The sequence below is a fragment of the Phyllobates terribilis genome, unplaced genomic scaffold, assembly GCF_046119375.1.
Source record: "Phyllobates terribilis strain yellow unplaced genomic scaffold, ASM4611937v1 Scaffold_4__5_contigs__length_816908805, whole genome shotgun sequence".
In the NCBI taxonomy this organism is placed as follows: domain Eukaryota; kingdom Metazoa; phylum Chordata; class Amphibia; order Anura; family Dendrobatidae; genus Phyllobates; species Phyllobates terribilis.
This window is the reverse complement of record NW_027362764.1, coordinates 578,735,272-578,879,450: the sequence shown is the minus strand read 5'-3', so window position 1 is coordinate 578,879,450 and position 144,179 is coordinate 578,735,272. Positions and strand designations below refer to the sequence as shown.

General features: G+C 44.1%; 1 protein-coding gene and 1 long non-coding RNA gene across 3 annotated transcripts; one reads left to right on the top strand and one right to left on the bottom strand.

The window, feature by feature from the left end:
• Window positions 1–24,699: 24,699 nt before the first annotated feature.
• LOC141264423 (uncharacterized) lies at window positions 24,700–76,274 on the bottom strand. The gene is made up of 3 exons (XR_012319932.1): window positions 76,139–76,274; window positions 42,481–42,598; window positions 24,700–25,519 (listed from the first exon to the last, which is right to left on the bottom strand). It is a non-coding gene; the product is annotated as an uncharacterized lncRNA (long non-coding RNA).
• A 1,033-nt stretch (window positions 76,275–77,307) lies between these two features.
• On the top strand, window positions 77,308–86,621 carry ADCYAP1 (adenylate cyclase activating polypeptide 1). 2 transcript variants are annotated; one of them, XM_073679125.1, is made up of 5 exons: window positions 77,308–78,137; window positions 78,368–78,472; window positions 80,791–80,925; window positions 81,461–81,556; window positions 84,193–86,621. In XM_073679125.1, the coding sequence occupies exons 2-5, from the start codon at window positions 78,369–78,371 to the stop codon at window positions 84,377–84,379; spliced, it is 522 nt and encodes a 173-aa protein (XP_073535226.1). In that variant the 5' UTR covers window positions 77,308–78,137; window position 78,368; the 3' UTR covers window positions 84,380–86,621. The 2 variants fall into 2 exon arrangements, with proteins under 2 accessions (XP_073535226.1, XP_073535228.1); XM_073679127.1 differs by lacking the exon at window positions 81,461–81,556 and having other exon boundaries at window positions 77,311–78,137.
• The last annotated feature ends 57,558 nt before the right edge of the window (window positions 86,622–144,179 follow it).

The following is a 144,179-nucleotide window of genomic DNA, read 5'->3' as shown; positions in this document are numbered from 1 at the left end:
ATTCCGATACTTAATTCCGATACTTTTACAATATCGAATACCGGAAACGGAAGTTCCCATAATGCCTGCGCTCTGCAGTGTCTCTGAAGGATGACAAGCTGGGTGGCAGCGCTCAGCTGCGATCCAGCCTGTCAACAGAATGCCATCCCAGCGTGAGAGAATTCTCCTGATTGTTTAAAAGCCGGTGGGCGGTAAAAAGCCGCCGGCTTTTAAACAATCACACAGCCCCATACTGCTTCCCTGCAGCCTCCCACCCCGATCCTCCGCTCCCCTCGCCACCTCCCATCCCGATCGTAAGTTAGGACCGGGCGGGGAGCACAGCACCAAGGAGCGGGGAGCGAAGGAGCCGGGCGGGGAAGCCGGCAGTGAAAAGACTTCACCGCCGGCTTTCCCGTTCTGTGCTGCGTTTTCCCACTGGTTATTTCAAATGAACAGCTGAGGTATCAGGTGATGCCGATCAGCTGTTCATTTGAAGTAGCCGCGGTGCCCTCGGAGGGTTCATGTGAGTTCATGCTTGACTGCATTGCATGAACTCACATGAACTTTCCCACGGCCGCACAGGTCAGCCTCACCTCCCAGACGATCAGACCCATCATGATTGGTGTGTGTGGGTGTCTGTGCGATGTGTGCGGGTGTGCGCGGTGTCTGTGCGATGTGTGCGGGTGTGCGCGGTGTCTGTGCGATTTCTGCGGGTGTGCGATGTCTGCAGGTGTGCACAGCGTCTGTGCGATGTCTGCGGGTGTGTGCGTGCAGGCAAACATAGGCCGATGTGACACTACTACTCCCATCGGCCTATGTCTGTCCCCCGTCCACTCGTGCCAGCAGGATCAGCTCGATGGGAGCAGTAGTTCCCATCAGCCTGATCCTGCTATTTAAATTGCCCTACTGTGTCCCCAATAAATTTTAAATACATGTCATTGGTGGCCAGTGGTTACCTACAATAAATTAGTTTATACATTACCTGTCCCCGCTGATCGCCACCTAAAATAAAGTAAAAAATAAAAAACTACACCTATACTCACCTACACACCTAATTCCCCGAAGCCATCGATCTCCTGTAATAAAATATAAAATAATAAACCACAACCTTATCCTTACCCCTCCGTAGTAGTCCACGAGTGTCCCACGAAGATCTCCAGTTTAGAGCAGCCACATTGAATGTGACCGCTCTGAACCGCCACCGCCGCTAGAATGATGGGGCCGTAAAGCAGCCCCGTCATTGCATAAGCGGGTTCGCCGGAGTTCAGGCAGCGCTGCTCCGGTTAGCGGCTTTACAGCCCGGCTGTACCGTGAGAAATTCCCACGGTACAGCAGTGCCGTAAAGGAGGTCTCCGGAGCAGCGCTGACTGAATGCACTCCGGTGACCTCAGTCAGGGGCTCCCGCTGCCGGGAGCGGACGTGTTCCCGGCAGCGTGAGCTTACAGCAGCCATGCACAGCTGTCACCATCTCCAGATGTGACAGCTGTGCATGGGAGATCAGCGCAGGAACATGGACAGGTAACTATTTTTTTTTTAGTAAACTAAGAATTAAATAAAATTGTGTCTTTTATTTCAAATAAATTATTTTTTTCTGGGTGTAGTGTGTTTTTCATTTTTAACACTTTGTAGGTTAGTAATGGGGGTGTCTTATAGACGCCCATCATTACTAACCTGGGCTTCATGGTAGCTGGCGCTGACATGAACCCCACCACTATTACCCCCTGCCACCGCACCAGGGCAGCGTGGAAGAGCGAGGCTAAGTGCCAGAATTCCTATGGATGCGCCATTTCTGGCACACCCATTCCAGCTGAAGCCAACGATCTCCTGCAATAAAAGAAAAATAATAAAGCAACATCATCCTTACCTTTCCATGGTTCCCATGACAGCTTCAGCTCTGCTACATCGAGATGACAGGCTGGACCGCAGCAGAAAGCTGCTATCCAGCCTGTCATCCCGCAGACACTGAGAAGCGCAGGCATGCTTGCGCTCCTCAGTGTCTGGCTGTGACGGCATAAAGATGAGCCGAGGTCATGTCCAATGAACTCGGCTCACCTCATGCACGTCACTGACAGCGTGGGAAAATTCTCCTGCACTCAGCGCTTCAGCGTGAGAATTCTCCCACGCTGTCAGTGACGTGCAGGAGGTGAGCCGAGTTCATTGTCGGCTCATCTGGATGCCGTCACAGAGAGACACTGAGGAGCGCAAGCATGCCTGCGCTTCTCAGTGTCTGGGGGATGACAGGCTGGATGGCAGCTTTTTGCTGCGGTCCAGCCTGTCATCTCGATGTAGCAGAGCTGAAGCTGTCGTGGGAACCATGGAAAGGTAAGGATGATGTTGCTTTATTATTTTTCTTTTATTGCAGGAGATCGTTGGCTTCAGCTGGAATGGGTGTGATGGTAAGTATAGTTTAATTTAGAACAATAAAGAATTGTGTGGTTTTTTTTTCAATTAAAGGACTTTATTCTGGGTGTTTGTGTTTTTTTTTAACTTTGACTATGGGGTTAGTAATGGGGGTGTCTTATAGACGCCTCTCCATTACTAACCTGGGCTTGATGTCAGCTGGCATTATAAGCTGACATCAACCCCAGCCCTATTACCCCACTGTCACCGCTACAGGGCCGTGAGAAGAGCGAGGCTAAGTGCCAGAATTGGCGCATCCTATGGATGCGCCATTTCTGGGGCGGCTGATGGCTGGTGTTTCTAGCCTGGGAGGGGGCCAATATTCATGGCACCCTTCCTGGGCTATTAATGTCAGCCCCCAGCTGTCTGCCTAGCCTTTGCTAGCTATTAAATTAGGGGGGACCCCACGTCATTTTTTTGGGGGGTTCCCCATTTTAATAGCTAGTAAAGGCTAGGTATTCAGCTGGGGGCTGATATTAGTAACCTGGGAAGCTCCGTGGGTATTACCCCCTTCCCAGGCTTCAAACATCTGCCCCAGCCGTCTGCTTAACCTCCGCTAGAGCCTAAAATTACGGGGAACCCCACGCCAATTTTTTTTTAAATAAATCCTTTATTTTAACACTAAATGACAAGTACAGTAATCAACACTGTCACTGTACTTCATATATATGTGACTAACATGTTTCTATCTATCTAATCTATGGGTGATTCTCTATTCCTTCTATTCTAAATTGTCGGGTACAGATGCTGAATTGCCGGCCGGCTTTTTTAAAGAGACGGTGCATGAAAACACTATTATTTTTTTTTATAAATCCTTTACACTAAATGACAAGTACAGTAATCAACACTGTCACTGTACTTCATATATATGTGACTGACATGTCTCTATCTATCTAATCTATGTGTGATGCTCTATTCTTTCTGTTGTAAATTGTCGGGTACCGGTGTATGCCGCTGCTGAATTGCCGGCTTTTCGTGTAATGCATTCTACATTATTCTTAGTTGTTTTACTTCATGTAGAATTAACCTACAAGGAATGAAAGGGTTTATTTTCATTCCGATATTTGTGTCCCATTGACTTGCATTGGTTTCCGGTATCGGAATCGGCGATATCCGATACTTTTTGGGTATCGGTCCGATCCAATCCGATACGATATTTCCTGATATCGGAAGGTATCGCTCAACACTAGCCACAACCAACAGCCACATCTTCTCGCTCCCACTTCTTGACCGAATTACTAGGGAAGCACAGAACAACACCAGTATTGAGAACTGATCAGTGTGAACAGGTTATTAATTGGATAGCAGATAATACTTCCAGTTACCTGGGCACCACCACCTCCGGTCTGTCTTCCACACGGTCAACGCTTAGTAGTCGTGAGTCTCGACTGCATACTCCTCCTCACCCTGATGCTCCTTCCTCCCACCATGCCGAGTGTCATCAGACAGCAAGTGATCCCACACTTGGACACTCTGAAGAGCTGTTCACTGGTCCATTTCCATATTTGGGCCCCTCGCCTGATACGCTTGAAGTGGTGGAAGAGGAGATCCCATGTTGCGATGCCCAAATATTTGAACAGCCACGGCCACAGGAAGTCGACGTTGGCAATCTGTCACAAGAGGTGGACGATGACGAGACACAATTGCCAGGAAGTGAGGAGGAGGATCGTGGTGCGCAAGTGGAAGAGGAGGAGGTGGTGGATGATCTAGTAACTGACGCAACGTGGAAGGAGGACATGCAGAGTGAGGCCAGCAGCACACAGGGGGAGGGAGGCAGAGTACCCCAACAGGCAGGAAGAAGCAGTGTGGTGGCCGCAGACAGAAGGCAGGCAACTGTTCCCGTAACACCAACACGAGGGACGTTGCCAGTACAAGCGGTAGGTCTTCCAGAGTCTGGAATTTTTTTAAAGACTCTGCTGATAACCCCAAAAAGGCCATATGTTCCACCTGCCATGCCAGCATCAGCAGGGGTGACAAAACTACCAGCCTGACCACCACCAGCATGATCAGGCACATGGCAGCAAAGCACCCGACTTTGTGGGGCGAAACCCAGGGTCCACGACCAGTGTCAGCGGGTGTCACCACTGCTTCTTCCACTGTTGTGCGTGCAATAGAACCCCCTGTTGTGTGTGCAAGGCAATCCCCTGTCCATACTGCATGTAAAGATGCCCCCTCCTCTCAGTCTTCACTTGTTATGACAGTTTCTCAAGAAACAGCATCAACGTCCACGTCCACGTCCCACCGCAGCGTTCAATTGTCCATATCCCAGACCTTTGAACGAAAGCGGAAATTCGCAGCTAACGCCCCACAGGCCACAGTCCTAAATTCGCACATTTCACGACTGCTTGCATTGGAAATGCTGCCTTTTAGGCTGGTGGAGACGGAATCCTTCCGCAATCTTATGGCGGTGGCCGTCCCTCGGTACTCGGTCCCCATCCGACACTATTTTGCCCGGTGTGCCATCCCCGCACTACACAAGCACGTGTCCCAAAGCATCTGCCGTGCCCTCAACAGCGCAGTTACTGGGAGAGTCCACCTGACAACGGACACGTGGACAAGTGCTTGTGGCCAGGGACGATACATCTCTCTGACGGCACACTGGGTAAACATAGTGGAAGCCGGGACCCAGTCGGACCTTGGGACGAAACACATCCTCCCCACACCGAGGATTGCGGGCCCTATGTCAGTCAGAGTTGCCCCCACAGTGTACAGCTCCTGCGCATCCTCCTCCTCATGTTCAGCCTCCATCTCAGATATCACCACATCAGTTACAAGCTGGAAGCATTGCAGTACTGCCTCCGCCAAGCGGCAACAGGCTGTGCTGAAACTCATAAGCTTAGGTGATAAACCTCACACTGCTTGTGAGTTGTGGACAGCTGTGAAAGAGCAGGCAGATCTGTGGCTGAGACCGCTGAACCTACATCCCGGCATGGTCGTGTGTGACAATGGCCGTAACCTGGTGGCGGCTCTGAGGCGAGGTGAGATCACACACGTATCATGCCTGGCTCATGTGCTTAACCTCATGGTTCAGCGGTTTCTTAAATCGTACCCCGAGTTTCCAGATCTGCTCGTGAAAGTACGCCGCCTGTCAGCTCATTTTCGCAAGTTGGCTACAGCTTCCGCCGCCCTTGCTGTGTTGCAGCAGCGTTTGCAGCTTCCGGCACACCGACTGGTGTGTGATGTCCCCACACGTTGGAACTCTACCCTCCACATGTTGCTAAGGATTTGTGAGCAGAAGAGAGCAGTTGTGGAGTACCAGCTGCAACAAGGCGGTCGATATTCAGGTCAGACTCCACACATAAGACCTCAGGAGTGGACCTGGATGTCTGACATATGTACCATCCTGACAAACTTTGAGGAGGCCACCAAGATGGTGAGTGGCGATGACACCATCATTAGTGTCAGCATCCCACTTGTCTGTCTTTTGCAACGCTCTCTGCAGAGAATTAAAGAAGAGGCATTGCAGCCAGAGTATGATGAGATGGATCAAGAAGCCGTAGCGGGCGATTACACACAGCCCAGCCTCATCTCATCCCAACGTGCATTGGGGGACAATGAGGGAGAGGAGGAGGAGGAAGAAGAGGAGCTGCTATCATGCGTTGTAGACGGTATTACCTGTTCAAGTGTCATACCGTCGGTTCAGCGTGGGTGGCCTGAGGACAGGGGGGAGGAGGAAGAGGAGGAGGAGGAGAGCATGGTCAGTCGTCATCTTGGTGAGGACACGGAAATCTTGCCCGTTACCAGTCTGGCACGCATGGCTGACTTTATGTTACGTTGCCTTAACCGTGACCCTCGCGTTGTCAAAATGTTGGGTGACAGTCATTACTGGTTGGTGACACTTGTAGACCCCCGCTACAAGGAGAACTTTCACTCTCTTATTCCTGAGGTGGAGAGGTCTACAAAAATGGGGCAATACCAGAAGGCCCTTGCTGCAGAACTCTTAAAAAAATTCCCATCTGAACACGCTAGCGGCAGAGGTCACAGTTCATTGCCCAACCAAGGCGTACAGGCGAGAGAGATGCAACTCCAATCCAGCAGAGGCAGGGGAACACTGTCAACGTTCTGGGACAGTTTTCTGACACCCGCCCAGCTTACAGGCCCTGAGGCGCGGGGTCCTCTTACAAGGAGTGGAAAGTTTCAAAAGATGGTGAGGGAGTACCTTGCCGATCGTACCAGCGTCCTCCGTGATTCCTCTGTGCCTTTTAATTATTGGGTATCCAAGCTGGACACTGGGAATGAACTCGCTCTGTACGCCTTGGAGGTCCTGGCCTGCCCTGCCGCTAGCGTGTTTTCGGAGCGTGTTTTTAGTGCCGCTGGGGGAATTATAACTGATAAGCGCACTCGCCTGTCAACTGACAATGCTGACAAGCTGACCCTTATCAAAATGAACAAGGGCTGGATTGGGCCAGACTTCTCATCACCACCAAATGACAGCAGAGTAACATAAAGTCAAATCCACTGTGTTATTTCGGGAGGTGTATTCACATGCCCCGCTTCACACCCACACATGGGTATACGCTTCCTCGTTTCGGCTGTTTAATCTTCTTCTCCTTATCCTCAGCCTCCACCACCACTATACCACCAGGGTGCCAGCATTGGAAGTTCCTCCGTCCTTATTTTTGGCAGCTTTTGCTTGCAAGGCATAAGCAAATACTATGGGACACCCACTCCCCAATAATGGGACTTATGTTTGTAATATGCTGTACTGCATGGCTCTTGTAAGGGGCATTGCAAGTTGCTACGTCCTAATTTTTGGCAGCTTTTGCTTGGAAAGCATAAGCAAATACTATGGGACACCCACTCCCCAATAATGGGACTTATGTTTGTAATATGCTGTACTGCATGGCTCTTGTAAGGGGCATTGCAAGTTGCTCCGTCCTAATTATTGGCAGCTTTTGCTTGGAAAGCATAAGCAAATACTATGGGACACCCACTCCCCAATAATGGGACTTATGTTTGTAATATGCTGTACTGCATGGCTCTTGTAAGGGGCATTGCAAGTTGCTCCGTCCTAATTTTTGGCAGCTTTTGCTGGGAAAGCATAAGCAAATACTATGGGACACCCACTCCCCAATAATGGGACTTAAGTTTGTAATATGCTGTACTGCATGGCTCTTGTAAGGGGCATTGCAAGTTGCTCCGTCCTAATTTTTAGCCGCTTTTGCTGGGAAAGCATAAGCAAATACCATGGGACACCCACTCCTCAATAATGGGACTTATGTTTGTAATATGCTGTACTGCATGGCTCTTGTAAAGGGCATTGCAAGTTGCTCCGTCCTAATTTTTGGCAGCTTTTGCTGGGAAAGCATAAGCAAATACTATGGGACCCCCACTCCCCAATAATGGGACTTATGTTTGTAATATGCTGTACTGCATGGCTCTTGTAAGGGGCATTGCAAGTTGCTCCGTCCTAATTTTTGGCAGCTTTTGCTGGGAAAGCATAAGCAAATACTATGGGACACCCACTCCCCAATAATGGGACTTATGTTTGTAATATGCTGTACTGCATGGCTCTTGTAAGGGGCATTGCAAGTTGCTCCGTCCTAATTTTTGGCAGCTTTTGCTGGGAAAGCATAAGCAAATACTATGGGACACCCACTCCCCAATAATGGGACTTAAGTTTGTAATATGCTGTACTGCATGGCTCTTGTAAGGGGCATTGCAAGTTGCTCCGTCCTAATTTTTGGTCGCTTTTGCTGGGAAAGCATAAGCAAATACCATGGGACACCCACTCCCCAAAAATGGGACTTATGTTTGTAATATGCTGTACTGCATGGCTCTTGTAAGGGGCATTGCAAGTTGCTCCGTCCTAATTTTTGGCAGCTTTTGCTGGGAAAGCATAAGCAAATACTATGGGACACCCACTCCCCAATAATGGGACTTATGTTTGTAATATGCTGTACTGCATGGCTCTTGTAAGGGGCATTGCAAGTTGCTCCGTCCTAATTTTTGGCAGCTTTTGCTGGGAAAGCATAAGCAAATACTATGGGACACCCACTCCCCAATAATGGGACTTATGTTTGGAATATGCTGTACTGCATGGCTCTTGTAAGGGGCATTGCAAGTTGCTCCGTCCTAATTTTTGGCAGCTTTTGCTGGGAAAGCATAAGCAAATACTATGGGACACCCACTCCCCAATAATGGGACTTATGTTTGTAATATGCTGTACTGCATGGCTCTTGTAAGGGGCATTGCAAGTTGCTCCATCCTATTTTTTGGCATCTTTTGCTTGGAAAGCATAAGCAAATACCATGGGACACCCACTCCCCAATAATGGGACTTATGTTTGTAATATGCTGTACTGCATGTGATGCGCCCCCTGGGCCGTGTGTACACGTGTGTGGGATACCCGGTGCCGGGTCTCTGGGGTCTGTAGTCTCTGTGGCGGTGACCCGGTCCCGTGGCTCAGGCTGGTCAAACCAGTGGCTGTCTTTCTTAGGTTTTGAGGTTAATTGTCCGACTGCGCCACCCGTGGATTGCGGTCAGCGAGTACCACCGCTGCGAGGCAGACCGCTAAGGCTGGTGTTGTGTGCGCAGCATAGAATGGGATAACTCCCCTCGGGAGGAGTATAGCCTCAGGGCAGTGAGTGTGGATGATGGGGGTGATGGTGCACGAGCGCAGCAGGAATGACTCAGAGTCTTTGCAGTGCAGTTCAGGGTCTTTACTGATGATTATAAGGTAGACCCTCCCGGGAGTACTGGCTAGCATAAGAGGCCTGGTCAGTCTGTGAGCAAGCAGGAGTTCCCCTGGCCAGGTGGAGTTGTAGGCCTCCCCGTCTGTCTGCACTCTTCCTGGTTACCTTGCTGTAAGCGGGTAGAAGTAGCCCACGTCCCTGAGTGTACCGTGTAGTGCTCACCCGTATGGCTGGTGACTTGGGGCCTTCTGTTAGCCTCCGCTCCACGACGGCGGTGCTGGTCCCTTGCTTGTGACTGAGCCTCCGGGCTTCTATGGCCAGAGGACCTGAAATCCCCTGACGGCGGGTTTCTGCTGCTGGATATATAAGTCCTCACAGCTTCGGACTCCTGTGTCCGGTTCCTATTGTCTTCTGCCAGGCGAGCTCTGCTCAGCTTCCAGCCCCTGGTCTTTAGCTCCTAGCTCCTACAGAGCTCCTTGCTGTTACTTTCCCTTGCTCTCACTCTGACTCTGACTGTTCTCTGACTCACTCAACCCCGCCCCAGATCCAGTTTATAAGGGCAGAATTCTCCCCTCCCAGGATTGGGGCAGGAGGATGTTGCATGTTTAAGGGATCCTGACCAGGAAACCTCCCACTTGCTCTCCGACGTAATATCTCTATTACTGTGGTGACCAGACCCCTGGGGTGCCACACATGGCTCTTGTAAGGGGCATTGCAGTTCCACATAATTTTGGAAAGCCTTCCATTCACTGCTTAGGCCAACAGTCCACGGGAGACCCAGTTGCTATAAATGGAAAAAAAGGTTTAGCTAACGCCCTCTGACCTCCATGTCATTTCCAAGGGGCATTGGAGTGGCTCGAAATTTTTGGTAGGCATTGCACTCACTGTATGCCCTATAACTGTGTAGCCGAACCACTCCTTTTGTTACAGAAACATATCCTACAAGACATATCTGGTTGACTGGCCTGATATTGATGTGAATGGTCCCTGTTCCTCCTGCTCTTTCTCCTTTGCCACTACCTCATCCATCATTTATCACCTGAAGCTTTGTTTTAACGGGAGTCATAGAACTGGGATAGTAGCAGGAAAACATCCAGCAATCCTCGGAGGAGGTAGGATATGTGCCAAAACGCTGACAACCTCAGGCCTAGCCGCTACTACATACATGCGCTTGCATTCCAAGAAAACAAAGCAGATGCTAACTTCTATCATCCTCATCATGCTCCTCACCTTGGCACTCTCAACTCCCCTGATGGAGAAGGCAGGGCCCACCGGAGGAGTCTGATAGTCCGGTGGGCTCGGCCAATGCTGCCCTAAAGCAGGCCAGGCTAAGAAAAGTGTGGGAAAGGTTACCGGGACAAATAGGGGTGGCTGGGGACCGAGTATGGACACCCGGCCACCCCCTGGAGGCTGGGGAGCAAGCGGGGACACCCGGCCGCCGGGCGGCTGGGGACTGAGTATGGATACCAGGCCGCCAACACAGCCATGGCGTGGTGGTCAGATTCCGCCTCCACATGCCTAAAAGGCCCAATTTAAAATGCAAGCAAGCAAGCAGTATGGTATTGCAGCCTGGGGGTGGGTGGGTGGCAGGCTGCATACTTGAGCTTGTATTGCAAGGAATGGGGGAGGTTCAATTGAACACTGCCCTGGGACTAGAACTTGCATGGGGATAGTTGCAAGTCTGCATGTTCTGATGCGGTAAGGATCACTTATGATGGGCACACTTTTAGACAGTGACCTGGGAGTCAGAGATGCTTCCAGGGGTCTTCCCCATGCTGTTCCCTTGTCTTTTCAGGACTTTATGCATGTCTCACACAGCACATGGCCAGATAAGGTTGTAAAATGTTAAAATGACATTTCACGGTGAATGCATTTGTCATAGTTGAAAGCAATACAAAAGTGCAAAAACGCATAAAAAATGCTACTTGTGAACATAGCCGAAGGTGTGGAGGAGTATTTTTGTTTTTGGTCATTTATTTTAACTTATACACAAGTCTTTACCCTGGAAAGGATGTTCCTTAACATATTTCACAGGAAAGAAGTTTCACTTTCGTTTTTGAATGTTTTATTGTGAGCCTGTAAAAGTGGCTTAATACCTCTGACCACGTTGTTGACAGCAGTGACCTGGGGGTCAGAAATGCTTCCTGGGGCAATCCCCATGCTGTCCCCATGTCATTTGAGCACTGTCATTATCGTTTTGGGCACTTGTTAGGCTTTTAAAAGACTGCCGGGGGTGCCACCGCAAAAATGCTCGAGTCTCCCATAGACTAACATTGGGCTCGTTGCTCTGGTCGAGCACCCGAGTATCACGGCGAGCTCGGCCCGAGCTTCGAGCACCCGAGCATTTTAGTGCTCGCTCAACACTAGCCCTTGTGCATTTTTGGTAACGCATGAAAAATCGGTATTCTTGGATTACTAGGTTGTAAATAATCCTCTTGCTTTAAATTCAGGTTACCCAGGTCCACCCCTTCTTGAAAGATCTTATCCAATTTTTCTCCTATAATCTGTGTGGGATCATAACTCATCTTACGGCATGACTGCTCATCATTCACAATTTTATTTACCTCTCTAGCATAAAGCTCTTTATCCAATACTACCACTGACCCTCCTTTGTCAGAATCCTTCACTATAATATTGGGATTATTTTTGATGTTATTTAGAGCTCTTCTTTCCCCCCTTGTTAGATTATCCTTATCTGTTTTTTTTAGAATAGATTTGTTTTAAATCATTTTCTACCATTAACTGAAAATCATCCATGATGGGAGCTCTTGACTGTATGGGATAAAAATCCTCATTAGATATTCTATAAAAAAACATGCCATCATTCACAAGTTTTTCTTTCATGTCATTATCTGACAGGGTATTCAGTTGTATAATGGAAAACTGTTCCTGAAATGAAAGTCCTTTATAAATATTCTCCGGTAGTAAAATATCATTAATATCAGTTATTTCCTGATCCTGTTTATAGAAATGTTTTTTAATAGTGAGTCTCCTTATAAATTTGTTCATATCCAAAATCGTGGAAAAAAAAAGTCCCCATTATTTTCCGGAACTAAATTCAGTCCTTTTTGCAAAACAACTAAATCATTCTTCGTAAAGATATTGGCAGATAAATTTAAAACCGTGAATTGATTTATTTCCGAGATCTGGTGCCGTAATTCTGTCTCCTCTCTCTTATGTTTGTGCTTGCGCCCCGATCTTCTAATAGGTCTCTGTTTTGATCCTAATTTCGATCCTGATTTTGATGCTGATTTCGATGCTGATTTTGATCCTGATTTAAAACTGTCCCGTTTTTTGATGTGCCGGACCTTTCACTGGATATTATAAAGCCCACTTCATCAGTACCTTCTGCTTTCCCATCTGTAGATTCATATTCAGAGGAGCTGAAGGTAACCCTAGGTGTTTCCCCAATCGCAGGAAATCTATTACCACCAGAGTTTTTCAAGATAGACTTAGGCTTTTTCAGACTTTTCAAATTTCTATTCGGTCTGCGCAAAGGTCGCCAATCATATACATGGCCTGTTTCGTAATCTTTACAATCACGGTTATATTTCTTCTGTTTATTCTCAGCTATGGTGTCCTCTAGTGCTTTAAGCCTCTTAAAATAGTTTCCATTTTCTCCAAAGTTTGTTTATAATCATAGAGGAGAAGGAACCAAAGAGAATGAAACAAAGACTAACATCTCTTATGAGCAGCTGGCATGTTCAAATTTATAGGGGTATATAGCAATGAACTTTTCCTCCCTATATCAATGATGTTGCACCAGGGAGCACGAAAAAACATTCAGACGGTCAGTAGTAAGTAATATAGATTTCCTGCTATATTCAATATAATTGTCTGTTTCTAGGTTGATATTATGTGACTTATATTTAGTGAGCTATATTTATGGAGTTTCTAATTATTTTATCAACCTTACATTTTTATTTTTTTTTAAATAGAAACAGTCAGTTCATTTAGGGTTAAAACTGAGTTTTCTGAGACTCTGAACTCATGTGTAATTGAACTTCAGAACAGGTGATGTCGGTGGACGGTTAGTTTTTCCATATGCCTTAAAAGTTTTTCCATTTCAACATTGTATTGTGCTATGAGTAAGGATCTACGTATCAGAAACACGTAAGCCTCTGTACGCTTTTATTTGCACTATGGTCTCATGTTTTTAATTTTTTCAAAATAAATTTTATTTTTTAAGTCAATTTCACGAGATAACTACCCTTTCATCACTGCCTAATGTGGACAGAAGGCAGGCTGTCACCCCAAAAACAGCGGGGAAAATGGCCTGGTGCGTGCTTTGTAGCAGGCACTAAACGTCTTTTTAAGTGGAATTATGTGGACAGAGCTCAGGCTGTCATCCCAAAATAGCAGGGAAAATGGCCTGGTGCGTGCTTTGCAGCAGGCAGAAAGAAATATTTGGACTACTGCTTTGCATAGAGCACTAAACGCCTTTTTAAGTGGACTAATGTGGACAAAAGGCAGGCTGTCACCTCAAAAACAGCGTGGAAAATGGCCTGATGCGTGCTTTGTAGCAGACAGTAAGAAATGTTTGGACTACTGCTTTGCGTAGAGCACTAAACGCCTTTTTAAGTGGATTAATGTGAACAAAAGTCAGGCTGTCACCTCAAAAACAGCGTGGAAAATGGCCTGATGCGTGCTTTGTAGCAGACAGTAAGAAATGTTTGGACTACTGCTTTGCATAGCGCACTAGACGCCTTTTTAAGTGGACTAATGTGGACAGAAGGAAGGTTGTCACCCCAAAAACAGCGGGGAAAATGGCCTGGTGCGTGCTTTATAGCAAGCAACAGGAAATGTTTGGCATACTGCTTGGCCTAGAGCACTAAACGTCTTTTTTAGCGGACTAATGTGGACAGAAGGCAGGCTGTCACCCCAAAAATAGCGGGGAAAATGGCCTGGTGCGTGTTTTATAGCAGGCCGTAGGAAGTGTTTAAGTTACTGCTTTGCGTGGGGCACTAAACGCATTTTTAAGCGGACTAATGTGGACAGAAGGCAGGCTATAACCCCAAAAACAATGGGGAAAATGGCCTGGTGTGTGCTTTGTAGTAGGCAGTAGGAAATGTTTGGACTAATGTTTTGCGTAGAGCACTAAACACCTTTTTAAGTGGACTAATGTGTAAAGAAGGCAGGTTGTCACCCCAAAACAGCGAGAAAATGGCCGGCCGCATGCTTTGTAGCAGTAGGAAATGTTTGGACTACTGCTTTGTGTAGAGCACTAGACGCCTTTTTAAGTGGTGTAATGTGGACAGAAGGCAGGTTTTCACCCCCAAAACAGCGGGGAAAATGTCCTGGTGCATGCTTTGTAGCAGGCAGTAGGAAATGTTTGGACTACTGCTTTGCATAGGGCACTAAACGCCTTTTTAAACGAACAAATGTGAACAGAAGGCAGGCTGTCACCCCAAAAATAGCGGGGAAAATGGCCTGGTGAGTGCTTTGTAGCAGGCAGCAGAAAATGTTTGGACTACTCCTTGGTGTAGGGCACTAAACGACTTTTTAAGTGGACTTATGTGGACAGAAGGTAGGATGTCACTCCAAAAACAGCGGGGAAAATGGCCTGGTGCGTGCTTTACAGCAAGCAACAGGAAATGTTTGGAATACTGCTTGGCCTAGAGCACTAAACGTCTTTTTTAGCGGACTAATGTGGACAGAAGGCAGGCTGTCACCCCAAAAATAGCGGGGAAAATGGCCTGGTGCGTGTTTTATTGCAGGCCGTAGGAAGTGTTTAAATTACTGCTTTGCGTGGGGCACTAAACGCATTTTTAAGCGGACTAATGTGGACAGAAGGCAAGCTATAACCCCAAAAACAATGGGGAAAATGGCCTGGTGCGTGCTTTGTAGTAGGCAGTAGGAAATGTTTGGACTAATGTTTTGCGTAGAGCACTAAACACCTTTTTAAGTGGACTAATGTGTAAAGAAGGCAGGTTGTCACCCCAAAACAGTGAGAAAATGGCCGGCCGCATGCTTTGTAGCAGTAGGAAATGTTTGGACTACTGCTTTGTGTAGGGCACTAGACGCCTTTTTAAGTGGTGTAATGTGGACAGAAGGCAGGTTTTCACCCCAAAAACAGCGGGGAAAATGGCCTGGTGCATGCTTTGTAGCAGGCAGTAGGAAATGTTTGGACTACTGCTTTGCATAGGGCACTAAACGCCTTTTTAAATGAACAAATGTGGACAGAAGGCAGGCTGTCACCCCAAAAATAGCGGGGAAAATGGCCTGGTGAGTGCTTTGTAGCAGGCAGCAGAAAATGTTTGGACTACTGCTTGGTGTAGGGCACTAAACGACTTTTTAAGTGGACCAATGTGGACAGAAGGCAGGCTGTTACCCCAAAAACAGCGAGGAAAATCGCCTGATGCGTGCTTTGTAGCAGGCAGTAGGAAATGTTTGGACTACTGCTTTGCATAGGGCACTAAACGCCTTTTTAGGTGGAGTAATGTGGACAGAAGGCAGGCTGTCACCCCAAAAACAGCAGAGAAAATAGCCTGGTTCCTGCTTTGTAGCAGGCAGTAGGAAATGTTTGGACTACTGCTTTTCGTAGGGCACTAAACGCCTTTCTAAGTGGACTAATGTGGACAGAAGGCAGGCTGTCACCCCAAAAATAGCGGGGAAAATGGCCTGGTGCGTGTTTTATAGCAGGCAGTAGGAAATGTTTAAACTACTGCTTTGCGTGGGGCCCTAAACGCATTTTTAAGTGGACTAATGTGGACAGAAGGCAGGCTATAACCCCAAAAACAATGGGGAAAATGGCCTGGTGCGTGCTTTGTAGCAGACAGTAAGAAATGTTTGGACTACTGCTTTCCATAGCGCACTAGACGCCTTTTTAAGTGGACTAATGTGGACAGAAGGAAGGTTGTCACCCCAAAAACAGCGGGGAAAATGGCCTGGTGCTTGCTTTATAGCAAGCAACAGGAAATGTTTGGAATACTGCTTGGCCTAGAGCACTAAACGTCTTTTTTAGCGGACTAATGTGGACAGAAGGCAGGCTGTAACCCCAAAAACAGCGAGGAAAATCGCCTGATGCGTGCTTTGTAGCAGGCAGTAGGAAATGTTTGGACTACGGCTTTGCGTAGGGCACTAAACGCCTTTTTAGGTGGACTAATGTGGACAGAAGGCAGGCTGTCACCCCAAAAACAGCACAGAAAATAGCCTGGTTCCTGCGTTGTAGCAGGCAGTAGGAAATGTTTGGACTACTGCTTTTCGTAGGGCACTAAACGCCTTTTTAAGTGGACTAATGTGGACAGAAGGCAGGCTATAACCCCAAAAACAATGGGGAAAATGGCCTGGTGCGTGCTTTGTAGTAGGCAGTAGGAAATGTTTGGACTAATGTTTTGCGTACAGCACTAAACACCTTTTTAAGTGGACTAATGTGTAAAGAAGGCAGGTTGTCACCCCAAAACAGCGAGAAAATGGCCGGCCGCATGCTTTGTAGCAGGCAGTAGGAAATGTTTGGATTACTGCTTTGTGTAGGGCACTAGACGCCTTTTTAAGTGGTGTAATGTGGACAGAAGGCAGGTTTTCACCCCAAAAACAGCGGGGAAAATGGCCTGGTGCATGCTTTGTAGCAGGCAGTAGGAAATGTTTGGACTACTGCTTTGCATAGGGCACTAAACGCCTTTTTAAATGAACAAATGTGGACAGAAGGCAGGCTGTCACCCCAAAAATAGCGGGGAAAATGGCCTGGTGAGTGCTTTGTAGCAGGCAGCAGAAAATGTTTGGACTACTGCTTGGTGTAGGGCACTAAACGACTTTTTAAGTGGACCAATGTGGACAGAAGGCAGGCTGTTACCCCAAAAACAGCGAGGAAAATCGCCTGATGCGTGCTTTGTAGCAGGCAGTAGGAAATGTTTGGACTACTGCTTTGCATATGGCACTAAACGCCTTTTTAGGTGGAGTAATGTGGACAGAAGGCAGGCTGTCACCCCAAAAACAGCAGAGAAAATAGCCTGGTTCCTGCTTTGTAGCAGGCAGTAGGAAATGTTTGGACTACTGCTTTTCGTAGGGCACTAAACGCCTTTCTAAGTGGACTAATGTGGACAGAAGGCAGGCTGTCACCCCAAAAATAGCGGGGAAAATGGCCTGGTGCGTGTTTTATAGCAGGCAGTAGGAAATGTTTAAACTACTGCTTTGCGTGGGGCCCTAAACGCATTTTTAAGTGGACTAATGTGGACAGAAGGCAGGCTATAACCCCAAAAACAATGGGGAAAATGGCCTGGTGCGTGCTTTGTAGCAGACAGTAAGAAATGTTTGGACTACTGCTTTCCATAGCGCACTAAACGCCTTTTTAAGTGGACTAATGTGGACAGAAGGAAGGTTGTCACCCCAAAAACAGCGGGGAAAATGGCCTTGTGCTTGCTTTATAGCAAGCAACAGGAAATGTTTGGAATACTGCTTGGCCTAGAGCACTAAACGTCTTTTTTAGCGGACTAATGTGGACAGAAGGCAGGCTGTAACCCCAAAAACAGCGAGGAAAATCGCCTGATGCGTGCTTTGTAGCAGGCAGTAGGAAATGTTTGGACTACGGCTTTGCGTAGGGCACTAAACGCCTTTTTAGGTGGACTAATGTGGACAGAAGGCAGGCTGTCACCCCAAAAACAGCACAGAAAATAGCCTGGTTCCTGCGTTGTAGCAGGCAGTAGGAAATGTTTGGACTACTGCTTTTCGTAGGGCACTAAACGCCTTTTTAAGTGGACTAATGTGGACAGAAGGCAGGCTATAACCCCAAAAACAATGGGGAAAATGGCCTGGTGCGTGCTTTGTAGTAGGCAGTAGGAAATGTTTGGACTAATGTTTTGCGTACAGCACTAAACACCTTTTTAAGTGGACTAATGTGTAAAGAAGGCAGGTTGTCACCCCAAAACAGCGAGAAAATGGCCGGCCGCATGCTTTGTAGCAGGCAGTAGGAAATGTTTGGATTACTGCTTTGTGTAGGGCACTAGACGCCTTTTTAAGTGGTGTAATGTGGACAGAAGGCAGGTTTTCACCCCAAAAACAGCGGGGAAAATGGCCTGGTGCATGCTTTGTAGCAGGCAGTAGGAAATGTTTGGACTACTGCTTTGCATAGGGCACTAAACGCCTTTTTAAATGAACAAATGTGGACAGAAGGCAGGCTGTCACCCCAAAAATAGCGGGGAAAATGGCCTGGTGAGTGCTTTGTAGCAGGCAGCAGAAAATGTTTGGACTACTGCTTGGTGTAGGGCACTAAACGACTTTTTAAGTGGACCAATGTGGACAGAAGGCAGGCTGTTACCCCAAAAACAGCGAGGAAAATCGCCTGATGCGTGCTTTGTAGCAGGCAGTAGGAAATGTTTGGACTACTGCTTTGCATAGGGCACTAAACGCCTTTTTAGGTGGAGTAATGTGGACAGAAGGCAGGCTGTCACCCCAAAAACAGCAGAGAAAATAGCCTGGTTCCTGCTTTGTAGCAGGCAGTAGGAAATGTTTGGACTACTGCTTTTCGTAGGGCACTAAACGCCTTTCTAAGTGGACTAATGTGGACAGAAGGCAGGCTGTCACCCCAAAAACAATGGGGAAAATGGCCTGGTGCGTGCTTTGTAGCAGACAGTAAGAAATGTTTGGACTACTGCTTTCCATAGCGCACTAGACGCCTTTTTAAGTGGACTAATGTGGACAGAAGGAAGGTTGTCACCCCAAAAACAGCGGGGAAAATGGCCTGGTGCTTGCTTTATAGCAAGCAACAGGAAATGTTTGGAATACTGCTTGGCCTAGAGCACTAAACGTCTTTTTTAGCGGACTAATGTGGACAGAAGGCAGGCTGTAACCCCAAAAACAGCGAGGAAAATCGCCTGATGCGTGCTTTGTAGCAGGCAGTAGGAAATGTTTGGACTACGGCTTTGCGTAGGGCACTAAACGCCTTTTTAGGTGGACTAATGTGGACAGAAGGCAGGCTGTCACCCCAAAAACAGCACAGAAAATAGCCTGGTTCCTGCGTTGTAGCAGGCAGTAGGAAATGTTTGGACTACTGCTTTTCGTAGGGCACTAAACGCCTTTTTAAGTGGACTAATGTGGACAGAAGGCAGGCTATAACCCCAAAAACAATGGGGAAAATGGCCTGGTGCGTGCTTTGTAGTAGGCAGTAGGAAATGTTTGGACTAATGTTTTGCGTACAGCACTAAACACCTTTTTAAGTGGACTAATGTGTAAAGAAGGCAGGTTGTCACCCCAAAACAGCGAGAAAATGGCCGGCCGCATGCTTTGTAGCAGGCAGTAGGAAATGTTTGGACTACTGCTTTGTGTAGGGCACTAGACGCCTTTTTAAGTGGTGTAATGTGGACAGAAGGCAGGTTTTCACCCCAAAAACAGCGGGGAAAATGGCCTGGTGCATGCTTTGTAGCAGGCAGTAGGAAATGTTTTGACTACTGTTTTGCGTAGCGCACTTAATGCCTTTTTAAGTCAATTAATGTGGACAGCAGAAGCCAGGCTCTGACCCCTAAAACAGCTGGGAAAATTGACCGGTGCTTTTAAAAAAAAAAAGGCAGCACAAAATGCTACTACTCTTTGTGCTGGAAAAATATTGCTTTGCCTCTGTTTTAAGATGGACACTGGAAGAACACTGTAACCTCTCCCTACATAATACACAATCTCTCCCTCCCTTTACTCTGACTTTATTGTGTGTCTTCAGCTCTGAAAAGAGCTATTTTTTTGTGGTATTATGGAGCTAGTGAGCGGCTCCTTTAAACTGTTCCTGCTTGATTATCTCTCCCTCCCTACTCAACACTGAACTAGTAAACACTGCAGGTAGCCCTGAAAAGGGCTTTTGTTTTATCAAAAGGCCTAAACACTCTCCCTAGCAGCTCAGTGATCTCTCCCTATGCTTGTAGAGTGCAAGCTCCAGATGCAATGTGCATAAAATGGCGGCTGCTGGGCTTAAATAGACCCTATGATGCTGGACGGCCAGCCAATCACAGTAATGCCACAACCAAGATATCTGCAGCATTACTGTGATTGGTTAAGAAGCCCAGCATGTTACTGGCTGCAAAGAAGGTGCCTAAACTGCAGGGCGGGACATCCGAATATAGCGAGGCAAGTACACAAATACACGAAATATAACGAGTAACCCGAGTACCGTACAATCTGTGCGAATCATAACGAATATACTCGCTCATCACTAATTTTATCATGTGAACCCCTGCATGAAGAACACTATCAGTGCCAAAGAATTTAAAACTGAAATGTGGCCTGCTTTATGTAGCACAGTAGTAAGACAACAAATTTAGATTTTATCATGTGAACCCCTGGATGGAGATTAATATCAGCACCAAAGAATTTAAAGCTCAAATATGACATGGTTTCTGTAGCACGGTAGTAAAAGAACAAATTGAGGCTTTATAATGTGAACCCCTTGATGGAGAAGAATCTCAGTGCAAAATAATTAAAAGCTCAGATTTGACTGTTTATGTAGCATGGTAGTAACAGAAAAAAATAGATTTTTTTTTAATGTGGAGCCCCTGGATACAGCAGAATCTCAGAGCAAAACAATTACAAGCTCAGATGTGGCCTTGTTTATGTCACACTGTAGTAGCAGAAAAAATTAAGATCTTCTACTGTGGAGCCCTGGATACAGCAGAATCTCAGCGCAAAACAATTGCAAGCTCAGATGTGGCCTGCTTTATGTAGCACGATAGTAACAGAAAAAAATTAAGATCTTCCCCCTTGATGGAGCAGAATAGCAGCACCAAAGAATTAAAAGCTCAAATGTGGCATGGTTTCTGTAGCACGGTAGTAACAAAAAAATAGATTTTATAATGTGAACCCCTGGATGGAGCAGAATATCAGCATTAAAGAATTTAAAGCTAAAATGTGGCCTGCTTTATGCAGCATGGTAGTAAGACAGCAAAGTTAGTTTTTATCATGTGAACTCCTGTATGGAGAACAATATCAGCACCCAAAAATTACAAGCAGAGATGTGGCATGCTTTATGTATTACGTTAGTAACAGAAGAAATTAGAATTTTTTTTTCTTTACTGTGGACGAGCTTTGGATTCAGCTGAATTTCATCGCCAAAAAATTACAAGCTGAGATGTGGTCTGCTGTATCACTTTAGTAACAGATGAAATTAGATTTTTGTACTGTGGACGAGCTCTGGATACAGTTGAATTTCACTGCAAGAAAATTGCAAGCTGAGATGTGGCCTGCTGTATCACGTTAGTAACAGAAGAAATTAGATTTTTTACTGTGAATGAGGCCTGGAAACTGCAGAATATATGCGCCAAAAAATTACAAGTTGAGATGTGGCCTGCTGTATCATGTTAGTAAGAGGAAAAATTTGATTTTTTTTTTACTGTGGAAGAGCTCTGGATGCAGCTGAATTTCACCACCAAAAAATTACAAGCTGAGATGTGACCTGCTGTATCATGTTAGTAACAGAAGAAATTAGATTTTTTACTGAGGATGAGGCCTGGGTACTGCGGAATATATGTGCTAAAAATTAGAAGCTTAGATGTGACCTGCTGTATCATGTTAGTAACAGAAGAAATTATATATTTTTTTTACTGTGGACGAGCTCTGGATACAGCTGAATTTCACTCCCAGAAAATTACAAGCTGAGATGTGGCGTGCTTTATGTATCTCTGTAGTAACAGAAGAAATTAGATTTTTTACTGTTGACAAGGCCTGTATACCGTAGAATATATGCACCAAAAAATTACAAGCTGAGATGTGGCCTGCTGTATCTGGTTAGTAACAGAAGAAATTAGATTTTTTTTTACTGTGGACGAGCTCTGGATACAGCTGAATTTCACCGCAAGAACATTGCAAGCTGAAATGTGGTGTGCTTTATGTATCACAGTAGTAACAGAAGAAAATAGATTTTTTTTACAATGGACAAGGCCTGTATACAGCAGAATATATGCAACCAAAATATTTCAAGCTGAGATGTGGCCTGCTGTATCACATTAACAGAAGAAATTATTTTTTTTTTTTTACTGTGGATGACCTCTGGATACAGCTGAATTTCACAGCAAAAATAATACAAGAGATGTGGCATGTTGTGTGTAGCACATTAATAACAGAAAAAATTAGAGTTTCAAAGCTGTACTCCTGCATGCAGCACAATATCAGCAGTAGACAAGAGTTCTATGCTGAAATGTGGCCTGCTGTCTCTGTTTGGACCACACTAATAGCAACAACGATTGATCTGCTGGAAGGTCGATTTCACAGCCATACAGGATCCTAGCTATCTAGCTATCTAAACTATCTGACTTAGAAACAACCACCTAGTTAACTATCTCAAGTCCCTTAGTATCCAGGACCAGCATCAAAAGCATCCTCTCTCCGCTGTTATACTGACAAAAGGGCACTAAAACAACATGTCCGCTCTCTATACACAGAGGGACATGTGATTTCAGCAGCCAATGACCGAAGCCGTTTTGTCTGGACATTGTGGATGGTACCTGCACCTTGACTGGCTTGCCGGAATCTGCACAAATTAAGTTAAGAAATAAAAAAAGATTAACAGCCCACCGCTACTCTGAACACTCCCACCTCCTCCCCTCATCAAACACATCCCCCCATCATACAGCACCACTACACTAGCCAGAGTCCTTATAAATACAGTAGTGGAAAGCGATCATTTCCCGTTTTGCCAAATTTGGCTGATTTTCAGTAAAAACGCTCGGTTGTCTGATCACGGATCTGAATGTGCAATGTTCATGCCGAATTTGAAATAAACAAAGTTTTTCTAACATGTTTGCTCATCTCTACTCCTTACAAAGTAAATGCCTCCTTTTCTCCTTCTAGCTGGTAAAATTCCCCCCTAGAAAATATAAATTACCTGTTCAAGTACCCTAGAAAACAGTGCCCACATTTTGCCTCCTAAAAAGTAATAATGCCCCATGTGCTCCTTTGTTGATGCTTCTTAAGTCACCACTTAACATTTAATAATGCCCCTTGTGTCCCCCCATGGACAGTAATATTTTTACCCAATTGCGCCCTATTTACAGTAATAATGGCCTTCGAGTCCACCCCATGCACAGTAAGAAAGTCCCCCGAGTCCACCCCATGTACATTAATAATGTCCACCAAAAGTATTGAAAGTCCCCCAAGTCCAACCTATTTACAGTAATAAAATCAACAAGTCCACCCTATGTACAGTAATAATGGCACATTAGTCCCCAGCATCGCTGATGTGAGCACGTGATCACTTGCTGACTCTCATTTCTCTTCTATTGAGAGAAGCCAAACTTATATATTCAGCATGTGCAAATAGCATACATTTGGTGGCAGGACCGCCTGATTGCATTGGCGATATTAGGAACAGCACACGTACAGCACACTATAATGGTTTGGAAGTTTGCAGTCACATAGAGTGACTGCAGACTTTTATTCCAATCTCGGACAACCCCTTAAATACATTTAAAATAATAATGAGCTATTTATTATGAAATGATTAAATATAATGCAAATCATGGCATGGTTACTGTATGGGGGCTTGTTATACTAACAGGCTGGGGATTATAATAAGACTCAGGCTATAAGTATTAACAGCCCCCTACCTCTTCATTTCCACCCTCCCCAAATAGCAACTATGGCATGAGATACTGTGAATATTATCTCATAACACTAAGCAGTGTAATAATAAGGCCCCCAGCGCCCTTGCCCCTAATTCAGCCCCCAACCTACCCCATCCTCTTACATTCACCCCACAGTAACAATGACATGCCTGAATTTAGAAAACCTAATAAGTTCCAGCCACTTTTACAGAAGAAGTTTGTAGGCAGGCAGGCAGTTAATGGATGGCGCTGGCAATTTTTCATTCAAAGCGGTGATGAAGACTATAAGGTCAGGCAGTGTCTGAATTTAATCTAAGGTGTGAACAAAGAACTTTAGGTAGTACATTGTGCATCGAAAAATTACAGCGCGTGCACAGGGTGGAGCTAACTGCAGCACTGCCAGCCCAGCCTGTAGTAAGCTCGTCAGGTTAGCACCAGCCTGCACACAGGGCACTACACTGCCTGAGATTATGCGATTAATTGCTGTGCTAGCTAGTGTGCAGAGTCTCAGTCAAATGGGGGAGCAGGCATTTTGCTGCCCTCTCTCTGAAACCTCAAAGCACTGTCTTCTGCCTCATGACAGAAGTGGCTGTGGCTTCGGGTGGGCCCATTCATGTGTCAGGACCTGGAGTGATGGCCCTTTGCCCCCCGGTAGCTACGCTACTGCATAGGGTATATATTGTTCACAGGTCCTATTCATTAGGTTACTATCAGTTACCATTTCAGGTCACTTTGACATTACTAAAGTCGTTTTTGCATTTAAAAAATAACCTTGAAAAGGGTTTGGATACAATCCTAGAAGATCTGAAACATGTATTTTCAGGACATTTGGCGGTTTTGCAATATTTCTGATTTGCCGCAAATCAATTTGATACGAATCAACTTTCTGGTAAAAAAAATTCTGCGAAGCTGGTGAATTTGAATTTCTAAAGATTCACTTATCTCTAGTCTTTACAAATTATTGTACTGGTAAAACTATTATTTTAGCCTAAAACTTGACTTGAGTTTGGCTAGCATTACAGCATTCCTTCTGATTCATTTTGGATGGACTATTGAATATCTAATTCGTTCACTTCTTAGCATCCACTGATAGAAATGACAAATTTTAGGATATTTTTAATTTCGTTATGTAAGCAGTTTACAATTTTCTTTCTACCTCTGCATTGTTTCCCCTAACTACATTGCACACATATTCGACAGAAGACGTGTTGATGTTGAAATCTCTTGTCTCCCTGCTATGTCACAACAATTGTTTCTTAACTCCAGGATAAGGCTCTGTAATATAATTCCACAATACTTAATTCTCTAAAAAAAAAAATGTTTGCCATATTAAAATCCCAGTTGCCTAGACAACAACGTAGTGGGATGTGAGAACTTGTATATTACACTCCCTCATTCTGAAAGCTTGCTGTTGTAAAAGAACTGATGCAGTGTGCCATGAGCTTTAATTTCCCATGATAGATACACACAGTGTTCATAAGACTGATCGTTTTTTCTCCAGAACAAACACTGGAGGATTTAGTATGATGAAGATGATGATCAATGAAAAAGATGCTACCATACTTTCAATGCTACCACAGATGATGATGAAAATTAGTATAATTGTTATTGTTGATAGACATAATATTAGTCACATTTTCTGATTTTATACAACAATATACAACAGAAGCAATGTTCTACAATGACTGTTTCAGTTTTACAATCAATAAAGTTTTTTTCTCTTTGCGCAAAAGCAATTGAGTCTTATCCATAAGAATCAGTCAACACTTCAAGTAAGTACTATGTGAGTAACCTCCTTTTCAGAAGCTGCAGGAAAGAGCTACCAGTATTTGCTTTCATGAGATTGTATAAGGCTGTGATCTCTGTGGATGAAGGATTTATAATACAGTGTTGGGCCCCAATGTCTGATGATAGCACTTGCCACCTTTGCTCTCTTCTGAAGTCACTCTGTTGGATGCTCCATGAGGAGTAGAAGGCTGGACTAAGCAGTTCCTATAAAACAAAAAAAAAATATATATAGTTGATAATGTTGCTAAAAGATACAAGTAAATCAAGTCTATCCTGTAATCTTACTGTATTGATTCAGAGGAAAACAAAAACTCATATGAAGTAGATGTCAATTGCCCAATATTAGGGAGAAACAATTCTTCCCAACTTTAAACATATCAGAAAATATCTTTGGATCAACATCCAATCTCCAAATCTCCAAAAGACACCGAGATTGCTTTAAACAAATGAAATAGGAGACACAGAGAGAACTGTATACATCACATAGGAGACACCGAGACTTCTGTATATACATCACATGGGAGACAGCGAGACTGCTGTATACATTAGATAGGAGACACTGAAACTGACGTATACATCACATAGGAGACACAGAGATTGCTGTATATACATAACATAGGAGACCGCAACGCTGTATATAAAACACACAAAACTTACAAGAAACAAAATGAGTATAAACCATGCTGTAGCGAAATAAGTAAAAAGCAAAAGTGTATTTAAATAACATAGGGTTCTTAGTAACACTGTTTTTGATCAAAAATAGCATAAAAGCCATCCCACCATGGCAAGGTGACCCTATCCTACACTGTCTAATATTGAAAACCTTACCATGTGTCAGAGTGACCTGTGTGAATAAGGGTAGACAAAAGACGAGGTCCCGAACTGAGGACATCTCAGCCTTGGGAAGTCTTTTAAAAGTAATGTCCTGCTCAAGGAGGGGAAGTCACGCCCTCAGTGTGTGTTTTTTCTTGTACATACAACACATAGAAAACCCCGAAACTGCTGGTATACATCATATAGGTGACCCAGAGCCTGCTGTATACATTACATAGGAGACACCGAGACTGTTGTATATACATCACATAAGAGTCACTTGGGCTGGAGTATATAAATCACATAGGATACACTGGGGCTGGAGTATATATCACAGGAGACATGGGGATGTAGTATATACATCATGGGAGATATGGAGCTGTGGTATATACACCACAAGAGACATGGTGCTGCGGTATACACATCACAGGAGATATGGGAGCTGAGGCATAGATGGAACAGGAGACACTGGGGATGCTTCTGCTGTCTTCTTTTGTGGAACGGGAGTACATTGCATGCTAACTCAGGCCACAAAGTATGGCCTGACGCTAACACTGGCCAGCGTCACAACGTAATCTTTCATTGCATGCTCTGCTGTGTGCGTGCTAACTGTCACGGTCTCTTCACCTTCCTTGTCTGCTATGTTACTATTTTGTGGAGGCTGTCAGTCTGTTTTGGTTTTGCTGGGTTGTTTCTGAAATCATCTGTGTTCACTTCCCTTGATTAGTCTCCTACTTAAGCATGCTAGCTCCTTCACCCAGTGTCAATTGTACACTTGCTGTTGCCTGTGTAGGACTGATCTCCCTGTGCTCTGTGCCTGATCCAGCCTGACTATTTTGCCTTACCTGGATTTTGACCATTTGCCTGTTATCTGACTACTCTTTTGTCTGCTCCCTTTGTACTGCGCCACTTTCCTGGACTTGACTTTGGATTGTTTGACCTCCCTCTATTTATCCAGTAAGTAGCACTTATTTAATATTCCTGTCAGCAAGATTCGTTTTTTCTCTCCTCTTCTGAGACTGTTATTTCTGTAGTGACTAGCGTCACATTACAATTGACCGTTAATTTTTTCTTTTTCCCACCTATGGATCCATTATATACTTTGTGTGATCAGGTGGCGAAACTGACTCAGTTAGTTCAGGATCTGGCCTTGGAACAACACAAACTGGCATCCTCACAGGCTCAGTTACAAGACCAGATTTCTGGTACGTTTACTGTCCCTCAGAATCTTTCCTCTCCAACCACTGTCATGACTTCTGAACCATATGACGTATCTTTGAGCCCCCCTGAACCGGCTATAGCACTCCCTGACAAATTTTCGGGGGAGAAAGATCAGTTCAGAACTTTCAAAGAAAGTTGTAAATTATTGTTTACCTTGCGTCCTCGGTCATCAGGGAATGAGTCACAGCGGGTGGGAATTATAATGTCACTTCTGCGGGGGGGGGGTCCCCAGACTTGGGCTTTTTCTCTACCCCCTTTTGCTCCTGAACGTCTTTCTGTGGACGCTTTCTTTGATGCTTTAGGACAAATCTATGACGAACCTGACAGGGTCAAGGTGGCAGAGACAAGGATCATGAACCTGACACAGGAGAACCACACAGCGGAAGACTACTGTTCTGAGTTTTGTCAGTGGTCTACTGAGGTTTCTGGAATAACGCGGCTCTCAGGTGCCAATTCCTCAGGGGTCTTTCGGAGACTCTAAAGGACGTTCTGGCTCTGCATGCTCCACCTGGTTGTTTGGTGGAGGCCATGACTCAGGCTATCCGCATGGATCGGAGGATGCGGGAGAGACGCAAGGTTCAACAGGAGGTTCCATTTTGTCCACCGGGCCCGGGTCGTTTACCAGAGGTAGAACCTATGGAGGTTGGAGCTGCCAGCTCAAGGGTTAAGGAGAGGAGACGCAGTCTTGAACTTGGACTTTGTCTGTATTGTGGCCAAACTGGACATCTCTTAAAGGATTGCCTGGCACGACCTGCAACGAATAAGCAGTCGGGAAACGCCTAGGTCTGGGTGATTGTCGAGGAGGTCACCCAGACTTACAGGTACCCTTTTACTCCTCTGATAAAGTGTTGTTGAATGCTGAACTTCTGTTTCAAAAACAGTGTCTATCAACATTTGCCTTTATTGACTGTGGAGCCGCAGCTAATTTCATTTATTCGGGACTTGTTCAGAAGTTAGGACTAGGGACATTTAAGCTAGAAGACCCTATTCAAATTGTGGCTATAGATAGAACACCGTTGCTAAAAAATCTTGTTCAGTTAGTTACGGTGGAGTTCACACTCAAGGTGGGGTCACTTCATACAGAATTAATCTCCTGTTATGTCTTGGACAATTTACCTGCTGGGATTGTGTTGGGTCTTCCTTGGCTGCGCATGCATAATCCGATCATTGACTGGTATCAGAAAGATATTGTCAAATGGGACCCTCATTGTATTGAAAAAGGTCTTAAATCTGTGCATGCTTGCACCATTAGTCTGGAGGGTCTTCTGGAATACCTGAAGGACTTCGGAGATGTTTTTTCGGAAGAAGAGTCTGAGATCTTATCTCCTCACCGTCCCTATGACTGTGCTATTAATCTCATTCCTATTGCCAAATTACCCAAAGCTCACTTGTATAACTTGTCTGGCCCTGAGCGGGCATCCATGAAGGCTTATATTAGCGAAAGTTTACGGAAAGGTCATATTCGTCCTTCCTCATTGCCGGTTGCCGCCGGATTCTTTTTTGTTAAAAAAAAAGATGGAGGTCTCCGTCCCTGCCTCGATTTCCGAGAATTAAACAAGATAACTGTTAAAAATACTTATCCGCTTCCACTTATCCCTGATCTATATAATCAGCTTTCGGGGGCCAAATGGTTTTCCAAACTGGATCTCAGAGGGTCATATAATCTGATACGTATTCGAGAGGGTGATGAGCGGAAGACAGCGTTTTTAACTTCTGAAGGTCTTTTTGAAGACCTCGTCATGCCTTTTGGGCTAACAAATGAACCCGCGGTCTTTCAGAATTTTATGAATGATATTCTCTCTGATTATATTGGGAGATTTATTGTGGTTTATTTAGATGATATTCACATTTTTTCACCTGATCTGGATATTCATTATAAACATGTCTGTTTGGTTCTGCAAAGGTTAAGAGATAATTGTTTGTTTGCCAAGATTGAAAAATGTACCTTTTCTGTTAAAGAAATATCATTCTTGGGCTTCATTGTGTCAGCCTCCGGGTTTAAGATGGATCCTGGGAAGGTTCAGGCCATTATTGATTGGGTTCAACCTAGCGACCTTAAGGCTTTGCAGCACTTTTTAGGGTTCGCAAATTTTTACAGAAAATTTATTAAAGGTTTTTCTCAGATCGTCAAGCCTCTTATGGACCTCACTCGCAAAGGGGCGGAGCTAAAGGTTTGGTCGTCAGAAGCAGTCAGGGCTTTTGAAAACTTTAAGAAATGTTTTATGTCTGCTCCTGTACTTGTTCAGCCAGACCTCCAGAGGCCGTTCATTGTGGAGGTGGATGCTTCCGAGGTTGGGGTGGGGGTTGTATTGTCTCAAGGTCCTAAGACTTTAACTAATCTGCAACCATGTGCCTTTTTCTCTAAGAAATTTTATCCTGCTGAAAGAAACTATGATGTGGGTAATCGAGAGTTACTTGCTGTCAAATTGGCTTTTGAAGAATGGAGGCATTTTTTGGAAGGAGCCATTCATCTGGTCACCGTGGTGACAGATCACAAGAATCTAGCGTATATCGAATCTGCTAAACGGTTGACACCAAGACAGGCCAGATGGTCTTTATTTTTTTCTAGATTTAATTTTTCTATTACGTTCAGACCTGGGTCTAAGAACGCGAGGGCGGATGCCCTGTCTCGTAGCCTTGATTCTGTGTCTCCTCCGGAGCCTCCTTCCTCCATTCTTCCTCAGGGTATAGTTGTGGCCATGGTTTCCTCTGAGCTGGAAGCGGAAATCCGTACTGCTCAATCCTTGGCTCCTTCCAATATTCCAGAATGTAAGTTGTTTGTCCCTGTGTATCTCAGATTACACCTTTTCCATGATTCTGTGTTGAGTGGTCATCCTGGAGTTACTGCCACCCAAAAGACAGTTGCTAGACTCTTTTGGTGGTCTGCTATGCGTAGGGACATTAAAGATTTTGTGTCTGCTTGTGAAACTTGTGCACGCGCAAAAGTGCAACATTGCCGGCCGGCTGGGGAATTGGCTCCTTTGCCCATTCCAGAAAGACCATGGACTCATTTGTCCATGGATTTCATTCCCGATTTACCTCTGTCTGGGGGATGATGGCTATTTGGGTGGTAGTCGATCGATTCAGCAAACAGGCTCACTTCATTCCATTATCTGGATTACCCAATTCAGAGACTCTCTCCAAACTGTTTATTACTCATGTGGTACGACTGCATCGGATTCCTCTTAATATTGTATCTGATAGGGGAGTACAATTCGTCTCTAGATTTTGGAGGGCTTTCTGCAGAAGGTTGGGGATTGATTTGTCCTTTTCCTCTGCTTATCATCCTGAAACTAACGGTCAGACCGAAAGGACAAATCAGTCTTTGGAACAAATTTTAAGATGTTTTGTCGCCGATCAGCAGGAGAATTGGTCATCCTTTCTTCCTCTGGCTGAGTTTGCCTTTAACAGTTGGGTCAATCAGTCCACAGGAACTTCGCCGTTGTTTTGTAATTATGGGTTTCATCCTCATTTTGGTGAGTTCTCCAGGATAAGTTCTGGGTGTCCTGGGGTAGATGTAACCACTCAAGAGTTGGGGGATGTCTGGAGGGAGGTTAAAAAGAATATTGGGGTGGCTCAGCATCGTCAGAAACAAAAGGCCGATAGGAAACGCTCGTCAGGTGCCGCCTTCAAGGTGGGGGATAAGGTATGGCTATCCTCTCAGAATATTAGATTGAAGATACCCTCGCTGAAGTTGGGTCCTAGATTCATTGGTCCATATGAGATTCTGGAAGTGGTCAATCTGGTTTCCTTCCGATTACGGCTCCCTCAGTCTTTCCGTATTCCTAATGTGTTCCACAAGTCTTTGTTGAAGGAATTTATTCCCCCTGTTCTGTCTCCCTCGCCCCCTCCTCCCCCATTGTCTATTGAGGGAAGCTTAGAATATGAGGTACATAAGATCATTGATTCCCGTATGGTCCGGAATTCCCTTCAATATCTTGTACATTGGAAGGGGTATGGACCCGGAGAGCGGTCCTGGGTTCCTGCTCATTCTGTGAGGGCTGATTGGTTGGTCCGGGCCTTTCATCGGCGGTTTCCTGGGAGACCTGGGGGTCCGGTGGCCCCCCTTGAAGAGGCGGTACTGTCACGGTCTCCTCACCTTCCTTGTCTGCTATGTTACTATTGAGTGGAGGCTGTCAGTCTGTTTTGGTTTTGCTGGGTTGTTTCTGCAATCATCTGTGCTCACTTCCCTTAATTAGTCTCCTACTTAAGCATGCTAGCTCCTTCACCCAGTGTCAATTGTACACTTGCTGATGCCTGTGTAGGACTGATCTCTCTGTGCTCTGTGCCTGACCCAGCCTGACTCTTTTCCCTTACCTGGATTTTGACCATTTGCCTGTTATCTGACTACTCTTTTGTCTGCTCCCTTTGTACTGCGCCACTTTCCTGGACTTGACTTTGGATTGTTTGACCTCCCTCTATTTATCCAGTAAGTAGCACTTATTTAATATTCCTGTCAGTAATATTAGTCTCTTCTCTCCTCTTCTGAGACTGTTATTTCTGTAGTGACTCGCGTCACAATAACAGAGAAGGAAGAAATTAAAGGGCCAGCAGCTATCAAAATGCTGTTGCCAGTCCAAGCACTGCAATCCCTGATCTAACGAGACTTAATTATCAGCTTGAAATATAAGGAAAATAGAGAGGCTTTACCTAGCACAAACAAAATTTGTGAAAATACATTAATGGCGTGAAGGCTCTGTTCACACTGTGTTTCTTCAGTGCATTTGGGGGATTCCATCTGAATCCCTATAAAAATGGGATTCAGTCAAACCCCAGATGGGGCCATAGATTACAATGACACAAATGGAGATCACTTGAACTCTGTTTGCTTTTTTCCTAAATATGTCCAATTGTTCAGACTGGCACAAAAACGTAATCTGCTACTTTTCTATATCCATCTGACCAAGTGAACATTTTCAGCAAAGAAAACCCACATAAGAGAAGTGTAGTGCCGGCATCCCTGCCCTCTGCTAGGCAGGGACGCTGTTCCCCTCACCGCTCTGCTCCGTGCCCGGCGTCCCTCTCCCGCTCTGCTGACAGCGCGCGCTCCTTCCCGGCCACTGTGCTTAGGGCGCGCGCGCGCGTCCTCCCTCCCTCTTAAAGGGGCCGCGCGCGCCGTCCTAAGGAGTCCCCGGCCAATGGCCGGAGGACTTTACCATATATAAGGCACCTCCTCCAAAATGGAGGTGCCCGAGCAATGTTGTTTGCACCTGTGTCTCACCTGTGCTTCAGCCCTCAGGTCCCGTTGCCAGTTACCTGCCAGTTACCTGCCAGATTCCTGCCTGATGACTTGCTACCTGCCTGCTAGTCTGAGGTCCGATGGTCTGCCTTACTAATCCTGTCAGTCTGTCTAAGGACCAGCCTGCCCGCTCACCTGGGAGCGCACATCAGCTACCTGCCTGCTTGCCTGTGGTCCGACGGTCTGCCTTCCAACTCCTGTCAGTCTGTCTAAGGACCAGCTTGCCTGCTCACCTGGGAGCGCACATCTGCTACCTGCCTGCTAGCCTACCTGGAGGCTCCGCCGTCACGTGCTGTGACCACCTGCCTGTGTGGCACCCCAGGGGTCTGGTTTTCCACAGTAATGTAATGTTATGTCTGAGAGCAGGTGGGAGGTCCTTTGGTCAGGGATCCTGTGCATGCCACACCTCCTGCCCAGTCTTGGGAGGGGAAGAACTTCCCCTGTATAAACCCGGGGCTGAGGCAGGGTGAGTGAGACAAGGAGAGTGGAGACAAGAAGCAGCATAGGAAACAGGAGAGTTCCAAGGAGTCAGGGGCTGGCAGCTGCAGCGCTCGCCCTGACTAAGAAGATTCTTTACCGGACCCGGAGTCCGAGGCTGTGGGGACTAACTTCTACCCAGCAGCAGAATCCGTCAGGCAGGGGATTTCAGGTCCTCTGGCCCAGAAGCCCGAAGGCACGGTCACACGCGTGGGACCAGCACCGCCATCGTGGAGCGGAAGCCATTAGAAGGCCCCGAGTCACCGGCCATACGGGTGAGCACCACACGGTACACTCAGGGACGTGGGCTACTTACATCAGCTTCTAGCAAGGTAGCCAGAAGAGTACAGTCAGTTTGTGAGGCCTACAACTACGCCTGGCCAGGGGAGATCCCATCTGCTCAAAGACTGACCAGGCCCCGTTTGCTAGCAAGTACTCCGGGAGGGTCTATCGTTGTTACCAGTAAAGACCCTGAACTACACTGTACCGTCTCTGAGTGGTTCCTGCTACCCCCATCATCCACGTCGGCTGCCCTGAGGCCATACCCCTCCCGTTGGGGGTTATACTATCACGCTGCACAATCCTACCACCGGCCTCAGCGGTCTGCCCTGCAGCAGCAGCTCCCTGGCTGCACTCAACGGGTGGCGTAGTCATCAACTATTTACTACTAATAGACTGCCGTCTAGTTTGACTCCCTGGGCACGGACCGGGTCACCGCCACGAGACTACAACCCTCCACTGATCCGGCTCCGGGTAGGCTCCCGCATGCGCAACGCAGCGCGACACAGGCCCAGGGGCGCGTCACCTGTCCAGTGACTCCTGCCCGCTCACCTGGGAGCGCTCATCTGCTACCAGTCTGCTTGCCTACCCGGAGGCTCTGCCGTCACGTGCTGTGACCACCCGCCTGTCTGCTGGTCTTCCTGGAGGCTCCGCCGTCACATGCTGTGACCACCCGTTCATCCAGAGACTCTCGCCTGCTCACCTGGGAGCTCACGTCTATCTTCAGCCGCCACAGGTCGTACCAACCCTATACCTAGAGACTGCCCCGGTCACTTGCCGTGACCTCCAGCCCGTTCACTCAGAGACTGTCCCGTTCACTCAGAGACTGCCCCGTTCACCTGCTGAGACTTCCAGCCCGTCTTCCCTGGTCGCCACCCGCTCCTTTACAAGGACCGCCCCCTTGTATAGTAGCTCAGAGGTTCCGCCTCCCAGACCCGTTACAGTTTGCTCGGGCCATGGAACCCGGTGGCACCCAAGCTCTCTCGCTTTCGGACCTACGTCATCAACTGTCCCGTCAGAGGTCCCAACAGGAGTCCATCCTGAGTCATCTGCGGAATGTCAACTCTTTCCTGGACACTCTGACTGCTCCATCAGCAACCACCGCTAGTGTAATGACTCGCAGCCCGGCAGCGCCGCTGCCCACCAATACCATGGCATCCTGCCCCGGACCCCGGCTTTCTACACCTCCACGCTTCGGAGGCGACCCCGCTCAAGCTAGGGGCTTCATAAACCAGTGCACCCTGCACTTTGAACTATTGTCCCTCCAGTTTAACTCCGACCGGGCCAAAATTGCCTTCATCATGTCCCATCTCACCGGGGAGGCCCTGGCCTGGCTAAATCCTCTATGGGAGAGAGGAGACCCCCTGGTGTCCGACTTGCCTGCCTTTCTCTCGGCTTTCCGGAAAGTCTTCGACGAACCCGGACGGAAGACCTCATCCGCATCATCGTTGCTACGCCTCCGTCAGGAGAGTCTCACCGTGGGCCAATATGCCATACGGTTCCGTACCCTTGCCTCGGAGCTGGCCTGGGATAACGACGCTCTGGTTTCCGTCTTCTGGGAGGGTCTGTCCGGCCGTATTAAAGATGAACTTGCCGTTCGGGACATTCCTACCACTCTCGATGACTTAATAACTCTTGCCACCCGGATTGACCTACGGTTCCAGGAGCGTGCCAGAGAGGTCACCCGTGAGAGGAGGTTACCACGTCTAGCTCCTACTTTTCAGAAACCTGTCACTCCTTCTGTCTCTAACCAGGTACACCCTCCTGAGCCTATGCAGGTCGACCAGACCAAGATGGTCAAGACCCGTCAGGACTTACGCCGTGCCGAGGGGACCTGCTTCTACTGTGGCAGTAAGGAGCACCGGATCCGTGCCTGCCCGGAGAGGTCGGGAAACGCCTGTGTCTAGGTTCGCTCAGAGAGGTCCACCTAGACCAGAATAAATCCTCTCCATCCCTGCTGTTGTCAGTTTCAATCGTCTACAGGGAGAACCGTTATTTCGAACTAGCCCAACTGGACTCTGGAGCAGCCGGGAATCTTATTTCACAGTCCCTGGTAGAGAAATACCGCATCCCCACCAAACCTCTGGCTGTACCCTTGTCTGTTGCTGCCGTGGATGGGGGGCTCTTACCACACCCCATCCAACTCATCACCGAATCCATTACTCTGCAGGTGGGAATGCTGCATTCTGAAAGTATCTCCTTCCATGTTCTGCCTGGACTCTCTCACGCCCTCTTGCTAGGCCTACCTTGGCTCCAGAAACATGCACCCGTTCTTGACTGGCAGACCGGAGAAGTCCTTCGCTGGGGACAGGGCTGCCATAAGACCTGTCTGGTTCCCGTTCATCCCGTCCGTCCTTCTCCTACCCCAGCTAATCTACCTGGACTTCCGATTCCTTATTGGTCTTATGCTGATGTCTTTAATAAAAAGGAGGCAGAGACACTACCCCCTCATAGACCATACGACTGCCCTATCGACCTGTTACCTGGTACTTCTCCTCCCCGTGGGCGTATTTATCCATTATCCGCTGCTGAGACCCGGTCGATGTCCGAATATATTGAGGAGAATCTGGCCAGGGGATTCATCCGGAAATCTACCTCCCCGGCGGGAGCAGGCTTCTTTTTCGTCAAAAAGAAGGACGGCTCTCTCCGTCCCTGTATAGACTATAGAGGCCTTAACCAGATCACGGTGAAGAATAAGTACCCCCTTCCGCTCATTCCGGAGTTATTTGATCGTCTGAGGGGGGCTAGAATCTTCACCAAACTAGACCTCCGTGGGGCGTACAACCTGGTTCGTATCCGTCAGGGGGATGAATGGAAGACGGCATTCAACACCCGGGACGGCCACTATGAATATCTGGTAATGCCCTTTGGCCTCTGTAACGCTCCTGCCGTCTTTCAAGAGTTGGTCAATGACATCTTCCGGGACCTTCTCTACTCCTGCGTAGTGGTGTACCTGGACGACATCTTGGTCTTCTCTCCGGATCTCCAAACTCACTGGAGGGATGTTCGTCAGGTCCTGCTCAGGCTCAGGCAGAACCATCTCTACGCTAAATATGAGAAGTGCCTCTTTGAGCAGACCTCGCTTCCGTTTCTGGGCTACATTATCTCTCAGACCGGCCTACAAATGGATCCTGAGAAACTGTCTGCCATCGAGAAATGGCCCCGACCAGAGGGGTTGAAGGCTATTCAACGGTTCCTGGGCTTCGCCAACTATTACCGCCTCTTCATCCCGCACTTCTCTTCCCGGACTGCCCCAATTTCCGCGCTCACCCGTAAGGGTACTAATCCCAAAGAGTGGCCGCCCGAAGCAGAGGAGGCCTTTCTTTCCTTAAAACAGGCCTTCTCTTCCGCCCCGGTGCTGCATCGCCCGGACGGCAACAAGCAGTTCTTCCTGGAAGTTGACGCCTCCTCCTCTGGAGCCGGAGCGGTACTTACTCAAAGATCATCTTCCGGGAGAATGGTAACTTGTGGCTTCTTCTCCAAACTCTTCTCCTCTTCTGAGCGCAACTATTCCATAGGAGACCGAGAGTTATTGGCCATCAAGCTGGCGTTGGAGGAGTGGCGTTACCTACTCGAGGGGGCTCTTCATCCGGTAATAATTTACACTGACCACAAGAACTTGGCTTACCTCCAGCATGCCCAGAGACTTAACCCGCGCCAAGCCCGGTGGTCCTTGTTTTTTGCTCGCTTTGATTTTGTTCTTCATTTTCGCCCGGCTGACAAAAACGTCAAAGCAGACGCCTTGTCCCGATCCTTTCTGGTGTCCGATCTCGAGGAAGAACCTAAACATATCATCGATCCCGCCAGAGTAATGCAGGTGGCTCCCGTGAGTCTAAATCGTCTCCCTCCCGGTAAGACGTTTGTTTCAGTACCTGATCGGGAGAAGATCCTACACTGGGGCCATTCGTCTAAACTAGCTGGCCACGCCGGTCAGAAAAAGACCCTCCAGCTTATTGCCCGGCACTATTGGTGGCCTACCCTGCACAAGGACACAATAGACTTTGTTTCTGCCTGTGTGTCCTGCGCCCGCAACAAAGTCCCGAGACATCTGCCAGCCGGACGCCTCCTTCCGCTTCCTGTACCTGCTGCCCCCTGGCAGCATATAGCAATGGACTTTATAACTGATCTCCCCGTCTCTGCCGGTTGTACGGTCATTTGGGTGGTCGCTGACCGCTTTTCCAAGATGGCTCACTTTATTCCCCTGCCAGGCCTTCCGTCTGCACCCGAGCTGGCTAAAGACTTTATCCGCCACATCTTCCGTCTTCATGGCCTGCCCCTCCACATCGTGTCGGATCGTGGGGTACAGTTCACCTCACGTTTCTGGAGAGCCACTTGTAAACTACTAGACCTCACCCTGGACTTCTCTTCCGCTTACCACCCACAGTCCAATGGTCAAGTGGAGCGGATCAATCAGAACCTGACCAGTTACCTCCGGCACTTCGTTAATGCCCACCATTCTGACTGGGTGGATCTCCTACCATGGGCCGAGTTCTCTTATAATAATCACGAGAGCGAATCCTCCTCCAAATCCCCGTTTTTTGTAGTCTTTGGTCAGCATCCTCGGATTCCTTTTCCTGTCTCCACCTCTGTGGACAACCCGGCTGCGGAATCTCTCGTTAGCAAATTTTCCTCCATATGGGAGAGTACCCGGTCCGCACTCCTTCTGTCATCCGAGCGCATGAAAAGACACGCTGACAAAAAACGCCTGGATCCTCCACAATTTCATCCAGGAGATAAAGTCTGGCTCTCATCTAAATATGTTCGACTTAAGATACCTTCTTACAAGTTAGGTCCTCGGTTCATCGGTCCTCTGGAGGTCATCAGTCAGATCAACCCGGTGGCCTATAAATTGAAACTCCCGGCCAACTTACGGATCCCTAACTCCTTCCATGTATCTCTCCTCAAACCCGTGGTGCTTAACTCTTTTTCCAAGTCTACAGGTATGCCTCCTGCTCCGGTTTCTGCTGAGGACGAGTTTGAGGTAGAGAACATTCTTGCCACCAAAAGGGTAAGAGGAAAGACCTTTTTTCTGGTAGATTGGAAGGGGTTTGGTCCTGAGGAGAGAACGTGGGAGCCCCGGGAGAACATCCATGCCCCTCTCATCCTAGCTAAATTTCTATCTGGCCTAAAAAAGGGGGGGCCTAAAGGGGGGGTACTGTAGTGCCGGCGTCCCTGCCCTCTGCTAGGCAGGGACGCTGTTCCCCTCACAGCTCTGCTCCGTGCCCGTTGTCCCTCTCCCGCTCTGCTGGCAGCGCGCGCGCCCTAAGCACAGTGGCCGGGAAGGAGCGCACGCTGCCAGCAGAGTGGGAGAGGGACAACGGGCACGGAGCAGAGCTGTGAGGGGAACAGCGTCCCTGCCTAGCAGAGGGCAGGGATGCCGGCACTACACTTCTCTTATGTGGGTTTTCTTTGCTGAAAATGTTCACTTGGTCAGATGGATATAGTCTTCTGAGACTGTTATTTCTGTAGTGACTCGCGTCACAATAACAGAGAAGGAAGAAATTAAAGGGCCAGCAGCTATCAAAATGCTGTTGCCAGTCCAAGCACTGCAATCCCTGATCTAACGAGACTTAATTATCAGCTTGAAATATAAGGAAAATAGAGAGGCTTTACCTAGCACAAACAAAATTTGTGAAAATACATTAATGGCGTGAAGGCTCTGTTCACACTGTGTTTCTTCAGTGCATTTGGGGGATTCCATCTGAATCCCTATAAAAATGGGATTCAGTCAAACCCCAGATGGGGCCATAGATTACAATGACACAAATGGAGATCACTTGAACTCTGTTTGCTTTTTTCCTAAATATGTCCAATTGTTCAGACTGGCACAGAAACGTAATCTGCTACTTTTCTATATCCATCTGACCAAGTGAACATTTTCAGCAAAGAAAACCCACATAAGAGAAGTGTAGTGCCGGCATCCCTGCCCTCTGCTAGGCAGGGACGCTCTTCCCCTCACCGCTCTGCTCCGTGCCCGGCGTCCCTCTCCCGCTCTGCTGGCAGCGCGCGCTCCTTCCCGGCCACTGTGCTTAGGGCGCGCGCGCACGTCCTCCCTCCCTCTTAAAGGGGCCGCGCGCGCCGTCCTAAGGAGTCCCCGGCCAATGGCCGGAGGACTTTACCATATATAAGGCACCTCCTCCAAAATGGAGGTGCCCGAGCAATGTTGTTTGCACCTGTGTCTCACCTGTGCTTCAGCCCTCAGATCCCGTTGCCAGTTACCTGCCAGTTACCTGCCAGATTCCTGCCTGATTACTTGCTACCTGCCTGCTAGTCTGAGGTCCGACGGTCTGCCTTACTAATCCTGTCAGTCTGTCTAAGGACCAGCCTGCCCGCTCACCTGGGAGCGCACATCAGCTACCTGCCTGCTTGCCTGTGGTCCGACGGTCTGCCTTCCAACTCCTGTCAGTCTGTCTAAGGACCAGCTTGCCCGCTCACCTGGGAGCGCACATCTGCTACCTGCCTGCTAGCCTACCTGGAGGCTCCGCCGTCACGTGCTGTGACCACCTGCCTGTCCAGTGACTCCTGCCCGCTCACCTGGGAGCGCTCATCTGCTACCAGTCTGCTTGCCTACCCGGAGGCTCTGCCGTCACGTGCTGTGACCACCCGCCTGTCCAGAGACTTCTGCCCGCTCACCTGGGAGCGCTCATCTGTCGCCTGTCCGCTGGTCTTCCTGGAGGCTCCGCCGTCACATGCTGTGACCACCCGTTCATCCAGAGACTCTCGCCTGCTCACCTGGGAGCTCACGTCTATCTTCAGCCGCCACAGGTCGTACCAACCCTATACCTAGAGACTGCCCTGGTCACTTGCCGTGACCTCCAGCCCGTTCACTCAGAGACTGTCCCATTTACTCAGAGACTGCCCCGTTCACCTGCTGAGACTTCCAGCCCGTCTTCCCTGGTCGCCACCCGCTCCTTTACAAGGACCGCCCCCTTGTATAGTAGCTCAGAGGTTCCGCCTCCCAGACCCGTTACAAGAAGTTCATTGTAAGTTTTTTGTCTCATTGCTATCTATAGCCTCATTGAGGTTCATCTGAATCCTATTTTTAGGTGAATCCAGGCAGTTCACCTGAACGCACTGCAGAAATGCAAGTAAGAATACATAGACTAAAGATATGTGCACATAGCATCCCTTGATCGCCTATACGATGCACTGCAATAGTGTGTATTGCAGTCTATTGTATAATTGCTGGTCTACAATGAAGTCCAGCCATATACTGACCTTAATATCTTGGCAGACACAGGGGCCTTCAGTAGACTCCAGCTGGCAACACTACAAATTGACACCCTACTATTGCATCTTAGGAGTTGATGGGCAATGGGATCGATTCCCTCTTTCCTAAATACCTCTATCATAATTAACAATAGCATCTGAGAGGTTAAACTGTTTGCAAAAGTTACTCTTAGGCCACGTTCACACATTGAGTTTTTGGTCAGTATTTTACCTCAGTATTTGTAAGCCAAATTCAGGAGTAGAGCAATCAGAGGAAAAGTATAATAGAAACACGTAACCACTTCTGTATTATTCACCCACTCCTGGTTTTGCCTTACAAATACTGATGTAAAATACTGACCAAATACTGAGCATGTGAACGTGGCCTTAGGCGGGATCACATGGCCGTCAATTCTTTCATGCGAGAGAACCAGGCCGATTATATTAATGTCACTTGGATCAAACTCTGTGATCCGAGTGTCACCTTAGTGTGATCTGATTGTATTGCTTGAGAGAATCGTAACACAGGTGTGGAGAAGACGATGAACTTTCTCCATCTTCTCCATTCTCTTGATCCGCAGTAATTGGACTGCACTTGGATGACATCCGCGTGCCGTTCAATGTTTCACACGCACCAATAGACTTGTATGGGTGCGCATGGTCCTATTATCGAATGCATTTTCAGCATGCTGCGATTGTTTTCTCATGCTGAACCGTTATGAGAAAAAAATTGCAAATCTGCATTGTCCCATTGTATAACATTTGATCGAGTGCCGATCAAACATCAGATAGCACTCGTTCGTGCTATAAGCTAGTCTGAGTGAGCCCTTAGATGTGGGCTGTATAATGCTTTGCTCGTTAGTCTGCTCTATATGTAAGTGTGCTTATCTGCAATAAATGTAGCCAAGTGGTTAAAGGAAAACTGCAATTACCTTTACACCCCCCACCCCAAAGGAATAAATACCAAATGTAGGTCTTGAAAATACAAGTTAATTAATACCTATGTAGCCCCAAAACATTGTTTTTAAGTACTGAGAAATCCTGTCTTGAAAGATTATATCAAAGAGGGTGAAGTGCATTGGTGGAGTGTTGATTTACAGAGTTTATCAGCTTTTTATTGTTCCCGGCCACCTTTCCATGGTTGACAGCTTCATCTCTCAATATGTTTGGCATCTAGCTTGTGGAGGGTGAAGCTGTCAATCAAGTAGTGAAAGGTGGTGCCAGGCGGGAATCAATAAAGTAGGCTAGTATGCACTCATCATGCATCGACACACTTCCAATTCTCTTTAATCCTCATTAGCATACACTTTCAAGGAAGGATTTTCAGTGCTAGTGCTTTTGCGATATATAGGTATTCATAAACTTGTATCATGAAAACCTACATGACCATGTATTCTATTGGAGGTAGGTATAAAGTCGACTTAATTTAAAATACATGCCTCTGCCGAATGTGAAAACTAAGAACCTACTGGGGTGATGGTGACAGATGGTGGGTACACAATAAGGGCCTCATTTTTCAAAACGGACTAAAAGAATAAGTATTTTATTGCCCATAGCAATCAATCACAGCTCAGCTTTCATTTTTCAACAGCAGTTTATAAAATGTTAGCTGAGCTCTGGTTGGTTGCTATGGACAACAAAGTAAATTTTTCTTTTAGAGAGTTTTGATAAATGAGGCCCTAATTCTTTTTCTGAGATTTTGAGGCATAAACTGAGTGGAAACTTCTACTTTATGAGGTTTTTGAGGAGGATTTGGAGAATTTCTGCATCACTACAAAAACTCCTCAAAAACTCAGTGTGAATACACCCAAAAACAGTGTGGCCATTGAGAAAAAAAAAACTAAGTAAAACCTCTGAAAAGTTAATGAATTTTTGGGTACAGTAATAAGATTTTACTACAAACATTTTTTCCTCCATTATAACTTACCCTGCTCCGAGATGTCTTTAAAGATGCCATATATTTTATTCAAGATTTCTTTTTTCTCTGATATACTAGCGATATGTCTTGTCTGCTGTGTTTTCACTTCTCACTTACAGATGGGAGACTGAAAGGTCAAGATTTATTACCTTGTTATATCAATTTGACAGGTAGGTAAGACAATAAGAGTACAGATTAGTAATTGAAGTTGTGGTTATAAAAAGCATTTTGATTGTGTTTCCTTATTATCATTGGACAAAAAGTAAAAAGACGAAAATTAAAAAAAAAAATAGAAAGCATGAAGTAGAATTATTTAAATGGTCTCACAAGGAATTAGAAATTAAGAAGCTTCCTTACATGAGTTGATGTTGGATTACATGTCACTTAAATTACTTCTAGATCTATCATTTCTTAACCCCACACAAAATACATAAAATCACTCTATCCTCAGTAACCGCTTGAAAGCATATTTTTACTTCCCATCACCAGCATAGAAATCTTGACCCTGTTGTCTGTGAAAATAAAAGTTACATTTTTCTAAAAAAATGTCAATTAACAAGTAGATATAGAGTCTTTCCCAAGTGACCCAGGCCGATATATGAACTGATTGCTAGACAAGATCTTTGACAGCAGTTATACTGGCTCTTGTAAATTTAGTTAAAAAATGTTGCCTGGAGTAAAAGAGTCAAAGTTAGAAAAAGGTCATATGAATTGGGCATTGTTAATTGAGAGGCCATTGTGGTCAAAAGAGTAAAAGGAATGGGCAAATAACGAAAATGACACATACTGTTTGCAAATGCAAAGAGAAAAGCTAAAGAACTGAGCGACAGTATAATGATGGCATTTCAGAGCGCGAGTTCTTTCTGGGGAAAGTGATCACTTGTCAAATATTACTTTACTGATTTAGTTTTGAGAATTTTACATGAAAAATAAAATGCAAAAACAGGTTGGAAATAAAGCAAGCAGAGTTTTAGGAGCTTTCTGAATTTGGAAATGGGCACTGTACTTAGCGCGCGCTCCCTCTCTCTTAAAGGGGCGCGCCGTCCTAAGGAGTCCCCGGCCAATAGTCGGAGGACCTCCCATATTTAAGGCACCTCCTCCAAAATGGAGGTGCCCGAGCAATAGTTGTTGCACAAGTATTCTTACCTCTGCTTCAGCCATCAGGTCCAGTTGCCAGCCTGACTACTGTTCCAGTCTGCCAACCTGACTACTCTCCAGCCCGACAGTCTGTCTTCCGTTCAACCCGCCAGTCTGTCTATGGGCAAGCCCGGCTGCTTACCAGGAAGCACCTGCCAGTTACCTGCCTGTTACCTGCTAGCCTATCTGGAGGCTCTGCCGTCACTTGCCGTGACCACCTGCCTGCTAACCAAGAGACTTCAGCCTGCTTGGCCGTCACTTGCCGTGACCACCTGATAGCCTACCTGGAGGCTCCTGCCGTCACTTGCCGTGACCACCTGATAGCCTACCTGGAGGCTCCTGCCATCACTTGCCGTGATCACCAGTCTGCTAACCTAGAGACTTCAGCCTGCTTCGCCATCACGTGCCGTGACCACCGGTCAGCTAACCCAGAGACTTCTGCCTGCTTGCTGTGCCCATCCACTAGAACGGCCTGTCCCAGTCTTCTGACCCGTGGGAGCCACCTGCTCTCTTACAAGGTCGTCCCCAGAGTAGCACCTGGTCCCTCTGCTCGGTCCCTCCCTGGTCACGGAGTCGTTAGCCGCCGTACGACCAGGGTCGGTCTGAGTTGATACTTAGTTACGCCCCTCTGGGTCCCCTCCTTGCACCACGGCCCAGAGGTTCCACCACCCTGATCCGTAACCATAATCAGCATGGATTTATGAAAAATAGGTCATGTCTAACCAACATGTTGGGGTTCTATGAGGAGGTAAGTGCAAATTTGGATGTTGGTAATGCGGCGGATGTGATTTATCTGGACTTTCCAAAGGCATTTGATATTGTACCAAATAGCAGCCTTATACTGAAGCTACAGAGCAAGGACTTGGGGGAACTATATGCAGATGGGTAAGGAATTGGCCAAATGATAGGAAACAAAGAGTCATCAGAAATGGTACATTCTCTAAATGTGATATAGTCAGCAATGGGGTACCGCTGAGATCTGTGCTAGGACCGATTCTTTTTAACCTCTTTATTAATGACCTTGGGGATGGGATTGAGAGTAAAGTGTCAGTTTTTGCTGAAAACACCAAACTATGTAGGATAGGGATGTAGGGATTCGATCTACTCGGGCAGAGCTGCTGAGTTCACTGATTGGCTGCTGTGCTCTCAATGTGACATCAGCACTACAGCCAATGCCAGACATAGAGAGCAGCAGTGGAGACTCAGCAGTAGAAACTCGCTGGTGGACCCGGGGAAGGTGAGTAATGCACGGTCTGTTATTTTTTAATAAGCTGCCACTGAGGCCGAACATTAAATGAAAGGGTACAACCCATTTAGCTATTGAATTTGCAAAAAATAGCCAAAATATATTTAAAGTTACTAGCATTAAATGCATTTTACTTTAATTACATCAGTATTATCTTAAAAGACACTTCTTGTGCTTAGGGAATAAGGGGTTGGTTCAATACTGGACTTGTGAAAAGGGGGTGCAATCTTATTTCTTAGGCCACAGCCCCACTATCAGTATTTGGTCAGTATTCGGTCAGTATTTTTTCTCAGGAGCTGTAGCCAAAACCAGGTGAGGAACAATCAGAGAAACGGTATAATAGAAACAAGTCACCAATTCTGCATTTATCACTAGTGTTGAGCCACCCCCGTAGTGTTCGAGTTCGGTTCGGTTCGTCGAACACCCGTGTGTTCGCCGAACTGTTCGTCGAACACCTTCGAACACCGTTAAAACCAATGGCAGGCAAACAAAAACACATAGAAACACATAGAAAACACCTTCAAAGGTGTCCAAAAGCTGACAAACTGCTCAGAAGACACAACTAACACATGGAAAAGTGACAAGTACATATAGTCATGCGAAAAGAAAAGAGGTGGAGGAGTAAAAGGAGGGGGAGACACAGATATAGGCATGTCATGCCCTTCTAAAATCCAAAAAGTGAGAAGCCGAGACGGCCAGTCCGCTCCTGCCCGTGCCACCTCCGTGTCGCCGGGTTTGTGCCAGAGCCGCGGTGAACCCTGACGGCCAGCCCCCCTCTCCCAATACTGGTGCCTGTCCGCTGGTGGGTCGAGAGAGCCCCCCTGTGGTGGAGGCAGCTCTAAGCTTTTTAATTTAAATTGTCCCTCTAATTTGAATGAATACACTTTAAATCCATTTACAAGGATCTATTGGAGGGCAAGTCTCATGCCAGCAGCCGCGTAATTCCAGCTCCAGTAGCGTCCACTAAAGCTGCTGCAGTTAAAAAGCTTTTATAAGGATCGAGCTCGGCTGTCCACCGCAAGGCATCCTAGTGCCAGTCCCAGCCCCTATGCCTTGGGGTGCCTCCTGATGCTCTTCACTAAGTATCCCGTGGTCCCGAAGCATTTCCTTTGAAAAAATTAAGTGTCCAAACTACAGGTGGTGTAGCTTGCTTAACAGCCGGGATAATCCGCTGACTAGCAGACACTGCTACTAGGCACAAAGTATTTCCTGGGCTAGATGCAGTTAAAAATTTGTAAGTAGATACTCTCGTTGGATGCTGAGAAAGCATTCCATAGAGTCTCCTGGCACGCCATATATGATTCTCTTAAAAAGCTTGGGGTAGGGGTCTAGGGGACCCTTTTATAGCCAAAATCACGGCCCTGTATCACAATACGTCACCTAGGCTGAAGATAAATGGAACTGTAGCACCGAGGGCTCGGTTGCTACAGACGTATTGCACCTCACCCAGAGGTGTGATATCTCACTCTCAGATAAGGATGGAGTGTGGATCAGGACCCGACACCTGCATGCATTACACCACATTGCCGTGGGGCAGGGCGACCAATATGCCCCTGAGATGGGCACGACAGTCCCTGTCCCTGGCTGGAGTGGGGGGAGGGAACACTGAGGAAGGGGAACCCTGCAGTGCAGGAGCAGGGAGGAAGCAGTTCCTGGGTGCATTGAGAAGGGAGTATAAAAGGTGGGCACCATCTTAGTTCAGTGCAGAGAAGTCTGAGCAGAAGTGGCAGGGAGCAGGGGCTCTGCATGAGCTCTGCTCCGGAGGCGGGCCTAGTAACAGAGGCCCAGGCCTGCAAGAGGGAGAAGGAAGGAAGAGGAGCGGAGAAGGCTCCAGGAACGAGGAATGAAGGGATCCCAGGGGTGCGGACGGGCGAGTCGCCACCGCACGCCCGAATCCACCTGCGTGGAGGGGTCAGGCCAAAGGGGGAGACCGGTCCCCGAACTAGTGGAGGCAGGAAACGACCCTCAGCTAGAAACCGGAGGCTCTGACATTTTATGTGGCGCAGCCCCTTGCTCCACCCGCTAGGAAGGCACCACATAGGGTCAGGGAAACTGGTGCCAAGTTTACCAAGAGGAGGCCCGAGGCAGCCGGACAGAAGTGTTGGTAAGAAAGGCCAGACAAAGGACACACAAAGGGGGTCCTGTGAAGCGCTCCAAAGTTATCTGGGAGTTGTCTGAGCCCCTCACCTGGTGAGCACAGTACGACGTGGGCAGCTGTTACCTGCAGACGTGGTCTGGATAATAAGAACTGTGAGTAAAGGCCCTGAACTGCACCACTGACTCCGTGTCGTTACTGCTGCTGCCCTGCACCATCACCCCCATCCTCCGCATACACTGCCCTGAGGCTATACTCCTCCCGTGGGGAGTTATGCTACGCTCTGCTGCACCCACAACACCAGCCTTAGCGGTCTGCCCTGTAGCGGCGGTTCACTCTGACCGCAATCCACGGGTGGCGTAGTCGAACATTTAAACATCAAAACCACATAAATAGTTCCGCCACTGGTTTGACCGCCCTGAGCCACGGAACCGGATCGCCGCCACGAAGACTACAACCACCAGCATCCACCAAAAAGGGTCCGGCTTCGGGTGTCCCAAGGCCTAGGGGGTGCGTCAGAACATTTTCATCACCTTTCACAATCACCAATGGGACAAGGCAGGGATGTCCTCTGTCCCCTCTCTTATACATCCTAGTGACGGAGCACCTGCTCTCATCAATTCGCCATAACCCCAATATTAGGTGGATTGAGGTGGGAGGCACTGAGTACAAGTGCTCTCTATTTGCTGATGATGTCCTAGTATATATCACTCAATCACATATATCCATCCCTGCTGTTATGGCTGAAATAGATCACTTTGTTACATGGTAAAATTTTAAAATCAATGCAGCGAAGTCTGAGGCCCTCGATGTCTCCCTCCCTAAATCCATATAGGATTCCATCCAGTCCAACTTTCCCTTTGCCTGGCCCTCACAGGGTATCAAATACTTAGGAATTCCTATTCATAGAGACCTCTCCCATCTATGTTATCTTAATTTTGGGCCCTTTATTGAACAATTCCATACAGACCACGGTTGGCAAGTTGGAACTGTGAGATTCACTACGTGCACCACTGGTATTTTGTGGAAAAGCACATGTAAGATTCTGCAACAGTCTCTGCTGATACTCCTGCATGCGTGCATCCCTTTCTATGGCAGGAATAATTTCTGCAAATTTACTTTTGTACCTGGGATCTAACAGTGTGGCAACCCAGTAGTCAGGATTATTTCTAATTCTCACAATTCGAGGGTCATGTTGCAGGTAGTGCAGCAAGAAGGCACTCATGTGTGTTGCGCATCCAGGAGCACCAAGTCCCTGTTGTGTTGGTGGCGAGGTAACAATCATGCTTCCTTCCTCTGTCCTCTCCCCCCAACCTCGCACAACAGAAATGTGATCAAGGTCTCCCTCATCTGATGAGTCTTCCATCAGTTCGTCCTCCACTTCTTCCTGGGCTCCTGCACCTTCCTCACTAGTTTGGCTGCTACCATGCGCCCTGGTAAAATCATCTCCCCCACCCTCACATGCCTGCCGCCCTGGTGCTGCCGACCGTCTGGACCTTGCAGATGTTAGCCCTTCCGCATATAACTCCTCCTCCTCTACTTCCTCCACCTCCTCTTGTGCCACCACCTGACTCCGAATTCTGTTTAACATGTGCTCCAGCATGTAAATCACCGGAATAGTCATGCTGATAATGGCATCGTCAGCACTAAACATCTTCGTCGCCATTTCAAAACTGTGCAGAAGGGTGCATAGGTCCCTGATCTGAGACCACTCCTCCAGCGTGATTTGCCCCACCTCTGAATCTCGTTGGCCCAGGCTATACGTCAGAATGTATTGCACCAGGGCTTGTCGGTGCTGCCACAGTCGCTGCAACATGTGCAGAGTTGAATTCCACCGGGTAGGCACATCGCATTTTAGCCGGTGAAGTGGCAGGCCCAACGACTTCTGTAGAGATGTAAGTCGCTGAGCTGCGGGATGCGAACGGTGGAAGTGAGCACACAGCGACCGTGCCCTCTGCAGAAGGCCATCTAGTCTGGGATAGTGGGCTAAAAATTGCTGGACAACCAGGTTCAACACGTGAGCCATACAAGGCACGTGTGTGACATTGCCCCGGCGAAGGGCCGCACCCAGGTTTGCAGCATTGTCGCACACGGCCTTCCCTGGTTTCAGGTCCAGTGGAGACAACCATTCATGAAATTGGTTCTCCAGAGCTGACCACAACTCCTCAGCTGTGTGACTCACATTTCCCAGACATTTCAATGTAAAAACCGCCTGATGACGTTGAGCCCTACTGCCAGCATAGTAAGGAGGTGTGCAGGATCCCTTCTGCGCAGTTAGAAAGCTTGTGGCATGACCAGACAGGCTTTGGGTGCAGGTGGAAGACCGAGAGGAGGTTGAGGAGGCAGAAGCAGTGGAGGAAAAATGACATAAAGAGGATTGACGCACAACTCGTGGGGACGGCAAGACTTGGACAGCAGCCCCTTGTCCTGCTGTCACCATAGTTACCCAGTGCCCAGTCAGCGACATGTAACGCCCCTGTCCATGCCTACTCGTCCAAGTGTCTGTGGTGAAATGCACCCTGTCACACACAGAGTTTCTCAAAGAAGCGGTGATGTTGTGTGCGACATGCTGGTGGAGCGCAGGCACACCTTTCTTTGAGAAGTAGTGCCGACTGGGCATCTGGTACTGGGGCACTGCGACGGACATAAGGTCTCGAAAATCCTCTGTGTCCACCAGGCGGAAAGGCAGCATTTCTGTAGCCAAGAGCTTGCAGATGGTGAAATTCAACCTCTTAGCTTTCTCATGGCTAGGAGGAAATGGTCTTTTACTTGTCCACATCTGAGGGACCGAGGGCTGGCTATTGTGCTTAGACGGGGTTGATAAGGGTGTCCCCGGCAAACTGCCGGTCTGTGAGGAAGATGCAGGCGGACATGTTAGGTTGCCTTGATCCAAAGGTGGTGCTATCGATGTCGGACAGCGCTCAAGACCAGCTGGTGTTACCACCTCCAAAGAAAATGATGACCTGCCAATCACGCTGGCTGTTGCGGGTAAAGAGGTGGCAGGTCTGCGCCCCAAAACAGGTGTGACTGCTGTCCCCCCAGTCACAGAGGATGAAGAGGCCGCGGATGCACAAGATATGGCAGACGGTGGTTGGCCCGGCCGGCTAGACCGCATTGTAGCACACTGAGCTTCCCACTGCAACTTATGCTTCATGTCCATGTGCCGGTTTATGCATGAAGTACTCAAACTATGTATTTTTTGGCCTCTACTTAGCTTTTGCTGACAAATGTTACAGATAACACGAGTTGGGTCATCTTTATCGATGTGAAAAAATGCCCAGGCTATGCAAGGCTTAGCACCCATGCGACCTGAAGAGCCACCACGACTTGTGGTGAGAGGCAGAGTTGTGTTTGAGGATGCAGTTGTTGACGTGCTTCCAGTACTACGTCTCTGTCCAGGAAGGCGCAACCTGACCTCATCGTCACTAACATCTTCCTCCACCTCCTCTGCTGACCTCATCTCTTGGCTGACTGTGGGGTGACAGTAAGTGGGATCTCCGACCTCATCATCATCACCCTGTGCGTTATCACACCCGTCGTCCTCAGAGCCAACCTGTTCCTGCCCTGACAAAAAACTAAAGTTGTCGCTCCAATCAGGTATTTGAGTCTTATCATCGTCTTCCTCATTGTCTCCACCAACAGGAGTTACAGTTTGGGAATGAGGGTCTACATTATGGTCAGAACCTTCTGCGTCTGGTCCTGGATCCGACTCATAAAGATTCTGGGCATCAGTGCAGATCATTTCCTCGTCTGGATTCACAGAAGCGCTGGAGTCGACCTCTGATTCCCAGGCTATAGTATGAGTAAACAGCTCTGCAGACTCAACCATCTGTTCTACCTCATACTCAGACGGGCAGCTGGAGATTTGGGAGCTGTGAGGAAGCAAGTGCTATTTGGGTGACACCTTTGAGGACTGGAGTATTTGTGATGTTGAAGTTGATGTGGAGGAGAGCCCACTTAAAGGAGCACTTGATATCCGTTGAAGCACCTGCTGTTTTTGTGCCTCATCTGGAATTTGTAGCGATTGGCGTGGCCGTAAGAAAGGGATCTTATCACATTGTCCGCTAAAAGAAGTAGACATTTTAGTTTGGCTGGAAGATGGTCTTTCTTCTGCACCTACCCCACGGACACAACCTTTTTTCCCCTTCCCAACACGCCTATTCCCCTTTCCACCAGCAGCAGGCCTTTTTCCACTCATTTTGGTGGTTAACTAATTCACAACTCTGGAGTTGTTTGCACAAAAAAACAATGGATGGTAACCGAGCAGAGCTGAGTGGCCAAACTGTGGTATTAGGCCAAAACTATTGGCTGGGTTAGATGCAGAAAAAAATTATTTTTAATTTGCAACCTGATAGAGGTCAGTATAGATGGACTAATAGACCAAGTCCCACACACCGCTAGAAGCCCAAATATTTTTTCAGAGCTAGATGCAGAAAATTTTTTTATTCAATTTGCAACCTGATGGAGGTCAGTATAGATGGACTAATAGACCAAGTCCCACACACTGCTAGAAGCCCAAATATTTTTTCAGAGCTAGATGCAGAAAAAAATTATTTTTAATTTGCTACCTGATGGAGGTCAGTATAGATGGACTAATAGACCAAGTCCCACACACTGCTAGAAGCCCAAATATTTTTTCAGAGCTAGATGCAGAAAAAAATTATTTTTAATTTGCAACCTGATGGAGGTCAGTATAGATGGACTAATAGAACAAGTCCCACACGCTGCTAGAAGCCCAAATATTTTTTCAGAGATAAATGAAGAAAAAAATTATTTTTAATTTGCAACCTGATGGAGGTCAGTATAGATGGACTAATAGACCAAGTCCCACACACTGCTAGAAGCCCAAATATTTTTTCAGAGCTAGATGCAGAAAAAAATTATTTTTAATTTGCTACCTGATGGAGGTCAGTATAGATGGACTAATAGACCAAGTCCCACACACTGCTAGAAGCCCAAATATTTTTTCAGAGCTAGATGCAGAAAAAAATTATTTTTAATTTGCAACCTGATGGAGGTCAGTATAGATGGACTAATAGAACAAGTCCCACACGCTGCTAGAAGCCCAAATATTTTTTCAGAGATAAATGAAGAAAAAAATTATTTTTAATTTGCAACCTGATGGAGGTCAGTATAGATGGACTAATAGACCAAGTCCCACACACTGCTAGAAGCCCAAATATTTTTTCAGAGCTAGATGCAGAAAAAAATTATATTCAATTTGCAACCTGCTGGAGGTCAGTATAGAAGGACTAATAGAACAAGTCCCACACACTGCTAGAAGCCCAAATATTTTTTCAGAGCTAAATGAAGAAAAAAATTATTTTTAATTTGCAACCTGATGGAGGTCAGTATAGATGGACTAATAGACCAAGTCCCACACACTGCTAGAAGCCCAAATATTTTTTCAGAGCTAGATGCAGAAAAAAATTATATTCCGTTTGCAACCTGATGGAGGTCAGTATAGATGGACTAATAGAATGATGCTATGCCCAAAAGATTTTACTTCACTAGGTGCAGTAAAAAAATTGGTATTCTATACACAGGTGGTATATCTTGCAACACAGATAGGCTACTCCACTGACTAACACACTCTGCAATAGGCCAAAAAGGATTAGCTTTGCTAGATTCAGCCAAATGCTGTGAAAAAAACTTGCACAGCACTGGCACAGACCTGCCTGGCAAAAACTGATAGGAACTGATGTAACCTAGTCCTGAAAAGGACTCCAATTACAATTAGTCTTTACTCCCACAATCTATCTATTTAAGAGCACAGACCTGCCTGATAAAAGTCGTAGGAAATGCTGTAACCTAGTCCTTAAAAGGACTGCAATCACAACTATTCCCTACTCCCAAGCTATCTGTATATTTGTGCGAAAATTGGCTTGAAATTAACAAGGTATAGCGCACACAGCAACAGCGGTGCCGTCTAACACGCAGCTGCAGCAGTGAGAAAATGGTGGCGACGGGGAAAATGGCTTGGTCTTATAGGGCAAGGACATGTGACATACACTGCCAATCACACATGCCCTTGCTTGTGTGAAAAAAAGCACTTCGCTCCGTGTGTACGCTGCTGATAGGCTGACAGATTGCACCTCCCCACTGCAAATGCGGGAAAGAGAAAAAAAAATGGAGATCTTCATTGTTCCTGCAGAGATCCATCCCCTGCCCCTCCCCCCGCCCCGCTGTACACTCAAACTGCGTATTAACATTAATTTTCATCATTACTGAGAAAAAATCCAGTTATGATTTTGGTGCACGAACAGTTATCGAACATAACCTCGAACAGCCGAATTTTTCTCAAATTGTTTGTGTTCGCCGACCGGCTCGAACACCGCCCAAAACAGCTCGAATTTGAGATTGGCGAACAGTTCGAGTAGAACAACGCTCATCTCTATTTATCACCCACTCCTGGTTTTGGCTCCCACTCCTGAGAAAATACTGACCAAATACTAATAGTGGAGCCGTGGCCTTATTCCTATTCTAGTCTGGTGCATTCTAATTTTAAATTTAGTCTTGACTGAAATAATGCAATTTTTTTTGCTGTACATTGTTTTCTATTAACATTCCATTGAATTCAAAGGGCTAACTTGTTTAAAATCATTACACCAAACTTGTTTAAAGTTATTACACCAAAATTCATGAATTTATTATATAAAATTTGTCAAATTATAATTTTTTTAAAAACTTATTTAGAATATTTTTGGGAATGGGAATTAGTATATTGCCATGGAAATATGATTTCCCTAATTGGGGAGCCTTCTGCACAGTGGACGGTTGTCAACCACATGTATGACCAGATGACCACTGTGTTTCCCAAGTGTTAGGCCCCTATGCATAGCAGGTCAGAATGGAAAAAATTATAAGAAAAGGGCCAAATTGTGTAACATTTTCAACACCAAATTTTTTCTAAATAATCTCTTTTTTGTAACCTCTAGAAACAGCTCTCAAAATAGAGATAATCTTTTAATAAGTTTGGTGACAACAAACTGTAACTTCTTCACATTCAGTACTTCTGTTTTGTCTCCAGAAAAAAAGGGATCATTTTTGGATGGCTTGATAAAAGCCTTTGTAATTTCCTATTTATTTTGTGATTAGCAAATCAGTTACTTATCCCAAAAAAGGGATGTTTTTCAATTCTGCTTGAGAGGCCATTAATTCTTCACATTCAAAACAGTATAGTACACCTGTTTTGTCTCCCTAATTAAATGATTACATTTTAGATGGCTTATGAAAAAGCTATCACTTCTTATAAAATTGACAGACTCTTTATACTTCCTGTCATATAAAATATTAAAATCTCTGAAGTCACTCACCCCACCTCTCTCCTCTTTCCTCTCAGACCGATTTCCAGTAAGGAAACAAGAGCTGTTCGACACCAAGATCACAGCGGGTAGTTCTTCGTGACCTTCCCGGGCTGTGATATCTTGACAAATTGGTGGCAAGCAGTGGGATATTACAAAACATCAGTGACCTGGTTTGAACAATCATTTCTGTCACAGAAAGCTTGCACGGTTCTTGAGAGAATTCTGTGCAAAGTTTTCAGGACTCAGACTCAGTGTTTTTAATCTTTTTTATGTCGGACATTACTGTATGTGTAGCAGTTACACCTTTATCTTCTCTTGTTTTTCTGTCCTATCTTTGATACTAATGAGCAGCAAAAAAATGATTCTTGATCATTTACATCATAACCCAGTCAAAATGGAGCACAGGAAGGGTATTTAGACTATAAAATATCACTTTTAATAGAGAAGTTAAAATAGAAATATAGATTAAAATATGACAAAAGAGACAGTAATGATCCACTCCCCAGGTCATAACAGCGGCTGTATGAAGACAGCAACCCAAGTCTCCTATTAATCACAATGGGCAGTGGTCAAATGGGATCTTAAACAGTATCCTAATGACCCCATGTCCGTATGCAGTGTCCAATCAAATTGATGTGGACAGGATCAAACGCCTCCCGGATAATGAAGTCAATGAAACACAGTTTTGGTGATATCATGAAACAGGGACGCGGGGCATGGGGTGGTTGGGAGGGCCCATGAGAATTTTCAACCCGTTACTGTGGGCAACACTATTACTGTTGGGCTTAAGGACACCGGAGCAGAGCGTACCCTCATCCACCCTGAGTTTGTTGCTACCGGAAGAACTCCTCCCTGGGAAGGTCTGTGTTTTCTTGGATTGGGGTGCGGGAAGGGGTATAAGGGAAGTAGGGGTGTCCAAGAATCTCCCCACAAATCTGTTATTGGGAACTGATCTGGGATTGTTGGTTGCCCAATACCTTCCTGGCAACCCTCCCATTTATAATATGTCATGCATTGCAAAGGTTAACAATGTGAAATGAATGTCATATCTGATGATAATGTGTCTTGTGGTAAAGGAGAACTCAGCCATGTCACCCCTGCGGGGTGATGTGGCTGAAGGTCCCCTAACAGGAGCCGGCATAAATGCTACGGCACAGGAATCATAAAGCAGGTGGTCCCGTGCAGCTGTTGTAGCTGCCCCATGATTAGCATGGCTCCTGAGGTACCAGGGGAGGAAGGGGAAAAGCACGGGGATCATAAGGAAAGTGGTCACTTGCAGCCGACCAGTGTCACGACGGACGGTGACATGGCTGGTGGTAGCTGCCCCATCACTAGCACAGCTCCTGTAACAGGAGAAGACTGTGAAAAGCACGGGGATCATGAGGAAGATGGTCATGTGCAGCTGTCCAGTGCCACGACGGAATGTGACATGGCCAGTGGGAGCTACCCCATAGTTAGCACAGCTATTAAGGTGACAAGGAGGGCAGGGAAGTCTGATTCCCAGCCCATCCAGGGGGTGGGAAGATATGTCCCACAAGCGGGAAAGGTGAGGGAAATGTGTGTCCCACTATCAGTCAGAATGATGGGAAAGAGGTACCCATAGCCTGTCAGAGGGGTGGGAAAATTGTACCCTGAGTCAGTCAGGGTGACAGGAAATCAGGATCACCAGTCAGTCAGGGTGGTGGGAAGGAGTGTTCCACAGCCTGTCAGAGTGGCAGGGGGTTAATATTCACAGTCGGTCAGGATGGTAGGAGAGTTGGGTCCACAGCCTGTCGGACAAATAGGAAAACGTTGTTATCCCACGGAGAGACAGCCTACCTAGGCACTGTCACCCATGGCCTGAGAGCTCTGAATGCAGGTAATGCCCTACTTTTTGGACCCTCATCATTCAGCGGGATAACAGGGCCAGTAACTGTCCCAGAAGGTTCCTGTGAGGTTGGGGCCTTGGCGTCACTTCTGGCCACCCCTAGCCAGGAGTCTCAGACCTGTCTGGTGGTGTTGATTAACAACCCCAGAGAAGCCAATATCCGAATCCCCAAAGGAGAGGGTGTTATGGGATCTAGGAAGGGTGGGCCGTACGTTAGGCTTGTGGTGGGGCGATCTGTAAATCATCCCCTATGCTACCTCAAATAGGGGGAGGTGTCATAGAAAATATTAAAAATCTGTGAAGGCACTCACCCCCCCCCCTTTTTCCTCTCACAAAGATTTCCAGTAAGGAAACAAGAGCCGTCCGACACATAGATCACAGAGGGTGGTTCTGCATGCCCTTCCCATGCTGTGATATCTTGATATTTCCCAAACAGGGATAACTGTTGTAACCAACCACGTAAAATGTCTTCTTCCATTTGCACCACCTGTCTATAAACAACAGCAATGAATACGTCTGCCCAACCTAAAAGAGATCATTTTTAGACCGTTTATACAATTTTGGCAGCCTAAAAAGTCTGATTCTGGTGTGTTATTAAATATGCTGTTGGTTACCTCTAGCTACCATGCATTTTTCTCTAGCCAAGTAGGTGGAAGTCATTTGGGCACTAAAAAGACCGTGTTTGCATAACAATGCTCAAAACGTATTCAATTGACTCCAAGGGGCACTCACATTTTCTACACATATATTCCATGCAATTAGAGGTATTTTAATTAGTTAATTCTTGCAAATTTGTTCATGGCAAATCAATTTTTGGGGGAAAATTTGGCAACGTTGGCAAAGTCAAATTTCATAAGATTCGCTCATCTCTAAAGTAGAATTCTTTCAAACGATGTAAAGCTGTTTACACTAGTCAAACAAATTGATGCCTGATGATTCTCCTATTGTTTGAAATAATGTGGTTGTTGCGTCCTATCTATGGGAGACATTTTACTATCAGGTTTTATTTTTGTAGGATCTTTTTGTCAAAAAACAATGTTTTAGATTTAAATAATTTTAGGAAATATTTTAGGAAATATATATTTTTAAAGGTCCTGGAAAAAAAGACAATTCTTTAGTAAACTTGAAATAAACATACTGTACACGTCACTAAATTTTCTATTCATATCTTCATAAATATCTAAATTCATAGAATAAAGAAAGCACATTATTTATTGTGATCTGTGAATGGCATAACAAAAAACAAAACATTCGAAAATATAGGTAAAATTGTTATTTCTCCATAATAAAAATGATTATCTTTCCAACATCAAAAAGCTCACAGAAAGGCGCATAGGGGAGACTAGTGCTGTTTAACTCCTGTTTCAATTTTCTTGAACCAACTGTGAAAGCATTTGGTGATATCCCACCAGCACATTACAAACAAGTTTTATTGATGATGACACATAGTATAGTGTACCATCAGAACAGACATTTACAACAAATTTGAGCGCTATTATTCCTACTACCTGACATTCCTGTTTTTTGCATCATATTTACAAAGAAGGTATATTCTGTTTTTACTCTACTATTGTATTACATTTTTTATTCAACTCATATAATGAGGACAGTATATGAGTTAAATAGTCAAATAAATATCTTAGCTGATTTTCAGTTTAAGCTCTGAGGCAGGCCAAATGCTATCTAAGGTGTAGCATACTATTCTTGATGTACAGTGGCAAAGATATGCAGCGATGATAACAGAGATGATACACGTAACCATATGAAGTTGACTTGCAGTAATCAAATGAGGTTTTGTTCTTTTAAATATCAATATCTAGGATCATGTAGATTTTAATATTTTTAATATGCAAGCTAAGAAAAATAAAATGGATGTCAGACTGTAGTACAGTATCTCCATTGCTTCCCCCCCCTCTAATAAAATAAATATTGCATAATCATTATTAAAAGGCATTTATGGGAAGTTTGATACTATTATCAATAATAATATTATGTGATAAACCAGGTCTATTTTTGGCTAAAAACGGAAGCACTGTCCCTTATTTTATTCATAGGCTTTCATGCACTTTTACTTATGATTGATTTTTTTAGCCTTTCACCAAATGTATCATTTCATTAAATATGTACATAGAGAACTAAGACCTAACACCTTTTATCACTTATATTGACCTTCTGACGAGTCTGAATAAGATATGCTCCAAAAATATGAATTATTCATAACCCATTTACAAAGAATTAAATTCTTAGGGCAGGTAATCCTACAAGAGAAGGCAAAATGTCAAAATGTAATTTATTATACACAACAGGTGCAAATGTCTTTCATCTCCAACAGAAATGTCAAAAACTATCAAATCCACTCTTGGTTACTTCTCTTTTTTTTTCTCTTAAAAATTAAAAATGCATTTTGGGAAAATGCTGCTAACCAAATTAAAGCTGTGAAAACATATTATATTTACATATTATATTATATTATATTATTAGTACTATTTGAGAATTAAAGCATACCTGTAATTTCAAATAACTTTTTAAAATATTCTGCCAGGAGTGTGTTCATGAAGAATAACACTATTTCTGTCTTAAATCTTGAATTTTTGAGCAATTTTTCCATTGCATGTGTTATCTCTAATTTCCTATTATCTCTGAGCTAGTGGGTTGAGACTAGCCACTCTGATGTTTTCCATATATAGTACACAAAAATGTGTTCCTGCTCTCCAGTATTTAAGTACTATGTTCAGAAGCAACAGCTTGAAGGATGTTATGCAGCAGTTCGGAGCAGTGTGAGGGTGAAATAAAACACTTATTGGAATGCAATAGCACTCTTTTTCACTCTTCTTCTCATTCACAAGTTGCAGTGACTATCCCAGACTTTAAAAGGGATAACATGACATGTATAATTCATTGTATTGAAAAGTGGATTAAAGAAAAAGGCTCTTAGGCTGGGTTAGTCAAATTTTCTAGATTATTGGCCTGACTACACTTGATGCAAGAATGGGATCAGAAAAAGACACCTCAATGTTATTGGGAGACACAAGGAGAGCTTGTGCAAATAGAAAACAACGTGGACTGTTAGCTTCTATTTCAAATGTTCTTAAAATTCATGAGAACTCTAACCTGCTATCTCCATTAAAGTTTAGGATTTATCGGTAGAAAATGAGCTGACGGCTATTAAGGACCTTTATGACCAAATTACCTTTGAGTAGAGTTATGGCAATTAGCCGAACTTTTTCAACGCTTTGAACAGTACCGTATTTTTTGGACCATAAGACGCACCCCAAATTTTGGTGTGAAAAAATTTTATGAGATGGGGATCCGTCTTATAGTCTGAATAGGTATCTTGCCTGTGGGGAAGTGGAGCGGGGGTCACAGGAGGCAGGATCCCTCAGGAAGCTGGCAGAAGCGGAGGAATGCTGCAGACCCTATGTGGGAGAGCGGGTGCCCCAGCAGTGGGGGGTTGCAGTGGTGGTCAAGCAGGAACGCAGGAAGTTGGGTCCCTCCCTCAGGAACCAGGTGACGGGAGCAGTAGTGGTGAGATGCTGTGGGGCCGGTGTCGGGCTGTCGGAGGTCAGGCAAAGCAGTGTGCGCTGCTTTTCCGGCGGCTGCGGCCATCTTCCTGAAGCTGTGATCTACAGGAAAATGGCTGCCTGAGCCGGTGCATGCGCAGGCTGGGATCTCGGCGGCCATCTTCTTGAAGCCGTGGGCCTTAGGAAAATCCCCAGTCTGCACATGCTTTGGCTCGGACGACCATTTCCCTGTAGATTACGGCTTCAGGAAGATGGCTTTGGCCGCCGGAAAAGCAGCGCATGCCGCTCTGCCTCATCACCGACACTGGCCCCATAGCATCTTACCGTTTCTGCTTCCGCAATTGTGTTCCTGAAGGAGGGAATGGAGGAACCCTGCTTCCTGCGATTTCGCTCCACCACCATGACAACTTCCTGGTAAGCTACGTTCGGACCATAAGAAGCACCCCTCATTTTCCTCCCAAATCTTATTGTCTGAAAAAACGGTAGTTTGGTAGGAATCAATATAGAGAGAAGGAAAAACAATCTTTCACACTGCACTCACAACCAATGGTAGAGTGCAGGTTATTAAAAAGTTTAAAAATGGTATATGAGACCTATAAGACAGAAAAGTGAAAAGAGATATTTTTTATTATGTATAATCATGCATATGTGGCAAATAATTTACCACTAGAAAAGGATATCCTTAATTCTAAGGAAGAGTGCCCCAAGTGCAAACACTATAAAGTTATTGCAGCACACTGTTTATGCCATTGTAATAAGATACTTGAGTTTTGGAAGGAGATAGGAAACCATTTGAAAAAAAACAAAAACCTAAAGCTAAATTCCTTGTTCTGATTATTTCATTACGAACAAGTCTTAGATGGGACAAAAGTTAAAACCAAGAGTTTACATATTACTTATTTGCTTCTACTAGGGCTAAGAAAATCATTCTAAGGTATTAGGTACCGGAAACTCCTCAATCAGTGGTAGAGATGACTTCTAGTGATCTGTCAAATTTGAAAAACAAGATGGAAAGATTGTACTAATACTAACAATTACACTCTTTTTAGCCCCACGGAAGCCCTTTATAACCAACAATACGTCCAATGAAGAGACAAACCTAATGTTAGCGAAGTTAGAATATAATATATAACACATGATATAATAGAGAATATAATCTTTTTTGGAATGTTGATCAATATTTTAGCTGAAATGCTCTGGCACTTGTGGGAGGGAAGGCACATCTCATGAGGCACATCATTATCCCTGTAGCAAAAAATGCCATGAAAACTGACTATATCTGTGAGGCAAAGGCTCATGTGCCTTTATGAAAACCTGCAGGCGCAAAGAGGAACTGTAAAGATTAAATTTGGGTGGATCGATTCACAGGACTCTGGTACATCAGCTAGGCCAGTAGTTTCTGCCACTGGATACGAGGCTTGCAAATCTCCTAACTCCCAGGGTCTTTGGTGCGGCTTTTGATTAGCTGAACTGGAGCGAAGTCATATGTGTGAACTTTCTCAATGATGATGTCAAAGCAGTCTGGCTAATCAAGAACCACGCCAGTGATCCCAGAAGGTAAGAGATTCACAAGTCTCCCATCCAGCATCCAGAAATGGCTTACCTTGCCGATGGAACGGAGTCCCGTGAATCGATCCACCCAACTATAGTAAAGACCACAAAATTATACTGTAATATAGGTTTTCTGCTCAAATGAATTGTGAGGGCTGAAACTGCAGTCACATATCACCTCCTCTAGCTGGTGATGTCCCTAGACTGGTGGGTAATGAGTGTGGAATAGTGGTGCCAGTCCAGAAGGTGAGAGTAATTTCTAAAATGAGGGAAAACTCTTTTAAACATGACTACTCTAAATGCTATTTATTATTTTATTTGGGTTCCAGTACATATTAAGATGACTATCCCTTTTATCTGTGTCAATAAAAAATGTTTTTCTCAACTTAAACATTTTTTGCTTTGTGTTTTGTCTATTAAATTGATGTAAGTATGCTTTTCATAACTATTAGTTATTGCCTTTATATAATGGATGTTACTTTATATAGTAAAGTGCAAGCTGAAATATATTGTACTTCTATATTTTGCTGAAGGAGATTTAAAAGTGCAGACAAAGGAATATAAATCATGAAATTGTATCATATTTGTTACTGACTTCAAAAGACAGCCATATACTTGCAGGAGGCATTGAAGCAGTTTTCCATGAAGATCTATTTTAGATCTTAATAGAGAGAGAAAATATGGATCCAAGACATTGGCTGTATGCATGAAAAGACCATAAACTGAGATAAATGTCAAGCCAAACACAGATATAGATAGATTAGATAGATAGATAGATAGATACAAATAAAAAAGTAGGTGCAGGGTAAGGTGGGTGCAAAGCTTCCCTGGGAAAGACCAAACCATCCAGATAAGAAGTAACGAATGGAGGCAGCACACCAAGCAATATGGGGAAAAAATGGTGGTTAATTAGCTCATAGTAGAGGTTCTGAGATATTGATCATTCTCAAGCTGCCTCCATTCATCACTTCATAGATAGATAGATAGTGATGAGCGAGCATGCTCGCCACTGCTCGGTACTCACCCGAGCATCTCAGTACTCGAGATGCTCGGAGCTTGCCGAGTACTTTCGAGATGCTCGGGTCCCCGTCCTGCATGTTTGGCGCTATTTAGAGCACCAATTATTCAGGGATTGTCTGCCACTCACTGTAATGTCACAGCCATGGTGGTTGTGGCATTACAGTGATTGCCCAAATCGATGGGAACAGTGCTCAGTGAAACATGAAAAGCCGGCAATTCATCAGCGGCATACACCGGTACCCGACAATTTAGAACAGAAAGAATAAAGCATCACACATAGATTAGATAGATAGAAACATGTCAGTCACATATATAATAAGTACAGTGACAGTGTTGGTTACTGTACTTGTTATTTAGTGTTAAAATAAAGGATTTATTAAAAAAAAATAATAGTGTTTTCATGCACCCGTCTCTTTAAAAAAGCCGGCCGGCAATTCTCCAGCGGCATACATCGGTACCCGACAATTTAGAACAGAAAGAATAGAGCATCACACATAGATTAGATAGATAGAAATATGTCGGTCACATATATAAAAAGTACAGTGACAGTGTTGGTTACTGTACTTGTCATTGTCATTTAGTTTTAAAATAAAGGATTTATTAAAAAAAAAATTGGCGTAGGGTTCCCTGTAATTTTAGTCTCTAGTGGAGGTTAAGCAGACGGCAGGGGCAGATGTTTGAAGCCTGGGAAGGGGGTAATACCCACAGAGCTTCCCAGGCTACTAATATCAGCCCCCAGCTGAATACCTAGCCTTTACCAGCTATTAAAATGGGGGACCCCCAAAAAAATGACGTGACTCCCCCCTATTTTAATAGCTAGCAAAGGCTAGGCAGACAGCTGGGGGCTGATATTAATAGCCCAGGAAGGGTGCCATGAATATTGGCCCCCTCCCAGGCTCGAAACACCAGCCGTCAGCCGCCCCAGAAATGGCGTATCCATAGGATGCGCCAATTCTGGCACTTAGCCACGCTCTTCCCACTGCCCTGTAGCGGTGGCAGTGGGGTAATAGGGCTGGGGTTGATGTCAGCTTATAATGCCAGCTGATATCAAGCCCAAGTTAGTAATGGAGAGGCGTCTATAAGACACCCCCATTACTAACCCCATAGTCAAAGTTAAAAAAAAAACAGAAACACCAAGAATAAAGTCCTTTAATTGAAATAAACACACAATTCTTTAATGTTCTAAATTAAACCATACTTACCATCACGCCCATTCTAGCTGAAGCTAACGATCTCCTGCAATAAAAATAAAATAATAAACCAACCTCATCCTTACCTTTCCATGGTTCCCAGGACGGCTCCAGCTCTGCTACATTCACATGAAAGGCTGGATCGCAGCCGAAAGCTGCCATCCAGCTTGCCATGCCGCAGACACTGAGAAGCGCAGGCATGCTTGCGCTCCTCAGTGTCTGGCTGTGACGGCATCCAGATGAGCTGAGTTCATGTCCAATGAACTCAGCTCACCTCATGCATGTCACTGACAGCGTGGGAGAATTCTCCTGCGCATGCGGTGAGCGTGAGAGGATGCGCCATTTCTGGGGCGGCTGACGGCTGGTGTTTCTAGCCTGGGAGGGGGCCAATATTCATGGCACCCTTCTTGGGCTTTTAATATCAGCCCCCAGCTGTCTGCCTAGCCTTTGCTAGCTATTAAAATAGGTGGGACCCCACGTCATTTTTTCTTGTTGGGTCACCCATTTTAATAGCTAGTAACGGCTAGGTATTCAGCTGGGGGCTGATATTAGTAGCCTGGGAAGCTCCGTGGGTATTACCCCCTTCCCAGAGGCTTCAAACATCTGCCCAAGCCGTCTGCTTAACCTCCGCTAGAGACTAAAATTACGGGGAACCCTACGGCAATTTTTTTTTTTAATAAATCCTTTATTTTAACACTAAATGACAAGTACAGTAATCAACACTATCAATGTACTTATTATATATGTGACTGACATGTTTCCATCTATCTAATCTATATGTGATGCTCTATTCTTTCTGATCTAAATTGTCTGGTACCGGTGTATGCTGCTGATGAATTGCCGGCCGGCTTTTTTAAAGAGACGGGTGCATGAACATTGAAGGTCACTAGTGTGTTCCAAGTGCCCTGCTATGTTTTTCATGCACCCTCCTATATACCCTGCCTGCCTGTCGGCCTATATATTCTGCCTGCCTGACGTTTAATTGAGCACCATTCCCATCGATTTGGGCAATTTTTGACCTTCTGTAGACCGCCGGGGCGGACCACCAGAGAAATACTCGAGTTTCCCATAGACTTACATTGGGCTCGTTGCTCGGGTCGAGCACCCGAGTATTCCAATGTGCTCGACCCGAGCTTCGAGCACCCGAGCATTTTAGTGCTCGCACATCACTATAGATAGATAGGTAGATAGGTAGGTAGGTAGATAGATATTAGATAGATAGATAGGTAGATAGATATGAGATAGATAGATACAGTATGTGCCAGTAGCTATGGCTAGCAGCATTTCTTGTACTATACATTTATTCTTACTACATTACTATATTTATTCTGACAACACAAATCTAAAAAGATCACCTAATAGTTTGTATTTCTAAAACAAGTGAAGATTCTGAATAAAATAACATAAATTGGGATAGATCCCTTTAGTTGGATGTCAATACAATTTATACCAACATGTCTCACAGCGATGACTGTGCTGCAAATCACATTTCCTGTAAGGAATTACTCAGTAAAACGATGACCCTCATTGCTACTCAATTTATAGAGCTTTTACAACTGGAAAAAAATGTAAAAAGCAAACAATAAAAATGTATAATTCTAAATGATCTAATTGCTAATTTAAGAAAACTTTATCATAAGTTTGTACACTGTGCATACTGCATCTGAATAGCATATTAAAGCTTTTGGCAATAGATCTAATGTTACTATATTGTAGGAAGTACATATGCAACCTATCCATAACTAATCACTGAATTACTCCCAATAAGAGATAAGCAGATTTTTTTAAATTTGAATTCACCAACTTCGCTGTATGTTCCATAACAAATTTGATTTGCAGCAAATAAATTTGCGCAAATCTCAATACTAGAAAGCTTGTAATTGCTCATGAAATTTCTCAGTGGGGGAGAGGAGAGAGAGAACCCCACTGACCAAAAGAACTTACATTTTACAGGCGAGAGAGAGAGGACCCCGTTGATCATCAAAGCCCACATGCTATTGGAGAGAGAGGACCCCATTGACTATAAGAGCTTACACGCTACAGGAGAGAGAACCCCGCTGACCATAACAGCTTACACTCTACAGGAGAGAGAGGACCTTGCTGACTATAACAGCTTACACTCTATAGAAGAGAGAGAACCCTGCTGACCATGACAGCTTACACTCAATAGGAGAAAGAGGACCCTGCTAACCATAAGAGTCTATACTCTATAGGAGAGAGAGACTTACCCAATAACTCTAGAGATAGAAAACAACTGTTGTACAAACTGTGTTCCATTGGGAATTGCCTTAAAACATTCTCACTCTCATTATTCTGGCATTTAGCAAATATTAAAAATTATGGCAATCCTAATTGACCTAAAACGGGAAAGGTTTATTCTGATTTCATGTCAGATATTGAGGAAAACATGCATATGTATCTTTTTATATAGTGTATGTAAACTTCTGGTTTCACCTGTATATACAGGTTGGGCCATTTATATGGATACACCTAAATTAAATGGGAATGGTTGGTGATATCAGCTTCCTGTTTATGGCACAGTAGTATATGGGGGAGGGGAAACTTTTCCAGATGGGTGGTGACCATGGTGGCCATTTTGAGGTCGGCCATTTTGGATCCAACTTTATTTTTTTCAATGGGAAGAGGGTCATGTGACACATCAAACTTATTGAGAACTTAATAAGAAAAACAATGGTGTGCTTGGTTTTAACGTATCTTTATTCTTTGATGAGTTTTTTCAAGTTTATGACCACTTATAAAATGTGTTCAAAGTGCTGCCCAGTGTGTTGAATTGTCAATGCAACCCTCTTCTCCCACTCTTGATGCACTGATAGCAACACCACAGAAGAAATGCTAGCACAGTGTAGCATCGGCGTCTCTGCCCCCTGCCAGGCAGAATAGCCGTCCCCCCTACTGCCGCGGTCCTGCTCCGGCGTCTTCCGGCCTCCCTGCTGCTGCTGGTGCACGCAGCTTCCCTGGCACTATGCTTAGGGCATGCTCCCTCCCTCTTAAAGGGAATGCGGCGCCATCCTAAAAAGTCCTCGACCAATGGCCAGAGGACTTTCTCTATAAAAGACACCTCCTCCAATATGGAGGTGCCCGTGCAAGGTTGTTGCTCTGTTATACATACTTTGCTTCATCCCTCTGGTCCTCTGCAAGTCAGTCCAGTCCGCCAGTCTGTTCTTCAGTCCAGTCCGCCAGTCTGACTACTTTCCAGCCTGACAGTCTGCCTACAGTCCAGTCCACCAGTCTGTCTATGGGCTCTGATCGCCTGATTACCTGGAAGCACCTGTCTGTTACCTGCCATGCCCGCCAGCCTGCTTACCTGGAAGCACCTGCCTGTCACCTGCCGTGCCCTCCCGCCTGCTTACCTGGAAGCACCTGCCTGTTACCTGCTGTGCCCGCTTGCCTGCTTACCTGGAAGCACCTGCCTGTTACCTGTTGTGCCCACCAGCTTGCCTACCCGGAGCACCTGTTTGGCTACCTTCCGCATCAGCCTGCCTGCCGTGCTCTTCCGCTGTACCGGTCAGCTCTTGCCTTCTGACCCGTGGGAGTCACTTGCTCTCATACAAGGTCGGTCCCAGAGTGGCACCTAGTCCCTCTGCTCTGTCCCTCCCTGGTTCACGGAGTCGACTGAGCCGCCGTGCGACCTTCGTCAGGCCGAGTAGATACTTAGTCACGCCCCTCTGGTGCCTCCTTGCACCGCAGCACAGAGGTTCCACGACCCGGATCCGTAACACACAAGCTTCCAGTATCCGTTGTTTCAGATGCTGCACATCTCCTATCTTGATGGTACGGTGTGGTATATGGGGTACAAAGATAGTGGGGCACTTCATCAATGGAAACCTCAATGCCACTGGATATCTGAAATTGCTACATGATAATGTGTTGCCCTCTTTATGCATTGAAGATGGCACGTTCCCTGAGCACCACCACATTATGGGTGTCAGGTCCGAGCATTCCTATATGAACAGTTTCCTGGAAAGTGGATTGGTCACCGTGGGCCAGTTGAATGGCCACCAAGGTCTCCCGATCTGACCCCCTTAGAATTTTATCTTTGGGGTCATCTGAAGGCAGTTGTCTATGCCGTGAAGATATGAGATGTGAAGAATCTGAAACAATGGATATTGGAAGTCTGTGCTAGCATTCTTCTGCGGTGTTGCAATCAGTGTGTCAAGAGTGGTAGAAGAGGGTTGCATTGACAATCCAACACAATGGGCAGCACTTTGAATGCATTTTATAAGTGGTCATAAACTTGTAAAAAAACTCATGAAATAATACAGTTACGATAAAACCAAGCACACCATTGTTTTTCTTATGAAATTCTCAATATTTGATGTGTCACATGACTCTCTTCCCATTGAAAAAAAAAAGTTGGATCCAAAATGGCCGACTTCAAAATGGCCACCATGGTCACCACCCATCTGGAAAAGTATTAGAAACAAGCAGGCCATACTGTACACATAAGAATACTGCAGACCGAAAGCTCATCAATTGACAGCTACAGTGCTTCATACACCCCTTCATTTTTTTTCATAGACTGTACAATATCTTCATTAATAAATGGAAATGTACCAAAGTTATATCCTCAGGATTTTTTAATTAGTGGTCCAAAGTAATACAACAATAAAGCATTGTTTTTCAACTTTCATGTTGCAATTTCAAAGAAAAAAACAGAATAAACATCATATGCAGCAATAAAGGCACCCCTAATTAATACTTGGTTGCACACCCTGTGGCATTGCTGACAGACTCCAAAATGTTTCTTGTAGCCATCTATAAACTTCTTGCATTTCTCAGCTGAAATTTTCTCCCACTCTTCCTTTACAGTTTGTTCAAGCTCTTGAATGTTTTCAGGGTTCTTTTTCCCAATGGCAGATTTCAGCTCACCCCAAAGATTTTCAATTGGATTGAGGTCAGGACTCATTGCTGGACATTTTAAAACAGTCTATTTTTTCTTTTTCAACTGTTCCTGTGTACTTTTGGATATGTGCTCTTGGTCATTCTCTTGCTGGAGGACCCATGATCTTCGACTCAAATCAAGTTTTCTCACACTGGGTAGGACATTTTGCTCTAAAATCGCTTGATAATTCTCTGATTTCATGATTCCTGTGATAGTCATGGTCTCCAGTACCAGACGCAGCAAAGCAACTACATAGCATTATGAATCCTCAATTGTTTCATCTGTCCACAGAACATTTTCCCAAAAGGATTGTGGCTTGTCAAGGTACTCTTTGGCAAAGATCTGTTGTTTCTTTTTATGTCTTTTCTTCAGCAATGGTTTCTTCCTTGGCCTTCTCCCATAAAGCTCTGCTTGGTTTAGTGTGCGGCGTATGGTACTTGTTGAAACCATGACCCCAGACTGTTCCAGCTTGTCCTTCAGGTCATAATTTTTTTTTGCAAAGGTATCGAAAGGCATAAGTACATGCTTCTGTACGAGGTCAGCTAAGGATGCAATCCCCTTTGATTCCCAGTTAGCTAGATTGAGATTTGAGATAAGGTATATGAGGTTCAAGAGATCTGATAGTGGATCTCGAAAGAGTTAGAGCCAGATTTAAACTCGCCCACTCTCTCCAAAAAGACAAGGTAGCTGACATAGTAGGGAGGCCCGGGTCAAATTGTGTGGGACAGATTAACTCCAATTCTAAACACCTTCTAGTTGAACTGCAAACTGCAAAGGAAAATTCAATCTGCATCCATCTACTGGAGTTTTTTGAATTCCATCAATCCTTGGAGCCTTCCAAAATTGCGGCCTTGTGATAAGTTAAAAGATTAGGAGTCCCCAAGTCACCTGATGAATAGGGATAACACATGGATTTGATGGAAACTCTTGGTTTTTTATTAGCCTAGATACATTTACTCACCAGGGACTGCAATTTACCAATTATTTTCTTAGGACTTATTAAAAGGATACATCTAAAAAAATATAAAATTTTTGGAAGAAGAATCATTTTAAATGACTGTATTCTAACTATCCAGGACAAGGGAAGGACAAAAAATCTCTCTAGATGCGAATTTAAGGATTTTAAAAGGGAATCAAGGGTTTTTTTTGTGGGATATACTGGGATGCTGTTAATATTGTACCTAGATAAGGAATACCTTCATCGTTCCACTTAAATGGAAATACAATTTTAAGCTTGTTTTTTAATTGAATGGGAGCTAGGATGGGAAAAATCAAAGATTTGGGGGCATTAAGCTTATAGTAGGAGATATCTTCAAAGTTGTTTAATTAATCCATCACAGCACATAGAGAATGCTCAATATTTGTATAAACTATAATTAGATCATCTGCATAGAGGCCAATGGCGTGATTAGTATCTCCTGCTTTTAAACCAGAGATATCTCCATTACAGTGAATAGAATCAACCATAACTAAAGCAAAAATAATTGTAGATAAAGGATAACCCTGATGGGTTCCATTAGTAGTCGGGAAGTTATGAGACCGGTATCCTTAGGCCAGAAAAGAGACATTGGGATTTGAATATAGGGACATAATTGCTGTTTTTATAGGGTCCACCAGACCAAATCTGGACAAAATTATGTCCAGATAACCCCAGTGTACCCTGTCAAAGGCTTTCTCAGCATCTAACGACAGGAGTACACTGGGTTCCCTAGACAACTCTGTGATCTTTATCAAATCTATTAATCTCCTAGTACCACCTTTGGCTTGCCTACCAGCCACAAATCCAACCTGGTCTGAAACTATCAAAAGGAAGAATTTTGTGTAATTTAGAACCAAGGAGCTTAGAGAATATTTTAACATCACAATTTAATAAGGAAATATGTCTAAAATTAGCTGGGGTAGTTGGAGACTTTCCTGGTTTAGGGAGAGTAGCAATCGTGGCTTCCAGGCCCACTGGAGCAATAGATTCAGAGAATTGTCAAATTTTAAAGGTCCTAAGTAGGTAAGGAGCAAGCTCACCACAAAACTGTCAATAATAATCATTTGAGAGACCATCTGGTCCTGGGGCTGATTTTGGTATTTTAATAACCTTTTGGATCTCTTGTAAAGTAATGGGGGAATTAAGAGAAGCCAGGTGATCTTCAGAAATTTGAGGGAGCTTTATTTATCTAAATATTCGTGAATACTTTCAGATGAAGGATGAGTCAAAAGAGAGTCTTTTTTTAATTATATAGGTTATAATAATAATTTGCAAATTCATTAGCAATATCAATCGGGTTATGAATTTTAACTTTATTAGGGCCTTCAAGAAAGACTATTTTTTTGCTTATTTCTAGTTTTTTTTTACTCTTTTGGCTAGGATCGTACCAGCCCTATCTCCTAATGCATAATACTGCGATTTTAGCTTTCTCAAATTATTTTCAGAAGATGACAGAAGTAGGGAGAGAAGTTGAAATCTCAGATTTAAAATATTTTTGGATCCAATAGGTGAGGGAGAGACTTTATTTAGTTCTTCTAGCTGTTTAATTTGGGCTAAAAAACCTTTAATAATTATATCTTTATTCTTCTTTTCAAAAGCCACAAGTTTAATAAAAATACCTCTAACATAGACTTTATGGGCTAACCACACGGTTTCATCAGAGACTTCACCATTGTCATTATATAGGAAATAATCTGATAGACACTTGGTTATTTCAGCTACTATTTCCGGTTTTGCTAATAGAAGATCATTCAGCCGCTATCTATGAGTTCCAATGTTAGAGAAACTGTTTTTCATTTTCAAAAAAATTGGGGCATTGTCCGACAATGAGATCAGGCCTATAGAGGCATCAATACAATTAGCTAAAACCTTACTATCCACCAAGAAGTAATCTTTCCTACTATAAGAATGATTTCTAGCAGAAAAAAATAAATCCTTTTCACCAGCATGAAAATACCGCCATATGTCATGCAAGTGAAACGCATCAGCCAAAGGACCCAGTACCTTTCTATTTATATCAGCTGAAGAACAGTCTAGGGATTTAGACATAGGGGCATTAAAATCTCCACAGATAATTTGGAAACCCTGTGACACATCTTTATGTTTCTGAAAGAATTTCCTGGTATATGAAATTTGAGGGGAGTTAGGTGAATATGTTGAACCAATAGTATAAACTATCCCATTTAAATAAAAAACAATATTATAAATCTCCCCCCGGGATCAGAGAAGACATTAATTTGTTTAAAGGATAAGGTATCTTTTATGAAAATATCGACCCCCATTTTTTTACTGCTATAGTTAGCAAAGAAACTGGAAATTTTTTAATGCTTCAGATGACTATTATCTTTTTCAAACAAATGAGATTCCTGAATAAGGGCGACATCAGAGTGGGCTTTAGTCAGTTCCCTCCACATCATAGATCTCTTAGCTAGTGAATTTAACCCCTTCACATTCAGTGATAAGAATTGTATACTCATGTTTGTAAGAATTTGCTAATAGTTGCAAGACCATGCCAGTGAATTAAAAAAGACAGGGGAAAACATAACACACAAAAAACATATACTGAGAAATTCTGCCATTAAGGCAACAGAGAAATAATAATAGTCTACCATCCACGTGAAAAACTAGAGTCCAGCAAAGCTTCTTAAGTTTCAAAATGGTGAATCTTCAGGTGTTAATCACCCAAGACCACAAACCATAAGGCAAACAATAAAGATCAGGCCACTTTCCAACCCAAACCCAGTTTCTTCTGGGTGCCGAGTGGTGAGCAGGAACAATCAGAAGATCGAGGCCATAGCTCCCATTTCTGAAGGAGCTTCTCCGCTTAGGAAGGTGAAAGACAAATATAGGAGGCTCCTGAATGATGTATGATCACTTTGGCCACCACCCCAAATTCTCTGCTTTTAGCCAGAGTCACAGCAAAAGGATCTGGGAAAACTGCAAGTTTTTGAAAAGGATCAGGAAGATCCGGCTTCCCCCTTAGATTATGCAGGAAAGCCTCATTTGTTTTAAAGAAATGAAGGCCAGAGTGTCACGTGGAACCGTAGGGCTGAGGTTTTTTGATTTGGAGACCCTATGTATTCTGTCCTCCAAAAGGTGTCTGGGTTAAGATCCAGGAATCACCACCAGCAGTAAGTCCTGAAAGTATTTTTGCAGCTCGGCATGTTTAATATCCTCAGGGATTCCCCTTGTTCTTACATTTTTGTGGCACGATCTATCTTCTAAGTCGTATACTTTAGTTTTGAGTAGAGCAACTTCCTCCTCTAAAGCCACATTGTCATCGATGAAATCATTGTGAGAACTGGTGTACTCATCCATTTTAGATTCAACATGAGCAGTGCGTTCTCCTGAAGAGTCAATGTCCTCTTTAGTTCTGCCAACATACCTCTTAGATCTTCTTGGAGTGAGGCTTTGAAAGAGCTGAGAAGATTTTGCATCATCCTCTTAGTGAGGGGAATATCAGAGTCTTCAATCTCCACCATCCCTATAACTGAAGCTGCTTTAGATCCTCTGCGTAAGGACCGTGGGGAGGAGGAAAAAGGAGACGGCGCTCTCTCGCCTGACTGTGATGGAGCTGCTTCCCGGGCAAAGATATCTGTCAGCTTGGCAAGGGATCCCCGTTCTTGCGACCTACCTCTCGGCATTGTAATCACTGGGAGAACATGCATAGGGGAGGCCAAGATCTGACAGCAGAGGTGATTTTAGCAGCTTCCTGAGCAGGAGGCTTTCCGGAGCACATCCGCTATTAGGCCACGCCCCAAGGTCTTTGGATGTTTGACGTGGTGTTTTTTCCACCATTTACACCAACCTTCGAAGACACGTCTTGTCAAATTTTCTCTTTTTCCCATGTACAGGGAGGTTCTTGACAGTTCCATGCTTGGCAAACTTCTTAATAACATTGTGCTATGTTGAAACTGGGATACCAAAGTCTTTGGAGATGGCCCTATACCTTTAGAAGTCTTGTGTTTGCTAATAATAGCAGTTCTAATGTCCTCAGACAGCTCCTTTGTCTTCACCATTGTGACAGGAGCAGGGCCTACCGTGTGGCTTTTTGAAACACTGAAGTAATCATTCATTGGCTAATTCATTTCACATGAGTACCGACAATTAATCACAGGTGAATCTCTTTTGTGATTTACCACAGGCAAGTCAAAATGTGCTTCCATACTAAATTAATGCAAATGGTGCCAATACCAATGACACAGCAAGCTTTAGAGTTTTCTATTTTTACCTCCCATTGTTTAAATTATTGTTTAGCAATTGCTCTTTTGTATTTAACACAATTCCTATATACAAAAAACTGTGTCACTTGATTCATTTTTTCAGGAGATATTCCACATTATGTACTTAAACTTCATGGGTGCCAATAACGATGAGCAGAACTGTATCTCATCCAGCTTATACCTTTAACATTTTGTTATTCTTTGTGGAGATTGAAATAAGCCACTGGTGGTTCAACATGTCTGATTATTTTTTTCCATCATGTCTTCAGTCTGACGCTGTTGAGCTAACCTATTACCATGTTGGTCAAACCTGTTGAAATTAATGGGTATAGTCATCAGGGTATGGTCAACATTGTCAACACTGTATGGTCAACTATAGACACTAAATGATTTTGGTTCTTATAGTCTGTCAATAAACACGTTTTGATTTTTGACCTACTGTAGGTTGCCCAGGAAGAAAAATTATTTTTGTAGTTAACAAACCTGTATGAAGAGTAAGGGTATGATAGAAGCAACTCCAAAAAAGTTTCCACCGCTATGCTGCAAAATCAAATCACTTAATGTCCTAATCCAAGAAATGCAAAACATAGAGAATGCACAAAATAAGAAAAATAATATCCTAACCCTTTCTTCCTAATATTGAAATTAAAATTGAGAAATATCTAAAGAAATCTGTTGTATTTGTTCCATGAGTTTAGCCAGTTGTATCCTCCTTCTTACAATCTTGTGTCTGGCTGCAACAGGAGCCTCTCCCCTTTGCCCTTTCTGCAGAAATATAAAGTTTGCCCTTTGCTACATCTTGCCAGGCTAGTCATTCACTAACTGAAAATAAACACATGAACAGTATGCCCCTACATTTTATTACTTAGCTTTAGAGTAAAAGAAGCACTCCCACCAGTTTTTATCCTCTTAATATATTGCAAACATCATATTATATAGCACTGTGTACTTACAATTCCTCATTTTTCTATGACATCACTTGACTTAAAACTGACTACTACCTGAATCTTCCTAAGCTCTATGTAGAAACAGGAGGTCAATTTTCCCTGCATGAGTCATCACTGCAAAAGTCTTGGCAGGGGGGAGAAGCGGAGTAGCTGAGTCAGGAGTTGAAGAGGAGAATGACTCCAGCAGGGAAAATAGACTTCCTGTTTCTACATAGAAAAGAGAAGAATTGACTGGGTAGAAGGGCAAAATGAGCAATTGTAAGTACACACTGCTGTATAATATGATGACTGCAATATATTAAGAGGATAAAAACTTTGATGGGAGTGCTTCTTTTATGTTCCTTTACCAGACCTAGATATCCATGTAGAAGTACGAATGTATATGTGATATATGTACCAATACCATGATAAAACTGATCTTACAGGGGTATTAAAGCAAGTTGAGAAATATACTCACTCATGAAAACATTGTGTTAAACAGACATCTAAATGGTAATCTAAAGATCTAAATTGAACAAGGACATTTGAAGTTGAATCCTATATTGCAGTCATTCACATTGAATTCAGACTTTATCTTCTCTGTGCTAAAGATATTTATGCATGGCACATAGCATTGTGACGTCTTCTAAGGCTCATTTATTGATCGCACTGCCTATAAAACATGAATATTTATAAGAATACTTAAATACCCATCTCATCATCTAATAATAGTCTCTTGAATTCTTTGGTATTAAAGTGCATCCGCTTCTATTTTGTATGATAAAGGCAAAACTAATTATTTTAGTTTGCGTTTCAGCAAAATACTGTAGCTGAATTTTGGAATGCAGTTTTGTTTGGAAGTGAAACACTAAAAAATATCTCCATAAGACTCAAAATGTAATATTATTATCTGAGAGATATCTTTTTGTTAGGCATAGGTCAAATTTCTTAACTTCACAAATCTTACGACTCTCTTTCTTATACAGTGTTCTTGCGTATGGCAACTCCACCTGAGTAAATAATTAAATGTTGGCTATGTTTGCAAAGGTCAGATTGTTATTCTATAAATAAGAAAATAATAATTCTTGAAATACTCTATCCTGCTTATTTCTTAAGCACTTTGCCAATTCTTAGATGCATGCTTTGTTACATATATCGTAGTATATTAGTTCGCTACACGTCTCCACTAGTTGAATAGAAAATAGAAAGGAACATAAGAAGTAGTTTGCAGGCAGTTCTTCACAAATTTATGAATGGACTTCCTTGCTAGTGTCTGTCAATAGGTCTTTGGTTTTCCCTAGTACACTCTCCACTGTTCAACATAAAATAACCACTTGGTGGCGCTCTTTAATCAGTTCTCTTTTAACGTAAGCACTGCAGACATTTCACAAATCGTCTAGAAAGTTGAGCCATGCTTATAAACTTGATTTACAATGCTTATTTAACATTAACAGATATTTCACATAAGTGCTAATCTATTGGTTTAATATGATTATCTGACCACTTATGAAATTTGTATGACATCCTTTTTGTTTTTTGTTTGCGGCAAAAGAGAAAAGTCCTCCGACCTCAGACTGTTATTTATCACAATTGATGTGCTGTATTAATATTTTATATCCTAAGGAAAAATAATCTATAAATCTATCTTAATGGAGATAGTTCTTAGATGTCGTTTATAATAAAAGAAAAAAAAAACAAAAACCTTTTAAATGGATGATGGCATTCCACATTCTTGTAAATGTCTGTGTAATACAGCATTATTTACTCCGGAACAGCCTGTTCTAAGCATATTGTCTAGGGAGGATCTTGGTGGGCTACCCACGTAATTGTGGTGATCTCACGTCATTTTCTGTAAATGAAAAAAGGAAAAAAAAAGGAAAGAAAGGAAATAGCAATATTTAATCTTTGAACTGCCTAACAGGGGATTCCCTAAAGAGTCCATGTAAAATATATAATGTACCTTTCTCTTAGCACCTCAATTACCAGATATTTAACTAATAATATAACCATGTAGAACATCGACTAAACGGAAAATCCATAGTATTAAATATATAGTATTCTGTATATTGCACATATTAAATATGTATATATGTGATCAAAGTGTATAAAGGTCTTTTGTTAGGAAATAATAAATATTAAACTCCTGTATAATATTTATTAATCTTCAGTCATCATTATCCAGAATAAAATTATATAGAGCAACAGCAGACACTCTTGTTTCAGCACCATGGACAGCTCCATTAATTTCAGCCAACTAATATCTGTCAATTAGTATCTTATTAAAAAAATGAATCACTTAGGGAAGCTCTTAATATCTTATGGATAAATTGGCTGATCAGTGAGCTTAATTGAACTCCTACTCTGATAACTGTTGATTATATATATATATATATATTATATATATGTATATATATATATATATATATATATAATTTATACATAGTCATTTACATAGGAGATGTATGTGTATATATTTGTATATATACAGTGTATATATATATAGATAGATATAGATATATATATATCTATATCTATCTATAGATATACATATACATATATATATCTATACATATAGATACATATATACAGACACATATGTACAAATGTACATCTCATGTGTGTGTGTGTGTGTATGCCTGGGCTTCAATAGGACATTTTTATATATTTGATATATTCTAAGTACTCTTCTGAGGCTTTCCCAGATTAAAGTTGTTTTTTTTCTATAATTTGGAATGAGCACTGGATGCTTCTGCTTGTCACCTGTGCTTCTGTCAGAGATAATTTATGGGAACATATTGCCAAAAGAGGAAAAAAAAATATTGATGTGTAGTTAAACTAAAGGGAATGTGTATGTCAGAATATTTATAAGAAAACTTATGACTGTGATCGGATCATCTGTGAGGAAAGATGAGAATTGTTATCATGTTCCTGGAGGAATTGGCCTGATGACGTCTTTTCTGATACTGGATCATTACGTGACTTACACTCTGAAAAAAAGGGAAGCTGTTTGATCCATGGATAAAAATCCGAGCGCCACAGAATCACAAACAATAGCTGGTATTTAAAGGTAATATGCAGACAAACATTTACAACGCAACCTCTTCCTAAAGTGGCAATTGCTGTAACTATTCTGCATGTGTGTGTATATATATAAATATATGTATATACATACAAGAACGGAGGGCTGGTCAACTTGAATTGCAGCACAAGAAGGAGAAGAAAGCAGCTAGAGAAACGCCTCAGGAGAAGTATCTTAGAGAAGATCTGATCTCATTGTCAGCATCTCAGCCCAAGACTCATAACAGGCTGCACCAGGCTCTCCCTGCCTCCCTGGCTCACTGCTTTTTTATATCTCATTCGTATTTACTTCCCAGCAGCTACGACTTGTTTTGTTTTTTTCTTTCATTTACTTTTTCAGCTAGGGAGGTTATATTTTATTCTTTATTTTGTTATTCCCCTGCTCTTTTTCTCATCTCAGTCGGAATCCACCTTTATTTTTTTTTTTTCCCCTGGAATTGTGGCTTGCATCAAACTTTTAGTCAATAAAGCAGCAGCCATCCAGTTGCGGTGTAATCCGAACCTATCACACAAGGCAATGCAGTCCACATTCTAAGAAAGAGCGTAAACTTGCAAGACACTTGGCTTTAACTTGGGACCTGACATCCCTGTTTCTGTGGCACCGTGGAGTTTCTTTTTATATGGTAAGAACCTTGCATGCTTCCATGTATGAACCGTTGTTTTAGAATTGGCAGATGTACCTACTTTGCCTTAATAAAAGATCGGAAAAGGTTGCATGTATTTGCACGTTGGTAAATATTTTGCCTGTTCTCACTTGCATATGCATTGATCTAATTGAGGTCAAATCGCACATCGATCTTGGCTAATGAGAAGTGCCTGTTGAAAGTGTTCCCTTCACTTCTTTCGCCCGCAGAATGACAATGTACAGGAAAGCACTGCTCGCCTGGCTGCTGGTGTATGGAGTAATGCGCTGCACTGTCCATTCCTCACCTACTGCGCTCAAGTACCCGGCACTTAGGTAAGTATCGGACTAATTATTGTCATGAAAACCTGTTGTTATGTCAATCTTTGAAAAGAATTCACATTTCATGTCAGTATGGGGCTGTGGTACCATAACATCTCATATTATGCAATATGTCTAGCTTCTCTTGAATTACTACAAAGGAAACTAGAGAAGAGGAGCAGGCTTTCCCTGCATGTGTTCATATGTGGTGGGCTAGAATATCAGCGGTGAGATGCACAAAGACCCTGTCTCATCAAAAGGACTAGAGGTCTAGAATATCGAGTGCCAAGAAGGTTTAACACATTTCCTCCCATATCATGTGTCTGTTTGTTTTCCATCCTTGCAATTTCGCATTCATATTTTGCATTTAGATGATTAAAAAAAAAACTGTATCATCCCAAAGCATAGCTTTGCAATCCCTCAGATAGTATAGGAGAATCTTGTTTAGGATCAGTGATAGTACATCTTTAAATGACAAAACCTGACAGCCGGGGAAGTCCCCTGTGCTACATGCCTCTGACTGCTGGCTGAGAGTCACCCTTCTTACAATGGAACAGGTGCTTAGCTTCTATTGTACAATCCTAGTAATCAGATTATATGATCTTTAGGGGGAAAAAATAGGGTTTTCAATAAAAAAAAAATTATTATACTGGAATCTGCTTTTATGTAATTTCCATAGGAGATAACTATTGTTTACATGTTTTATATTGCACATTAATGAGTGTTTTAATCCATTTACACATAGCGTACGTGCCCTCAAAATCTTGGTAGGAGCAGAGGCACGAGCGACAATTTATGGGATTTCACCTTAAAATTGCTTAGTTCAAAGAACATTGTGGTTAGATGTTAGAATGGCTAGATTCTAATATTTTATATATCTGCTATTATTTAGCTTTACCAGGTACAATGCGCATTAGAATAAAAACAGCAAAAAAAATATTTTTCTTCCGAAATATTATTAACACCTTAGTATGAATAGTACTGATGCCGCCTAAGGTAATACATCTCTTCTTACGCCATGATTTTTGTTTTCCATTTACAATGAAAATATTTCAGCTATTGCCCAAATAATCAATATTTTTATTGCTTTTGCTGGGCTTGACACTATTTATCTTCTGAATTTCTTACACAATTCACATATTAGATTTATAAATAATTCATTGTGTGCTCTAAGGTTTTGCTTACCCCTCTCAGTAGGATCACTGCTTTCTCCACATGAAAAGCAAACATTTAGAAGTAAAACGGGTCGCAAATGAATAACTAGAATGCAGAAATAAATAAAACGCACACATTGATTTATGTGTTTAACGGTTTATCTGCCTTAACCTTAATTCATAGTTAATATTAGATACAAAGAGTTTTTTTTCTCAGTGCAACTGTTGCTGGGATACAACTCCTATCATCCAAAGCATAAGAGAATGGGAGTTTGAGTCCAGAACCAGACGAAATGCCCGGGGCTGTTTATGCTTGTTGTGTGTTGGGACGACACTGGTCAGCGTAAACTGTTTGGGTGTGCGTTCTGCTTGGCTATGTTAATCTATATAATACCCAGGATCATGTGCCTGTGGTACGGAGAATCTGACACAGCTAAACTGTGATCCAGATTTAGCAAGAATAAAACACTTTGGAAGCATCTATTATTAATAACGCTGGCAGAGCAAACTGACAAAAATAGCTTACGGTGACCTACATCCCAGCAGATACAAAGTAAGGAAAAAAAATCTTAAGGAGGAACTTGGCACGAAAAGAAACAAAACCCCCCGACGAAGTCAGGACCCAGTCTATCCAAACCTACCCCTCCTTCTGTAGAAGGGACATGGGTAATGCTACTGCCGAGTATTTTCAGTGCTTTGTGGCCAATGCTTAGTGCTCTGATTTAATGTTTGGAAGCCGATAGTGTGTTTGATGATGCTGTTCTGCCAATAAAGGAAAGTTGTTTCCCTCACCCCCCCCCCCCCAACCTTTTCTAATCTTCCCCTTCCTCCCCTCCACCTCCTCTCTCTACTCTCAGTTCCCTGTACTAATGATTGTAGGATTTGGCAGCTAGCTCTGGCCCAGCCCCAACCTCAGGTCAGCTCACAGATGGGCTGCTCTTGTTATTTCTCTCACGCCCACCTACAGATTGATAGGGTCTCAGGGGGTCTTTTTCCATCAGCGTCTGGCATCTCATCACCGAACAATATTCAGAGAAAAAAGACCAGTAATGTAGACACTAGAAATGAACCTTTGCCAGGGATTACATTGCACTGAAAGGCACTGATCAAGTCATTATGCATTTTTGATTAATTAAGAGGCTTACAATTCATTCTCCTTTCTTTCTCTCTGCTCATTAGGCTTGAAGATGAAGTGTATGATGAGGATGGTAACACTCTTCCAGACTTTGCTTTTGATAATGATCCGATCGGTATTGGAAACCCTTCCTCTGTCTTAGATGATATGTATTCCTTTTATTATCCACCGGAAAAGAGGTGAATTCAGACTTTTTTTTCCCCTCAATGAGATAAAACCTAGTTAAAATGATGTGTTGCATAGTCACAAATAACGAAATAAAATCTGCAAACACAATAACCCTGCTTCTGTTTCATGTCAGACCGTATTGCGACTACTGCAATGCATCCAAATTATTTAACAGGAGGTGCCCATTTAAAGGGAAAATGGAAATTTATGTAAATTTAATAACATTCAGTGCTAATCAGGTGGCATCTTGCAATTAAGCTGCATCCTGGGAAAACAAAAAAAGCGTTATATATGTATATATATAATGTGGATGTGGGAGGAAAGGACATATCAGGCATAACATGTGTACTAGAGTAAAACATGACCCTGTGACAAATCAGTCTAGGCATAACGAGGAAGCTCTAATGGGTCAGCTGCACCCAGCCCTCCCTGTGCACACATACACGTTCCATTCAGAAATGCTTCTTGCTTGAAAACAACACATGTTGATGTCAGATTTCCAGGAATCATCTTTCCTTTTTTATTTTTTTTCTTTGCTGTTGTCAGACATGCTGATGATCTATTAAACAAAGCCTATAGGAATTTACTGGGGCAATTGTCTGCGAGGAAATACCTGCATACTCTGATGGCCAATCGCTTAGGGTAAGGTTGTGCTCTTAAAACGTAGTTTTTGTACACATCCAAAAACAAAGTAATAAAAAAAAATCAGTCCAAGTTCAGGCTGTAATCAATATTTATGAAGAACAGATCCGCCTTATGTACTGGAGCATATGGACAATGTAGCGCAAAACATCAGACAGTAGACACATGTAGTTTATGGATTTGAAATGCCATGATATTTATTTTTACCATCCCTATTTAGTAGGATTTCACAGCTTCCCCATAGCAATAAAGCTATAATAAGCTGTGTTGTTTATTTCACCTGGATTATGCATTTACATTTTTGTGGTTGAGTCTCTTCTTTTATTGTCCGATATGTCACTGATTTTCCCTTTGAAGAATGGAGCAGTTGTGCGCCCTCACGCAATATAGATTTCTGGGTTGGGTAACATTTTAATAATGCTCAAGGGAACTCATTGCATCTTCATAATGAATTATTCATGTGATGAATATATTGTCTCCAAACTGTCATCCTAAATTATCTGACGTTAATGTCACAGCAGGTGAATTCCTTTTAGTTAGAAAAACCTGTGACTTACAGTGTCAGAGCTGTTATATCTGTTGTTTTTGTTAAATTCTCCTTTAAATTACCAGTTGAGAAACCAGTTTAGAGACCCAAGTGGGACTGAGATCATTGGATAACAGAACACAATAATATATGATTAAATGAATATTGATGCTATTTAATATAGGGCATGCGCAGATTGGGCTCGTATCTGAGCATCGCTTACTCAAGGCTGGGTAATATATAGTATTACCATTTGTTAATTCCTATAACATGCATTAGTCTGGTAAATATCATTAGACTATGCAAGATATAGGCTTGCAATTTACTGGATGACTTGGTGGCCACTGCATCAGAGACAAAAGGAAATAGCTGCAATTTAAGGGACATTATAAAGCCACCTTTGGTCTTGTCCCAATCAGAACATCGATATCCTACCATATATCTCACCAGAAGAACACAACTCTTTTCATGTTGTTGACAGCAAGCCCCAGAGGCAATTATGATAGCAAAAGGGAGGACAGCCCTGTAGTGATTGGTAATGAGACAGAGGCATTTGGGAGTTGTCCAACATGAGGATCAAGGCGTAGGGTTGCCTAATGGAGGTTGGGTAGACAGTGTGCCAGATGTTTGTACCCTTTGTTCAAGACTTATACATCCATAATTGGGCTTGACAATAATGTATTTTACTTGCTTTTTTGGAAGCATTAAGACTTGATTATTAAAGCACTGTTGCACACACACCCATTATATATATTTATATATATATTTATATATATATATATATATATATATATATATATATAATGTATATTGACATGTTGCTTACATTAGATGAGCACATTATCCATCTGTCATAAATCACATTTTAAAGGCGATGAAATAGAATCCCTTATTATAATGTGTGTTCCCTTTGTTCCAAGGCGAGACATTTTCTTTGACAAACGTGTCATTTGGAGGCCAAACATAAATCCGGAGAAAATCATGATATATGTAGCTAATTACAAGATAAACCTCTCCTCACTTCACAATAATGAATGATATAACTGCAAGATAGCAGCTGATAGCTCAAAGTGTTTGACAGATATGAGAATAAGAAATCAATTTGTCATATCCCCCTTGAGACTTTAAAGCTACCATATGCAATTAATTTTTTGGTGGATGAGAGAATAGCATTTCTGCTGTGTATCTGTTAATTCTGGTGGTATAGGTATTAATATTGGGGGGAATGGCAGAAATATTGGACAGATGGCTTACGAATTAACATGCTGCACCTTATTATGGTGATATAGTATAGTGAAAATTATCTTCTTGCAATTGTGCATGTGCACTGAGAATCAGAGGGTGTTAATGAGAAAACAATGAGATAAGATGTAATGAGGTGACTAAATCTTTATACATTGAATGTGACTGTAAAATAATCAATGAAATATAAGTCTTATGTAAGACTTATTAGGATGGGGAGAGTTGGGTGGGGGCTGTGCTAATGCCAGTTAATAGGACTGGCTCATTAAACAGTTCTTGGGCAGAATATTGTTCCTACCCTACCAATTTAAAATGTATCTCCCATTGATATAATAAAATGACTTATATTTTAAACCAAAAATATGCCAAGCAGGCTATTAACATTGTGCATCCCATTGTTTTTTTCATGGCACACAGGTCTTGGTCCTCTGCTGCATTGCTGCATACTGTGTACCCGTTTACCACCTGGGTTCATTGATTTATGGCACCTATTGACTCCAACAGGATGGCAGTCATAAGTAAGGCTTGCATTAGAGGCTGTAGCAGAGAGAACAAGGGATCCAGTTGCTGTATCTAAACAATGGAGCTTAGATCACTACTTAAGTATTTGCCAGATTTAATGCTTGTAAGTTTTAACTGAACCGGAAATAACATGGTTAACTAACTCAATACTCCTTTAATGGGGCCTTTCTTACCTATGGGGTAGCTGTCCATTGTGACTGAGCAGATTGGATGCTCTATTGTATGGTGCAGCATGCTCAGTATTTTGAGACAAGTATCCTAGACTCAGACCCAGCTTGAGAACGCAGCCGGGTGCATGTAGAGAGATGCTACTGTAGACTGCAACTCTTGCTTTTTGCCATTGCAGTGCATTGAGTAGCAGCCTGGAAGACGACTCGGAACCACTATCAAAACGGCACTCAGATGGCATCTTCACTGACAGCTACAGCCGCTACCGAAAACAAATGGCTGTCAAGAAATACTTGGCAGCAGTCCTGGGGAAAAGGTATAAACAAAGGATAAAAAATAAAGGACGACGAGTAGCATACTTGTAGCGATGAGCAACCAGCCAACCTGTGTATACAGCCCAACAAAATGAAAAAGAAAAAAAAATCATCACCAAACTGACTGAACAATCATCGCTCCTGTGTTATCTACAAACATGTATTTATGTATTAAGTAAAGCCATTAAATGAATATTTTGATAATAATATTGTTTTTCTTTTGTACAAAGCACTAGAGAACGCACAGATCTACTTTGTGGACCAATTAATAAGTTCTATATGTTATATATAAATATATATAAGTGACAAAGAACAAGTACAATGTGTGCACAAATCTTAGAATTCGCACGAGCTGTTTATGTTTTTATATAAAGAGAAATAGTAAAAAAAAGACAATCATTGCTTAAAATATTTTGCTCCTATTTTTGTAACTTGAAAATAAATGGATAGTATTTTTATCCGCAACAGGGTTGAAGACCTTAATTCTAACCTTTTGCTGATGGACATAGACATTGATGACCTAGTGCAAAGGATTTTGTTGCTAATGATTTTGGTGAATTGTTCTAGACGATTCTGCCCTCGGTGAGTGCCACCACCAGCTCCTTTAATCCTCTTAGGAGCATTGTCCCTCTTGTTAGATTTTCCAAATGTTGTGCTGTCTTTAATTCCACTTTAATATGTATTTATGTTTATTTGGAATAGTTTCATGGCCCAACAGCTCTATTAAATTAAGGGATACTTCAATGCACCCCTCTTTGGGTGCAGTTCAGAGTCACCTATTAAACTTTCTAATTGGACCAAGCACATAGTAATATTGTCCTGGCAGCAAATCCCTGCTAGTCAAGTGACAATATGAAAGCTGGAAAAAAGAACAGCACATTGCGTAAAGAACTGCCCAAAATGAAGTTCATGGTTGTGGACCTATCTTCTAAAAAAGTAATCCAAGTTCTTCTATAGGTCCATTACCCAAACTGACAATGGGCAGCTTGGTATTGGAACGTGATACAAAGTACATTGTGTTTCTCTCCAGTGCTGTCCATGCTTCTCTTCATGTGAATCTACCAAAAATATTTTCTTCAGCTGAGTTTAGTTATTTATTTTGCTGTCTTTTTGCAGAACATTATCTCTTCTTCCTCACCCTCCATCATTTTAGTACTGTCGTTCAGCACGTCATTTCTTTCTCCTAATTGTAAAAAAAACCTCATGTTATGTTTATGCAAGCTCTTATTGTAAATTTAGGAACCCCTGTTGTAGCTACTACTAAATAATTATGCACTACTACTAAAGTTTTGTTCTTTGTTTTTTGAGTCTTTAAAAGGTAAAATGTATTTTTCTACATTATGGCTTATTGCTTAGTAAAAGTACTTTCATAAAACAACGTTTTGTCATAATATAATGTGTAACATTCAAAAAGTATTTATGATCTATTGTAAAAAAAAAAAAAAAAAAAAACGAAAAAAATATGAAACGCAAGGAAACTGAGGTCTCTCTTGCTGTATGTCAGTCTCATGACCATGCCTATGTCTGAAAAGATGTCTAGGAAATGTAAATACTTTTTTTTTTTTCCTCTTCAACTAAATTTACCTAAAGAAAAAAAACTTCATCTGAGTCACCAATGTCTAAGTCAAGAGCAAGAATGCTGCTAGAGAAAGTGTACCAAACCTTTCAGCTTTTTCTTCCTTCCAGTCTGATTAAAAAAAGGTGATGGATCAAAGGAGCTTGACGAGAGTTCCTTCCTTGGCCACCACTGTCAGCTGATCCTATTGCAAGCAGTAGCTGCACTTAGGAGTTTGGTCTGCATGACATCGATCTTACCTTCATTTTGCGTTTTTCCTCAGGCAGTGTGACACAGGATGCAGTTTGCAGCTTTTGTGCCTTCCCTCGCCTTTTAAATTGCCACGAATCACAGATGGCTTTTTAGTGGCCCTACAATGCTGCAACACATCGGCTTGTATTTTAGTCTCATCTCTGTGTTTGTTTGTAGTGGATAGGATTATAAATGTGTTAGCTGTACAGATGATGTAGGGTTTCAGTTGCTTTTCAAGTTGGGTGTAGTAGTTATCGCATCATCTATTTAGAATCCTTTGTACAATTTACAGCAAAGCCAACAGCCTTACTAAATTAAGCGGATCCGTCCTTGGACGATCTGCATAGATGTAAGTCTATATTTTGTGTGCAACAGATTATTAATATAAAAGTGAATACTATTAAACAATTATCTAGAACTAAACAATTGATTAATGTTATATAAAGTGTGCAAAGCTTGTGTTAATAAATTTTTGTATCCAATGCATTTTTGTCTAATGTTTGGAAAATAAGATCTATGTAATGGCATTTGTGCATTACCTTAAAGCTTTAGATCAGTTGATTTTTTTTTTTGTGCTACGTAATTTATTTTAATTTCTAAAAAAAAAAAAAAAAATGGAACCATGCGAGACGTGTACTTGTGCACAAAATCACGGGTAGTTTTTGTATTTGTCAAAGCTAAGATGTTTTTGAATAATTTTTTTTGTAAATATTAGTAATTATTACAAACTAGCTCTGTTCAAATACATTATACCAAAGCAATCATTAAATATGCAGTTGCTTATTTATAGAGGTCCCTGGTTCCTCATAGATGTTGTAAGATGAGTTCCTTGTTGTGAAAGAGTGTGGTGTGAAGTTCATTTTCGAATAAGTAAAGCCGGATCTTATACAAGTTGCACATCTTTCTTGTTTAAACGATCCGTGCTGCATTGGAATATATTTTTTTTTCTCCAAATGCAAACATATTCAGTGGAAAATGGATTCCCAAAGACTCTAGATGTTCCATCTTAACTGATCAGAAAGACTATATACAGTACCAGCAGTCAAGTATCTGATGATGGAAGTGTAATGACGTAGACAATGAATGTCTGAAAGAAGACTCATGGAAGCGCATATTATAATAGAGTGATGATGGAAATATTAGATTCCATTTTTAGACTTCAAGGTCTCTTGGGAAAAAAACAAAAGGCTGTGTGTGAGTAATCTTTGTGGGTTTAATGGATAGCAGAATATATGGACAAAAATACTTCCCCGCACCATCTCCTAGGCGGAAATGTTTTTCTAGCAGACGTAAAGGGTAATCTACATATTTGCCTATCTAAGAAAGTAAACCAATACTGATCACACGAAAAATCTATAAACATATCTATGACTAGGACGACAAGTCAACAGGCCCCATACAGGAATACACAATATTACAGAAATAGATGAGCCTGCAGAAATAAGAGACCATGTTCACTAACTAATAAAACCAGTAAATTTACCACTAAATGAACTATTGTATTCACCAACTCTACCTATTTTAAGTAATTTTGGTTGTTTGATTTACTTGCAGCTAGACTTGTACAATTGTTATAACATGAATGTATTGTATGTAATTCCTATTACTGGCTGCACAATTAAATCAGTTAATCTACTTATTAATTGGACTTTCTATATATTTTAAGAATCTCTCATATGAAAATACCCTTTTCATTGTTTTAACTAAAAGCTACATTACTTGTACAGTAAGTGGTAAATATTTCTAACTATTGAAGCTTGCCTTGGATGTAAATGTTAGGATAAGACAAATTATCTGAGTCCTGACACACACACATATACACCAAAACACATACAGATAGACACACAAGCATAGGTTAAAAAACACACACACTGATACACACACTGAAACACACGCACACTAATACACACCCACACTGATACACACACACTTATACACACATAAGGCCGGCACATCTTTACCATCTTATCTATAGTACATTTGGAACGCACAAATTTCACTTATACAAGAACTTGTGTCTATCAAATAATGTTCAAATTTCCTGATTTTGATGCACCACAAAAATATTATCTGTTATAGGCTGCTCATACTGTAAATGTATCAACTTTAGTCCAATTTATTATCTTTTAATATCAAATAGAGATGAGCGGACCTGTGGAAGTTCGCTTTCTAGTAACCAACTCAAACTTTAGTCCAAAGTTTGGTTTGGGTACTAGAACTGTACCCGAACTTGAACCAGAACCCGAACCACATATAAATACACACCAAAAATAATGGGGACCATACTTTGGATCTGGAAAAAATTCTCTCTCTCTACAACAGACTTTCCCCGGAATGCCTAACTTTTGGGAGAAGTCTGTGTACATCGTTTAGTGTCGGACACTAACTCTGGTACGAACCCCAAACTTTTAAGCTCAGGTTGGCTCATCCCTACGAATAATAAAAAATAAGATTTACGAAAATCTAAATATTCGTTGTTATTGTCCCTAATTCATGACAGTTCACTTTATAATATATTGTACAGTATATAGAGAATATATAAAATAGGCACATAATAAAGTGTAAATACCTGGTAAGTAACAAAAAGGCTTAATATTTGATGCTATTTAGCATTAATAATAATAATTTCTGTGGCGCCAAGATATTCCTCAGCACTTTACAATTAAGCGGGGACATGTACAGACAATAAAGACATTACAAGTAACACACAGTTCATCATCAGTTACAGGAGCGCTGCTCGCAAGCTTACAATCTATAATTGCAAATGAATGGTTAAAACACGAATAAATTAGTAAGTAATAGCATTTGGCCCATAAAAAATATTTAGTAACCATTATGAGTAATAATGTGTTTAGAAAACATTACTAAATGATACATTTGATAAAAAACAAGTAATTTTCCAGCATTTTATATTTTTTCAATTCAGCATTTACAACAAACATGTTTATTTTCAACGCACATGCTGAAAATCACTTGTAATGGAAGTGTAAGAAAAGAGCTCAATCTCCTTCTCTTGCTAATATATGAAAATGAATGCCAACGTCCAAAAAGGTAGGCAGATTAATATGTATGTACGACCATTGGTTTAGTGCTGGAGGTGTGCACAGATGTACTATTATGTCATGGGCTGTACAGCAGTCTGGATTCTTATAGGGCATGAAGCTAGGTCACTTCAGTTTCCAGATGTTTTCATGGGATTCATCAATTGCGACTTTTTTAACGAATACCACAAGACAAAAAAAGAAGTGACTTAAAAAAACTCAAATGAATCATCGTGCCCTTTAACTATTTTCATTGATAAATCGGAGTTCTGCCTTTTTTCAGAATTTAGATTATATGTGTAACCTCCAATATGACTTTTTAACTTCATACCGGAACTGTATGGGAAATTGTTAATAGACATTTAGTATTTCATTAGAAGTACTTAAACTTCGCCATATAATTGTACAAAGGAGAATTAAAATGTACTGTATTTCACAATATAACATTTTAAATCTTTTAAATACCATAAAAAGTAGAAAATCATACTGCAATAGAAGAAAAAAGAACACAAAGCATTCAGAATCATTTTCTGATTTTCTGTATTTTTACTGTATTTTTCTATTTGTGTTACTCAATACCCTGATGGCTATTTTTATTACAAGTGTGGTAGGACAAATAATATCAGTGAACAATTATTAGGATATTTCATCTACACTGCTCAAAAAAATAAAGGGAACACTTAAACAACAGAATATAACTCCAAGTAAATCAAACTTCTGTGAAATCAAACTGTCCACTTAGGAAGCAACACTGATTGACAATCAATTTCACATGCTGTTGTGCAAATGGAATAGACAATAGATGGAAATTATTGGCAATTATCAAGACACCCTCAATAAAGGAGTGGTTCTGCAGGTGGGGACCACAGACCACATCTCAGTATCAATGCTTTTTGGCTGATGTTTTGGTCACTTTTTAATGTTGGTTGCGCTTTCACACTCGTGGTAGCATGAGACGGACTCTACAGCCCACAGAAGTTGCTCAGGTTGTGCAGCTCATCCAGGATGGCACATCAATGCGAGCTGTGGCAAGAAGGTTTGCTGTGTCTGTCAGCGTAGTGTCCAGAGGCTGGAGGCGCTACCAGGAGACAGGCCAGTACACCAGGAGACGTGGAGTGGGCCATAGGAGGGCAACAACCCAGCAGCAGGACCGCTACCTCTGTCTTTGTGCAAGGAGGAACAGGAGGAGCACTGCCAGAGCCCTGCAAAATGACCTCCAGCAGGCCACAAATGTGCATGTGTCAGCACAAACGGTTAGAAACCAACTCCATGAGGGTAGTATGAGGGCACGACGTCCACAGATGGGGGTTGTGCTCACAGCCCAACACCGTGCAGGATGCTTGGCATTTGTCACAGAACACCAGGATTGGCAAAGTTGCCACTGGTGCCCTGTGCTCTTCACAGATGAAAGCAGGTTCACACTGAGCACATGTGACAGACGTGACAGAGTCTGGAGACGCCATGGAGAGTGATCTGATCCTTCAGCATGACCGGTTTGGCAGTGGGTCAGTAATGGTGTGGGGTGGCATTTCTTTGGAGGGCCACACAGCCGTCTATGTGCTTGCCAAAGGTAGCCTGACTGCCATTAGGTACCGAGGTGAGATCCTCAGACCCCTTGTGAGACCATATGCTGGTGCGGTTGGGCCTGGGTTCCTCCTAATGCAGGACAATGCCAGACCTCATGTGGCTGGAGTGTTTCAGCAGTTCCTGCAAGATGAAGGCATTGAAGCTATGGACTAGCTCGCCCGTTCCCCAGACCTGAATCCGATTGAGCACATCTGGGACATCATGTCTCGCTCCATCCACCACAGACTGTCCAGGAGTTGGCGGATGCTTTAGTCCTGAACTGGGAGGAGATCCCACAGGAGGCCATCTGCAACCTCATCAGGAGCATGCCCAGGTGTTGTAGGGAGGTCATACAGGCACGTGGAGGCCACACACAATACTGAGCCTCATTTTGACTTGTTTTAAGGACATTACATCAAAGTTAGATCAGCCTGTAGTGTGTTTTTCCACTTTAATTTTGGGGGTGACTCCAAATCCAGGCCGCCATTGGTTAATAAATTTGATTTCCATTGATGATTTTTGTGCGATTTTGTTGTCAGCACATTCAACTTTGTACAGAACAAAGTATTCAATGAGAATATTTCATTCATTCAGATCTAGGATGTGTTATTTGAGTGTTCCCTTTATTTTTTTGAGCAGTGTATATAAGATTGGTCGGGGTCTGCCATTCAGTAATTTCAGCAATCCACAAGTGACCAGATATAAGCTTTGAATGGAGCTAGATGATTGAGCTCTATTCAAAATGCAGCTGGAAACTGCAGATTCGGCTCCCATTCTCTAAAATAGTAGCTTTTTTGCAGCACCCATCAGTGGCCATTACAGATTAACTCCTTAATGATGTACATTTTCATCATAGATTGCTAAGGAAAGTAACAAGCTGATTAAGGAGTTGAGCTTGCTTTATACCAGTCTGCGATATATAGCCGGTATATGTGTGTAACTGAAGCGACCAAAGTTAGCTCCAATTGCTGCAGTTTAATGACTTAAATGCTTCTGTTAATCTCTAACAGGCATTTAAATTTTGTTGATGCACGTACAACACAGGAAACTGATGGGTTACCATTAGTGTTGAGCGAATTTGTTCGGCATTTCAAATTTGGGTTCGTGTTCGGGATTCCGGCTTGTTCGCGCCAAAAAATTGGCTCTGCCCATGAACATAACTGATTTGCCACGCTGTCACACAGATGTTATCCATAACCATACTGAAAGCTCCTGTGACTGCAATTTTGATCCTCCTAAGTGTGTGGCTGAGCTTCCTATGAGATTTCATTATACAATTCAATACCATGGTATTGCAGTATATACTATAAATGATCCTGACAGGTGTATGTGCTTACCGTGCTTGTGGTAATGGCAAAACTCTGTTGTATATTACCCAATGCATGAAATTAGGCCAGTGCATGGCTATACATAGCAAGGGAACCTGCCTCTAAGGCCACGTGGAGTATTTGTTGAGTTTGTTACCTCTGTATTTGTAAGTCAAAACCAGGAGTGGAACAATCGGAGGAAAAGTATAATAGAAACACGTCATCACTTCTGTTTTTTTCTCGCACTCCTGGTTTTGGTTTACAAATACTGAGATAAAAATCTTACCAAATACTCAATGTGTGCACGTGGCCTAAGGCTATTTGCCCACGATGCAGAAATGTTCCGGATTTTTCATGAGCGTTTCTGCATCTCCCTGGCAGGAAAAACACATGCGGATTTTACATGCATTTTTTCAGCCAGGGACAAGCGTTTTTCACGCGTTTTGCACATGCGATTTCATATGCGGGTTGACAAGCGCTTTCCAAGCGATTTTAGCATCACTTGGAAAAGTGCTTGACAACTTGGTCACACTATATAAATCCATGCAACCGGCATGTATTTTATATAGTGTGACCAAGTTAGTTAAAAAAAAGAATAAAAATGGTAAAAAATGAAAAAAAAAACATATACTCACCTTCCGATGGCCCCCGTCTCCTTCTCCGATGTGTCCGGTCTCGCGGTGGTGTAAAAGGACCTTCCATGACGTCATTTAGTCATGTGATAGGTCATGTGACCGCCGACGTCAGCGGTCTCATGACCTGTCACATGACTGAATGACGTCATGGAAGGTCCTTTTACTCCATCGGAAGCCACCGGGGAGCCAAGACATACCAGATAGAAGACCGAGGGCCATCAGAAGGTGAGTATAATGTGTTTTTTTGCTTTAAATTCTTTTTTTTTTTTACAGTTTTTATGGTTCCTGGGTCTGGATGAGAGTCTCCTCTTCTCCAGACCCGGGTACCATCCGCACATTGAATCGCTTAATATCTGCATGTGCACATGTAGTCATGCGATTCAATGCAAGTCAATGGCGGCGAAAACGCTGCGATTACGCAAAATAATTGGTAGAGCTGCGGATTTTTCCGCAATGATAATCCGCAGCGGAAATTTCCACAGCACGTGCACAGCACATGCGGATTATCATTGGGGAACATAGCAGACCTACTAATAAGCTTTTTTTAAGCGTTTCTGCGGCAGAATTGCCGCTGCAGAAACGCTTAAAAACGCATAGTGGGCACACAGCCTAACAGCCACGGGTACAGGGGAGCTCCACCCACAAGTGTTAACTCTGACAGCAGCATTACCAGCACGTCGGCATGGAGGCTCATCATTCTATGTACCCATCAGTGCTTCAGTGATGTGTCGATGGGTCACTGTGATAGCCAGAGTTCTGTCATCATGGAGTTTCTTTGAAACCCAGCCAGTGGGTTATATATTTATAAAATATATAATCACTTCCCTTTTCCCCCTTCAAAAATAAAGTAATAAAAACCATGTATTTGGTGTCATTATGTTCAAATAGTCTGACCTATCAATGTATAAAATTATTTATTATTTATTATACTTTGCTTATATAGCGCCATTAATTCCACAGCGCTTTACAGACATTATCATCACTGCCCCCATTGGGGCTCACAAACTAGATTCCCTATCAGTATGTCTTTGGAGTATTTAAACTGTACATTGAAAGCTAAAAAAAATCCTAATGCTAGAATTATCATTTTTCAGTAGTCACTCTACCAAAAAAAAAAATGTAATAAAAAAAAATCAAAATTTCAGATTTACCCCAAAATGGTATCAATGTAATAGTATTTACATAGAGAATCATGTTACCGGGTAATTTTTACTCCACATTGAAGACTGTAAAAGCAAAAACAAAAAAAATGTGAAAATACTTATTTTTTTTCTTAAATTTCAACGTACTTGGAATATTTTTCCCATTTTACAATGTGTGTTAAAAAATGATTTTATATGAATGGTATCATTCAAAACTACAGCATGTCCTGCAAAAAAACAAAACCTCATATGGTTATGACGATGGAAAGATAAAAAAAGTTATCGCCCTTGGAACAAGGGGAGGAATAAAATGTAAGAGCAAAAATCATAAACAAAAAAATTCTGCATCATTAAGAGGTTAAACAGAGCTATGCCATTCAACTCCAATTAATGTTTACATTGCTGGATCTAATAAGAAGATAGGAAGCCATTGTGTGATCAGCTCACCAGGTATACAGGGACATAGAACAGGCCTGGTCCCCGCATGACCAGTATACTCCATGACAAACTGATCCAGGACACGACATCCCTTAAATATGTTTCCATTCTTTATTCAAAAAACCTGCGTATTTAAAACAGTGCATTAAAAAATGCAATGCATTCCACGTAACTACATGTTCTTACTCATGGTGTGGTCTCAGCTGATTGGTGGGGATGCCGTATGTCAGATCCCCACCTATCTGATATTGTTGCCCTTTTTTAAGATTAAATCATCCATATTAAAGTCCCAAATATTATCTTTAACTTAACAATTGTTTGACTCCTTAAGAATGCAGCTACTTTAGGCCTTGGGGCAATATAATTTTGGCATCACTGGAAGCCAAAACTTTTTAATTTAATTTTTGATTTTTAGCAACATTGAATCTCAGGTGCAGCTTTTAACCTCATCATCTGATCGGCCCAACTGCATCATGTGAGTGCCATGACAGTTGGAAGAATACAAAGTGAAGTCTTTCCATCCATTCAAAAGTCAAGAGGTGGATGTCTAGGCTCATAACTAGAGATGAGCGGTGTTCGACTAGAACTGTTCGCCAATCTCAAATTCGAGCTGTTTTGGGCGGTGTTCGAGTTGTTCGACGAACCCGAACGATTTGCAAAAAATTCGGCTGTTCGAGGTTATGTTCGATAACTGTTCGTGCACCAAAAGCGTGTCCTGCATGTCTGGCGCTATTTAGAGCACCAATCGTGCAGGGATTGTCTGCCACTCACTGTAATGCCACAGCCATGGTGGTTGTGGCATTACAGTGATTGCCCAAATCGATGGGAACAGTGCCAACAGTGAAACATGAAAAGCCGGCAATTCAGCAGCGGCATACACCTGTACCCGACAATTTAGAATAGAAGGAATAGAGAATCACACATAGATTAGATAGATAGAAACATGTCAGTCACATATATAAGAAGTGCAGTGACAGTGTTGATTACTGTACTTGTCATTTAGTGTAAAGGATTTATTTAAAAAAATAATAGTGTTTTCATGCACTGTCTCTTTAAAAAAGCCGGCCGGCAATTCAGCAGCGGTACCCGACAATTTATAACAGACAGAATAGAGCATCATACATAGATTAGATAGATAGAAACATGTCAGCCACATATATACGAAGTACAGTGACAGTGTTGCTTACTGTACTTGTCATTTAGCGTAAAGGATTTATCAAAAAAAATAATAGTGTTTTCATGCACCGTCTCTTTAAAAAAGCCGGCCGGCAATTCAGCAGCGGTACCCGACAATTTATAACAGACAGAATAGAGCTTCACACATAGATTAGATAGATAGAAACATGTCAGTCACATATATATGAAGTACAGTGATAGTGTTGGTTACTGTACTTGTCATTTAGTATTAAAATAAAGGATTTATTATTAAAAAAATTGGCGTGGGGTTCCCCTTAATTTTAGGCTCTAGCGGAGGTTAAGCAGACGGCTGGGGCAGATGTTTGAAGCCTGGGAAGGGGGTAATACCCACGGAGCTTCCCAGGCTACTAATATCAGCCCCCAGCTGAATACATAGCCTTTACTAGCTATTAAAATGGGGGACCCCCCAAAAAAAATGACGTGGGGTCCCCCCTAATTTAATAGCTAGCAAAGGCTAGGCAGACAGCTGGGGGCTGATATTAATAGCCCAGGAAGGGAGCCATGAATATTGGCCCCCTCCCAGGCTAGAAACACCAGCCGTCAGCCACCCCAGAAATGGCGCATTCATAGGATGCGCCAATTCTGGCACTTAGCCTCGCTCTTCCACGCTGCCCTGGTGCGGTGGCAGGGGGTAATAGGGTTGGGGTTGATGTCAGCTTATAATGCCAGCTGACATCAAGCCCAGGTTAGTAATGGAGAGGCGTCTATAAGACACCCCCATTACTAACCCCATAGTCAAAGTTAAAAAAAACACAAACACCTAGAATAAAGTCCTTTAATTGAAATAAAGACACAATCCTTTATTGTTCTAAATTAAACCATACTTACCGTCACGCCCATTCCAGCTGAAGCCAACGATCTCCTGCAATAAAAGAAAAATAATAAAGCAACCTCATCCTTACCTTTCCATGGTTCCCACGACAGCTTCAGCTCTGCTACATCGAGATGACAGGCTGGACCGCAGCAGAACGCTGCCATCCAGCCTCTCATCCCGCAGACACTGAGAAGCGCAGGCTTGCTTGCGCTGCTCAGCGTCTCTCTGTGACGACATCCAGATGAGCCGAGTTCAATGAACTCGGCTCACCTCATGCACGTCACTGACAGCGTGGGAAAATTCTCAAGCTGAAGCGGTGAGTGCAGGAGAATTCTCCCACGCTGTCAGTGACGTGCATAAGGTGAGCTCATGTCCAATGAACTCAGCTCACCTCCTGCACGTCACTGACAGCGTGGGAGAATTCTCCTGCACTCAGCGCTTCAGCGTGAGAATTCTCCCGCTGAAGCGCTGAGTGCAGGAGAATTTTCCCACGCTGTCAGTGACGTGCATAAGGTGAGCTCATGTCCAATGAACTCAGCTCACCTCCTGCACGTCACTGACAGCGTGGGAGAATTCTCCTGCACTCAGCGCTTCAGTGTGAGAATTCTCCCACGCTGAAGCGCTGAGTGCAGGAGAATTTTCCCACGCTGTCAGTGACGTGCATGAGGTGAGCCGAGTTCATTGGACATTAACTCGGCTCATCTGGATGCCCTCACAGAGAGACACTGTGGAGCGCAAGCAAGCCTGCGCTTCTCAGTGTCTGCGGGATGACAGGCTGGATGGCAGCGTTCTGCTGCGGTCCAGCCTGTCATCTCGATGTAGCAGAACTGAAGCTGTCATGGGAACCATGGAAAGGTAAGGATGATGTTGCTTTATTATTTTTCTTTTATTTCAGGAGATCGTTGGCTTCAGCTGGAATGGGCGTGATGGTAAGTATGGTTTAATTTAGAACAATAAAGAATTGTGTGTTTATTTCAATTAAAGGACTTTTTTCTGGGTGTTGTGTTTTTTTTAAATACTTTACTAGAAATTCATGGTGGTCATGTCTAATATTGGCGTAACCCCATGAATTTCGGGCTTAGGGCCAGCTGATAATGCCAAGTTGGCCCTAACCCCTTTATTACCCAGTGAGCCACCGCATCAGGGCCCTGGATGAGTTGGGTACAGCGCCAGAAGATGGCGCTTCTATGAACGCGCCATTTTCCGGGGTGGCTGCGGACTGCAATTTGCAGCGGGGGTGGCCCAGAAAGCTTGGGCCTCCCTGCGCTGCGGATTCCAGCCCCCAGCTGCCTAGTTGTACCTGGCTGGACACAAAAACAGGGCGAAGCCCCACGTCAATTTTCTTTAAATTATTTCATGAAATAATTAAGAAAAAAAGGGCTTCCCTATATTGTTGTGTCCGGCCAGGTACAAATAGGCAGCTGGTGGTTGGGGGCAGCCCGTTCCTGCCTGCTGTACCTGGCTGGACACAAATATAGTGCGAAGCCCCACGTCAATTTTTTTTTAATTATTTCATGAATTTCCTGAAATAATTTAAAAAAATTGAAGTGGGGCTTCGCACTATATTTGTGTCCAGCCAGGTACAGCAGGCAGGAACGGGCTGCCCCCATCCACCAGCTGCCTATTTGTACCTGGCCGGACACAACAATATATGGAAGCCCTTTTTTTCTTAATTATTTCATGAATTTCATGAAATAATTAAAAAAAATTGAAGTGGGGCTTCGCACTATATTTGTGTCCAGCCAGGTACAGCAGGCAGGAACGGGCTGCCCCCAACCACCAGCTGCCTATTTGAACCTGGCCGGACACAACAATATAGGGAAGGCCTTTTTTTCTTAATTATTTCATGAATTTCATGAAATAATTAAAAAAAAAGTACGTGGGGCTTCGCCCTATTTTTGTGTCCAGCCAGGTACAACTAGGCAGCTGGGGGCTGGAATCTGCAGCGCAGGGAGGCCCAAGCTTTCTGGGCCCCCCCCCGCTACAAATTGCAGTCCGCAGCCATCCCGGAAAATGGCGCGTTCATAGAAGCGCCATCTTCTGGCGCTGTACCCAACTCATCCAGGGCCCTGGTGCGGTGGCTCACTGGGTAATAAAGGGGTTAGGGCCAGCTTGGTATTATCAGCTGGCCCCAAGCCCAAAATTCATGGGGTCACGCCAGTATTAGACATGACCGCCATGAATTTCTAGTAAAGTATTTAAAAAAAACACAACACCCAGAATAAAGTCCTTTAATTGAAATAAAGACACAATTCTTTATTGTTCTAAATTAAACCATACTTACCATCACACCCATTCCAGCTGAAGCCAACGATCTCCTGCAATAAAAGAAAAATAATAAACCAACCTCATCCTTACCTTTCCATGGTTCCCACGACAGCTTCAGCTCTGCTACATCGAGATGACTGGCTGGACCGCAGCAGAACGCTGCCATCCAGTCTGTCATCCCGCAGACACTGAGAAGCGCAGGCATGCTTGCGCTCCTCACTGTCTCGCTGTGACGGCATCCAGATGAGCCGAGGTCATGTCCAATGAACTCGGCTCACCTCATGCACGTCACTGACAGCGTGGGAAAATTCTCACGCTGAAGTGCTGAGTGCAGGAGAATTCTCCCACGCTGTCAGTGATGTGCATGAGGTGAGCTCATGTCCAATGAACTCAGCTCACCTCCTGCACGTCACTGACAGCGTGGGAAAATTCTCCTGCAATCAGCGCTTCAGCGTGAGAATTTTCCCACGCTGTCAGTGACGTGCATGAGGTGAGCCGAGTTCATTGGACATGAACTCGGCTCATCTGGATGTCGTCACAGAGAGACGCTGAGCAGCGCAAGCAAGCCTGCGCTTCTCAGTGTCTGCGGGATGACAGGCTGGATGGCAGCGTTCTGCTGCGGTCCAGCCTGTCATCTCGATGTAGCAGAGCTGAAGCTGTCGTGGGAACCATGGAAAGGTAAGGATGAGGTTGCTTTATTATTTTTCTTTTATTGCAGGAGATCGTTGGCTTCAGCTGGAATGGGCGTGATGGTAAGTATGGTTTAATTTAGAACAATAAAGGATTGTGTCTTTATTTCAATTAAAGGACTTTATTCTGGGTGTTTGTGTTTTTTTTAACTTTGACTATGGGGTTAGTAATGGGGGTGTCTTATAGACGCCTCTCCATTACTAACCTGGGCTTGATGTCAGCTGGCATTATAAGCTGACATCAACCCCAACCCTATTACCCCCTGCCACCGCACCAGGGCAGCGTGGAAGAGCGAGGCTAAGTGCCAGAATTGGCGCATCCTATGAATGCGCCATTTCTGGGGCGGCTGACGGCTGGTGTTTCTAGCCTGGGAGGGGGCCAATATTCATGGCTCCCTTCCTGGGCTATTAATATCAGCCCCCAGCTGTCTGCCTAGCCTTTGCTAGCTATTAAATTAGGGGGGACCCCACGTCATTTTTTTTGGGGGGTCCCCCATTTTAATAGCTAGTAAAGGCTATGTATTCAGCTGGGGGCTGATATTAGTAGCCTGGGAAGCTCCATGGGTATTACCCCCTTCCCAGGCTTCAAACATCTGCCCCAGCCGTCTGCTTAACCTCCGCTAGAGCCTAAAATTAAGGGGAACCCCACGCCAATTTTTTTAATAATAAATCCTTTATTTTAATACTAAATGACAAGTACAGTAACCAACACTATCACTGTACTTCATATATATGTGACTGACATGTTTCTATCTATCTAATCTATGTGTGATGCTCTATCTTTCTGTTCTAAATTGTCGGATACCGCTGCTGAATTGCCGGCCGGCTTTTTTAAAGAGACAGTGCATGAAAACACTATTATTTTTTTAAATAAATCCTTTACACTAAATGACAAGTACAGTAAGCAACACTATCACTGTACTTATTATATATGTGACTGACATGTTTCTATCTATCTAATCTATGTGTGAAGCTCTATTCTTTCTGTTCTAAATTGTCGGGTACAGATGCTGAATTGCCGGCCGGCTTTTTTAAAGAGACGGTGCATGAAAACACTAATATTTTTTTTAATAAATCCTTTACACTAAATGACAAGTGCAGTAACCAACACTGTCACTGTGCTTCTTATATGTGTGACTGACATGTTTCTATCTATCTAATCTATGTGTGATGCTCTATTCCTTCTTGTCTAAATTGTCGGGTACCAGTGTATGCCGCTGCTGAATTTGCCGGCCGGCTTTTTTAAAGAGAGTGTCTTCTGAGCAGTTTGTCAGCTTTTGGACACCTTTGCAGGTGTTTTCTATGTGTTTCTATGTGTTTTTGTTTGCCTGCCATTGGTTTTAACGGTGTTGGACGGTGTTCTAAGGTGTTCGACGAACAGTTCGACGAACAGTTCCTCGAACATCCCGGTGTTCGACGAACCGAACCGAACCCGAACACTACGGGGGTGGCTCAACACTACTCATAACAAGGTCTATCAGTCCGGGCACGAAAAACATGGCAGTGGAGGTGGTTCATATGCTTTGCAATAGTGAGATCACGGACATCCATGCAAGCAATGTGTGACGCACGTTACACAAGTCTGGAATGGTGGCCCCAAAAAAAGTGAAGAAGCCTCAACTTCAATATCATCATAAGAAGCCTTAGCTCGAGATTACAAAAAAGTATGAAAAGTGGACAGTAGAATATTGGAAACGGGTGATTTGGAGCTATAAGACAAAAGTCAATAGACTAGGCTCTGATGGGTACAAATGGGTCTGGAAGAAACAAGGGAAAAAAGGAGCTAATGGATCAAGAAATTAAAGGAACTGTTAAGTTCGATGGAGGAAACCTGATGGTATGGAGTTGTTTCACAGCAAAAGGCACTAGATACTGCACCATAATCGATGGTGGTCTCAATGCTGAGTTATATGTGAGTATCCTACAAGACGACTTACTTCATTCACTCAAGTACTATGGGTATGAAAAGGACAACATAGTGTTCAAGCAGGACAACGACCTGAAGCATATGTCGAGATCGATGAAGAAATAGTTTAATGACATTGAAGTTGAGGTGCTGGAATTCTTTTTTTTAAATTAAAGGTGCTGGATTGGCCCCCACAGTCCCCAGACCTGAACCCAATCGAACACTTGTGGGTAGAGTTGAAGAAAAAGCTGCATACATACCCAAGTGAGTCAACCAGTATGCACCAACTTTGGGAATGAGTAGAATAGATGCATATAACATTTTGGTCAAGACATGCTTGAATCTCATCAAAAGCATGCTAAGATGTATTCAGGCAGTATTGAAAGGCAAAGGTGGATTTACAAAATGCTAAGAAAATGATAAAAATAAAAATTTTGATTTTTAGGAGCAAAACAGTAACATCGCAGTGACATGACAAGAATCTATGAAGCGGTGCCAGAACAACATCGCCGGGCAAGGCTCAAATACAGTACAGTAGACGAGGAGGTAGAAAGAAAACACCAGCTTTATTTAAGGATAGAGGGTTTTATGCCGGAAAATGCAACTAACAGTTCTTATGATGATAACAGCAATAACAGATACAAGGAAAGATAGCTGGAACATGTCACACAAGTTGCGTTCCAGCTATTGCAATACAAAGTTCAATACAAACAGTATAAACTATTTCTACAGACTATGCTCTTCTAAATTCCTACCTGGCTTCCGCTATTCGGACCGTGCTGATACAATGCACTAACTAGCGAAATCTGCTCTATACCCTAATGTAGCTGAACACCGATGTCACACTCACAGTTCTGAAGCGATGTGGAGAAAGTCTGCTAGCTTTTGCTTGGTCCCAATGTAGTGGAGCAGAGTTTGCTGTCTTGCACTCTTTCTTAAGGTTAATGGTTCTGAGCTATGCGACCCTTTCTTTCTGACATGGTCCTGCTATCCGATCCTGCGGTAACTAAGCACTATGTTCTCCCTTAAAGCCTGTGATTCATTTTAACAGTCTCTCAGTGTTCAGACACCCTTTTTGTCTGTTTTTCCGCTACAGGCCTGAGTTCCTGTCTCTCCACTTCTGGATCCAGACCCAGCCTGCGTCCTACTCAAGACATCACACAGCAAGCTGCAGTGCGGATGGTCTTATCCAAGTGCACACAAATCAGAGGGAAGCATTGTCTCTTAAAGTCACAGTGTAATTCAGTTCTTAGCAGGGGCTGACGCCCTTCATGTGCATAACTAGTCATATGCTAAATAGTTGCAAGTCAAATTTATGTATGAGAGAGCCAAGATGATTGTCTATAAAATGATGGTAGTCTCATATTCGAAGCAGTGGATGGTGAGATTTGGAGCCTGAAGGTCAAAAGTTCAAAACATTGTTATTCTTTTGCTCATCAGTGTATATTCAAAGATGCTGTAGCAGTCCCTCCAAAGAAAGTGAGTGTTTTGGAGACTGACTCCTATAACATTTATTTTAAGAAAATTACATCTTTGGTTGCTCAATCTCCCCCATTGTTTGTGTTCTTTTTTCTGCCCTCTGTGTCTTGTTTTGTGCAAGTATTATTGCTGAAACATTGTTACTCTGAGCTTTGAGGGTACACAGTACTTCTCTAACCTGTTTTCTGTTTTGAATTTAAAATGACTAAATATGCCCTATTGGAATTAGCAATGAATCTAAACCAATAATTAACAATTGTTCTGAATATGTTATATAATAATTGTTTAGATTCATTGAATGTTTCTTTTTCACCTTGCATATTAGAAAAAAAACCCCACAAAAACACAGTTATAAAGGAAAAAAAGATATAGCAAATGTAATTACCAAACAATATAAATATAATATGTAATTCATCTAACATTAATCTGCTATAAAATAATGCAATTAATACATATATATTGTATACATAGATTAAAACCAATGAAAAAAAATAAATTTTCTGACTTGAACTTGCACTGGTCCAGTATACTTAGTCTAAATTACATAGAAGCTATTTTAGATGGAACATTTCTACTCACATCGATACCATAACAGTGGAGATTCAATTTTAGAACATTACTTTCTGTAGAAGCTATTGCAAGTGTGGCTGCTGCACAAACACTGCTATTTGCAATATGTGAGAGATATTAAGTAGACAGAAATTTATTCATACAACATTGACATTTTATTTGTAAAACTCCTACTCACAAATACACATTTGGAGCCCCCAACAGAGCAACAGGTGTTCAGAATGTATCAGGGACACTTAGTGCTGTAAGTGGGACAGTGTGTGGTTCTCTAGCCATATGTTAGGTGGCTTCGTATCACAATGATGTGACTAATTGCTGCATGCTAAAGGTTAATGTGCATATATTACTATAGTATTATAGGAAATTTTTATGTTTCATTATATGATTTAAGTCTCATGGGATATATGAGAATTGAACATTTAGGATGCAAGTTGGCGCTGATGGTTCACTATCTTCATATTAATTTAATTTACAGTGATTTCGTCTTTCCAGACTTACTATGTGAATATACAAACTAGCAATATAAGTACATTGTGCTCACAAATAGGGTGGACGTATCAAATATGCAAAAGGTGCAGCTGCTCAGGGCACTTCAGGTAAGAGGACCCAGGAATACCTTAAAAAATGGTACTCTACCACTATTCTAGATCACATGTAAGGAGCCATATTTATTGTCATCCTTGTCTTACAGTTAATGGTACTCACTGGTGGATAGAGGCAGAAAAGGACTTCTGTGCAAGAACAATATATGGGCCCTTTGAAGTCCATCATAATGCACAATTATACCTGCTTTAAAGACCGAAATGGGTCCTTTACCTCGAAATGTGCCTCTGCACAGGTTGTACCAATGATATGTCTGGCCCTGCTGGTACTAGTGCGCTAGATTTGCACTCTAGTGTATGGTGTTGTATGTCTACTGATATTGCGCACTGGGCATTAATTTGTCAGTGTCTGTCCTTGTTTATAAAAATTATTACAAAGTGAATGGATTCCTAACACACAATAATATGCTCAACAAAACAGGAAAATCCATAACCATAATAATTGTCATTGCCTTGTCATCAGTTTTCACCTAAAAACAAAAGTGGGTTAAAAATTATAGAAACAAAAGGCAAATATAGACAACAATAGACAGTTTTCAATGAAGAAGGCATATGGACGCTTACATTTATTTATTACATTTATTAAACCCACAGCGTTCAAAATTACTAAGGAGTTTATTACTTCATTTAAGTAAATGAGCAAAGCAGCAAAGTGGAACATATGGGGAGCAAAGAAAGTTGGATACTTAAAAGAGGCTTTCCAGAATTTTACTATAGTTTATTACCTATAATTAGAATAGGATGTAAATATAAAATTGTTGGGGTCCAATTTCTCGCAACAATCAGCAGACTGAAGTGCCACGTCGCCATATATAACATAGTGGCCATGAATGCTACTGCAAGCGTGTCACAATACAAGTTAATGAGAGAGAGCTTACAGTATCAAAATAACTATGTACCAAGTTGGGGCCATCAAGCACATGCAGTTCTGGTGATGAGTAATGATGAGTACATTTAATAGAGTTAGGCTGGGTGCCCACGTAGCGTTTTTCAAGCGTTTATGCTGCGGAATTTCCGCAGCATAAACGCTTGTGAAACGCTAGGTAATCCGCACCCGATGGTCCCCAAAGGGATTCCGCATGTTCTATGCACAGCGTTTATGCTGCGTACAAAAATCCGCAGCATGTCATTTAATTTTGCGGAAGCGCAGCGGAACTCCCGCCATTGACTTGCATTGAAACGCATAGAAACCGCGACTGTACATTTGTACAAGCGGCTTCTATGCGTCTCTATGTGCGGATGGTACCCAGTTCTGGAGGAGAGAAGACTCTCATCTAGACCTGGGTACCATTGTACCTGTAAAAAAAGAATAAAATAACAAATAAAGTTTATACTCACCTTTCCGAAGGCTTCTCTCTGAATGCCGGCATCGCTTGAGGACCTGCAGTGACGTCACAGTCATGTGACCGCAGGCCCTTCACCGCTCTGTCTCGCGATATGCCGGCAGCCGGGAACCAGACAGGAACGAGCGCTCCAGCCACGCCGGGGCCTCGGGGGTGAGTATAGCTTTATTTGTTTTAATTTTTACGGTTCACACTGTATAAATCCATGCTGTTTGCATGGATTTATACAGTGTGACCTAGTTGTCAAGCACTTTCCAAGTGATGCTATCGCCTGAAAAGCGCTTGTCAATCTGCATGTGGGTACGCATGTGAATCCGCATGTATTCCACATGTATTCTGCAGGAAAAACGCATGCACAATCTGCATGCGTTTTTTCTGCCAGGGAGATGCAGAAATGCAGCAGAAATTTTCTGCTTCATTTCTGCATCGTGGGCACATAGCCTTAGCTGGCCTCTTCTATTCTGTTAGCAGTGAGAAGGATTCTGCTTCAGATAATCACCATGTATGAGTATGACCCACCCGATTGTAATCAAATTATTTGGCACAATGGCATATTTTATCCAATTTCAGTCCTGCATGGTGAAATAAGTCACACAACTTAATTGTGAAGCCACATAAAGTATTACTTAGAGAAGCAGTCTGAGGCCTGCAGGAACAGAGCATCAAGAACCATCATTTGGGATCTGGCATCAGAATCTGTTAAATGACTGCTTCACTAAGTGGCTCACAAGTACAACACAATATGCTACAAATCTCTGCATGAGCTAATTTAATTGGAAAGTTTTTTGTCTGTTCCCTGTGCACAAAAACTACTAATCTCCTTGAGTAGTTCTGTTTTCCACAAATCATCGCAAAAAAAATATTGTAACAAATCTGTGAACTCAAACTCTAGCTCCCGGGGTCAGCTTTAGTTTTATGTGGTCCGTTGGCTGAGTCTCAGCATGCCTCTTTATGCAGTGTTTTACAATCGGCATTAAAATTGCAGAATCTGCAGACTGCAAGTGGGTGACAAATGCCACTGTATAGAATCAGAATCATTCTTGTCATGTATATGTCCCCGCGTATGCGTTAAATGAAAGCCTAAATTTGATATGAACATAGTTTTACTTAAAGGGAATCTGTCAGTAGCATCAATCTTCCTAAGCCGTCTACATGGGCATCTGGTCATAGGAAGCTGAATAAAATTACATCTTGATATCTGCAATCCAACATCTTATTCCAGAGAAATCCATGTTTCTCTTATATGTAAATGAACAGTTCTGAATTATGGGCTGGAAACATCTCTCTCTGAGAATCTGCCTGCAGAGATTATTTGAAATAAAAGGAGGAGTTACAGTGTAAGGTGTAATGGCCACTCACTGCTCTCCTGATCTCACTACAGAGCTGTGTGTGATTATACCTCACACATCTGCAGGTTCCTCTCAGCTTCAGCTTCTATCTCAGGCAGACAGTGTGGCGCCCCTGAGGGTTCAGTCGCCACACTAGAGCGGGGGGCCCTGACAAGTGCTCCTGAACAACCTGGAGTGTGCTGAACCGCACCCTGGCGGCCGCAGCTCGCCGTGTGACAGCAGACAGAAGCTCTGAGCTGAGAAAACACTACCATGAGTAAAAAACTTGGATGACTTCAACTACTGTCTCTGTCTGCTCTTTCCTCCGCGGCTCTGCACCCGCCAACGCTCAATTCTACACTCCTCTCTACGCTGCCCTGAGGCCTGCTCCACCTGTGGGGAGCCGAACCATCCATAGCTGCCCTGACACCTGCCTCGGAGAACTGTTGCAGCGCTGGTGACCTTCACCAGACACCACAGGTGGCATCACGAACATTCCCCTTTCCCATACACCTTTTCCCCCTTCTCTTGCTTCTAAGAGTGACCCCAGTGTACGGGCCCGGGAGCCGGCCACCGCGACATCCCCCAATGCCAACAACAAGGCCCGGGCACCGAGTCGCCTCCCCGATCATCCCCTGGGCGCGTCAACAGGGTTGTAATATTGTTGCTATACAGCAGAGCTGTGAGAGCTGCAGAAAATGTGTTTGTAAAGAGAAAAAATTCAGTTCCACTGTTCTGTGTTAGATACATGTCTCACACTGGTAACTCCCCCTGAGATTTAAAACAAGCTCTGGAGGTGGATTCTCATGCAGATCAGTATCCGGCCCATAAACATTGAATATCTCTTATATATAAAAGAAAATCAAATACAGTACAGACCAAAAGTTTGGACACACCTCTCATTTAAAGATTTTTCTGTATTTTCATGACTTTTAAAATTGTACATTCACAGAGAAGGCATCAAAACTATGAATTAACACATGTGGAATAATATACTTAGCAAAAAAGTGTGAAACAACTGAAAATATGTCTTATATTCTAGGTTCTTCAAAGTAGCCACCTTTTGCTTTGATGACTGCTTTGCACACTCTTGGCATTCTCTTGATGAGCTTCAAGAGGTAGTCACCGGAAATGGTCTTCCAACAATCTTGAAGGAGTTTCCAGAGATGCTTAGCACTTGTTGGCCCTTTTGCCTTCACTCTGCGGTCCAGCTCACCCCAAACCATCTCGATTGAGTTCAGGTCTGGTGACTGTGGAGGCCAGGTCATCTGGCGTAGCACCCCATCCCTCTCCTTCTTGGTCAAATAGCCCTTACACAGCCTGGAGGTGTGTTTGGGGTCATTGTCCTGTTGAAAAATAAATGATGGTCCAACTAAACGCAAACCGGATGGAATAGCATGCCGCTGCAAGATGCTGTGGTAGCCATGCTGGTTCAGTATGCCTTCAATTTTGAATAAATCCCCAACAGTGTCACCAGCAAAGCACCCCCACACCATCACACCTCCTCCTCCATGCTTCACGGTGGGAACCAGGCATGTAGAGTCCATCCGTTCACCTTTTCTGCGTCACACAATGACACAGTGGTTGGAACCAAAGATCTCAAATTTGGACTCTTCAGGCCAAGCACAGATTTCCACTGGTCTAATGTCCATTCCTTGTGTTCTTTAGCCCAAACAAATCTCTTCTGCTTTTTGCCTGTCCTTAGCAGTGGTTTCCTAGCAGCTATTTTACCATGAAGGCCTGCTGCACAAAGTCTCCTCTTAACAGTTGTTGAAGAGATGTGTCTGCTGCTAGAACTCTGTGTGGCATTTACCTGGTCTCTAATCTGAACTGCTGTTAACTTGCGATTTCTGAGGCTGGTGACTCGGATAAACTTATCCTCAGAAGAAGAGGAGACTCTTGGTCTTCCTTTCCTGGGGCGGTCCTCATGTGAGCCAGTTTCTTTGTAGCGTTTGATGGTTTTTGCAACTGCACTTGGGGACACTTTCAAAGTTTGCCCAATTTTTCGGACTGACTGACCTTCATTTCTTAAAGTAATGATGGCCACTCGTTTTTCTTTACTTAGCTGCTTTTTTCTTGCCATAATACAAATTCTAACAGTCTATTCAGTAGGACTATCAGCTGTGTATCCACCTGACTTCTGCACAACACAGGTGATGGTCCCAACCCCATCTATAAGGTAAGAAATCCCACTTATTAAACCTGACAGGGCACACCTGTGAAGTGAAAACAATTTCTGGTGACTACCTCTTGAAGCTCATTAAGAGAATGCCAAGAGTGAGCAAAGCAGTCATCAAAGCAAATGGTGGCTACTTTGAAGAACCTAGAATATAAGACATATTTTCAGTTGTTTCACACTTTTTTGTTAAGTATATAATTCCACATGTGTTAATTCATAGTTTTGATGCATTCAGTGTGAATATACAATTTTCAAAGTCATGAAAATACAGAAAAATCTTTAAATAAGAAGGTGTGTCCAAACTTTTGGCCTGTACTGTATTTCTCTAGAATAAGACATCGGATCGCAGATGTCAAGGTATTATTTTATTCTGCTTCCTATGACCTACATGCCCATATAGATGGTTTAGGAGGGTTGATCCTACTGACAGATTTCTTTTAACTCATTAAACAGAACACTTACCAGAGTGAAGTTTCTGGATGGTTGCAGGCTAAGAAAGTGCTCAGTTTTACTACAATGTATGATCAAATGCTCTCTTACACAGAACTCACAGAACTGTTGGACCCCGTCCAGGACACTTTCACACTGCAGAGCTTGTCACCATAATCACAGACTGCACAATAAAGAACAGCTGCTGTTCGCTGAGACAGACCGAGCTGTGACATGTAGTGAAGCTGCCCAGGCCCCAATGAATGGCTTGTTTTACTTTCTTTACATATTTGTGTCTCTAATATGTGATCTCTTTCTGTTCCCCCAGAGGCCTTCTAATGCAAATATCTTATATATTAAAAAAAGATCATGGACAGCACATCCAAAAATCATACATTTTACATCTAATGCTGCTAGGCAAAACTATACATTACTGAATATGAGGTTCTTAGTTTCTCATTCTGATCAGACTGTATGAAGCCCACTGGCAAGTCACGGTGAACCTCTAAGTGGTCCTAACTTTTATTGCCTTAAAGGAGCGGCGTCATGTGCTAACCACCGCCACAGCGACAATGCGCCAACAGAGTGGGTGGCCTGGTGCCTCACAGCCCCATTCTGCAAGACTGAGTCCCCATGACTCTAGGCCGCACCACCCCAGAAGCTCAAAACCATAATAACAATGCCCACCACACAGCACCATAACCAAATGAAAGGAGCCTTGAAACATAGCTGTATTAGGACTTGTTTTTCATGGAACGAGTTGTAGTTTTACATGACACTATTGATTTCACAACATAATGAACTGAAAAATGTTAAAAAAATTCTAAACACAGGTCATACTTCTGTGTACAAACAAAGCAGACATGGGACCTTCCGTAGGGACCTCATTGGCCTAAATTGCTTTCAGTTTTGCAGCCTCAGTGACACTTGCACTGCTCATTAGTAGTGTTGAGCGAACATGCTCGACACTGCTCGGTACTCGCCCGAGCATCACGTTACTTGGGATGTTCGGCGAGCACCGAGCATTTCCGGGTTACTCGGGCAGGAGCTCGGGTCTCCGCCCTGCATGTTTGGCGCTCTTTACAGAGCCAATGAACATGCAGGGATTGCCAGCCAGTCACTGTAATGCCGCAGCCATGTTGTTTGTGGGCATTACAGTGATTGGCTGGCCGCACAGTGTCACCTCGAGTATTTAAAACCGGGCGCCGCCATCTTGGACACAGTCGCTCCGGATCAGACAGTGTAGGGACAGCGCTGCTGATTTAGGGAGAGATAAATCCTGCAAAATAGTTAGTGTAGGGTCTGTAAAGGCTGCCAGATCAAACAAACAGTCCTTCTCAGGACTAATATCCATCCCAGGTATATCAGGCAGGCAGGCAGGCAGGCTGTATAGGAGACGCAGTGGTTATACCAGCAAACGCTGCATTACAGTCCTGTGTGCTGCTCCTGTTGCTGAAATTGCTGGACTTAGCTCCAGGTCCAGGAAAAATCCTTTTTTTTTATCTAAATCCTCTTTTTTTTTTCCTCCTTCACAATGTACAAATACCCATCTTATTAACCTTTTGGTGCCCCCCCCCCAAAAAAAAAGTGTGCCTCTGATTTTTCAGACACAAATATATCTGTTGAAAATAGTCTGGTGTAGGCCCGAGAAATAGAAGTGTGGTTTTGCAGTTCCACGGTATAAACCTCTGTATTATCCACTTTTGGGCCATTTGTATCTAAAAAAAACAGTTTGGGTGTGTCGCTCACTGTTCAGCCGCAAATATATATATATTTTAAAAAGCCTGGTATACAACAGTAAATTATTACTGTGGTTTTGATGTTCCACAGTAAAACATCTCTATTATCCTGTTTTTGGCATTTTTTTGCTGTATAAAAATAATAATAGTGTCTCCCTGATTTTTCAGACACAAATATATCTGTTGAAAATAGTCTGGTGTAGACCAGAGAGACAGAAGTGTGCTTTTGCTGTTCCATGGTAAAAAATCTCTATTATCCTGCTTTTTGCATTTTTTGCTGTAAAAAAAAAAAAAAAAATAGTGTCTCCCTGATTTTTCAGACACAAATATATCTGTTGAAAATAGTCTGGTGTAGGCCCGAGAAATACAAGTGTGGTTTTGCAGTTCCACGGTACAAACCTCTGTATTATCCACTTTTGGGCCATTTGTATCTAAAAAAAACAGTTTGAGTGTGTCGCTCACTGTTCAGCCGCAAATATATATATATTTTAAAAAGCCTGGTATACACCAGTAAATTATAACTGTGGTTTTGCTGTTCCACGGTAAAAAATCTCTATTATTCAGGTTTTGGTAGTTTTTTCCGTAAAGAAAAACAGTAGTGTCTCCTGACTGTTGTGACACAAAAATATATCTGTTGAAAATAGTCTTGTGTAGGCCCGACATCCCAGTGTGGTTTCGCAGTTCCACGGGTTAAATCGCTGTACTATCCAGTTTTGGGCCTTTGGTATCTAAAAAAAAAGCAGTTTGAGTGTGTCGCTCACTGTTCAGCCGCAAATATCTCTATTTAAAAAAGTGTGGTATACCCCAGTAAACAATAACTGTGGTTTTCCTCTTCCACGGTTCTAATCTACTCTTTATTACCCTTTTTCCATTGATAGTGCAAGTGTAAGCTATTTTACTTCATATACAATGGGCAATGCTCATGGCAAGGGACGTGGAAGTGGACGTTCTGGTGATGGTTCGTGCAGAGGACGGGGCCGTGGCCAAGGTGAAAATGTGCCACAACCAACAGCCACATCTTCTCGCTCCCACTTCTTGACCGAATTACTAGGGAAGCACAGAACAACACCAATATTGAGAACTGATCAGTGTGAACAGGTTATTAATTGGATAGCAGACGATACTTCCAGTTACCTGGGCACCACCACCTCCGGGTCTGTCTTCCACACGGTCAACTCTTAGTAGCCGTGAGTCTCGACCGCATACTCCTCCTCACCCTGATGCTCCTTCCTCCCACCATGCTGAGTGTCATCAGACAGCAAGTGATCCCACACTTGGACACTCTGAAGAGCTGTTCACTGGTCCATTTCCATATTTGGGCCCCTCGCCTGATACGCTTGAAGTGGTGGAAGAGGAGATCCCATGTTGTGATGCCCAAATATTTGAACAGCCATGGCCACAGGAAGTCGACGTTGGCAATCTGTCACAAGAGGTGGACGATGACGAGACACAATTGCCAGGAAGTGAGGAGGAGGATCGTGGTGCGCAAGTGGAAGAGGAGGAGGTGGTGGATGATCTAGTAACTGACCCAACGTGGAAGGAGGACATGCAGAGTGAGGCCAGCAGCACACAGGGGGAGGGAGGCAGAGTACCCCAACAGGCAGGAAGAAGCAGTGTGGTGGCCGCAGACAGAAGGCAGGCAACCGTTCCCCGTAACACCAACACGAGGGACGTTGCCGGTAGGTCTTCCAGAGTCTGGAATTTTTTTAAAGACTCTGCTGATAACCCCAAAAAGGCCATATGTTCCACCTGCCATGCCAGCATCAGCAGGGGTGACAAAACTACCAGCCTGACCACCACGAGCATGATCAGGCACATGGCAGCAAAGCACCCGACTTTGTGGGGCGAAACCCAGGGTCCACGACCAGTGTCAGCGGGTGTCACCACTGCTTCTTCCACTGTTGTGCGTGCAATAGAAACCCCTGTTGAATGTGCAAGGCAATCCCCTGTCCATACTGCATGTAAAGATGCCCCCTCCTCTCAGTCTTCACTTGTTATGGCAGTTTCTCTAGAAACAGCATCAACTTCCACGTCCACGTCCCACCGCAACGTTCAATTGTCCATATCCCAGACCTTTGAACGAAAGCGGAAATTCGCAGCTAACGCCCCACAGGCCACAGTCCTAAATTCGCACATTTCACGACTGCTTGCATTAGAAATGCTGCCTTTTAGGCTGGTGGAGACGGAATCCTTCTGCAATCTTATGGCGGTGGCCGTCCCTCGGTACTCGGTCCCCAGCCGACACTATTTTGCCCGGTGTGCCATCCCCGCACTACACAAGCACGTGTCCCAAAGCATCTGCCGTGCCCTCAACAACGCAGTTACTGGGAGAGTCCACCTGACCACGGACACGTGGACAAGTGCTTGTGGCCAGGGATGGTACATCTCTCTGACGGCACACTGGGTAAACATAGTGGAAGCCGGGACCCAGTCGGACCTTGGGACGGAACACATCCTCCCCACACCGAGGATTGCGGGCCCTATGTCAGTCAGAGTTGCCCCCACAGTGTACAGCTCCTGCGCATCCTCCTCCTCATGTTCAGCCTCCATCTCAGATATCACCACATCAGTTACAAGCTGGAAGCACTGCAGTACTGCCTCCGCCAAGCGGCAACAGGCTGTGCTGAAACTCATAAGCTTAGGTGATAAACCTCACACTGCTTGTGAGTTGTGGACAGCTGTGAAAGAGCAGGCAGATCTGTGGCTGAGACCGCTGAACCTACATCCCGGCATGGTCGTGTGTGACAATGGCCGTAACCTGGTGGCGGCTCTGAGGCGAGGTGAGATCACACACGTACCATGCCTGGCTCATGTGCTTAACCTCGTGGTTCAGCGGTTTCTTAAATCGTACCCCGAGTTGCTAGATCTGCTCGTGAAAGTACGCCGCCTGTCAGCTCATTTTCGCAAGTCGGCTACAGCTTCCGCCGCCCTTGCTGTGTTGCTGCAGCGTTTGCAGCTTCCGGCACACCGACTGGTGTGTGATGTCCCCACACGTTGGAACTCTACCCTCCACATGTTGCAAAGGATTTGTGAGCAGAAGAGAGCAGTTGTGGAGTACCAGCTGCAACAAGGCCATCGATATTCAGGTCAGACTCCACACATAAGACCTCAGGAGTGGACCTGGATGTCTGACATATGTACCATCCTGACAAACTTTGAGGAGGCCACCAAGATGGTGAGTGGCGATGACGCCATCATTAGTGTCAGCATCCTACTTGTCTGTCTTTTGCAACGCTCTCTGCAGTGAATTAAAGAGGAGGCATTGCAGCCAGAGTATGATGAGATGGATCAAGAAGCCGTAGCGGGCGATTACACACAGCCCAGCCTCATCTCATCCCAACGTGCATTGGGGGACAATGAGGGAGAGGAGGAGGAAGAACAGGAGCTGCTATCATGCGTTGTAGACGGTAGTACCTGTACAAGTGTCATACCGTCGGTTCAGTGTGGGTGGCCTGAGGACAGGGGGGAGGAGGAAGAGGAGGAGGAGGAGGAGAGCATGGTCAGTCGTCATCTTGGTGAGGACACCGAAATCTTGCCCGTTACCAGTCTGACACGCATGGCTGACTTTATGTTACGCTGCCTTAACCGTAACCCTCGCGTGGTCAAAATGTTGGGTGACAGTCATTACTGGTTGGTGACACTTGTAGACCCCCGCTACAAGGAGAACTTTCACTCTCTTATTCCTGAGGTGGAGAGGTCTACAAAAATGGGGCAATACCAGAAGGCCCTTGCTGCAGAACTCTTAAAAAAATTCCCATCTGAACACGCTAGCGGCAGAGGTCACAGTTCGTTGCCCAACCAAGGCGTATAGGCGAGAGAGATGCAACTCCAATCCAGCAGAGGCAGGGGAACACTGTCAACGTTCTGGGACAGTTTTCTGACACCCGCCCAGCTTACAGGCCCTGAGGCGCGGGGTACTCTCACAAGGAGTGGAAAGTTTCAAAAGATGGTGAGGGAGAACCTTGCCGATCGTACCAGCGTCCTCCGTGATTCCTCTGTGCCTTTTAATTATTGGGTATCCAAGCTGGACACTTGGAATGAACTTGCTCTGTACGCCTTGGAGGTCCGGGCCTGCCCTGCCGCTAGCGTGTTATCAGAGCGTGTTTTTAGTGCCGCTGGGGGAATTATAACTGATAAGCGCACTCGCCTGTCAACTGACAATGCTGACAAGCTGACCCTTATCAAAATGAACAAGGGCTGGATGGGGCCAGACTTCTCATCACCACCAAATGACAGCAGAGTAACATGAAGTCAAATCCACTGTGTTATTTCGGGAGGTGCACATGCACCGCTTCACACCCACACATGGGTATACGTTTCCTTGTTTCGGCTGTTTAATCTTCTTCTCCTTATCCTCAGCCTCCACCACCACTATACCACCAGGGTGCCAGCATTGCAAGTTCCTCTGTCCTAATTTTTGGCAGCTTTTGCTGGGAAAGCATAAGCAAATACCATGGGACACCCACTCTCCAATAATGGGACTTATGTTTGTAATATGCTGTACTGCATGGCACTTGTAAGGGGCATTGCAAGTTGCTCCGTCCTAATTTTTGGCAGCTTTTGCTGGGAAAGCATAAGCAAATACTATGGGACACCCACTCCCCAATAATAGGACTTATGTTTGTAATATGCTGTACTGCATGGCTCTTGTAAGGGGCATTGCAAGTTGCTCCGTCCTAATTTTTGGCAGCTTTTGCTGGGAAAGCATAAGCAAATACCATGGGACACCCACTCCCCAATAATGGGACTTATGTTTGTAATATGCTGTACTGCATGGCTCTTGTAAGGGGCATTGCAAGTTGCTCTGTCCTAATTTTTGGCAGCTTTTGCTGGGAAAGCATAAGCAAATACCATGGGAGACCCACTCCCCAATAATGGGACTTATGTTTGTAATATGCTGTACTGCATGGCTCTTGTAAGGGGCATTGCAAGTTGCTCCGTCCTAATTTTTGGCAGCTTTTGCTTGCAAGGCATAAGCAAATACTATGGGAGACCCACTCCCCATTAATGGGACTTATGTTTGTAATATGCTGTACTGCATGGCTCTTCTAAGGGGCATTGCAAGTTGCTCCGTCCTAATTTTTGGCAGCTTTTGCTTGCAAGGCATAAGCAAATACTATGGGACACCCACTCCCCAATAATAGGACTTATGTTTGTAATATGCTGTACTGCATGTGACGCGCCCCCTGGGCCGTGTGTACACTTGTGTGGGATACCCGGTACCGGGTCTCTGGGGTCTGTAGTCTCCGTGGCGGTGACCCGGTCCCGTGGCTCAGGCTGGTCAAACCAGTGGCAGTCTTTCTTAGGTTTTGAGGTTAATTGTCCGACTGCACCACCCGTGGATTGCGTTCAGGGAGTACCACCGCTGCGAGGCAGACCGCTGAGGCTGGTGTTGTGTGCGCAGCATAAATGGGATAACTCCCCTCGGGAGGAGTATAGCCTCAGGGCAGTGAGTGTGGATGATGGGGGTGATGGTGCACGAGCGCAGCAGGAACGACTCAGAGTTTTTGCAGTGCAATTCAGGGTCTTTGCTGATGATTATAAGGTAGACCCTCCCGGGAGTACTGGCTAGCATAAGAGGCCTGGTCAGTCTGTGAGCAAACAGGAGTTCCCCTGGCCAGGTGTAGTTGTAGGCCTCCCCGTCTGTCTGCAGTCTTCCTGGCTACCTTGCTGTAAGCGGGTAGAAGTAGCCCACGTCCCTGAGTGTACCGTGTAGTGCTCACCCGTATGGCTGGTGACTTGGGGCTTTCTGTTAGCCTCCGCTCCACGACGGCGGTGCTGGTCCCTTGCTTGTGACTGAGCCTCCGGGCTTCTATGGCCAGAGGACCTGAAATCCCCTGCCAGCTGGTTTCTGCTGCTGGATATATAAGTCCTCACAGCTTCGGACTCCTGTGTCCGGTTCCTATTGTCTTCTGCCAGGGCGGGCTCTGCTCAGCTTCCAGCCACTGGTCTTTAGCTCCTAGCTCCTACTTTCCCTTGCTCTCACTCTGACTCTGACTGTTCTGTGACTCACTCAACCCCGCCCCAGATCCAGTTTATAAGGACAGAATTCTCCCCTCCCAGGACTGGGGCAGGAGGATGTTGCATGTTTAAGGGATCCTGACCAGGAAACCTCCCACTTGCTCTCCGACGTAATATCTCTATTACTGTGGTGACCAGACCCCTGGGGTGCCACACATGGCTCTTGTAAGGATCATTGCAGTTCCTCATAATTTTTGGAAAGCCTTCCATTCACTGCTTAGGCCAGCAGTGCACGGGAGACCCAGTTGCTATAAATCGAAAAAATGGTTTAGTTAACACCCTCTGACCTCCATGTCATTTCCAAGGGGCATTGGAGTGGCTCGAAATTTTTGGTAGGCATTGCACTCACTGTATGCCCTATAACTGTGTAGCCGAACCGCTCCTTTTGTTACAGAAACATATCCTACAAGACATATCTGGTTGACTGGCCTGATATTGATGTGAATGGTCCCTGTTCCTCCTGCTCTTTCTCCTTTGCCACCACCTCATCCATCATTTATCACCTGAAGCTTTGTTTTAACGGGAGTCATAGAACTGGGATAGTAGCAGGAAAACATCCAGCAATCCTCGGAGGAGGTAGGATATGCGCCAAAACGCGGACCACCTCAGGCCTAGCCGCTACTACATACATGCGCTTGCATTCCAAGAAAACAAAGCAGATGCTAACTTCTATCATCATCATCATGCTCCTCACCTAGGCACTCTCAACTCCCCTGATGGAGAAGCCAGGGCCCACCGGAGGAGTCTGGTTCTCTGGTGGGCTCGTCCAATGCTGCCCTAAAGCAGGCCAGGCTAAGAAAAGTGTGGGGGAAGGTGACAGGAGAAATCAGGGCGGCTGGGGACCGAGTATGGACACCTGGCCGCCACCTGGCGGCTGGGGACCGAGCGTGGACACCCGGCCGCCGGGTGGCTGGGGACAGAGTATGGATACCTCGCTGCCGAAGCGGCCATGAGGTAGTGGCCAGCTTCAGCCTCCTCCAAACTAAAAGGCCCCATTTCAAGTGAAAGCTAGCAGTATGGTATTGCAGCCTGCGGGTGGGTGGGTGGTTGGCTGCATATTTTCGCTTGCATTGCAAGGAATGGGGGAGGTACAATTGAACACTGCCCTGAGACAAGGACTTGCATGGGGATAGTTGCAAGTCTGCATCTTCTGATGCGGCAAGGATCACTTCTGATGGGCACACTTTTAGACAGTGACCTGGGGGTCAGAGATGCTTCCAGGGGTCTTCCCCATGCTGATCCCTTGTCTTTTCAGCACTGTATGCATGTGTCACACAGCACATGGCCAGATAAGGTTGTAAAATGTTAAAATGACATTTCCCGGTGAACGCATTTGTCACGGTTGAAAGCAATACAAAAGTGCAAAAACGCATGAAAAATGCTACTTGTGAACATAGCCCAAGGTGTGGAGGAGTATTTTTGTTTTTGGTTATTTATTTTACCTTATACACAAGTTTTTACCCTGGAAAGGAAATTCCTTAACATATTTCACAGGAAAACCGTTTCAGTTTCGTTTTTGAACGTTTTATTGTGAGCCCGCAAAAGTGGCTTAATACCTCTGACCACGTTGTTGACAGCAGTGACCTGCTCGGGTCTCTCATAGACTAACATTGGGCTTGTTGCTCGGGTCGAGCACCCGAGTGTCACGGTAAGCTCGGCCCGAGCTTCGAGCACCCGAGCATTGTAGTGATCGCTCAACACTATCAGTCGTCATCTTGGTGAGGACACGGAAGTCTTGCCCGTTACCAGTCTGGCACCCATGGCTGACTTTATGTTACGCTGCCTTAACCGTGACCCTCGCATTGTCAAAATGTTGGGTGACAGTCATTACTGGTTGATGACACTTTTAGACCCCCTCTACAAGGAGAACTTTCACTCTCTTATTCCTGAGTTGGAGAGGTCTACAAAAATGGGGCAGTACCAGAAGGCCCTTGCTGCAGATCTCTTAAAAAAATTCCCATCTGAACACGGTAGCGGCAAAGGTCACAGTTCGCTGCCCAACTAAGGCATACAGGCGAGAGAGACGCAACTCCAATCCAGCAGAGGCAGGGGAACACTGTCAATGTTCTAGGACAGTTGTCTGAGACCTACCCAGCTTACAGGCCCTGAGGCGCAGGGTACTCTCACAAGGAGTGGAAAGTTTCAAAAGATGGTGAGGGAGTACCAGCGTCCTCCGTGATTCCTCTGTGCCTTTTAATTATTGGGTATCCAAGCTGGACACTTGGAATGAACTCACTCTGTATGCCTTGGAGGTCTTGGCCTGCCCTGCCGCTAGCGTGTTATCGGAGCGTGTTTTTAGTGCCGCTGGGGGAATTATAACTGATAAGCGCACTCGCCTGTCAACTGACAATGCTGACAATCTGACCCTTATCAAAATGAACAAGGGCTGGATTGGGCCAAACTTCTCATCACCACCAAATGACCGCAGAGTAACATAAAGTCAAATCCACTGTGTTATTTCGGGAGGTGTATTCCCATGCATCGCTTCACACCCACACATGGGTATACGCTTCCTCATTTCGGCTGTTTTTTGCTCTTCTCCTTATCCTCAGCCTCCACGAGCACTATACCACCAGGGTGACCGTGGTCCATGTTGCCAGCATTGCAAGTTTCTCTGTCCTAATTTTTGGCAGCTTTTGCTTGGAAGGCATAGGCAAAGACTATGGGAGACCCACTCTCCAATAATGGGAATAATGTTTTTAATATGCTGTACTGCATGGCTCTTGTAAGGGGCATTAAAATCGTCTTGTTAAGCTACTGTGACCTCCACGTCTCTTCCAAGGGTCGTTAATATTGTCTTTTTAATCCACTGCGACCTCCACCACTCTTCCAAGGGGCATTAAAAGCGTCTTGTTAAGCTACTGTGACCTCCACGTCTCTTCCACAGGGCGTTGATATTGTCTTTTTATTCCACTGTAACCTCCACCACTCTTACAAGGGGCATTGATATTGTCTTTTTATTCCACTGCGACCTCCACCACTCTTCCAAGGGGCATTAAAACTGTCTTGTTAAACTACTGTGACCTCCACGTCTCTTCCACGGGGCATTGATATTGTCTTTTTATTCCACTGTAACCTCCACCACTCTTCCAAGGGGCATTAAAACTGTCTTGTTAAACCACTCTGAACTCCACGTCTCTTCCAAGGGGCATTAAAACCATCTTGTTAAGCTACTGTGACCTCCACATCTCTTCCAAGGGGCATTAAAACTGTCTTGTTAAACCACTCTGAACTCCACGTCTCTTCTAAGGGGCATTAAAACCGTCTTGTTAAACCACTCTGAACTCCACAGCTCTTCCAAGGGGCATTGACATGTTGTTTTTAATTACCTCTAACCTCCACGACTCTTGCAATGGGCATTACATTTCCTCCTAATTTTTGCCAGCTTTTGCTTTTCAATGCATAGGAGAACACTAAGGGAGACCCACTCCCCAATAATGGGTATTGGTCAGCGCTCATAGCAAGTGAGCATTTCTCCTGCATACAAGCGATCTGCTCATCGCTTGTATGCAGTAGAAGCAATCAGACATTTGCTGCTTCTAGTCTCCTCTGGAGACTATAGAAGCAAGCAGAAAGTGTAAAAAAATGTTTTTAAAAAAATAAAAAAAATAAAAAATATATAAAAGTTTAAGTCACCCCCCTTTCGCCCCATTCAAAATAAAATATATATATATATAAAAAAAACCACATACACATATTTGGTATCGCCGCATTCAGAATCGCCCGATTTATCAATATAAAAGAAGAATTAATACAATCAGTAAACAGCGTAGCGAGAAAAAAAATTTAAACGCCAGAATTCAGTTTTTTTGGTCGCTACAACTTTGCAATAAAATGCAATAACGGGCGATCAAAATATCGGATCTACCCCAAAATGGTATCAATAAAAACGTCAGCCCGGCACGCAAAAAATAAGCCCTCACCTGGCCCCAGATCCCGAAAAATGGAGAAGCTAAGGGTCTCGGAAAATGGCGTCATTTTTTTTTTGTTTTTTTAGCAAGCTTTGGATTTTTTTTTCACCACTTAAATAAAAAAGAACCTATACATGTTTGGTGTCTATGAACTTGTAACGACCTGGAAAATAATGGTGGCAGGTCAGTTTTAGCAATCTGTGAACGTGGTAAAAAAACGACCCAAAAAACAACTGTGGAATTGCATTTTTTTGCAGTTTCACTGCACTTGGAATTTTTTTCCCATTTTCCAGCACACGATATGGTAAAACCAGTGATGGTGTTTAAAAGTACAACTCGTCCCGCAAAAAATAAGCCCTCACATGGCCATATTGAAAGATAATTAAAAAAGTTCTGGCTCTGGGAAGAAGGGGAGCAAAAAAGGAAAACACAAAAACAGAAAGACCCATGGTCGTTAAGGGGTTCACATATTTCACAGGAAAGCACTTTCACTTTCGTTTTTGAACATTTTATTGTGAGCCTGTAAAAGTGGCTTAATACCTCTGACCACGTTGTTGACAGCAGTGACCTGGGGGTCAGAAATGCTTCCTGGGGCGATCCCCATGCTGTCCCCATGTCATTTGAGCACTGTCACTATCGTTTTGGGCACTTTTTAGGCTGTCTACAGACTGCCGGGGGAGCCGCCGCAAAAATGCTCGGATCTCCCATAGACTAACATTGGGCTCGTTGCTTGGGTCGAGCACCCGAGTATCACAGTGAGCTCGGCCCGAGCTTCGAGCACCCGAGCATTTTAGTGCTCGCTCAACACTACTCATTAGCTAAGTCAGTGCTGTTCTGAGAAATGGAGTGTCAGTATTTGACAGAGACAATATGTAATGCCTCAAAGTTGTAATGTATATGTCTTTAAGATGTAGCAGAGCTGGCAGCTCCCTTATTTTGTTTGCACTATGTTAATATTTGCCCTTTGCAGATAATGTACATGAGAATTCAATACATAGAAGTGGTTTATATATGCACAAAGGGATGTGCTTAATATGTTCTGCTATTAGGAGGTTGTTAATGGTTAATAAAGCAGTCCTGTTTTCCATATATGGTCAGAAAGTTACATGGTTAAACGACATGACCCGGTTTTGGGCCTAGCAGTGAAGGCAAGGGGACATTTTGTGTGAGTGTCAGTTGTGCTGGAGAAGCTGAGGGAGCAGGTAGGGTAGCGGCCATAGCTCCTATATATGAGGCTCCACAGCCTCAGCTGCAAACCGTTGCATAATATGGATTTTGCATAGAAGCAGAAAGTGAAGCTGAGGAATTTCTGATATACAACCCGCATTACTACACTGAATAGTAACTGCAATTGCTGCATAGGAATTAAGTCTGTGTACAAGCATCATTAAAGGGATATTCCCATCTCCAAGATCCTATCCGAATATGTTGTAGGTGTAATAATAATAATATTAGCAAATACGTCCAATTAGAAATGTAGTATAGTTTTTCTGATTCACCATGTCTCTTTCCTCACGTGCAGGCATTGCAGGACCTTAGGTATCCATTGTTATGACCACTAGCAACTAGCTTTCACTTTGTCAGTGGTCGTAGCCATGGATACCTAAGGATCTGCCTTGCCTGCACATGAGGAAGGAGACATGGCAAATCAGAAAAACTATACAACATTTCTAATTGGAGGTATTTGCTAATATTATTATTATTACACCTACTACATATTGGGATAGGATCTTGGAGATGGGAATACCCCTTTAATCTGATGTAAACTTACAAGTAAATGTTTTCAACTGCCCCTGTCTCCTCCATGTTTTCTGAAATATTTTGAGTGTCCCACATTACACCACACTACCAGGAAGCAGAGGTTAATTAAGTGAACCCTGGCATCATGAACTTCCTTTTCTTTTTGTCACTGTCATGGCAGAGTGGTAACTTCCACACACCACGTGGAACATGGCAATTCATCATGGGAGCATAGATGAAACAGTATGTGACACTTGCTCTACCCAAGTCTTCTGTCAAAGTTGATTCACACCCTGAGTATAATATAATATTTCTAATAATCCTTGAAGGGGTTTTCCCACGAACAAAAGTTCATTTTAAAAATTGGATGTATCTGACTGTGTACGGAACATGGTCTGATCATACCACAGCTCCTGGCCAGGGGAGTAAGCAAAAGACAATACAGACATTACAGCAGGGGATTGCAGAGGATTCATTTTGTGAGGTAAAACATTTCACTGCCTGTTTTTAAACAATGTTTTACCTCACAAAATGAATCCTCTGTGATTCCCTGCTGTAATATCTGTATTGTCTTTTGCTTCCTCCTCTGCCCAGGAGCTGTGGTATGTTCTGTACACGGTCAGATACAGATAATTTTTAAAATGAACTTTTGTTTGTGGGAAAACCCTTTTAAAAGACTCTGTCAGACCATGTATAGGCGCTCGGTGCTTCAGGGCTGGGCCAATAATTTATATACACCTTCCCACCTACTTGTTTTTCGTCTATCTTCTCCCTTCTTTGGCCCTTTGAAGCCAGAGCTGTCAATCACAGAAGAAGGAGGGGGAAATTGGGAAAAAACATGCAGGTGGGTAGGAGTATAAATGACTGGCCCCACCATCAAGCACCAAGTGGCAGAACTTATTTTGAACAATCATTCTGTGCTGACAGAATCCTTTTAATCCTATTAAGTTTAAAAATGCATTCAATTTCTACTCCAAACAAAAGGATACAATGCAAAAGATCTTGGATACTTGCCAACTGTGCTTATGTTGAATGAATTAAAAAGAAACTTAATTCTAATTGTCCTTATATGCTATGTAGCCATAATCCATTGATGTACCACAGACCCGACTGTCACTCAGTTTGATTGCTCATAGAAAAAGATGGCCATTAAGTGAGTTAGCTTACAAATACTATATAATGCCTCCTCTGATACTAATATGGTATCATTATCAGTTTCACTGCTTTTTCCAGACAAATATTTTATTTCAGGTTTCCTGTGTGATTATCTAAAGGTCCCCATACACATTAGATAGCTGTGATGTCATGGGTTTACCGTGACAGAGAGGAGCAAGAAGACTGCGCTGTCTGATGTCTCCTACTCCTGCACCTATTAGAAGCACTTCACCATCATATTAAACAGTACAGGTTTCTTCTAGCAGTGTAGGGGTTAATCTGCTCAGTTGAGAGCTTCTGAAAGCTTACCTGTATTAAGGCTCTCAGCTGTTCACTGTTGGCCACTCTCATCTCCTATATATACTGGACTCTGGCAAGCAGGCATTGCAAGAGTTAGCTTCATTGCTGCATGGTTTCAGGAGTTGGAGGAGAGTTGTTGTTTGAGGAGGTGTTTGGTGGATTTATTTAGGACTGCTGCGTGGTTTTGATTCTGTGAAAATCCTCTCCTTCTCCTACTTTGGTTTTACCCCCATCCGCCACTTCCTGGTGTTTTCCTCTGTTGTTTGTGAGAGCATATTTGTATGACTGGTATTTTTCCCTTATCCCTGCTATTACCTTGTTAGTCTGGTTGGTGTATTGCCATATACCACTACTCCCCTCTTCCCTGGGTGGGGGGAGGGAACAGACTGAGGGTGAATTCAGGAGCGCAGCAAGGTATGTGGACCCGGCATCTTCACCTTTAGAAGTAATCTAACACGGATAGCTAAGACGACCCCCAGCTTTAGGGACATGGAAGGAGCCCCTGGTCCCGGGATACTCGACAACAGAGTCGTGACATGTGATAATGATAGTTCAGCTGACAGCAACAGTATTACTTTTGACTAGCCATCACAGGCCAAACACTTCTATATTCTCTAAGAGAGAACCACTGATAGACTCTGTCATAAAAACCTCCACTCCATTGAAATTCAACAGGCCAGATCCTTCTCTCCCCCAACATCATGAGCCAGGCAAGAGTTGAGAAGACTCCATATTCACTAGACCTTCAGCCGATTCCACAGCTTTGAAAATTTTAGTGTGTTCTTTGTACCATTTTTTGTTTTATCTCTACTATTTACCATGAGTCTCTTTAGATAGGTAAATAAGCTACCTAGATATGATCATTAATTCCAGTGGAGAGGGATCCAGCACATCTAAAAAGTATTATGCTTTTTTTTCCTTCATAGTTAAAAGCAGAACAAAAAGGGTGAAATGTCCACGGTAAATTAAACGTCTCATAAGTGCATATTAGCGCATAATAATTGACTCGTTTCAAGGCATAAGCCTCTTACTCATAACCAAAAGTACCTAGTTCTGATCATTCCTAAGTAATTGTAAATGGCCAACTACTTCTTTTTTTTAAGACATTTCAGCTTTGGTATTCAGTGTTAGTGTCTTCACGGAATAAACTTTTGGAAACTGCACTCCAACTATATGTGTTTATATGTCTTTTGAGTCATATTTTTAGTTTACTGACAATATACTGTACAAAACACAAGTATAATTACTAAAGTTTACTAACGTTAGAATATTGGCTTTGATATTTGTTGAATTTCCTAAATATATTTTGATGTGCTTGAAAATTAATATATATTTACAATTTAGGTAAATGATTGTTACAGAAACCAGGCTCACTAGGTGAGTTAGTTCCTCTAAGCCCAAGGACCAGGTGAGACAAACTGAAAGTCTTAAAGGGGTCCTGGAAGCCGTATGCAGATAGGAGATGTCGTGAAAGCCACGAGAGGACATGTAAATGCAAACTGAAAATTATAAAGGGGTCCTGGAAGCTGCAAACAAGCAAGTGAAGTCCTCCACTGACAGGTAGCAAAATTACTGGAAACTGCAGACAAGTAACTAATTGACGAGAAATCACAGCCAGCCAGTTGATGTCTTGATGACTGTAAACTGAAACTAAAACAGTTGCTAGAAAGGCCTAATACAATACCATTCCCCAGGTGTGTCTTCGGAGGCCTTATATAGGCCCAGTAAATACAACACAAGGGAGCATGCTGGGCTACTTGCAAAGCCCGACGTGGAGCCCAAGAAAATCTAACCGACTGGGGAATGTGCGTAACAATGATTATTGAGTTTTAATGTGATTACAAAGTTTATGATATTGTCTGAATCTTATTCCTGTTTACAGTTTACAGGTTCTTTATTATAGAACTGCGAAACCTTTCTGTAGTATTAGTGTCCCTTGGAGTAAAATAACTAACACAAAGAAAATGCTAGATATCCAAGTGCAAACTCTATGAACTCCAATGACGTTATTTCCACAATGAAATCTTTAGAACTTGTTACATAGAAAAGCATCACACTGACTTCTATTTTTGCTATACTGTCGCAGGCATCTTTCAGTCTATTGTGCAGTGATATTATAAGGTTATATTGTGTGCTCTGAAGTCACAAACATCACAGTCCAATGTAAAATCCTACCAAGGGGATATATCAGGAACATTGCTTTTTTATAAAGTACATTGAGTAACTTACTAAATATTCTCTCTAGCAAATCACAAACGCAATTCTTCAGTTAGTTCAATTAAATTGTCATTCTCTAAATCCGGATGTGGAACTTAGCTTTCTAAAGAATACTTTAAAGTGCTGGAACTTTACATTGTGTTACTAATGATTTCAATATTATTGCTCAATTGTATTTATATAAATATATTAGAAACATTTGTAAGAAGTTTCAAAAAGTAAATATATTAAGCCTATTTTAAGTTTTGCCATTATGTACAAAGGGACCATCTCATTTTTGTTGTATATGACAAATTTCACAGCTTTTTTCATAAATGATTCCATAAATAAACCTGGTTTAATCAGAGAATTGCATGGGGTGACACAGTAGGAAACGGAGCAACTGGTTCAAGTCAGACTGATCCACTGGAAAGTTATCTATTTGGTCCAGGCTTTAAATTGATATTCTGGCAAGAGAGGTTGTTTCTTTTAATTTATTAGATATCTGCTTGTGTTATATGGATAGAGAATAGACCCCTACACAATTACCTTAAAGGGGTTGTCCACTACTATTTAAAATATGCCAAAGCGTTTTTATGATGAAAAGCAGCTTCTTTGTAATTACCTCCCTCTGCCTTTTCTGCCTGTGAGCGGCGCTATCACTGGCCACTCACAGGCATCACGTGACCACCGGCTGCTGCCGGCTCTGACATCCGCTGAAGTCACGACAAGTCCAGGTTGCAGCCGGGGGTCTCTCTCTTCCATGTTCCACAGTGACTGCTAGGTTGTGGGCGGGGTTATCCCCGTGCGTCATACCCAGCATCCACCTTGCGCTCTCCCTCTCCCCATTTATTGGGAAAGCACACGATGGATGCTGGGTGTGACATGGTGGGGTAACCCCGCCCACAACCCAGCAGCCACCGCGGGGACCCCAGCGCTGAGTCATGCCTCAATAGATGGGACGTCAGCGGGAGGTCACGTGCTACCTGTGAACGGCAAGTGGTAGCGCCGGTCACAGGCAGAAAAGGTAGAGGGAGGTAATTATAAAGAAGTTGCTTTTCATCATAAAAACGCTTTGGCATGTTTTAAATAGTAGTGGACAACCCCTTTAAGTAATCTCTTGCAATTCAGTCAGACACATAATGCATTATTTTTAGTTATTACTTACTTATTATGATATGTATGGTTTCCTCATATCTTACAGATTTTGTAGTACTGTATATAGTGGGTATGGAAAGTAGTCAGACCCCTTTACATTTTTAACTCTTTGTTTCATTGCAGCCATTTGGTAAATTCTAAAAAGATTTTTCTTTTCTCATTAAAGTACACTCTGCACTCCATCTTGACTGAAAAAAAAAACAGAAATGTAGAAATTTTTGCAAATTTATTAAAAAAGAAAAACTGAAATATTACATGGTCATAAGTATTCAGACCTCATATTTAAGTCACATGCTGTCCATTTCCTTGTAATCCTCCTTGGGATGGTTCTACTCCTTCATTGGAGTCCAGCTGTGTTTAAACTGATAGGACTTGATTTGGAAAGGCACACACCTGTCTAAGTAAGACCTCACAGCTCACAATGCATGTCAGACCAAATGAGAATCATGAGCTCAAAGGAACTGCCCAAGGAGCTCAGAGACAGAATTGTGGCAAGGCACAAATCTGGCCAAGGTTACAAAAGAATTTCTGAATTACTCAAGGTTCCTAAGAGCACAGTGGCCTCCATAATCTTTAAATGGAAGAAGTTTGGGACCACCAGAAGTATTCCTAGACCTGGCCGTCCAGCCAAACTGAGCAATCCTGGGAGAAGAGCCTTGGTGAGAGAGGTAAAGAAGAACCCCAAGATCACTGTGGCTGAGCTCCAGAAATGCAGTAGGGACATGGGAGAAAGTTCCACAAAGTCAACTATCACTGCAGCCATCCACCAGTCAGGCCTTTATGGCAGAGTGGCCCGACGGAAGCCTCTCCTCAGTGCAAGACATATGAAAGCCTGCATAGAGTTTGCTCAAAAACACATGAAGGACTATGAGAAATAAGATTCTCTGGTTTAATGAGATGAAGATAGAACTTTTTGTTAATAATTCTAAGCGGTGTGTGTGGAGAAAACCAGGTACTGCTCTTCACCTGCCCATTACAATCCCAACAGTGAAACATGGTGATGGCAGCATCAAGCTATGAGGATGTTTTTCAGCTGCAGGGACAGGACGACTGGTTGCAATTGAAGGAAACATGAATGCGGCCAAGTACAAAGATATCCTGGATGAAAACCTCTTCCAGAGTGCTCTGGAGCTCAGACTTGGCCGAAGGTTCACCTTCCAACAAGACAATGACCCTAAGCACACAGCTAAAATAGCAAAGGAGTGGCTTCAGAACTACTCTTTGACCATTCTTGACTGCCCAGCTAGAGCCCTGACCTAAACCCACTTTAGCATTACTGGAAATACCTGAAAATGGCTGTCCACTAGTGTTGAGCGAGCACTAAAATGCTCGGGTGCTCGAAGCTCGGGCCGAGCTCACTGTGATACTCGGGTGCTCGACCCGAGCAACGAGCCCAATGTTAGTCTATGGGAGACCCGAACATTTTTGCGGCGGCTCCCCCGGCAGTCTGTAGAAAGCCTAAAAAGTGCCCAAAACGATAGTGACAGTGCTCAAATGACATGGGGACAGCATGGGGATCGCCCCTGGAAGCATTTCTGACCCCCAGGTCACTGCTGTCAACAACGTGGTCAGAGGTATTTAGCCACTTTTACAGGCTCACAATAAAACGTTCAAAAACGAAAGTGAAAGTGCTTTCCTGTGAAATATGTGAACCCCTTAACGACCATGGGTCTTTCTGTTTTTGTGTTTTCCTTTTTTGCTCCCCTTCTTCCCAGAGCCAGAACTATTTTAATTTTCGTTCAATATGGCCATGTTGGGGCTTATTTTTTGCGGGACGAGTTGTACTTTTAAACACCATCACTGGTTTTACCATATCGTGTGCTGGAAAATGGAAAAAAAATTCCAAGTGCAGTGAAACTGCAAAAAAATGCAATTCCACAGTTGTTTTTTGGGTCCTTTTTTTACCACGTTCACAGATTGCTAAAACTGACCTGCCATCATTATTTTCCAGGTCGTTACGAGTTCATAGACACCAAACATGTATAGGTTCTTTTTTATTTAAGTGGTGAAAAAAAAATCCAAAGCTTGCTAAAAAAACAAAAAAAATGACGCCATTTTCCGAGACCCTTAGCTTCTCCATTTTTCGGGATCTGGGGCCAGGTGAGGGCTTATTTTTTGCGTGCCGGGCTGACATTTTTATTGATACCATTTTGGGGTAGATCCGATGTTTTGATCGCCCGTTATTGCATTTTATTGCAAAGTTGTAGCGACCAAAAAAACTTAATTCTGGCGTTTAAATTTTTTTTCTCATTACGCCGTTTACTGATTGTATTAATTCTTCTTTTAAATTGATAGATCGGGCGATTCTGAATGCGGTGATACCAAATATGTGTATGTGTTTTTTTTTTATATATATATATTTTATTTTGAATGGGGCGAAAGGGGGGTGACTTAAACTTTTATATATTTTTTATTTTTTTTATTTTTTTAAAAACTTTTTTTTTACACTTTCTGCTTGCTTCTATAGTCTCCAGAGGAGATTAGAAGCAGCAGTTGTCTGATTGCTTCTACTGCATACAAGCGATGAGCAGATCGCTTGTATGCAGGAGAAATGCTCACTTGCTATGAGCGCTGACCACTAGGTGGCGCTCATAGCAATTGAGACATGACAACCACAGGCGTCTGCTGCAGACCCTGATTTGTTATGACCACCCATTGGTGACCCGCGATCACTTGACGGGGTCACTGATGGGCGGGACTTAGGACTCCCGGAAACGCGAGTTAAAGGCCACTGTCAGAGATTTAACATGTTAACAGCCGCGGGTGGATTGCAATTCCAATAATCAGCTGACATGTGCTCGCTTCAGTGCGGGCTCACCGCCGAAGCCCCAGCTGAGCCGGCCTTCCCGACCTGGTGCGTACTATTACTGACCAGGTTGGAAAGGGGTTAAGGAACATCCTTTCCAGGGTAAAGACTTGTGTATATGGTAAAATAAATAACCAAAAACAAAAATAATCCTCCACACCTTGGGCTATGATCACAAGTAGCATTTTTTATGCGTTTTTGCACGTTTGTATTGCTTTCAACCGTGACAAATGCATTCACCGGGAAATGTCATTTTAACATTTTACAACCTTATCTGGCCATGTGCTGTGTGACACATGCATACAGTGCTAAAAAGACATGGGAACAGCATGGGGAAGACCCCTGGAAGCATCTCTGACACCCAGGTCACTGCCTAAAAGTGTGCCCATCAGAAGTGATCCTTGCCGCATCAGAAGATGCATACTTGCAACTATCCCCGTGCAAGTCCTTGTCCCAGGGCAGTGTTCAATTGTACCTCCCCCATAACTTGCAATACAAGCGCAAGTATGCAGCCTGCCACCCACCCACCCCCAGGCTGCAATACCATACTGCTAGCTTGCTTGCACTTGAAATAGGGCCTTTTAGGCATGTGGAGGTGGAATCTGGCCACCAAGTCATGGCTGCGTCGGTAGCCTGGTAATCATAATCAGTCCCCAGCCGCCCGGCGGCCGGGTGTCCACGCTTGGTCCCCAGCCGCCAGGGGGCGGCCGGGTGTCCATACTCAGTCCCCAGCCGCCCCGCGGCCGGGTGACCACACACAGTCCCCAGCCGCGTGGGGGTGAACGGGTGTCCATAAACGGTCCCCAGCCGCCCCTATTTGTCCCGGTGCGCCTTATACAGAAGCGCGAATACCAAAACATTACCTGTGCCCTCCCCAGTGCATTTAGTGGGAAGGACAGCCTAACCACAAACACGTGGACAAGTGAATGTGGCCAGGAATGGTCCATCTCACTGACGCCTTCACACTGGGTTAATATTGTGGAAGCCGGGACACAGTTGGACACTGGGATGCAACACGTCCTCCAGACGGGTCCTGGGTCCTGGGTCCTGGGTCAATCAGGCTTCAACACAAAGTTCAGAAGGTAGACAGCAGCAGTGGTCGGCCTCCTACACAACGAGTAAATTATTCATGATCATGAGGCCATCCACCTCCTTAGCTTTCTGTTCCTTGGAATGCAAGCGCATGTATGTAGTAGCAGCTAGGCCTGAGGTGGTCAGCGTTTTGGTGCATATTCTACCTCCTTCGAGGATTGCTGGATGTTTTCCTGCTACTATCCCAGTTCTATGACTCCCGTTAAAACAAAGCTTCAGGTGATGAATGATGGATGAGGTGGTGGCAAAAGAGAAAGAGCAGGAGGAACAGGGACCATTCACATCAATATCAGGCCAGCCAACCACACATGTCTTGTAGGATATCTTTCTGTACCAAAAGGAGCGGTTCAGCTACACAGCTATAAGGCATACAGTGAATGCAATGCCTACCAAAAATTTCGAGGCACTCCAATGCCCCTTGGAAGTGTCATGGAGGTCAGAGGGCCTTAACTAAACCGTTTTTTCCATTTATAGCAACTGGGTCTCCTGTACACTGTTGGCCTAAGCAGGGAATGGAAGGCTTTCCAAAAATTATTAGGCACTGCAAAAAACAGCCGAAATGAGGAAGCGTGTGTGGGTGTGAAGCGATGCATGGGAATACACCTCCCTAAATAACACAGTGGATTTGACTTTATGTTACTCTGCTGTCATTTGGTGGTGATGAGAAGTCTGGCCCAATCCAGCCCTTGTTCATTTTGATAAGGGTCAGCTTGTCAGCATTGTCAGTTGACAGGCGAGTGCGCTTATCAGTTATAATTCCCCCAGCGGCACTAAAAACACGCTCCGATAACACGCTAGCGGCAGGGCAGGCCAGGACCTCCAAGGCATACAGAGTGAGTTCATTCCAAGTGTCCAGCTTGGATACCCAATAATTAAAAGGCACAGAGGAATCACGGAGGACGCTGGTACTCCCTCACCATCTTTTGAAACTTTCCACTCCTTGTGAGAGTACCCTGCGCCTCAGGGCCTGTAAGCTGGGCAGGTCTCAGAAAACTGTCCTAGAACATTGACAGTGTTCCCCTGCCTCTGCTGGATTGGAGTTGCGTCTCTCTCGCCTGTATGCCTTAGTTGGGCAGCGAACTGTGACCTCTGCCGCTACCGTCTTCCGATGGGAATTTTTTTAATAGTTCTGCAGCAAGGGCCTTCTGGTACTGCCCCATTTTTGTAGACCTCTCCAACTCAGGAATAAGAGAGTGAAAGTTCTCCTTGTAGAGGGGGTCTAAAAGTGTCATCAACCAGTAATGACTGTCACCCAACATTTTGGCAATGCGAGGGTCACGGTTAAGGCAGCGTAACATAAAGTCAGCCATGGGTGCCAGACTGGTAACGGGCAAGACTTCCGTGTCCTCACCAAGATGACGACTGATAGTGTTGAGCGATCACTAAAATGCTCGGGTGCTCGAAGCTCAGGCCGAGCTTACCATGATACACGGGTGCTCGACCCGAGCAACAAGCCCAATGTTAGTCTATGAGAGACCCGAGCATTTTTGCGGCAGCACCCCCGGCAGTCTGTAGAAAGCCTAAAAAGTGCCCAAAACGATAGTGACAGTGCTCAAAATACATGGGGGCAGCATGGGGATCACCCCTGGAAGCATTTCTGACCCCCAGGTCACTGCTGTCAACAACGTGGTCAGAGGTATTAAGCCACTTTTGCGGGCTCACAATAAAACGTTCAAAAACGAAACTGAAACGGTTTTCCTGTGAAATATGTTAAGGAATTTCCTTTCCAGGGTAAAAACTTGTGTATAAGGTAAGATAAATAACCAAAAACAAAAATACTCCTCCACACCTTGGGCTATGTTCACAAGAAGCATTTTTCATGCGTTTTTGCACTTTTGTATTGCTTTCAACCGTGACAAATGCGTTCACCGGGAAATGTCATTTTAACATTTTACAACCTTATCTGGCCATGTGCTGTGTGACACATGCATACAGTGCTGAAAAGACAAGGGATCAGCATGGGGAAGACCCCTGGAAGCATCTCTGACCCCCAGGTCACTGTCTAAAAGTGTGCCCATCAGAAGTGATCCTTGCCGCATCAGAAGATGCAGACTTGCAACTATAATCGTGCAAGTCCTTGTCCCAGGGCAGTGTTCAATTGTACCTCCCCCATTCCTTGCAATGCAAGCGAAAATATGCAGCAAACCACCCACCCACCCGCAGGCTGCAATACCATACTGCTAGCTTTCACTTGAAATGGGCCTTTTAGTTTGGAGGAGGCAGAAGCTGGCCACTACCTCATGGCCGCTTTGGCAGCGAGGTATCCATACTCTGTCCCCAGCCGCCCGGCGGCCGGGTGTCCACGCTCGGTCCCCAGCCGCCAGGTGGCGGCCAGGTGTCCATACTCGGTCCCCAGCCGCCCTGATTTCTCCTGTCACCTTCCCCCACACTTTTTTTAGCCTGGCCTGCTTTAGGGTAGCATTGGACGAGCCCACCAGAGAACCAGACTCCTCCGGTGGGCCCTGGCTTCTCCATCAGGGGAGTTGAGAGTGCCTAGTTGAGGAGCATGATGATGATGATAGAAGTTAGCATCTGCTTTATTTTCTTGGAATGCAAGCGCATGTATGTAGTAGCGGCTAGGCCTGAGGTGGTCCGCGTTTTGGCGCATATCCTACCTCCTCCAAGGATTGCTGGATGTTTTCCTGCTACTATCCCAGTTCTATGACTCCTGTTAAAACAAAGCTTCAGGTGATAAATGATGGATGAGGTGGTGGCAAAGGAGAAAGAGCAGGAGGAACAGGGACCATTCACATCAATATTAGGCCAGTCAACCAGATATGTCTTGTAGGATATGTTTCTGTAACAAAAGGAGCGGTTCGGCTACACAGTTATAGGGCATACAGTGAGTGCAATGCCTACCAAAAATTTCGAGCCACTCCAATGCCCCTTGGAAATGACATGGAGGTCAGAGGGTGTTAACTAAACCTTTTTTTCGATTTATAGCAACTGGGTCTCCCGTGCACTGTTGGCCTAAGCAGTGAATGGAAGGCTTTCCAAAAATTATGAGGAACTGCAATGCCCCTTACAAGAGCCATGTGTGGCACCCCAGGGGTCTGGTCACCACAGTAATAGAGATATTACGTCGGAGAGCAAGTGGGAGGTTTCCTGGTCAGGATCCCTTAAACATGCAACATCCTCCTGCCCCAGTCCTGGGAGGGGAGAATTCTGGCCTTATAAACTGGGTCTGGGGCCGGGTTGAGTGATTCACAGAACAGTCAGAGTCAGAGTGAGAGCAAGGGAAAGTAACAGCAAGGAGCTCTGTAGGAGCTAGGAGCTAAAGACCAGGGGCTGGAAGCTGAGCAGAGCTCGCCCTGGCAGAAGACAATAGGAACCGGACACAGGAGTCCGAAGCTGTGAGGACTTATATATCCAGCAGCAGAAACCAGCCGGCAGGGGATTTCAGGTCCTCTGGCCATAGAAGCCCGGAGGCTCAGTCACAAGCAAGGGACCAGCACCGCCGTCGTGGAGCGGAGGCTAACAGAAGTCCCAAAGTCACCAGCCATACGGGTGAGCACTACACGGTACACTCAGGGACGTGGGCTACTTCTACCCGCTTACAGCAAGGTAGCCAGGAAGAGTGCAGACAGAAGGGGAGGCCTACAACTCCACCTGGCCAGGGAAACTCCTGCTTGATCACAGACTGACCAGGCCTCTTATGCTAGCCAGTACTCCCGGGAGGGTCTACCTTATAATCATCAGCAAAGACCCTGAATTGCACTGCAAAGACTCTGAGTCGTTCCTGCTGCGCTTGTGCACCATCACCCCCATCATCCACACTCACTGCCCTGAGGCTATACTCCTCCCGAGGGGAGTTATCCCATTCTATGCTGCGCACACAACACCAGCCTCAGCGGTCTGCCTCGCAGCGGTGGTACTCCCTGACCGCAATCCACGGGTGGCGCAGTCGGACAATTAACGTCAAAACCTAAGAAAGACTGCCACTGGTTTGACCAGCCTGAGCCACGGGACCGGGTCACCGCCACAGAGACTACAGACCCCAGAGACCCGGCACCGGGTATCCCACACACGTGTACACACGGCCCAGGGGGCGTCTCAGATGCAGTACAGCATATTACAAACATAAGTCCCATTATTGGGGAGTGGGTGTCCCATAGTATTTGCTTATGCCTTGCAAGCAAAAGCTGCCAAAAATTAGGATGGAGCAACTTGCAATGCCCCTTACAAGAGCCATGCAGTACAGCATATTACAAACATAAGTCCCATTATTGAGGAGTGGGTCTCCCATAGATTTGCTTATGCTTTCCCAGCAAAACCTGCCAAAAATTAGGACGGAGCAACTTGCAACGCCCCTTACAAGAGCCATGCAGTACAGCATATTACAAACATAAGTCCCATTATTGGGGAGTGGGTGTCCCATAGTATTTGCTTATGCCTTGCAAGCAAAAGCTGCCAAAAATTAGGACGGAGCAACTTGCAATGCCCCTTACAAGAGCCATGCAGTACAGCATATTACAAACATAAGTCCCATTATTGGGGAGTGGGTCTCCCATAGTATTTGCTTATGCTTTCCCAGCAAAAGCTGCCAAAAATTAGGACGGAGCAACTTGCAATGCCCCTTACAAGAGCCATGCAGTACAGCATATTACAAACATAAGTCCCATCATGGGGGAGTGGGTCTCCCATGGTATTTGCTTATGCTTTCCCAGCAAAAGCTGCCAAAAATTAGGACGGAGCAACTTGCAATGCCCCTTAAAAGAGCCATGCAGTACAGCATATTACAAACATAAGTCCCATTATTGGGGAGTGGGTGTCCCATGGTATTTTCTTATGCTTTCCCAGCAAAAGCTGCCAAAAATTAGGACGGAGGAACTTGCAATGCTGGCACCCTGGTGGTATAGTGGTGGTAGAGGCTGAGGATAAGGAGAAGAAGATTAAACAGCCGAAACGAGGAAGCGTATACCCATGTGTGGGTGTGAAGCGGTGCATGTGAATACACCTCCCGAAATAACACAGTGGATTTGACTTTATGTTACTCTGCGGTCATTTGGTGGTGATGAGAAGTCTGGCCCAATCCAGCCCTTGTTCATTTTGATAAGGGTCAGCTTGTCAGCATTGTCAGTTGACAGGCGAGTGCGCTTATCAGTTATAATTCCCCCAGCGGCACTAAAAACACGCTCTGATAACACGCTAGCGGCAGGGCAGGCCAGGACCTCCAAGGCGTACAGAGCGAGTTCATTCCAAGTGTCCAGCTTCGATACCCAATAATTAAAAGGCACAGAGGAATCACGGAGGACGCTGGTACGATCGGCAAGGTACTCCCTCACCATCTTTTGAAACTTTCCACTCCTTGTGAGAGTACCCCGCGCCTCAGGGCCTGTAAGCTGGGCGGGTGTCAGAAAACTGTCCCAGAACGTTGACAGTGTTCCCCTGCCTCTGCTGGATTGGAGTTGCATCTCTCTCGCCTGTACGCCTTGGTTGGGCAACGAACTGTGACCTCTGCCGCTAGCGTGTTCAGATGGGAATTTTTTTAAGAGTTCTGCAGCAAGGGCCTTCTGGTATTGCCCCATTTTTGTAGACCTCTCCACCTCAGGAATAAGAGAGTGAAAGTTCTCCTTGTTGCGGGGGTCTACAAGTGTCACCAACCAGTAATGACTGTCACCCAACATTTTGACAACGCGAGGGTCACGGTTAAGGCAGCGTAACATAAAGTCAGCCATGCGTGCCAGACTGGTAACGGGCAAGATTTCGGTGTCCTCACCAAGATGACGACTGACCATGCTCTCCTCCTCCTCCTCCTCTTCCTCCTCCCCCTGTCCTCAGGCCACCCACGCTGAACCGACGGTATGACACTTGTACAGGTACTACCGTCTACAACGCATGATAGCAGCTCCTGTTCTTCCTCCTCCTCCTCCTCCTCTCCCTCATTGTCCCCCAATGCACGTTGGGATGAGATGAGGCTGGGCTGTGTGTAATCGCCCGCTACGGCTTCTTGATCCATCTCATCATACTCTGGCTGCAATGCCTCCTCTTTAATTCTCTGCAGAGAGCGTTGCAAAAGACAGACAAGTGGGATGCTGACACTAATGATGGCGTCATCGCCACTCACCATCTTTGTGGCCTCCTCAAAGTTTGTCAGGATGGTACATATGTCAGACATCCAGGTCCACTCCTGAGGTCTTATGTGTGGAGTCTGACCTGAATATCGATGGCCTTGTTGCAGCTGGTACTCCACAACTGCTCTCTTCTGCTCACAAATCCTTTGCAACATGTGGAGGGTAGAGTTCCAACGTGTGGGGACATCACACACCAGTCCTTGTGTCGGAAGCTGCAAACGCTGCTGCAACACAGCAAGGGCGGCGGAAGCTGTAGCCGACTTGCGAAAATGAGCTGACAGGCGGCGTACTTTCACGAGCAGATCTGGCAACTCAGGGTACGATTTAAGGATCCACTGAACCACGAGGTTAAGCACATGAGCCAGGCATGGTACGTGTGTGATCTCACCTCGCCTCAGAGCCGCCACCAGGTTACGGCCATTGTCACACATGACCATGCCGGGATGTAGGTTCAGCGGTCTCAGAAACAGATCTGCCTGCTCTTTCACAGCTGTCCACAACTCACAAGCAGTGTGAGGTTTATCACCTAAGCTTATGAGTTTCAGCACAGCCTGTTGCCGCTTGGCGGAGGCAGTACTGCAATGCTTCCAACTTGTAACTGATGTGGTGATATCTGAGATGGAGGCTGAACATGAGGAGGAGGAGGATGCGCAGGAGCTGTACACTTTGAGGGCAACTCTGACTGACATAGGGCTCGCAATGCTCGGTGTGGGGAGGATGTGTTCCGTCCCAAGGTCCGACTTGGTCCCGGCTTCCACTATGTTTACCCAGTGTGCCGTCAGAGAGATGTACCGTCCCTGGCCACAAGCACTTGTCCACGTGTCCGTTGTCAGGTGGACTCTCCCAGTAACTGCGTTGTTGAGGGCACGGCAGATGCTTTGGGACACGTGCTTGTGTAGTGCGGGGATGGCACACCGGGCAAAATAGTGTCGGCTGGGGACCGAGTACCGAGGGACGGCCACCGCCATAAGATTGCGGAAGGATTCCGTCTCCACCAGCCTAAAAGGCAGCATTTCCAATGCAAGCAGTCGTGAAATGTGCGAATTTAGGACTGTGGCCTGTGGGGCGTTAGCTGCGAATTTATTCTTTAGTTCAAAGGTCTGGGATATGGACAATTGAACGCAACGGTGGGACGTGGACGTGGACGTTGATGCTGTTTCTTGAGAAACTGCCATAACAAGTGAAGACTGAGAGGAGAGGGCATCTTTACATGCAGTATGGACAGGGGATTGCCTTGCACACACAACAGGGGGTTCTATTGCACGCACAACAGTGGAAGAAGCAGTGGTGACACCCGCTGACACTGGTCGTGGACCCTGGGCTTCGCCCCACAAAGTCGGGTGCTTTGCTGCCATGTGCCTGATTATGCTGGTGGTGGTCAGGCTGGTAGTTTTGTCACCCCTGCTGATGCTGGCATGGCAGGTGGAACATATGGCCTTTTTGGGGTTATCAGCAGAGTCTTTAAAAAAATTCCAGACTCTGGAAGACCTACCGCTTGTACTGGCAACGTCCCTCGTGTTGGTGTTACGGGGAACGGTTGCCTGCCTTCTGTCTGCGGCCACCACACTGCTTCTTCCTGCCTGTTGGGGTACTCTGCCTCCCTCCCCCTGTGTGCTGCTGGCCTCACTCTGCATGTCCTCCTTCCACGTTGGGTCAGTTACTAGATCATCCACCACCTCCTCCTCTTCCACTTGCGCACCACGTTCCTCCTCCTCACTTCCTGGCAATTGTGTCTCGTCATCGTCCACCTCTTGTGACAGATTGCCAACGTCGACTTCCTGTGGCCGTGGCTGTTCAAATATTTGGGCATCGCAACATGGGATCTCCTCTTCCACCACTTCAAGCGTATCAGGCGAGGGGCCCAAATATGGAAATGGACCAGTGAACAGCTCTTCAGAGTGTCCAAGTGTGGGATCACTTGCTGTCTGACGACACTCGGCATGGTGGGAGGAAGGAGCATCAGGGTGAGGAGGAGTATGCGGTCGAGACTCACGGCTACTAAGAGTTGACCGTGTGGAAGACAGACCGGAGGTGGTGGTGCCCAGGTAACTGGAAGTATTGTCTGCTATCCAATTAATAACCTGTTCACACTGATCAGTTCTCAATACTGGTGTTGTTCTGTGCTTCCTTAGTAATTCGGTCAAGAAGTGGGAGCGAGAAGATGTGGCTGTTGGTTGTGGCACATTTTCACCTTGGCCACGGCCCTGTCCTCTGCATGAACCATCACCAGAACGTCCACTTCCACGTCCCTTGCCACGCGCCTTGCCCATTGTAAATGAAGTAAAATAGCTTACACTTGCACTATCAATGGAAAAAGGGTAATAAAGAGTAGATTAGAGCCGTGGAAGAGGAAAACCACAGTTATTGTTTACTGGGGTATACCACACTTTTTTAAATAGAGATATTTGTGGCTGAACAGTGAGCGACACACTCAAACTGCTTTTTTTTTAGATACCAAAGGCCCAAAACTGGATAGTACAGCGATTTGACCCGTGGAACTGCGAAATCACACTGGGATGTCGGGCCTACACAAGACTATTTTCAACAGATATATTTTTGTGTCACAACAGTCAGGAGACACTACTGTTTTTCTTTACGGAAAAAACTACCAAAACCTGAATAATAGAGATTTTTTACCGTGGAACAGCAAAACCACAGTTATAATTTACTGGTGTATACCAGGCTTTTTAATATATATATATATATATATATGCGGCTGAACAGTGAGCGACACACTCAAACTGTTTTTTTTAGATACAAATTGCCCAAAAGTGGATAATACAGAGGTTTGTACCGTGGAACTGCAAAACCACACTTGTATTTCTCGGGCCTACACCAGACTATTTTCAACAGATATATTTGTGTCTGAAAAATCAGGGAGACACTATTTTTTTTTTTTTTACATCAAAAAATACAAAAAGCAGGATAATAGAGATTTTTTACCGTGGAACAGCAAAAGCACACTTCTGTCTCTCTGGCCTACACCAGACTATTTTCAACAGATATATTTGTGTCTGAAAAATCAGGGAGACACTATTATTATTTTTATACAGCAAAAAATGCCAAAAACAGGATAATAGAGATGTTTTACCGTGGAACATCAAAACCACAGTAATAATTTACTGGTGTATACCAGGCTTTTTAAAATATATATATATTTGCGGCTGAACAGTGAGCGACACACTCAAACTGTTTTTTTTAGATACAAATGGCCCAAAAGTGGATAATACAGAGGTTTGTACTGTGGAACTGTAAAACCACACTTGTATTTCTCGGGCCTACACCAGACTATTTTCAACAGATATATTTGTGTCTGAAAAATCAGAGGCACACTTTTTTTTTGGGGGGGGGGGGGGGGGGCACCAAAAGGTTAATAAGATGGGTATTTGTACATTGTGAAGGAGGAAAAAAAAAAGAGGATTTAGATAAAAAAAAAGGATTTTTCCTGGCCCCCGGGACCTGGAGCTAAGTCCAGCAATTTCAGCAACAGGAGCAGCACACAGGACTGTAATGCAGCGTTTGCTGGTATAACCACTGCGTCTCCTATACAGCCTGCCTGCCTGCCTGCCTGATATACCTGGGATGGATATTAGTCCTGAGAAGGACTGTTTGTTTGATCTGGCAGCCTTTACAGACCCTACACTAACTATTTTGCTGGATATATCTCTCCCTAAATCAGCAGCGCTGTCCCTACACTGTCTGATCCGGAGCGACTGTGTCCAAGATGGCGGTGCCCGGTTTTAAATACTCGAGGTGACGCTGTGCGGCCAGCCAATCACTGTAAAGCCCACAAACAACATGGCTGCGGCATTACAGTGACTGGCTGGCAATCCCTGCATGTTCATTGGCTCTGTAAAGAGCGCCAAACATGCAGGGCGGAGACCCGAGCTCCCGTCCGAGTAACCCGGAAATGCTCGGTGCTCGCCGAACATCCTGAGTAGCGTGATACTCGGGCGAGTACCGAGCAGTGTCGAGCATGTTCGCTCAACACTACTGTCCACCAACGTTCACCATCCAACCTGACGGAACTGGAGAGGATCTGCAAGGAAGAATGGCAGAGGATCCCCAAATCCAGGTGTGAAAAACTTGTTACATCATTTTCAAGAAGACTCATGGGTGTACTAGCTCAAAAGGGTGCTTCTACTCAATACTGAGCAAAGGGTCTGAACACTTATGACCATGTGATATTTCAGTTTTTCTTTTTTGATAAATTTGCAAAAATTTCTACAATTCTATTTTTTTTCAGTCAAGATGGGGTGCAGAGTGTGCTTTAATGAGAAAAAAATGAACTTTTTAGAATTTACCAAATGGCTGCAATGAAACAAAGAGTGAAAAATGTAAAGGGGTCTGAATACTTTCCGTACCCACTGTATATACTGATCAGCGATAGCATGAAAATCTATCTAATATTGTGTCTGTCTCCTTTTTGCCAATTAAACAGCAAGCCGTAGACTCTGAGCTACCATAAGAGCTCTGAGCTACCAAGATGTTAGCAGGAGATTCTTTTGGTCCTGTAAATTGCAAAGTGATGCTTCCACTGCTGTCACTTGTTTTTACAGCCTACCGCACATGCACTCGATTGGATTGAGAGCTGGGAAATTTGGAGGTCAAATCATCAACTTAAACTCTTTGTTATGATTCTTTGAGATAGTCTGTCAGCACAGAATAGCTCTTCAAACCAATTACAGGCGCTCGTTGCACCTTTGATGTGGCAAAACATTTAAGTGCACCCCCTCTTTTTTGATTGACAACTCTGGTTTTATAGAGCCAGAGAAGGGTGGAGATAGATAGAAAACATGTAGGTGGGAAAGTGCATTTAAATGTTTGTCCTTGCCAAGGGTGTGCCAAAAGCCCTTATCTTCGTTGTGCTGACAGACTCCCTTTAAAGCATTCCTTTACAACTTTTGCATTGTGGCAGTTTTGAGGAAATTGTGTTGTTATGAAGAGATTTGGTCTCCAACATTGTTTAGGTAAATCACCTCACATTGCTTATCTGGCTGCATGGCAATATGTTGAGCTTATGAAGGCAACTGAAGTTGAAAGTAAGTCTGCTTCTTGAACACAATAAAATGATTCAAGCTTTATTTCTTGTTATATTAAAATACTACATTAACAATTGGGCAGGTGAAACAAAACCACCGCTGGCACTTTTTAGGCCATCATAGCTAGGACCGTCTTACTAATCAACAGCACCAAAACAAATATAAAGTACAAGGTTTACTTTTTGTTGTCAACATTTTGAGAATGAAGGATACCAGTCTAGATTTTTGTACTTGGTATAAACATTATTCATTATAAATAATAGGCTAATGTAGAGGAGTGGAAAAGCTGTCAACACCCCAATTAAAGATCTTATGGTTATATAATTCATTGTGCTTTAAATGTTGTTTTACTGTATCTATTTTGTGGCCTGCAGCATTTAGCTAACCATTGTATAAAGTAAACTATTGGGGCCAGCCCATGAAAGGAGAAGCTATGTGGGCAAAAGAAACTCAGTTCCTGTTTTAGGCAGAAAGGGAAGACGATTTGAAGGAGAAGGACCCATTGTTCTAATGTTAGCAGACCTGAATTGAAATGGGTGTTATATTCGAAGAAAGGAGTCAGATACCACGTTCTGAAGTAAACAAGGATTAAGTGGCATAAGCCTTATCTCAGGCAAGTGGGGACCTATATCAAATGTTATCTATATTGGATAAGAAGTGGAAGTGTAGCCAGACCTGAGGGTCATAAAGGGGAAGATTACCAAACTGGGACACCTGTTCTCCTATGGGGAATTGAAGATGTAGTGGCACACATAGAAGCTTGTTGCCCACATCAAATGGACTTTGAGAATAGTTGTGAGGATTCATATTGATGGAACTCAGCAGGCCAGATCCTCACATGAAGGGATGGTAGAGGTTCCCATAGTGATTTGCTTGTCTAGTGCAACATGTAACAGGAGTAATGTACTGCCACGTGTAACTGTGAAGTCCCTGCCTTTGGATTGTGCAGAAGATGTATTCCATTATGCCTGCTATCTGATGTAAATGCTTCTCATCAGTTTGTTCAGTAAAGAAAAGTTTATTTTTGGACTCTGGTCTCTCTCATTCATCTCTACTTCATTGGGTCCTGGCCTGTCATGTCAAGAGGCAGCATGCGGTCTGCAGTGGCATATCGCTTGAGCAAACAGATCCAGACAGGATCCCCATTTTCCTGTAGCATGACGGGGCATGGATGAGACCCTCGGCCATGGCTGCCCCACCCTTTATATTTAGAGTAGTCCCCAGGATCGAGTCTCGCAGAAGAAAAATGTCGGGAAGGCTCATGACGGACGGAGGATGGCACCTGAAATATTTTTAAAGATTGTGTCTAAATTGGATGACAAGATGTCGATTGATGTCGCAATACAGGAAAAAGGATTCACCCATCGTAGGCGTAAAGGGCCAAGAAGAGCAAGAAAGTTTCCCATCCCATCGGGGGTTCAACTCCAAGAAGGGAGTGACCTGTGAAGGGTAGCCGGCCCTCTATGGGAGATGCACGCCAAATTAAGGTGTGATGGAAGGAAAAGCCCTTCCCAACCATAGGTGAATGAAGACCTGCCACCGCAGAAGACATTTAAGGCATGTAAAGGAGGAGCGCTGCAGAGAAAAGAGAGCTGGAATGGCAGCATCAGAAGGACTAGGAAGTTCCTCCCAAGGAAGGAGAGAGTTCCATAGACCTGAAGGCCCATGGATATTAACATTACTATAGGATTCCTAAGAAAGACGATCATGTACCCGATTGGCCTCCCCAGCCACCTGGTAATGCCGCTGCTATCTCTGTGGCTTGTGCCCCCCCTAGCATCCAGATGTCCCACTATAGTGCAACTGTAAATTTGAATACTTTGGACCCTGCCTGAAAAAAAATCCTGAGCTCACTGCAGAATGAGAAGATTTTACCC

What these genes read in the sequence shown, in the direction of transcription:
- ADCYAP1 (XM_073679125.1), top strand. Translation starts at nt 78,369, where the DNA reads ATGACAATGTACAGGAAAGCACTGCTCGCCTGGCTGCTGGTGTATGGA. An exon ending in CTCAAGTACCCGGCACTTAG is followed by an intron (nt 78,473 to 80,790) that starts GTAAGTATCGGA and finishes TCTGCTCATTAG; the next exon opens with GCTTGAAGATGAAGTGTATG. An exon ending in TATTATCCACCGGAAAAGAG is followed by an intron (nt 80,926 to 81,460) that starts GTGAATTCAGAC and finishes TGCTGTTGTCAG; the next exon opens with ACATGCTGATGATCTATTAA.